This window comes from Salmo salar, chromosome 24 (genome assembly GCF_965601325.2).
Source record: "Salmo salar chromosome 24, fSalSal1, whole genome shotgun sequence".
Classification (NCBI taxonomy): domain Eukaryota; kingdom Metazoa; phylum Chordata; class Actinopteri; order Salmoniformes; family Salmonidae; genus Salmo; species Salmo salar.
The window spans coordinates 24852168-24996346 of NC_138314.1; the positions used below are offsets into that span (position 1 = coordinate 24852168).

General features: G+C 43.8%; 4 protein-coding genes and 1 long non-coding RNA gene across 13 annotated transcripts in view; 2 read left to right on the top strand and 3 right to left on the bottom strand.

The window, feature by feature from the left end:
- The window catches only part of stx2b (syntaxin 2b), an 8212-nt gene extending 583 nt beyond the window's left edge, over positions 1-7629 (bottom strand). The window contains exons 1-11 of one of the 2 annotated variants that reach the window (XM_014171833.3): positions 7250-7629; positions 6945-7019; positions 6725-6824; positions 5660-5734; positions 5400-5473; positions 5000-5108; positions 3860-3933; positions 2438-2575; positions 2235-2345; positions 1772-1891; positions 1-926 (exon numbers count right to left, since the gene is read on the bottom strand). The exon at positions 1-926 is cut by the window's left edge and continues 583 nt beyond it. In XM_014171833.3, the coding sequence (XP_014027308.1) occupies positions 1796-1891; positions 2235-2345; positions 2438-2575; positions 3860-3933; positions 5000-5108; positions 5400-5473; positions 5660-5734; positions 6725-6824; positions 6945-7019; positions 7250-7279 (882 nt within the window). In that variant the 5' untranslated portion in view covers positions 7280-7629 and the 3' untranslated portion in view covers positions 1-926; positions 1772-1795. The remainder of the gene's footprint in view (positions 927-1771; positions 1892-2234; positions 2346-2437; positions 2576-3859; positions 3934-4999; positions 5109-5399; positions 5474-5659; positions 5735-6724; positions 6825-6944; positions 7020-7249) is intronic. The other variant, XM_014171834.3, reaches the window with a different exon arrangement.
- A 2426-nt stretch (positions 7630-10055) lies between these two features.
- On the top strand, positions 10056-79941 carry LOC106585524 (adhesion G-protein coupled receptor D1). 4 transcript variants are annotated; one of them, XM_014171828.3, is made up of 26 exons: positions 10056-10895; positions 10988-11030; positions 13038-13154; positions 13955-14053; positions 14683-14805; positions 15037-15213; positions 17209-17466; positions 18625-18692; positions 19235-19390; positions 19501-19557; positions 29522-29651; positions 30172-30279; positions 32728-32803; positions 34469-34610; positions 50860-50933; positions 53281-53404; positions 74491-74594; positions 74770-74881; positions 75052-75205; positions 76344-76410; positions 76618-76684; positions 76822-76913; positions 77057-77183; positions 77297-77338; positions 78245-78349; positions 78444-79941. In XM_014171828.3, exons 1-26 carry the CDS (start codon positions 10842-10844, stop codon positions 78537-78539), a joined length of 2772 nt encoding a protein of 923 aa, XP_014027303.1. In that variant the 5' UTR covers positions 10056-10841; the 3' UTR covers positions 78540-79941. The 4 variants fall into 4 exon arrangements, with proteins under 4 accessions (XP_014027303.1, XP_014027305.1, XP_014027302.1 ...); XM_014171830.3 differs by having other exon boundaries at positions 78245-78337; XM_014171827.3 differs by having other exon boundaries at positions 10057-10895; positions 78245-78367.
- A 23108-nt stretch (positions 79942-103049) lies between these two features.
- Positions 103050-137180, top strand: ep400 (E1A binding protein p400). 5 transcript variants are annotated; one of them, XM_045707193.2, is made up of 52 exons: positions 103050-103236; positions 104033-105379; positions 105491-105598; positions 105733-105814; positions 106070-106183; positions 107878-108260; positions 108359-108658; positions 108752-108937; positions 109047-109187; positions 109288-109366; positions 109460-109509; positions 109608-109662; positions 109771-109860; positions 110016-110129; positions 110288-110478; positions 110664-110841; positions 110958-111094; positions 111355-111524; positions 111715-111889; positions 113314-113450; positions 113964-114150; positions 114311-114480; positions 114663-114838; positions 116902-117075; positions 118507-118656; positions 119889-119959; positions 120101-120390; positions 120531-120733; positions 120882-121051; positions 126262-126458; positions 126590-126701; positions 126797-127051; positions 127164-127238; positions 127369-127503; positions 127772-127816; positions 127942-128095; positions 128188-128423; positions 128634-128807; positions 128905-128952; positions 129048-129184; positions 129300-129435; positions 129572-129751; positions 129882-129927; positions 130540-130652; positions 130835-131027; positions 131262-131395; positions 131610-131807; positions 132036-132210; positions 132387-132577; positions 132771-132920; positions 133041-133118; positions 135696-137180. In XM_045707193.2, exons 2-52 carry the CDS (start codon positions 104066-104068, stop codon positions 135993-135995), a joined length of 9057 nt encoding a protein of 3018 aa, XP_045563149.2. In that variant the 5' UTR covers positions 103050-103236; positions 104033-104065; the 3' UTR covers positions 135996-137180. The 5 variants fall into 5 exon arrangements, with proteins under 5 accessions (XP_045563149.2, XP_014027300.3, XP_014027299.3 ...); XM_014171825.3 differs by having other exon boundaries at positions 132387-132517; XM_014171824.3 differs by having other exon boundaries at positions 128191-128423.
- Positions 137181-139191: 2011 nt separating this feature from the next.
- LOC145850308 (uncharacterized) lies at positions 139192-143791 on the bottom strand. The gene is made up of 3 exons (XM_082968597.1): positions 139922-143791; positions 139635-139713; positions 139192-139393 (listed from the first exon to the last, which is right to left on the bottom strand). Exons 1-3 carry the CDS (start codon positions 143468-143470, stop codon positions 139230-139232), a joined length of 3792 nt encoding a protein of 1263 aa, XP_082824723.1. The 5' UTR covers positions 143471-143791; the 3' UTR covers positions 139192-139229.
- An 89-nt stretch (positions 143792-143880) lies between these two features.
- The window catches only part of LOC106585521 (uncharacterized), a 2310-nt gene continuing 2011 nt past the window's right edge, over positions 143881-144179 (bottom strand). Inside the window, exon 5 of the long non-coding RNA XR_014382532.1 lies at positions 143881-144179. This exon is cut by the window's right edge and continues 57 nt beyond it. This is a non-coding gene — a long non-coding RNA (uncharacterized LOC106585521).

A 144179-nucleotide genomic window follows, 5' to 3' on the forward strand; every position in this document is an offset into this window, starting at 1 on the left:
GGCTTGAATTCTGTTTCAGACATGGTGTTTGAGATTGCCGTTCGTTCTGCCAGGGCCAGGAAAAGGAGATATCAACTTTTTGTGTAGAGTGGCTAGACGGTACCTGTGAAATGGTTTCCAATCAAAGTTTTCATTGGGAGTGTATTAATTAGTACACTTAAGTATTATGGTGTTCGGTTCTCTTAAGGCACATTAAGTCATGATCATCACAAGGAAAAAACATTACACCTAAGCTGTATGAAATCATCTTGTTCTGATTGTTACACTAAATTGTACAAAATTACTAAAACTGAAGTTGATATTTTAACACAGAGCTAGAAATGAATTGCTTTAAAGCGTCTAAATTATGGTGTAGATAAAAATCATTCTGCTCAGTAAAGTTTGAAAGTGACATCTCTCTACTTACCATGTAACGTGTTATTAGCCTTTATGGCAGCAGTAGAGGTGAGTCTGTGTGTGTCTATGTAGTTTGAAATGGTAGTCATTGTTGACATGTAGCCTATGGCAGTCCTGTAGAGACTTCATTCTAGTTACTTGCACGGACAGTAAAAAAGGCTACCCTGTATTATTGCAGCAAGAGGGAGTGTTTTCCTAGGAGCCCTAGGGCTTCTGTGAAATTGTGTAAGCCAAGGCCACTGACTCAGCCATTATACGCAGTCAAGAGGTGTAATATTGTAATAACATGGTGGATACAGCAGAATCTATTGTCCTCTGAGAAGTGAAATGCCCGTCTTGGTATTGGAGGAGTAGTTGAACATTGAGCAGGGTATGATGACTGGAACTTGGCCCCAAAGGTGTGAGAAACTGCTGTAGACTCATCTGCTGTTCTGAACAGTGGGGCCTCTCAATGGTCAGTCAAATATTGTTGCTATTATGATGACTATGAGGAGAGCCAGTGCCACACAAATGGCAAGCCAGAACAACTTCTGTGAGAGAGGGAGATACATTTGGTTCACTGTTCATTTAGTACATATCAACAGTACCTCAATGTGTTGACCCTATTAGTCCCAAGAGCCCAGGAAAAATCAGCTTTTCATTTATCTGACTTTTATTTATCTGCATGTCCAGCCCGAATATTTAGCCTCACAATTAAGTGTTTTACCATTTACCACTTTTCAGGACAACCAGAGCTACAAGTAAAAAACCAAATAATTTGACATAAACAGTTAAATTCATGGGTTTTATTGACAAATGTCAATAAAAAAAAGTCTGCCAAAGCAAAACCCCCGATAAAAATGAATGTATATGAATGCTGTAAGTACAGAAATTGCTTTTTCAGTGGTAAATGAATATCCAACTAGTCAGTGACAACTGTGTGGAGTTTGGAGATTGTGACAGCAACTATGTGAGCTTATAGTATTATAGACACTATGTCCTTGGATTCCCTGTGATCTTCTATGCAGAAGAACCCCTTACCTTCTAACAACTCTTGTGTAGCTAGTGAGCATCATAGAGCAGCTTTTCATAGTTTGTAACTCAAACAATTCAGAGTCTACAGACGCTTTTGTAAAAACACCCAGCCCCGGGCCCCTTCGTGATCCGCCCATGTCTCACAAACACCGCTCTAGCTCAGCCCCCGCTAATCACGAAGACTAATGGTACCAACAGATGGAGAAGAAATAGACACATGCAATGGTACAACGCAGAAGTCTGTAGCTCAAATACACAATGTTTAAAAAGGGTTAGAAGTCAAAAACTTCTACAGATGTGAATGGAAGGAATTGGTGTTGAATGTTATGTTGATCATGATAAAATGTACAGTAGTAGTTACCCCAGACAGATAGCAGGACAGGGCTCATACAGGGGATTTGGTTAGTCCAACAGACAGGCCAACAATTAGTGCAATGACAGCAAGCAGGATCAATAGAGCAAAGGCAAGGAGGATGAGTTTCTGCCAAGAACAGAAACAAAGTGGTTAGGTTAATAATGCGTGACCCAAAACACACTACAGTGATTTTAGTGAAAACATTAGTCAGCTAACGGACAATGTAAATGACTGCCCATTAGCGATAGTGAGGCATTTTGACATTCAATTTAGACATTAGATATGGCATTTAAACATTCTGTCTGGCATTTAGAATGGTATCAGTATATGATACTGAAATAATATTATTCTTACGACCAAAACATTCAGAGCTGTTGCAGTAGTTAAAAGAGTCGAATTTGAGCAGTATTATCCAGTATTATTAGCAGATGCACCATGTGACCTTTCGTTTGCGGAAGAGGAGACTTACCCTCCGGGATTTTTTCTGGTATCTCACAGCTTTTTTGGTCTCCTCTTTGGCACGGCCTATGTATTCAGCTGCATTGGAGACGTTGTTCTCTATGTTGTTGACCATATCCCCCTTTCAAACAGCACCACATGAGTTCCATACAGTTTGACTAAAAACAGAACTAATAATATTCAAGACAGCATTACAGTACTGCACTACAGTACCTGATTCTCCACCAGCATGGCCATGTCCATAAACATGGCATGGAGCTCCCTGATGCTGGACTCCAGGCGGATGATATCCTGGTGCCGTGACACAATCTCATTCAAGGCCTGCCGCGTGATCTGAGAGTCAGAGATGATCTGAGAGAGGAAGTGGACGACAGGAAGACAGCCAGTAAGACAGTCTATTTAATTCAAATACATACAGTACCAGTCAAACGTTTGGACACACCTACTCATTCAAGGGTTTTTCTTTATTTTTACTATTTTCTACATTGTAGAATAATAATAAAAATTATGAAATAACATATGGAATCATGTAGTAACCAAAAAAGTGTTAAACAAATCAAAATATATTTTATATTTGAGATTCTTCAAAGTAGCCACACTTTGCCTTGATTCGCAGACTGTAAACTCTCCTTCCAGACTCACATTAAGCATCTCCAATCCAAAATTAAATCTAGAATCGGCTTCCTATTTCGCAAAAAAGCCTCCTTCATTCATGCTGCCAAACATACCCTCGTAAAACTCTATCCTACCGATCCTTGACTTCGGTGATGTCATTTACAAAATAGCCCCCAACACTACTCAGCAAACTGGATGTAGTCTATCACAGTGCCATCTGTTTTGACACCAAAGCCCCATATACCACCCACCACTGCAACCTGTATGCTCTCGTTGGCTGGCCCTCGCTTCATATTCGTCGCCAAACCCACTGGCTCCAGGTCATTTATAAGTCTTTGCTAGGTAAAGCCCCACCTTATCTCAGCTCACTGGTCACCATAGCAACACCCACATAGCAACACCCACAACACCCACAATAGCCAACACTTCCTTTGGCTGGCTTTCCTTCCAGTTCTCTGCTGCCATTGACTGGAACGAATTGCAAAAATGTCTGAAGCTAGAGTCTTATATCTCCCTCTCTAACGTTAAGCATCAGCTGTTTGAGCAGCTTACCGATCACTGTACCTGTACACAGCCAATCTGTAAATAGCACACCCAACTACCTCATCCCCATATTATTACTTATCCTCTTGCTCTTTGCACCTCAGTATCTCTACTTGCACATCTTCATCTGCACATCTATCACTCCAGTGTTAATGCTAAATTGTAATTATTTCACCTCTATGACCTATTCATTGCCATACCTCCCTACTCTTTTACATTTGCACACACTGTACATATATTTTTTATATATTTTTTATATTGTGTTATTGACTGTACGTTTGTTTATGTGTAACTCTGTGTTGTTATTTTTGTCACACTGCTTTGCTTTATCTTGGCCAGGTCGCAGTTGTAAATGAGAACTTGTTCTCAACTGGCCTACCTGGTTAAATAAAGGTGAAATAAAATCAAATAAAAATGACAGCTTTGCACACTCCTGGCATTCTGTCAACCAGCTTCACTATTATTATGATAACTTACATCAGATGTGAAAATGGATGGGTTGCCACTCTCCAGCATGTCCTCCAGTTCCTCATTGCTAGTCACTCTCCCAGCTAGAATCAGGAAAGAAAATACTTTTACCAAACAGGTGCAAAACAAATAAATGTGCTCTCTCTCCTCCACTCTGTGGGGAGAATAGTCTCTGTAGACACAGCCACAGTGTTATGATCTAGGCTATTCCTTAGAGAGACTCAACCCTCACTGCCTAACATGTTCAACCCCACTGTAACTTACAAACCTGGGATCATGTACATAAGCCCTTCCACCCCAGTGAATGTATATAACCTATGATAACCCATTATTATCATCGGCAGGTAGCCTAGTGGTTAGAGCGTTGAACTAGTAACCGAAAGGTTGCAAGATCAAATCCCCGAGCTGACAAGGTAAAGATCTGTCGTTCTTCCCCTGAACAAGGCAGTTAATCTACTGTCCCTAGGCCGTCATTGAAAATAAGAATTTGTTCTTAACTGACTTGCCTAGTTAAATAAAGGTAAAATAAAAATTACTACACAGCCATGAGCCTGCAACTGGTCATGTGACCAGCTCTTCTAAAGACAGTTGTAAAGGAGTGTCGCAGGCTTCTGAGCCCTCTGTTTCCTTGGCAACACTAACACAGGTAGGCACAGAGATGTGTCCTGTGTAAGACTCTTCCTTCTGGAGTGTGCTGTAGTAGAGCCTCATTAAGACTATCGTAAGGGACTGGAGGCGCTACGGCTATTTCTGTCATCATCTATTATTCTCATTCTAAACAAATATTCTATATGAACAATATATGGGTGTCTGCCATATGGTTTTGTTATAGCAAGTCTCTTTGGTATCTTAAGCCAAACACTTGACTGTCATCCCGTATTTTCCGTAGCCGTAGTCTAATAGGTCTAATGGCCACATTGTCCATACCATACCATGACAATAGATAATAACAGGTCAAGAAGCCGGAAAGCCGGAAAACAACCTGACTTATCCACAATGAAAATAGGCAATAATGAGGATACATTTTTTAGGTAATTGTGAACAGTGTAGCCTATGTGTTATCATGGTGGGAGAGAAAAGCTCCTAGGTGTGGTCGGACTCCTTTCCATGTTTCTGTCTGCTCTGCTGCTGGCCCAGTTTGTCACTCACTTATCTCCAGCTGTCTCTGGATCCTTCCTTTGCTTCTCTCCCTAAACGACACTTGAGTCTTGTTGTACTGACTCATGACTTCCGCAAATTTCCTGGAGAGCACCGTGTGCTGTGGGGTTAGAGAAAACATAAGCTGAGGAGAGAGGAATGAGAGTTCCAACCACTGGAAAAAGTCAAGTGAATAAAGACTCAGTAAACGTTTGAAAGGTTAAGATGTCAAACAGCTGCATCAAAACATAGCAGCAAACATCACAACAAAACATGGTCAACTTTGTATACAGGCTTCTAAGTTAGACTCCGAGTATCTCTTGTCAAGCTCTGTTCTTAACCACCACCTGTAAGAACATGTCAGCAGTCGCAAACATGTGAGGAATGAGTCCCAGGAAGGCTGTTTCCTGACCTGGGTTTTCTGAATGCGGAAATCAACCGAGGCCCTGTTAGAAACATCATCCTTGGGCAGGCTCTGCTCCATAGCTACAGAGAACAGAAAGAACAGTGATTACAGTAGCTATAACATCACCTCAGACAAATCCCCCACATCTACCACTCTACATCTAGCAGTATTTGGGATGAGGCATTTGATCCAGTCATATCAATGACAAAATGACAACGACAAATATTTTTTTGTTAATGTAATGTGCGTCGTGGTGTTAAACTTACATTTAAGCTTAACTCTCACAGAGTTGGCATCGCTTTTGATCTCATTGGTCAACCGGTCAAGTTCATCTTTCATCTCTTCAGGAAATAACAGTGACAGAAAAGAAATGGATTATTGCAAATTTCCCCAACATTGACCTGGACAAATATTAGCATTAATCATATCACTTGGCAACTCTTCTATAACAATAAACTATTCTTCATATTTATTCAGGTAAGAAACCCTACACCTACCTTTGTCCGTAGTAACCATTAGACACCTTATCACTGGATTTGTGGGCCAACAAATATTTGCCCCAAACTCTTGGGCCATTCCCAGTTAGTATTATTATATAGCAGATGGTTGATACTGTGTTACTCTGCTGGTAATAGTTGATGCTGCTCTGTGGCATTATAGAGTCAACTGAGGGCCTTTTTCCATGCAGGTCTTGATCAGCTCCTTGTGCCTATTCAGTCTCCACAGTGGATCAACTCTGAACAAGCACAGCTGCACAGCAACACAGCGTCAGTGTGAGAAGCATACCCACATGCACTCGCACACACACACACACACACACACACACACACACAAACACACACTCTCATTTCACGTTTCCAAATTCTATTTTGTATAAAACAGGTTGTTCGGCATAGGCGCTGAAGTTAAGGCGGTCACTGTACGCCACATACATACAGGCTACCTACCAATGCATAACCTCCCAGCAGTAGACAACCTATCCCCCAGTAAAATTACCATTCTAGAAGGTTTAGTCAGAGCACACCCACAGGGCCATGACATGGTTTCCTACACAGGTTTCTGGACACCCAGCCATCTATTTGTATTGTGTCGTGTGTTGTTTGTTACGCTGGACAATGATGTTAGAGGAAGTAAGAGCGTTTGTTATATTGTTGTTATTACAACTTCAGAAGTGACAACACAAATACCAAGCCTATATTTAGTCATGCAAAAGTTTTGAATTCAAGACTTGAAATTGCATATTTTTGTAGTGGAGGTATAGTCACCAGTATGGCTAATGTTATTACACTATCTTTATGACAGAGGGTTCTGATTGATGGGCATCAACTTACTCTCATCTGTACTGGGTGCAGACAGGATCATGCTGTGTTTCTTCCTCACCTCCTCCACTTCAGAAGATATCTTATCAATGAGCCCCCTAACCTCTTCCACCTGAGTCACGCACATACAGTAGTTGCAATATTATTTCAATACACAGACACTTACAGTATTTTACAGTAACCATCTAGCTTATCTGAAAACAAACAGTACTGGCTGAACCACTGTTCTTACCCTTCTGAAAAATCCTTCCATAAATCCATCACTGTCAACTGTGACTCTGACATCCTCCTCTGCTTGTGTCCTGCTCTGTCAAGACAAACAGACAGTCATTTATTAGAGAGTAAAATCTGAGGCTCAACTACTGCGTGAATAACAGGCCTACATTTACCATATTATTATCATGACAACAAAATGCTATAGACCAGAGCTGCATTCCTTAGGTCCTAGGAAATAGCTACTAAACAATAGAATAATCTATTCAGCCTGCAGCCATGGATTTATGACTGGTGAGATCAGTAACATAGTAGGCTACTTACTTCGGTTAATTCACCCAACCGGTCCTTCATCACGTTTGATGCGTTTTTGACTGGCTAATAATAAATTAAACAACCACTTCTCAACTCCATTGCAACTAGCTCGAGTAGCTAAATTAGCTCTACAAGTGTCTAGCTAACTTTTTCTAGCTAGTAGCTACGTTAACTAGGTAACTGTTATACTGAGTTTGTTGACAATCAACATCAATTTCTATAGTCATGCAATAGGTGTGAGATGTTTTCTCTTTCAATCATTAATATTAGCTAGGAAAGCGTTGTCCAACTCCTTAAAATTAGGTATCAACCAAAATGCACCGTTAATCTGCTATCTGGTTGTGGTAGACAACATACTTCATATCACCTTCTAACGTTACGTCATACCTACGAGCTTGTTGGGAAATGGGATACGCCTCTCGGCTCTCCTCCGCCGGAGGAAGCTCGTAGCCTCGCACCTAGCACTACTCCTGTGACCGCAGTTGTTGTTCAGGATATTAGCCACACAACGGCGCTGTTGACCATACAGCCTTCCGTGCGCTTGTGAGTGGCTGCATAATCTCCTCTCTCGTGTCCTTTCCCCCCCATGATTCACGTGGAAGCAGGTCATTCCAAAATCTCTAGGCTTCCAGTTTCCACAGAACAGTTTATTTTCAGGCTAGGTGTCTAGGTTTTAGTACTAGTAATCCAATGTATATGGCCAGCCCATTGGTTTACAGTAGCCGGCCTACAGATGAAGAACATGACTGGAACGAACTGCAAAAATCTCTGAAGCTGGAGATTCCCATCTCCCTCACTAGCTTTAAGCACCAGCTGTCAGAGCAGCTCACAGATCACTGCACCTGTACATAGCCCATCTGTAAACAGCCCATCTATCTACCTACCTCATCCCCATACTGTATTTATTTATTTATCTTGCTCCTTTGCACCCCAGTATCTCTACTTGCACATTCATCTTCTGCACATCTACCATTCCAGTGTTTAATTGCTATATTGTAATTACTTCGCCACCATAGCCAATTTATTGCCTTAACTTACCTCATTTGCACTCACTGTATATAGACTTTTTGTTTTCTTTTGTTCTACTGTATTATTGACTATATGTTTTGTTTATTCCATGTGTAACTCTGTGTTGTGTATGTGTCGAATTGCTATGCTTTATCTTGGCCAGGTCGCAGTTGCAAATGAGAACTTATTCTCAACTAGCCTACCTGGTTAAATAAAGGAGAAATAAAATAAATCAATAAAAATGAAATAGGAGTGGAAGTCACGTTGAGAATGAAATGTTGGAAGCAGCCTGCAGCCATGTGTTTTAGTTCAGGTATGTCGGCCTGTGAGTAGGTAGGCGCATTTTCCTGAGTAGCCTGTATCGACTTTCAATTAACTAAATCAAATGTAGGCATATCTAACGAATTCAATCGGGCTTCATATCCGCTTACATCAGTGCACCTTAATATGTGACTTTTATATCCCCTTCATAAAGTTGACTGTCCAAATGACATAGAAATTATATAAATGAAGGGCTAAAACAACCACTCAATGTATTGTGACCACTGTGAAACTGATAACAGGAAGGAGGTCTCCCAACCCAGGGAGGGGAGAAACCGTTAGACTTGCAGTAGATTAGGAAACATGTTTTTTATTTATTTTATTTATTTCTTTCACCTTTATTTAACCAGGTAGGCAAGTTGAGAACAAATTCTCATTTACAACTGCGACCTGGCCAAGATAAAGCAAAGCAGTTCGACACATACAACAACACAGAGTTACACATTGAGTAAAACGTTGCAGTAAAATGTTGCAGAATATGATAAGCAATGACCATTTGGAGAAGACTTGCACATAGTATTAATTTATTGAGTTAATGCCAAATAATAGAAGGAGACATTTAACATGTATGTGTGTGTGTGGTGTGTGTGTGTGTGTGTGTGTGTGTGTGTGTGTGTGTGTGTTTCAAAATAGGTTAGAGAAATATTGACAATTCTAGCATGGAACATGTCTGTGAGGATTTGCAGGAAACAATTTGGTCTATTACTCAGACCTTATAGACTAGACTGTGTTTGAGAAGAGAAGTAAGTCGGGCACTGGGAAACCACAGAGGTTTCCTGTTTTGAGCTCGACCTGTCAGTTGCAGAGATGTAGATAGAGGAACCCGGTTAGACAGAAGGAGCTATCGAAGTTGGACATTGTGACAGTTAGATGAGAGGAGGGGCATTTATAAAGTGTATGTCATAACCAAACGTGTGCGGTATAAAAGGCTATGTGCATTGTATGATATTTAGAGCCCTCGTGAATAAACATTTTGACTATTGTAAACTGGGACTCTGTCTGTTTCATTCAACCAGAATCTTACAAACGGTTTCAGACCGAGTTGTTTAACTGAAGTTCAGTTTAAGCACATTGAGAACAAAATTCTCGTATCACCAAATAAAAAGGCTAAAATGCAAATCTCTCTTTTGACAGAACAGTCAGAAATCAGCATCCACCGGCCTCCATCAGCATCAATGCTCGGTGACGTTCTGACACGTCAAAACTAAAGGACACACCAACTCTGTCATTTTGAAGATTTCATATATTTTTGTTAAAAAAATGTAATTTTTTATTGCAATATACACTGAATGCACGAAACATTATGAACACTTGCTCTTTACATGACCAGGTGAATGCTTTGATCCCTTATTGGTGTCACTTGCTAAATCCACTTCGATCATTGTAGATGAAGGGGAGGAGACAGGCTAAAGAAGGATTTTTAAGCCTTGAGATAATTGCGACATGGATTGTGTATGTGTGCCATTCAGAGAGTGAAGATGTAAGTGCCTTTGAACGGGGTATGGTAGTAAGTGCCAGGCGCACCGGTTTGTGTCAAGAACTGCAACGCTGCTGGGTTTTTCACTCTCAACAGTTTCCCGTGTGTATCAAGAATGGTCCGCCACCCAAAGGACATCCAGCCAATTTGACACAACCGTGGGAAGCATTGGAGTCAACATGGGCCAGCATCCCTGTGGTACGCTTTCGACACCCTTTAGAGTCCATGCCCGACGAATTGAGCCTGTTCTGAGGTCAAAAGGGGGGTGGGGGTCATAATCACCAAATACGCACTTGATATATGTTATTTACGCAGGCCCCACCTTGAGTTCCGATGCTCCAAAAATGACATCACGTTTTGTATTACCACGTCCAATCGAACAGCCCGGAGAATTCCTCCACTCAGTGCAATCCTAGGACAGACAGAGCAGACCACATCAAGCAAGAAAGAGCAAAATCCGTCGCTGGAATCGTCCAATATTTCTTATTCTGTATTGAGAGACGAGGATTACCAATTTTGGGGAAAATTCTGAATGGATACGCACATTGGCATATTATGATGTGCCAATTGCACTGCTAAATTTTAATGCAGTTTTACAAAATGTCAGGGAATTAAGTTTTGGATGACAATCGTTTTTATTGGAGACATGGACTAATACGCAGAGAATAATACATTTTTTCAGCGTCTTGGAATAATGATTTACGCTTTCGAGATTGAACGTGCATTGGGGATTTAAACTAAATTAACCAGTATTTTTGAAGTAATCTATTTGTTGTTTTAATCAAGTGCCAAGTCATGGAACTATTATTCGAAATTCTGTTTGTAACTGCTTTTGTCACTTTGATTCAGGTAATTTCAGCAGTTATTTTTTATATGACTTTCACCATAATGTTTAGGCTACTGCAACGTTGCAATGTTGAGATTATTTGATTTCTTTACAGGTTAATGGCGAAGTAATAAAGCCAAAGCCATCCAAGCATCCAGGTAAATCTAATTATACTTCATTTTGAATATGGATTCCTTTTCCTTGAATTCTTGAGATTTTCTATGTTGTGTCTGAAATTAGCCTACAGTTTATAATGAATATTATTGGTAAATTATGGAGAAAAATATATATACAGTATCAGTCAAAAGTTTGGACACACCTACTCATACCGGGGTTTTTCTTTATTTTGACTATTTTCTACATTGTAGAATAATAGTGAAGACATCAAAACTATGAAATAACACAGATGGAATCATGTAGTAACCCAAAAAGATTTAAACAAATCAAAATATATTTTAGATTTTAGATTCTTCAAAGTAGCCACCCTTTGCCTTGATGACAGCTTTGCACACTCTTGGCATTCTCTCAACCAACTTCACCTGGGATGCTTTTCCAAAAGTCTTGAAGGAGTTCCCACATATTCTGAGCACTTGTTGGCTGCTTTTCCTTCACTCTGTGGTCCAACTCATCCCAAACAATCTCAATTGGGTTGAGGTTGGGTGATTGTGGAGGCCAGGTCTTCTGATGCAGCACTCCATCACTCTCCTTCTTGGTCAAATAGCCCTTACACAGCCTGAAGGTGTGTTGGGTCATTGTCATGTTGAAAAACAAATGATAGTCCCACTAATTGCAAACCAGATGGGATGGTGTATCGCTGCAGAATGCTGTGGTAGCCATGCAGGTTAAGTGTGCCTTGAATTCTAAATAAATCACAATGCACCCCCACACCTCCTCCTCTATGCTTCATCGTGGGAACCACACGTGGAGATCATCCGTTTACCTCCTTTGCGTCTTACAAAGACACGGCGGTTGGAACCAAATGTCTCAAATTTAGACTCATCAGACCAAAGGACAGATTTCCACCAGTTTAATGTCCTTTTCTCCTGTTTCATAGCCCAAGCAAGTCTCTACTTATTATTGGTGTCCTTTAGTAGTGATTTCTTTGCAGCAATTCAACTGTGAAGGCCTGGCTTCACGCAGTCTCCTCTGAACAGTTAATGTTGAGATGTGTCTCTAACTTGAACTCTGTGAGGTGCAGTTAACTCTAATGAACTTATCCTCTGCAGCAGAGGTATCTCTGGGTTTTCCTTTCATGTGGTGGTCCTCATGAGAGCCAATTTTATCATAGTGCTTGATGGCTTTTGCGACTGCACTTGAGGAAACTTTGAAAGTTCTTGAAATGTTCCATATTGACTGAGCTTCATGTCTTAAAATAATGATAGACTGTCATTTCTCTTTCCTTATTTGAGCTGATCTTGCCATAATATGGACTTGGTCTTTTGCCAAATAGGGCTATCTTCTGTATACCACCCCTACCTTAAATGCGAAGACACATTTCAGTTGTACAACTGACTAGGTATCCCCCTTTCCCCTTTCCTTGTCACAACACAACTGATTGGCTCAAACGCAATTTGAAAGAAAGAAATTCCACAAATTAACTTTCAACAAGGAACACCTGTTAATTGAAATTAATTCCAGGTGACTACCTCATGAAGCTGGTTGAGAGAATGTCAAGAGTGTACAAAGCTGGCATTAAGGCAAAGAGTGGCTACTTTGAAGAATCTCAAATATAAAATATATTTTGATTTGTTTAAAACACTCTTTTGGTTAATACACGATTCCATATGTGTTATTTCATAGTTTTGATGTCTTCACTATTATTCTACAATGTAGAAAATAGTAAAAATAAAGAAAAACTCCTGAATGAGTAGGTGTGTCCAAACTTTTGACTGGTACTGTATAATGGGATGATGAATTATAGTTTGTGACTGACCATAAGTGTAATACTCAGTAATAGTGGTTTATTATGCAATGCAAACTGTGTTTATTGAATGAGATACCCAAACATCAACAAATTAGCTGTATTGTTTAGAATTGTCAATAATTGTAATCCTAAAATACACACGGAGGAATGCCAGGAAAATAACCCATTGAAATAGCATGATTGAGTGTGATTAGAGAAAGGTCCCATCTGGAGCTTTGTTTACACATAACTTTCTGTCCAGGCCTCCAGGTGTTAGCCACAGCCTCACACTATTGGCCGCTGGATAAGGTGGATGGGATCCATGGATTGTGGGACCAGATTGGAAACGGACCAGGTCATGTTAATGGAAGTAATATAAGTATGTGCATTGACCTATATTCTTAGGAATAGAATACCCAGTCTTTTCCATTCTCTGTCCGCATGGTCTATAGCTCAATTCACCTTTTGTCTGTCTTACAATCACCAAGACCCTGCTTTTTAAGGTGCAGCTGTGTGCATTGTTCAAATTTGATTACACTAAAATTTGCTATAATAACTTTCAAAGTAGAGAGTCAAAATGAAATGTCTAAAGGCTACTTGGTAATGTGCATCAAAGCACTGTGTTTTAATAAACAAAATGGGATAAGAAGTTATCCTTCATCCCCTGGTACATTTTATGCAGACTTTTCAGATTAATACTAAGACTATTGTTTGCAAAACTGATTTCCAAATACCATACTGTATTATTTCAACTATGGAAGCAGCAAGAACTTTCCAAAGTGCTTCCACAGTTGTATATCTTGATCATTTGAATAAGCTTAAGCTACTTTGAAACATCAAAGTGATTCGGAATGGAATATCTTGGGACTCACAAACGATTATATCAATTGTGAGGGATGAGATCTAGACTTGAGAACGGCATTTCAAATATTTCCTTACAAAATGTACTTTGATCCTAAGGGGTAATGATTGATCTGTTCCTGCTTGAGCACTGTGTACTGAGCCCAGCATCACACTTAATCTCAACCCTGCTCACGCACCACATCCCTCACGATGCCTAGTGTCTGTGTTTGTCTCTCACTGTTCTGTTGTGTTGTCTGGCTGTTTTGTGTTATTTGTGTGTATATATGTAAATCACCTGTTTCTCCTTTGTCTGTTTGTTTTCTATGTTTCACCTAGCTCTTCAAATCCACAAGCACACTGTGCTCCCTTCCTCCCATAACTCTTCCTCTGTGTATACCAATGACTCTGCCTACACTAATGTTTCTGCAACAGTAGGTGAGGAACATCACTGCTCACCGAAATTCATTTGTGTGTATAGTCAGTCACCCTGCTCTGTTGGTGTTACTGTAGTGCTATCTGTCATGTTAAGGCTATTCAGTCTCCATGGTCTTTTGCATGGGGTACCAGCTCAGCCAGTAGCTGACATGAGTGTGTCACACACACTGGTACCTGAGGATGTTGAATTTGTCTGTGTGTGTGAGACGGTGTGTGTAGTCAGGGAGAGACAGTTGTTTTCTTCACTGGAAAAAGAGCCGAGACTGCAGTGTGTAAATCGGGATTACACAAGCTTGGAGACAAGAGGTATAGAGATCTGTATACAGAGTGCTGTAAAGTGGAGCTTTGCTTTTTAACCTCAACATGGTGGGCCTATTTATTTTTGTCTACTTACATGATTTAAAGGGAGAGAACAACAAAGGGAAACACTTTGGTCATAGCTGACTACCATGGTAGGTCATTATGCAGTGGGGAACATTCCATATTTGGTGCAGTACAGAGAATTTGTTCATAAATCTATGACAACTGCTTGCCTATTAGTTTGCCTGTGAAAAACCTAGTTCAGAGGAAAAACTGCCTCCTTTTCTCATCAGGCAAAATAATGTTGTTGGCCTTTCATCCTCCTGTAGACATAGTTGAAGGGATGGTCAACAAGGGGATCTATCTGAATGGAGATAATGGAGGCACATTTCTCCACTTTGGGAACTACCAGAACACCTGCATTAGTGACCCCACTCTGTGTGGCCCTGAGGGTGAGTTCTGCCTGTCTCGATCTCCTCTCACCAACATTCTACAGCTACACAGTACTGACAATGTATAATAATTGAAGTGAATTGAAGTGATTATCTAATGGGGTAACACTACAAAATATTGTTTATGGCGCTGAATGTCGATCTAAATGTATTACAATTAGCATGATTTGTGTTCTGAAACAATTTTCCCTATTTTTGAATCTGTGATAAATATATGTTCATGTTTTTCAGGGATTACATTTTCCTTCTTTTGGAAGAACCAGGAGACAGAGTCCCGTTTTGCAATAGTCTCTGGAGGGAAAGTAATCTCCAATGGCTTCTCTGTCTATGCCAATGCCTACATTGGATATGTGGAGTTCTACACACGAGGAAACTTCAAGAGGTGGAGGGCTAACATCAATATACTAGGTATTTAAAAAAGGATTCGAAATAATTATTTAAAAGAATGTTATAAAGCGGTCTTTGGATGTAGATGGTGGGTTAAAAAATATTCTTATATTAATACATGAGGTATGTATTGTGGTTTTCAATAATTGTTTATTTTTTTGCCTTGAATATGGTTGATTGTAAGCAGATGGAGCTACAATCATCAGCAGACCATACTGTTGGTCCCAGAATTATTTTATGGATTCAATGATGGATTAAATATATTCTTTATCTCAAACTATAAATGTGTCACATTTTACTGGCAAGCCTGTTTCCATATTGTTGCGTGACTACAGTAAATGCTGAACCATATGCTAAAGAGTGCATACGTGTGTAACCTTTCATAGTATGTATGAAAGTCATATGCTTTAAAAATGTCATATATTTCAAACTTGAAGGCCCAAGTGGACTCTAAATGAAGTAATTTAAATAACATAAATATTCTACTATAGCAAAACTATTTCTCCATCCCCTACAATCTCAAACCTGGTCTGCTATTTCTGGGGGAAAACACATCATGTCGCTCTCTGCACTGCAGGTTCTTTGAATAAGAAAGGAACATTTTCCCAGCCATTCTTTATTAGAGGAGAAAAATGAACAAATTCTCAAATGTCTTCCGTCATCTTGTTTATATTACAGGACTTCATGTGTACTTTTGATTTATTTGATTATTAGTTACAGAAGATCAAACATCATCTGGCTCTTATAATGTGCCATGACGATATGTCACCATTTTACCGTGCAGTTGTTTAGCCTTTGATTCATAACAGAGGTAAAGCCTTAGATCCATGACTCAACCAGCTGTTATGAGACCTCTTCCAGTACCAGGAGACATGATTGGTTGGGTAGACCTTGTCAAAATGAGTTCGAGCCTAACCTGTGTTCAACAGAAACATCTCTATCTAAAATATAGGGAGAGACCAAAAGGAAAGAGAGATTGAACAAGTGAATGGGGAACTTCTTGGTGGGACATAGGGTTTGTGTTTAAACCAATCCCAATGGGATAGCTGGGTGTTGGCACTCTGAGCCAGCCTCCACTGGTGGAACTGTTCACAGTGAATATATTTTGGGATTCTCTTTATTGTCCGCTTACCTTTAGAAGAACTGGATATGTGTCACGCCCTGACCTTAGAGAGCGGTGTTTTTTCTCTATTTGGTTAGGTCAGGGTGTGGGGTGGGCATTCTATTTCTTTGTTTTGGCCGAGTATGGTTTCCAATCAGAGGCAGCTGTCTATCGTTGTCTCTGATTGGGAATCATACTTAGGCAGCCTTTTTCCCACCTGTGTTTGTGGGTAGTTGTTTTCTGTTTTGTTTTTGTACCTGATGAAACTGTTGGCTTTTAGTTTTGTTATTTTTGTTCGAGTGTTTCTTTGTTTAATAAATCATGAGCTCTTACCACGCCGCGCTTTGGTCCACTCCTTCCAACGAACGCCGGGCGAAATATGTTATTTCCTCTTTGGAGGAGTCTATTGAAACCATTTGGAGGGATAAAATGGAGGTGCTGACTGAATGGCTGTACTCTTAGAAAAAAGGGTTCCAAATAGGTTCTTCATCTGTCCCCATAGAATAACCATTTTTGGCTACAGGTAGCACCCTTTTGGGATCCATGTAGAACCCTCTGTGTAAATGGTTCTACATGGAACTCAAAAGGGTTCTACCTGGAACTGAAAAGGGGCCTTCAAGGGGTTTTCCTATGGGGACAGCCGAAGAACCCTTTAGGATCTAGATAGCACCTTTTTTTCTAAGTGTGTAGTGGAACATGGGGACATTTTGGGCGGATATTAGTGGAAAAGCACAGTTGTCTGACTTACTGTAGGATATAATACCCACATACAAGAGTAGAACAAATATTAGGTGAACTTTGCTACATTTCATGCAAAACGTAAATTCTCTAAGCCCAATAAAGAAGCCCTTTACTTTCCTGAGATGCAGGGTGGTCATGATTATGATTTCTTCCGCTTCTCTCTTCCCTTTCAGGGCCCTTCTGGACCCACATTCTGTTCACCTGGACCCTGAAGGATGGTCTCAACATCTACATCAATGGGACATTCAACACCAGTGACCCCACTGGCAACGTGTCCATGAACTATGGAGACCCTTACCCTGACCTGGTCATTGGGACAGGAAATGACCAGTCCTATGGACACCATTTGACAGGAGCCTTTGATGAGTTTATCATCTGGGAGAGGGCTCTGTCACCAGAGGAGATCCTTATGTACTACAAAGCTGCCATAGGTAAGATCACATGTCACTGTCAGTCTGAATTTGTTCCACTCTTTTTTTCCGTGATGTGAAATGTTCGCTATGTTCACAATTTCCCCTGGACGGATGTGAGGAGAAAGGGGTTCAAAAGCAATTTCCATCTTGGTCATTTCCATAGACATTCCATCCATAGTACTGATGCATGGAAGACACGACAAGATATTAAACTGTACAAATCCTACCCATCTTAAAATCATCTCACATACGTCTACCATAAAATTGTTTCACAATCTTCCACCTTATATGGGTCTCACATATTTTTACCATATATAAGCATTTCATCTGATAAGGGCCCTGTACTGTTACTAAGTGTCCAGTATAGGCCAAACACGTTGGTTTTAAATTAGGGGACTAAACTGATGTAAAAAATAAATAAATAATACATGACCTTTTTCATTGCTGCTTTGATTCATCTTTGGTGGTTCTAAAAACTCAAAAGAAATGCACAATGACCACTGTATAGTCCTAGAAGTGTTATTCAGATCATGGTGAACTGTGTCTGCTGGTAAAAATTGATGAATCACTAGTCATGCTTATGGAAAATACTAATAATGTGGGTGTGGGCACCAATTCCCTGAGGCTTTGTCTAATAACTAGACCCATTGTGAAGGATTCAGGTGGTTATGTTGAAAGATTCAGGTGGTCTCAGTGCTGTTTTTCCCCCCAGACATAACAGACATAAACAACAAAGTTGTCATGGTAATAGAAGGCATTTTATAATTTTACACCTGTAGAGAATGAATGGGACTAAAGAAGAGCTGACTGTTGGAAGGGATGGTCCTAATGTAAAACCATATATGGTCATTTAGTGTTGCTGAGTGCACCTAGTGATATTTACAGACAGCATGATTTCATGACTTCCTTCCAACATCTCTTTGGCTTGTACAGTACCTATATGATGTATTAGGTGGTTGATTATATAAAGAGCAGGTACAATCACACAGCACTTCTTTTCATCATTCCCTGGCTGGGGGAGGTCCAACCATCATCAGACACGTAGCAAGGAATCATCAATCTTTGGGACCTGAACAAATCCAGCTCTTCTCTAAGCAATCCATTTGGCATGTAGATAGTGTTCCTATAGATGACAGGTGGAAGGGTCGAATGGGTCTCATATATTTCTCCAACTAGGTGATGCTTGGACTTATCCTACCACAGCAAGTGTTCCTAAAGAAGTCTCCTCTACGACACAAACACCGGTGAGTTCTCAACTTTGGAGATTTATACAGATAATACATTTGGTGCCCATCTTGACCTCTCACCATAGGAATGTGCATGTCTTGGATATTTGAAATGGTTTTCAGGGTTTACAACTAGAACAGACACACGACATCCTCACAGGAAATGAGGTTGAAGCCTGGTGATTGAACTGCCACCAACACAAACAAACAATTCATTCCTTATGGAACTATTGTTTTCCTTTAAGACAGGAATTGCATGGAAAAAGGGATATTGAGAGCACGTGAATGAACCTCTTCTGTTTATTAAACGGCAGTTGTGGGCGTAGAGTGGCGAAAGCAGAGACAGCTGTTCAAAACAGCACAAAATGGGTCCCTGTAGGGCATGAAGCTGGAAAATAAGCAGCACACTTTTACAGCAGACATTAGCCAGAAAGAGTTCTAACTGGATAGGGTAATGGTTGAGTAACGTGTCCTGTGTATATTGGTCCCATTCTGGTCTTGGGAGAGTATCTTTAGAGAATAAAATCTGTTTTAATGCATGGTGCTTTTCCCCCCCCCAGCGAGTCGCAGATGTGTCCTATTCTATCACCACCAAGCTGAGTGAGGAGATCCACAGCTCCCAGGACCCTCTGCCCATGCAAGGCTTCCTGGAGTTTCTGCCATTCAGCCTGCCCAACAAGACCATCCCCCAAGACACTGCCAACAACCTCACACAGGTACTTTAACAAGGATAGAAGTATATACAGTCATATACACATACACACACCAAAGTATATTGTAATAGTTTGTATCAGGTCACAGACCCATGATGTTATGTCCCACCCAGGCCTTTCTGAAGAGTGTGGGGGAAGTGCTGTCTTCTGAAGTGGCTCGAGAGGATGAGGTAAATGAGCTCATGATATCTCTGTGAAATCACTGTGTGAAAGTCAATATTTGACAGGATAAAGGCAAATATGGGTTTACAGTAAACCAGCTATATGATACTAAATTGTGAATATGATCACATTCATTCTGGCTCTAAATCTTTCAACACTAACATGTGCGAACACAGGAATGAGCGAGTTTGTGATTTCAATGTTCTGTAGATACTGAACAAACACGCTTGTTTTCATATAAGCAAGCTGAACCAGATGGTCTTAGTGCATGAAAACAATAGACTTGAATGTGGTAGAGCATCATAAAAAGTAAGTCAGATGCCAGTTAATACAGTGTATATCAGAGGTGTACTAGCTGCAACCTGGAGCCAGGGGTAGATGTAACATAGTAAATGTACAATATGTTATGCATTTTTTAATTTTAGCTAGGTGGTTAGGTGGCTCATACTAACAATAGCTAGGTGGCTAGAGTTAGCTAGGCTAGATTACGGTTAGGAGTTAGGTTAAAGTTAGGGTTAGGGGAAGGATTAGCTAACATGCTAAGTAGTTGCAAAGTAGCTAAAAAATAGTAAGTAAACTCAGCAAAGAAAGAAACGTCCCTTTTTCAGGACCCTGTCTTTCAAAGATAATTCGTAAAAATCAAAATAACTTCACAGATCTTCATTGTAAAGGGTTTAAACACTGTTTCCCATGCTTGTTCAGTGAACCATAAACAATTAATGAACATGCACCTGTGGAACGGTCGTTAAGACACTAACATTTTACAGACGGTAGGCTATTCAGGTCACAGTTATGAAAATTTAGGACAATAAAGAGGCCTTTCTAATGACTCTGGAAAAACACCAAAAGAAAGATGCCCAGGGTCCCTGCTCATCTGCGTGAACATGCCTTAGCAATGCTGCAAGAAGGCATGAGGACTGCACATGTGGCCAGGGTAATAAATTGCAATGTCCGTACTGTGAGATGCCTAAGACAACGCTACAGGGAGACAGGGCGGACAGCTGATCGTCCTCGCAGTGGCAGACCACGTGTAACAACACCTGCACAGGATCGGTACAGCTTGTTGTCATTGCAGGCAATCTCAACACTGTGCGTTACCGGGAAGACATCCTCCTCCCTCATGTGGTACCCTTCCTGCAGGCTCATCCTGACATGACCCTCTAGCATGACAATGCCAAGTTTGCTGAAAATAAACGCAGTTGACAGTAAGAGGACGTTTTGTTTTTTGCTGAGTTTAGTAGCAAAATTTCTAATTAGCTAAAATGAGAACGTTGTCCGTGATGAGATTTGAACACGCAACCATTGGGTTGCTAGACGTTTGTGTTATATGCTACCCATCCACCCCGACCAGTCACCCTCCTTTTGTTCTTTGTCTTAAGTAAGTAACTTTCTGTTTTATGTAACCATACCAAACACAGCATAGCATACTAATTTGAGTGTCAGATACATTAACTATGAGACCAAGCTGGAGGTGTGGACTCGAGTCTGACTCCGAGTCACAAAATTGATGAATTGAGACTCGACTTGATAGAAAATAAAATAACTTGAGACTTGACTTTGACTTGCAGCCTCAAGACTTGAGGCTCAACTTTGACTTGAGACTGATGACGTGATATTATCTGCAACATTTTGTCACTAATTTGGTGGCATAGAGTCTCCTTGGCTTAGGCTATTCTCCACGCAGCTAGAGACGATATGGCACTTGCAAGAAAATAGATTGGCTAGTGAAACACACGCTCGGCTCTCTGATTGGATCAGCAAGCGGTCAATCATTGCAGGTCAGGTGAGCAAGCCTTGTGAGAAGGTTTTGGGGGGGGTCGCGAGTGTGAAACTGAATGGGAAAAAATATTATTTTAATAGGCTACATATAGCCTACCATTTGTATTTTATCAGGGGTTGCTGCAGCACCGTTAGCACCCCTACTTCCCGTGGCTATGGAGGCTATATGCCGATGTGTGCTCATGATCTGAGGAGGGGGGAGGAATGGGGGATTTAATAATGTAATATTTTGTAGTTAAAATCCAAAAAGGCATTCTGATTGGGCACCTATATAGCCATACAATGTCATAAGGTACCGCCTTAATTACCTTGTTTAGGAAGCTCATGGATCCCAGGGCAGGGTCAAATTGACAGTTTCTTTTCTCACAGAGGGAAAAAGGTTGTTCACTATTGCAGACAACTACAGCTAGCTTCATTATGTTTTGGTAGTGGCACACTGAATAATTATAGCTAGTTCGCTAAGCTTTATTCAGAATGGATATCTGAAAATGGCTAGGCACTGCCAAGAGCAACAAAAAATGAGGACCCCCATGTCGAGCTCACCGAGCAGCCTGCTAGCCCGACCACTGAGGTTGAGGAGCCTAGAAGCAAATGCAGTACCCACCCATCCCCCACGCTGCCTGCTGACCAACTAGATGGAGAAGAGCCATGGCCTAGCACCAGCGTAACATCACAACAAACACCTGCACCTCCGTTACCCCAGCCACTAGCACCTGACAACCTTAGTGATGAGGAGCCAGCACAGGTTTGTCTTGACACTTACCCGATACACATTTTCAGTGGGAGAAAGCAGGCCTTTCGTAGCGCCTGGTTCAAGGTCTGCGTTTGGTTGTGGTGCACCTTATGTCATCTGAAGATTTGATAGAGGACTTTTTCAATGTGTGTAGCTTCTTTAGGAAACACACAGTAGCTTTTTATTTAATTGTTTTATTTATCTAGGCAAGTCAGTTTAGAACAAATTCTTATTTACAATGACGGCCTACCCGGGCCAAACCCTAACCCGGACGACACTGGGCCAATTGTGCGCTGCCATATGGGACTCCCAATCACGGCCAGTTGTGAAATAGCCCAGGTTCGAACCAGGGTCTGTAGTGATGCCTGTACCACTGAGATGCAGTGCCTTAGACCGCTGTGCCACTCGTGAGCCCATAGTACTGCATAGTACACTGGGGAAAAACTGAAATTACTTGGACTGGCCTCGCCACAGTGTCAGTCATTTTGAAATTGTGCTCGGTAAAATCGAATCTACTTGCACATATGGCACAGATGTGAGACTTGAGGCCACAGGCTTATTGAAAGCAGTGACAGAGCCAAGCTTAAGTTTATTCCTAACATGACTCACAAAATCCTGGGGTTCCTCGACCCTCCTAACAAGTTACTGCAGTTTGAAGCTACTGATCTACACACCAGTGCCAAACTTGTCCACACTGTACGTATGGGTGCATTGAAAACCTGCGATGTGAATTTGAAAAGCTTTGGGAGACATGTCTGGAGGGCACGAGCACACCAGCTCCAAGCAAACGACTGAGACTCATGAGTAAAACTCTGCAAGAGTACAATATGTACAGTAGTTGTAAAGCACTGTGGACCAGCATAATGAGGGAGTGTAAAATACTGTTTTTCAGCTCATTGGATGCCGTGCTGGGAGAAATGTCATCACAATTAAATAGTCAACGGGTGGAAGCTCTGTGTGCCATTGATCTCGAGAGCCCAAACGTTTGGGATGTGAGCAATACCAAGCCATTGTTGGATCTAACCAAAACTGAACCAGTGGAAGCAGAGTTTATTGCGAGTCAGAAATTCTTGCAAAGTGAAATCGCAACTGCAGCCAACAACAACAAATGGAACCCACTCAGTGTTCTTCAAAGATATGGCGGGTCTTTGTCAGCAGTGCTGACTGCTGTTGGCACTGAATCACGGATTAACATTTGGTGGCATCTACGTTTGGGACTTTCTCCACCCTGAAGAACATATTCAGTTAACACAGACGCAGTATGTTACATCAACGAAAAGCCCAGCTTGTCTAGCTGGCATTTGAGAGGGACCTGACAAGTTCATTTCTCCAGGAAGGAGAAGGGAATCAAACTTCTCATAAGGTGCAACACATCATTGAGGAAGCTGCAGCTCTTCTAAATGGTAAGCTACAGCCTTTATGGCCCTGGACGCCATGCCAGAATATGAAATTAATAGTTTTTCCCTCATGCCTGGTTGTTTGGCAGTTTTTTATATTGTAATGTGTAGTTTTTTTGGCCTTTGCTTTTTTCTTCAATGCATGTTAAATTTCCCTTTGATTCTTAATGTGTGCTTGCTTTTGCGGGTCTAATTGCTATTTATAGATATATTCAGCTATGCGTTATTTTATGGTTATAGGGACAATGACCAATGTAGCCTATTGGTTGTGCTCTGAGGTGAGCCCTGGCATGGTGCTCCTATTTGTATGTATTAAGGATCCTGGGGTCCAGCAACATTAAGGCAGTTATATACAATAAAAAATAACACTTTTCACAACACATTGTGTTCTCTCAGGCCACTACTCTACTACCACATATATGCCATACAAAATCCATGTGTACATGTATGTAGAGTGCGTATCTTATCATGTGTATGTCTGTCTATGCCTGTGTGTGTGTCTCTTCACAGTCCCCGCTGTTTCATAAGATGTATTTTTCTATTTTTTTTAAATCTGATTCTTCTGCTTGCATCAGTTACCTGATGGGGAATAGAGTTCCAGGTAGCCATGGCTCTATGTAGTACCCTGCACCTCCCATAGTCTGTTCTTGACTTGGGGATTGTGAAGAGACTTTTGGTGTCTTGTGGGGTATGCATGGGTGTCCGAACTGTGTGCTAGTAGTTTAAACAGACAGCTCGGTACATTCAGCTTGTCAACACTTCTTACAAAAACAAGTAGTGATGAAGTCAATTTCTCCTCCACTTTGAACCTGTAACGAACGTCAAAAGGAGTAGACCAAGGTGCAGCGTGGTATGTGTTCATCTTGATATTTATTTGAACTCTGAACACTTAAACAAAATAATAAACAATGGAACACGACCGTCACGTCTTGCAGGCTTACCGAGCAGTACAAAAATAAGGTCCCACAACTCAAGGAGGGAAAAGGGCTGCCTAAGTATGATTCCCAATCAGAGACAACGATAGGCAGCTGCCTCTGATTGGAAACCATACCTGGCCAAAACATAGAAATATAAACCATAGAATGCCCACCCCACACCCTGACCTAACAACATAGAGAAATAAACCGTCTCTCTCAGGTCAGGGCGTGACAGTACCCCCCCAAAGGTGCGGACTCCCGGCCGCAAACCTGAACCTATAGGGGAGGGTCCGGGTGGGCATCTATACTTGGCTGCGGCTCTGGTTTGGGGTGTAGCCCCCACCCCGCCCGCTGATCCCCCCGCTTCTGTGTCGCCGGAGGAACCAGACCGTGGATCATCGCCGGAGGCTCTGAACTGCCGAAGACTCTGGGCTGCAGGCCGCCGTTGAAGACTCTGGGCTGCAGGCCGCCGCTGAAGACTCTGGGCTGCAGGCCGCCGCTGAAGACTCTGGGCTGCAGGCCGCCGCTGAAGACTCTGGGCTGCAGGCCGCCGCTGAAGACTCTGGGCTGCAGGCCGCCGCTGAAGACTCTGGGCTGCAGGCCGTCGCTGAAGACTCTGGGCTGCAGGCCGCCGCTGAAGACTCTGGGCTGCAGGCCCAGGCTCCGGACTGGGGAGCGTCGCTGGAGGCTCCGGACTGGGGAGCGTCACTGGAGGCTCCGGACTGAGGAACGTCACTGGAGGCTCCGGACTGGAGAGCGTCACTGTAGGTTCCGGACTGGGGACCGTCGCTGCAGGCTCCGTGCCATGGATCAGCACTACAGGTTCCACGCCATGGATCATCACTGGAGGCTTTGTGCCATGGATTATCACTGGAGGCTCCGGGCCATGGATTATCACTGGAGGCTTCGTGCCATGGATCATCTCTACAGGCTCTGGGCCATGGATCACCCCTACAGGTTTCTTGCCATGGATTATCCCTACAGGCTCCAGGCCATGGATTATCACTGGAGGCTTCGTGCCATGGATCATCCCTACAGGCTCCGGGCCATGGCGACACAGTGCGCATCACCGCATAACACGGTGCTTGCTCGGTCACTCGCTCCCCACGGTAAGCACGGGGAGTTGGCTCAGGTCTCAACCCCGACTTCACCAATCTCCCCGTGTGCCCCCCCAACATTTTTTGGGGGGCGCTGCCTCTCGGGCTTCCGTTGTTGCCTTGCCTGTTCCTCCCAGTATCGCCATTCCGCTTTCGCTGCCTCTATCTCCTCTTGCGGACGGCGATACTCCCCAGGCCTTGTCCAGGTTCCTGCCCCATCCAGGATTTACTCCCAGGTCCAGTCATCCTGCCCACGCTGCTTGGTCCTTTGGTGGTGGGATCTTCTGTAACAATCGTCAAAAGGAGTAGACCAAGGTGCAGCGTGGTATGTGTTCATCTTGATATTTATTTGAACTCTGAACACTTAAACAAAATAATAAACAATGGAACACAACCGTCACATCTTGCAGGCTTTACACAGCAGTACAAAAATAAGATCCCACAACTCAAGGAGGGAAAAGGGCTGCCTAAGTATGGTTCCCAATCGGAGACAACGATAGTCAGCTGCCTCTGATTGGAAACCATACCTGGCCAAAACATAGAAATATAAACCATAGAATGCCCACCCCACACCCTGACCTAACAACATAGAGAAATAAACCGTCTCTCTCAGGTCAGGGTGTGGGGTGGGCATTCTATGGTTTATATTTCTATGTTTTGGCCAGGTATGTCACACCCTGACCTAACAACATAGAGAAATAAACCGTCTCTCTCAGGTCAGGGTGTGACAGAACCATGACAGATTTACATGCATATTATTAATGTTAGCTCTCTGTGTACATTTAAGGGCTGCCCTGTTCTGAGCCAATTGTAATTTTCCGAGGTCACTCTTTGTGGCACCTGACCACACGACTGAAGAACAGTCCAGGTGCGACAAAACTAGGGCCTGTAGGACCTGCCTTGTTGATAGTGTTATTAAAAAGGCAGAGCAACACTTCATTATGAACAGACTTCTCCCCATCTTAACTACTGTTGTATCAATGTGTTTTGCCATGACAGTTTACAATCCAGGGTTACTCCAAGCAGTTTAGTCACCTCAACTTGCTCAATTTCACATTATTTATTACAAGTTTTAGTTGAGGTTTAGGGTTTAGTGAATGATTTGTCCCAAGTACAATGCTTTTAGTTTTTGAAATATTTAGGACTTACTTATTCCTTGCCACCCATTCTGAAACTAACTGCAGCTCTTTAAGTGTTACAGTGATTTCACTCGCTGTAGTAGCTGACGTGTATAGTGTTGAGTCATCCGCTAACATAGACACTCTGGCTTTACTCAAAGCCAGTGGCATGTCATTAGTAAATATTGAAAAATGTAAGGGGCCTAGACAGCTGCCCTGGGGAATTCCTGATTCAACCTGGATTATTTTGGCGAGGCTTCCATTAAAGAACACCCTCTGTGTTCTATTAGACTGGTAACTCTTTATCCACAATATAGCAGGGGGTGTAAAGCCATAACGCATATGTTTTTCTATCAGAACTATGAACGATAATGTCAAAAGACGCACTGAAGTCTAACAAAACAGCTCCCACAATCTTTTTTATCATAATTGTCTCTCATCCAATCATCAGTAATTTGTTTAAGTGCAGTGCTTGTTGAATTTCCTTCCCTATAAGTGTGCTGAATGTCTGTTGTCAATTTGTTTACAGTAAAATACAATTTTTTCCAAACGTTTACTAAGGGTTGGTAACAGGGTGATTGGTCGGATATTTGAAACAGTAAAGGGGTCTTTACTACTGGGTAGTGGAATTTATTTTGCTTCCCTCCAGGCCTGAGTGCACACACTTTCTAGTAGGCTTAGATTGAAAATATGTCAAATAGGAGTGGCAATATCATCCTCTGTTATCCTCAGTAATTTTCCATCCAAGTTGTCAGACCCCTGTGGCTTGTCATTGTTGATAGACAACTATTTTTTCACCTCTCCACACTCACTTTATGGAATTCAAAATTACAATGCTTGTCTTTCATAATTATACTTGGATGTGTAGTGTCAGCGTTTGCTAATCTTGCCAATGAAAAAAATAATTAAAGTAATTGGCAATGTCAGTGGGTTTTGAGATGAATGAGCCATCTGACTCAATGACTGATGGAACTGAGTGTGCCTTTTTGCCCGAAATGTAATTTAAGGCGCTCCAAAGCTTTTTGCTATTGTCCTTGTTGTCTACTTCGGGGATGCTGAAATTGGCATTGCATAATTTCATCTCACTGACTGGCGGTAGCCTTTTGTCCATGGTCCTGAATCGATGGTTAAAGTGTGCTTTTTTAATGAGCTCATCTTGAGCGATAAGTCTTCATGGGGCTTCTCTTCAACATCACTGTAGGCAAACAGTTGTTGTGTATATGGCTGCATTTCAGATAGGCCTACATTTTTGTACATTTTGTATGTCGCAGTAGTATAGGACCAATACCGTGTGTAGCCTACTAAAAGAAGTAGGCAAATGTTCACTCTGTTATCATTCATTTGCATTACAGTCATTGTGTGATAGGCTACTGTAAAAGTGAAAACGACACAGCCTACTTTATCGCTCTGCTCTCTTCCTATAGCGTGTGTGTTATCGCTCTGCTCTCTTCCTATAGCGTGTGTGTTATCGCTCTGCTCTCTTCCTATAGCGTGTGTGTGTGTTGCCCTCTGAATGGCCATTTACTCTTATTCGTGGCAGATTCAAATTGGGTGTTGTCATGTAGAAAATGTCACATCAGCTATGAATATAAAATCTGCACTTTGTTTGATTTAGTTAGCTTTTCTGAAACACGCCCACAGAAAATATTGATTACTGTAGGTTCCGCTCATTGCGTAGTGTCACAAATTCAACAGAAATGTAGCCTATAGTTGTACTGATTGAGGTTTAAGCTATGAATGAAGCCTATAAGAATCTTTGATAGTATTTCATAGTGGGGCACATATTTTTCTTCTGTTATTATATAAAACAATGGTTATTGGTGTGTACAGCTACATTTCAGATACATTTTCATACATTTGAACAGCTGTATGACCAATCTACCTTGTTTTATTAGGGCTCCAAAGCAATACTAGTTGTGCCCCCCCCCCCCATCGAAAATGCTCCCTCAGGCATGTCATCCTCGAGCCGGGTCTGATGATATCCCTAGTTGATATTGACTGTATTGTTCAGGCTTGTGATTGGATTGCAGATAGAACCTTATAGCACCAAGTTCAAATGGGTTTATGCAGATAGAACATTCAAGTTTTTCACTTAAAATGAACTATTTAAAAAATCTAACTTCATAGTGTAACGTCTGCTTACAACTCACACTCTCAGACAACGTTACTAGCCTTTTCCCTGCCTGTACTGTTGCCTTTTGGACCCCCTGTGTATGACCTTCTGCCTGCCCCCGGACCCAGCTACCTGCCTCCTCCTGTGTATGACCTTCTGCTTGCCCCTGGACCCAGCTACCTGCCTCCTCCTGTGGTCCTTTACAATAAACACCTGCTGCTCCCTGCGCTTGAAACCAGCTCTCTGTCTCCCCTCGTGTTCATTACACACAGACATATGAATAACCGTCTAAAGATCTATTATATGTGACCTTATAGTCCCAATGTCTCAGTTTGCATGTCTAAATCGTTTTTTTACTTACAGTATGGAGAAAAAAAATTTATGAAATGAATGCATTCACTACTGTAAGTCGCTCTGGATAAGAGCGTCTGCTAAATGACTAAAATGTAAAAATTTATGTAAAATGTTTTTTTACTTGACTTGAGAATTGATTTGAAAACTTGTGACTCGGCTTGACTTGTCTTGCTCTTAGAATGCTCGACTTGTACTTGACTCGAGACTCAACCCATTCTATTTGGGACTCGACTTGAGACTCGGACCTTGTGACGTGAGACTTGCTTGTGACTTGAATAATAGTGACTTTGTCCCACCTCTGTGTATATATAGTCCCACGCCCAGCTGATAACACTCTTAAAGCATGTACAGTAACTACTTGGTTTTATAGTCTATGTCAATGATAATTGACCAACTCTCAAAAACAAAAAGTTGTCAGTGTATCTCTGTGAGTGTGAATGTTGTTACTGGACCGTTCGGAGCAGGAGTCCACCCCTGTGGTCAGTGGGCTGATTGAGACAGTGGACAAAGTAATGATCCAGATGGTGTCCAGCCTGGAGTCCAGACCCAGCCCTGACTCTCTCATCTCATTGGGAGGAAAGTCCTTTGTAGCAGGTCAGTACCATGGTGACTCAACTCTCTCCAGTCCTGACTGTACTGTACTGACACACTGCAGTGTCTAACTGTAAAAAGAGTGTTAGAGACCCTACAGATGTAGGATCTTAATCTTAATTTAATTTGTGGAGTATAATTAATTACACATTTGTGTATGGGTTGTTACATTTTTCTTTAGGGCAAATCAAGTTTGACATTTTAAAGTGGAAATTACAAACTTTAGAAGCATTTTTAAACCCTTGAATACACTACAAGTTTGCATTTCCTGGGTTCCCCAAAAGCTTAGATAACCATGATCCTTCCACAGACCCCATTTGTGCACAATATTTTTGTTTGCCTGTAGACAAGCTTGCATCGTCTCTCTCCCAGGGGCTAAGTCAAATCTTTGATCTGCACATAAATCCTCATCACCAGCAAATAACACTGTGCCTTTGGCTCCCAGAATCCTCCAGGCCTGGTGTTGGAGTTAGTTAACCACTCGCAGTGGTCCCTCTCTGTTTCTAACCTCTGACCCGAACAGATTACTCTCTAATGAAGATCCCACAGAACTACAATCTTCCACTCTACCGCTTCCCCACGCAAGGAAAGAACTACATCTCAGTGCCTGGCGAGGCATTCACCATGCAGTGTGAGTTCCCTTACATCCCATTTCACTCTTTTTCTACGAACATACAATACATTTACATACTTACTCTCTCAAAGTAATTCCTATTTTGTCTTGCATATTACACTGCTAGAATATAGCATAGGCTCATCTTTCTTTTGTGTCCGGCTCTTACTTCTCAGCACACAGCTTCCTTGGATTGAATTTGAATAAATACTTCTCATTAGATCTGCACACTGTTTCTGCCAAGAGAAAGTTGCCCAACTGGGAAGCCCTTGTTATTGGGCAGTAGTTTTTCATGATGATAGGATTAAAGATCTTTAACACAGAAGAAGATAGTGTGTGAGAGAGCCATCGTGGGACTGCTCGTGATGCTTTAAAGTACAGGAGTACAGCTACAGTGCTGTATGACTTTTATGAATAGATGTATCAGTGACTACTTTAGACACACCAGAGAGAGTCAGAGAGAAGGAGACTTGTCATTCAATTTACTGTCAATTAAAAAGAAACCCCTCAACTCACAGTGAACTCATTTATTTGCTTAGCTCACTCTTATCTGCTCTGTGAGTGCTGTGAGTGCTGGTTAGGCAGTAATTATGGCAGTATTAAAACTGTGTTTGTTTGACTTGTGTTCGGGTCAGATCCACTTGGCTCCACCTGGCCCCCAAACGCACTGTGTTGGCCCCCAAACGCACTGTGTTGCTACACTAACATTTAGAATCAAATCAAATCAAATTTATTTATATAGCCCTTCGTACATCAGCTGATATCTCAAAGTGCTGTACAGAAACCCAGCCTAAAACCCCAAACAGCAAGCAATGCATGTGAAAGAAGCACGGTGGCTAGGAAAAACTCCCTAGGAAAAACTCCCTAGAAAGGCCAAAACCTAGGAAGAAACCTAGAGAGGAACCAGGCTATGAGGGGTGGCCAGTCCTCTTCTGGCTGTGCCGGGTGGATATTATAACAGAACATGGTCAAGATGTTAAAATGTTCATAAATGACCAGCATGGTCAAATAATAATAATCATAGTAGTTGTCGTGGGTGCAACAAGTCAGCAACTCAAGAGTAAGTGTCAGTTGGCTTTTTCATAGCCGATCTTTGAGAGTATCTCTACTGCTCCTGCTGTCTCTAGAGAGTTGAGAACAGCAGGTCGGGGACAGGTAGCACGTCCGGTGAACAGGTCAGGGTTCCATAGCCGCAGGCAGAACAGTTGAAACAATCATTTAAATAATCTATTGAAGTACCATTATCAGAAATGGAATATAAATGTTACTGCTGACAACCTAAGCTCCTAGATTGAGTTAATGTAACATTGTGCATCCTGACACATGGTATACTATATTAAAGGCAGCAAGTGGAGCTTTTATAAGCCAATTAAGTGCAGAAAAAGTACATTTTCTTCACTTGGACTGAGATACTTCCAAGTATTAATAAAAAGTTGCAGATGTATTATGCCTAAAGGCAAACTGGCCACCAGCTGATCTCTCAAAGGGTCTGGTAAGGGGCATTACACTCATTACAAACAAAGAGCATTACATTAAAAACCTTGACTTAATGGTTACCTTCATATACAATGGCGGTGTCCGAAATCTATCTTGCCTACTACTTACTAAATGATATGTGTTCTAATCGAACTACATACTATTTAGAACGTACTGTTTAGTACAAAATATCAACATACTAGGCTCCCCCATCCTGAGAATGCCTCATCTAATGCACAATTGCGTTGATTCCCGCCATTTGTTCATTTGGGTACAGCACCTCCCCTTATCTCATTATCAGCTGATTATCAGCTGTTGTCAAACACACGTCTGGATAGACGATTCTCTTCTTCAAAAGTGTGCAGTGAATTCTACTACATGAAAAGCTGAAATGAGTATACCATCCTGGCATTTAAAGCATACGCAATTTTCTAAATTTGACATACTATTAAACTTTATATTTTCGCATGCCTACTATTTAGAATGCAAGTATGGGCCTATGTATTTTCAATACTTTTTTTTTCTTACTCGGTGAGGGGGATTTGATTTAATGAAAAGGGGGTTCTTTCACCCTCAAGTACTTCAGATCCCTCTTTAGTTGTCATTGTTTACCATGTTGTACAGTAGGTGGGACTGGGTGGTAGGGGTAGTGCATAGGAGCAGACCACAGGCCTCCTGCTGTACTGTTTCAGGCATGGCACTGTGACTTGCATCATTTCCCAGCACACATGTGGTCCGTGGTAACCCTCCGTCTCACCCGTGTGTGAGCATACAGCTCTCCCATTAGTCAGGGAATGCCAACCTGAGGCAGCGAGGCCGTGTTAATTAAGTTCCACTCCCTGTGAGCATTTTAGCAGCGCCTCATCACATTCTCAGCCCTGCTGTGGGTCTGTGTTTCACCTTTGACCCCTCTCTCCTCTCCTTCCCTCCCCCCTCCCTCTATCCCCTCCCCCTCTCTCTCCCCTCCCTCTCTCCCTCTTTCCCTCTTAGCCCAAACCACCATTGTGGGTGTGTTCTACCACAACATGCACAGCTACTACACAGGGATCAGCCCCCTCAGGACCAGGTAAGGGGGATGGGAGGACACATAAAGAGCCATGATCATACCAAACAGGAATGCTCTCTGTGTATGAATTATTAACCATTTACTAGTATCATATAAAGTTATCCTGACGAAACACAGTACAGTAGACAGCAAACTTAGTTCAGGGCCTGCAAAAAGTAATGTCATATTCTCATTTATAAGCATTTAGTTGAAAAGGCTTGAGGTTGTCGAATCATCTGTTTGGAATTAGACTAGTCCGAAAAGTACGGAATAAACAAAATTGTTTACTTTGCACGCCGCGCAATTATGAATTACCGCCATTGAGAAGAAGTGATCTCAGATAATCTAAGGGATGTTACGGCACTAAGCGCTCTGAGCGTCAGCCAGGATCACTTCCTGTGTGTCTCCCCTGGTGGAGTGGCGCCCTTGTTTCCTGTCGTCAAGAACAGATCATGCCTGGGGCCAGTCCTTATCAGTCTCCCACCAGGCTGTCTCTCATCTCACCACTTAACCTCCACTGATTGATACACCCTGCCATTAACTTCATACAGGAACTCGACCCCATACTTCTTTCCCCATCAATAGGGGATGCGTATTTCGATAATGCTGTGACATTTATTCTTTGCATGACTTGGAATTTGATTAAAGTAATTAAGTGGTATACGCCTAAACAATCTTGTTTGCTTTAAAACATGTAGTAACTGGCAGACTTCATCAATGGCATAATTGTGTATTTTATGCTCAGTAAGTTGGACTGACTATATTGTGGCTGTCACGGCTGTTTGAAGGAGTGGACCAAGATGCAGCGTTTTCGTAGTTCCACATATTTATTAAAAGTGAAACTGAATGCAATACACTGAAATACTTGAAAATACAAAACAAACCGTGACGCAGAGAGGACAACACACTACTCAAAAGACAATAACCCACATACAACAATGAGAAAACCCCTACTTAAATATGATCTCTAATCAGAGACAATGAGGATCAGCTGCCTCCAATTAGAGATCAACCCCAAACAATCCCAACATAGAAATAGAAAACTAGAACTTAAACATAGAAATAGAAAACATAGATCAGCCCAAAACACCCCCTGTCACGCCCTGCCCTACTCTACTATAGAAAATTACATCTTACTAGGGTCAGGACGTCACAGTGGCCCTCAATACGGCACGTAACTTTGACTGCCTCTTCAGATATCCAGCTCTAAATATAATATGTATAAGTTATAAGGCACTTGGGATTAATCTGCTTCGGCAACAACATATAACAATATACTTTGTTCTAAACGAGTTTCTCCGTGAAGCGGATGATAATGATAAACACGTTTCTTTTACAATTGATGGTGAGGTTAGTTCATAATGGTTGTGTTTCACTCCCCAGTGGGTGAGAATGTCCGTCTGCACAATGATATGGGGGTGTTGCCTCTACAACCTACCGTCACTTACGTTGACCTAGAAAAGCTCCTGACGAGATGCTGTGTTTTCCCTGTGATTGATGACGTTGACAGATGTATCAGAGTCCCACTCCCATGCTACTGTTCTGAGCCCTCTGTGACACTACTGTGTCGATAGAACACCCCAGCAGAGATCTTATTGGTGTTCGAGTGACATTCTGTATCATCTCTCTCTCTCTCTCTCTCTCTCTCTCTCTCTCTCTCTCTCTCTCTCTCTCTCTCTCTCTCAGGATCAACGAGGCGGCTGATTTCAAAGACCATAAGATCCAGGTGGCCAGTTTCCTCATCTCACTGAAGGTGGAGCCATCGCCTGCCCTGTCCGTCAACCTGTCTGGGTCTCCGCTCATCAAGATTGTCCTCACACACATCCTGGTAAGAGTACATCACCAACACAAATACATCACCTAGGATTACTCCAGTGTATTGAAATACCAAGCTATGTCAATGGATTACCATTTTACTGGCAATAAGAAACCTTTCATCTCTGTCTTAGTGAAGGACTTGAAATTGTGCTGAAAAACTGCTTAGCAATAGTTTTCCTGAAATAAGCAGCACAGTTGTTGGGGGCAGTATTCTTACCTTATCAGAAGGAATAAGGGTGTGATTTTTAGATTATTCTCAGCTGTTTTCTCTCACAGTATGTGAAGGGAACTGTGTTTCTTGTGGAAAGAGGATTGTAAAAGGAAATATATTTGGGTTTTCATTTGTCCCAAACTCTTTATTGAAACAAAAGTGATTCTAGACATTTGAACTGTAGACTTTGGGTACTTTTAAAGGAACGATAATTTGAGTTCATGAATAACATATTTTTTTGCCTTTCTGCTTTGTGGCAGGGATTTAGTGGAGAAAGTGTTGCCAGCTTTCCATGGGAAATGCATTTGAAACCCATAATGAAAGTTAACTTAGAAGACGTGTATGGCAATTGTTAGCCCTCTAAATGCAGAAATGCAATGGAGAGCTCTAAAGTCCATCCATAGAACACTCTTCTTCAACACACAGAAAGAGTAAGAATGATCGAGTCATCCCATCCATCTTATTCCCAAAAACTTTTTCCATAAACATTCAATTGTTGCATAAGGACCAAATGACCTCACAAGATATCGTCCAACATTTTTTACCAAAAATGAGATGTGATAGTTTTCCATCAACAGCTAACATAAGCAGCCGTCCATTAGATGTGGAGAGAATGTGCTTCTCCTGCCATGTGAGCTGCTCAGTAGAAAATATTCACTTGCAAGTGAATCGCCATCAAAGGTGTTTTTTTCTCTTCCGTCTTTCTTAAGAGCACAAATGAAAACCAAGCGGCTTTGTGAAACCATGGCAATGGGTGTTGTTTGCCTCCATTTTCCCCCTGGAAATAAATGTTTATGCTGCAGTGATCTGGCCACGTTCCTGTGACATGATTACTGTGTTTGTTTTAGCAGACACTACGGGAGAGGGGAGAATGTCTTTCTCTTATGAAGTGCTGGAGATGTGTTCCAGTGCTCTTTCATCTTGATTCAAGGTGTTTCTATTTACAGTCACTGAGACTGCCTTAGTGCTCATTGTTATGGTGCCAAAATAAAGTAGTGATAAATCAATGGTTTTCACAGAAATCCCCCTCCAATTAACATTGGTCTTGTGTCGGGAATAGTTTGGACCTCAATTCCAGTGACAACAAATATGCACCACTGCTGCTTTCATCAGTTTTATGACGAATTACCGTACAGTATGTGATTTGGGTTTTTAACTTGGTGTCAACATCTAACATAAGACAATATACAGTATCTGAGACTTACAGTGCATACGGAAAGTATTCAGACCCTTTGACTTTTTCCACATTTTGTTACGTTACAGCCTTATTCTAAAATGTCTTAAATAAAAGAAATGCCATTATCAATCTACACACAATGCCCATTAATGACAAAGTGAAAACAGGTTTTTAGACATTTTTGCAAAACCTTATTTACATACAGTTGATGTCGGAAGTTTACATACACCTAGGTTGGAGTCATTGAAACTCGTTTTTCAAACACTCCACAAATTTCTTGTTAACAAACTTTAGTTTTGGCAAGTTGGTTAGGACATCTACTTTGTGCATGACACAAGTAATTTTTCCAACAATTGTTTACAGACTTTTATTTTTTATTTTATTTCACCTTTATTTAATCAGGTAGGCTAGTTGAGAACAAGTTCTCATTTACAACTGCGACCTGGCCAATATAAAGCAAAGCAGTGTGACACAAACAACAACACAGAGTTACACATGGAATAAACAAAACATACAGTCAATAACACAATATAAAAAAAAGTATATATACAGTGTGTGCAAATGAGGTTAGATAAGGGAGGTAAGGCAATAAACAGGCCATAGTGGCGAAATAATTACAATTTAGCAATTAAACACTGGTGATAGAGACTGGAGTGATAGATGTGCAGAAGATGAATGTGTAAGTAGAGATACTGAGGTGCAAAGGAGCAAAAAAGAACAGTATGGGGATGAGGTAGTTGGATGGGCTATTTACAGATGGGCTATGTACAGGTGCAGTGATCTGTGAGCTGCTCTGACAACTGTTGCTTAAAGTTAGTGAGGGAGATATGAGTCTCCAGCTTCAGTGATTTTTGCAATTCGTTCCAGTCATTGGCAGCAGAGAACTGGAATGAAAGACGGCCAAAGGAGGAATTGGCTTTGGGGATGACCAGTGAAATATACCTGCCGGAGCATGTGCTACGGGTGGGTGCTGCTATGGTGACCAGCGAACTGAGATAAGGCAGGGCTTTACCTAGCAAAGACTTATATATGACCTTGAGCCAGTGGGTTTGGCGACGAATATGAAGCGAGGGCCAGCCAACGAGAGCATACAGGTCGCAGTGGTGGGTAGTATATGGGGCTTTGGTGTCAAAACGGATGGCACTGTGATAGACTGCATCCAATTTGCTGAGTAGTGTTTTGGAGGCTATTTTGTAAATGACATCGCCGAAGTCATGGATCGGTAGGATAGTCAGTTTTACGAGAGTATGTTTGGCAGCATGAGTGAAGGATGCTTTGTTGCGAAATAGGAAGCCGATTCTAGATTTAATTTTGGATTGGAGATGCTTAATGTGAGTCTGGAAGGAGAGTTTAGTCTAACCAGACACCTAGGTATTTGTAGATGTCCACATATTCTAAGTCAGAACCGTCCAAAGTAGTGATGCTGGACGGGCGGGCAGGTGCTAGTAGCGATTGGTTGAAGAGCATGCATTTAGTTTTACTTGCATTTAAGAGCAGTTGGAGGCCACGGAAGGAGAGTTGTATGGTATTGAACTCGTCTGGAGGTTAGTTACAGTGGGGGGAAAAAGTATTTGATCCCCTGCTGATTTTGTACGTTTGCCCACTGACAAAGAAAGGATCAGTCTATAATTTTAATTGTAGGTTTATTTGAACAGTGAGAGACAGAATAACAACAAAAATATCCAGAAAAACGCATTGATTTGCATTTTAATGAGGGAAATAAGTATTTGATCCCCTCTCAATCAGAAAGATTTCTGGCTCCCAGGTGTCTTTTATACAGGTAGCGAGCTGAGATTAGGAGCACACTCTTAAAGGGAGTGGTCCTAACTGCAGCTTGTTACCTGTATAAAAGACACCTGTCCACAGAAGCAATCAATCAATCAGATTCCAAACTCTCCACAATGGCCAAGACCAAAGAGCTCTCCAAGGATGTCAGGGACAAGATTGTAGACCTACACAAGGCTGGAATGGGCTACAAGACCATCGCCAAACAGCTTGGTGAGAAGGTGACAACATTTAGTGCGATTATTCGCAAATGGAAGAAACACAAAAGAACTGTCAATATCCCTCGGCCTGGGGCTCCATGCAAGATTTCACTTCGTGGAGTTGCAATGATCATGAGAATGGTGAGGAATCAGCCCAGAACAACACGGGAGGATCTTGTCAATGATCTCAAGGCAGCTGGGACCATAGTCACCAAGAAAACAATTGGTAACACACTACGCCGTGAAGGACTGAAATCCTGCAGCACCCGCAAGGTCCGCCTGCTCAAGAATACATATACATGCCCGTCTGAAGTTTGCCAATGAACATCTGAATGACTCAGAGGACAACTGGTGAAAGTGTTGTGGTCAGATGAGACGAAAATGGAGCTCTTTGACATCAACTCAACTCGCCGTGTTTAGAGGTGGAGGAATGCTGCCTATGACCCCAAGAACACCATCTCCACCATCAAACATGGAGGTGGAAACATTATGCTTTGGGGGTGTTTTTCTGCTAAGGGGACAGGACAACTTCACCGCATCAAAGGGACGATGGACGGGGCAATGTACCATCAAATCTTGGGTGAGAACCTCCTTCCCTCAGCCAGGGCATTGAAAATGGGTCGTGGATGGGTATTCTAGTATGACAGTGACCCAAAACACACGGCCAAGGCAACAAAGGAGTGGCTCAAGAAGAAGCACATTAAGGTCTCCAGACCTTAATCCCATAGAAAATCTGTGGAGGGAGCTGAAGGTTCGAGTTGCCAAACGTCAGCCTCGAAACCTTAATGACTTGGAGAAGATCTGCAAAGAGGAGTGGGACAAAATCCCTCCTGAGATGTGTGCAAACCTGGTGGCCAACTACAAGAAGCGTCTGACCTCTGTGATTGCCAACGAGGGTTTTGCCACCAAGTACTAAGTCATGTTTTGCAGAGGGGTCAAATACTTATTTCCCTCATTAAAATGCAAATCATTTTATAACATTTTTGACATGCGTTTTTCAGGATTTTTTTGTTGTTATTCTGTCTCTCACTGTTCAAATAAACCTACTATTAAAATTATAGACTGATCATTTCTTTGTAAATGGGCAAACGTACAAAATCAGCAGGGGATCAAATCGTTTTTTCCCCCACTGAAACACAGTGTCCAAAGAAGGGCCAGAAGTATACAGAATGGTATCGTCTGAGTAGAGGTGGATCAGAGAATCGCCAGCAGCAAGAGCGACATCATTGATGTATACAGAGAAAAGAGTTGGCCCGAGAATTGAACCCTGTGGCATCCCCATAGAGACTGCCAGAGGTCCGGACCACAGGCCCACTGATTTGACACACTGACCTCTGTCTGAGAAGTAGTTGGTGAACCAGGCGAGGCAGTCATTTAAGAAACCAAGGCTGTTGAGTCTGCCGATAAGAATGTGGTGATTGACAGAGTCGGAAGCCTTGCCCAGGTCTATGAATACAGCTGCACAGTATTGTCTCTTATCGATGGAGGTTATGATATCGTTTAGGACCTTGAGCGTGGCTTAGGTGCACCCATGACCAGCTCGGAAACCAGATTGCATAGCGGAGAAGGTGCGGTGGTGTTTGAAATGGTTGGTGATCTGTTTGTTAACTTGGATTTCGAAGACCTTAGAAAGGCAGGGTAGGATAGATATAGGTCTGTAGCAGTTTGGGTCTAGAGTGTCTCCCCTTTGAAGAGGGGTTTGACCGCGGCAGCTTTCCAATCTTTGGGGATCTCAGACGATACGAAAGAGAGGTTGAACAGATTAGTAATAGGGGTTGCAACAATTTCGGCTGATAATTTAAGAAAGAGAGGATTCAGATTGTCTGGTCCAGCTGATTTGTAGGGGTCCAGATTTTGCAGCTCTTTCAAAACATCAGCTATCTGGATTTGGGTGAAGAAGAAATGGGGGAGGCTTGGGCAAGTTGCTGGGGGGGGGGGGGTACAGGGCTGTTGACCGGGGTAGGGGTGGCCAGGTGGAAAGCATGGCCAGCCGTAGAAAAATGCTTATTGAAATTCTCAATTATCGTGGATTTATCGGTGGTGACGGTGTTTCCTAGCCTCAGTGCAGTGGGCAGCTGGGAGGAAGTGCTCTTATTCTCCATGGACTTTACAGTGTCCCAGGACTTTTTGGAGTTTGTGCTGCAGGATGCAAATTTCTGTTTGAAAAAGCTAGCCTTTGCTTTCCTAACTGCCTATGTATATTGGTTCCTAACTTCCCTGAAAAGTTGCATATCGCGGGGGCTATTCGATTCTAATTCAGTACGCCACAGGACGTTTTTGTGCTGGTCAAGGGCAGTCAGGTCTGGAGTGAACCAAGGGCTATATCTGTTCCTGGTTCAACATTTTTTGAATGGGGCATGCTTATTTAAGACAGATTATTTCACTTATAATCCACTGTATCACAATATTTCAGGAGTTTACATACACTAAATTAACTGTGCCTTTAAACAGCTTGGGAAATTCCAGAAAATGATGTCATGGCTTCATAAGCTTCTGATAGGGTAATTGGCATCATTTGAGTCAATTGGAGGTGTACCTGTGGATGTATTTCAAGGCCTACCTTCAAACTCAATGCCTCTTTGCTTGACAGAATGGGAAAATCAAAAGAAATCAGCCAAGACCTCAGAAAAAAGAATTGTAGACCTCCACATGTCTTATTCATCCTTGGGAGGACATTCCAAACGCCTGAAGGTACCACGTTCATCTGTACAAACAATAGTACGCAAGTATAAACACATGGAACCACGCAGCCGTCATACCACTCAGGAAGGAGACGCGTTCTGTCTCCTAGAGATAAACGTACTTTGGTGCGAAAAGTGCAAATCAATCCCAGAACAACAGCAAAGGACCTTGTGAAGATGCTGGAGGAAACAGGTACAAAAGTATCTATATCCACAGTAAAACAAGTCCTATATCGACCTTACCTGAAAGGCCGCTCAGCAAGGAAGAAGCCACTGCTCCAAAACCGCCATTAAAAAAGCCAGACTACGGTTTGCAACTGCACATGGGGACAAAGATTGTACTTTTTAGAGAAAGGTCCTCTGGTCTGATGAAACAAAAATAGAACTGTTTGGCCATAATGACCATCGTTATGTTTGGAGGAGAAAGGGGGAGGCTTGCAAGCCGAAGAACACCATCCCAACCGCGAAGCACGGGGGTGGCAGCATCATGTTGCATTGGTGCTGTGCTGCAGGAGGCATTATTTTATAGTATGAAGATTACAACTGTACAAAGCTGAATTAAATAGAAAGGATATTTTCTCCAAACGATTTAAGGGAGTGCAAACATGCGGCTATTCTGTGTTGGGCGGTTAACAAAGAAATAGGTACTCCTATATCCTTAATTTAGTCACAAAAAAACATACAGCCATTTTCCAGCCAAAGAGAGGAGTCACAAAAAGCAGAAATAGAGATAAAAATTAATCACTAACCTTTGATGATCTTCATCAGATGGCACTCATAGGACTTCATGTTACACAATACATGTATGTTTTGTTCGATAAAGTTCATATTTATATCCAAAAATCTCACTTTACATTGGCGCGTTATGTTCAGTAATGTTTTGCCTCTAAAACATCCAGTGATTTTGCAGGGAACCACATCAATTTACAGAAATACTCATCATAAACTTTGATATAAGATACAAGTGTTTTACATAGAATTAAAGATACACTTCTCCTTAATGCAACCGCTGTGTCAGATTTAAAAAAAGCTTTACAGCAAAAGCACACCATGCGATAATCTGAGTACAGCGCTCAGGCACCAAAACAAGCCATACAGATACCCGCCATGTTGTGGAGTCAACAAAAGTCATAAATAGCATTATAAATATTCACTTACCTTTGATGATCTTCATCGGAATGCACTCCCAGGAATCACAGTTACACAATAAATGTTCGTTTTTTTTTGTTCGCGCGTTTAGTTCACTATGCCAAATGCAGAAGGCGCATGCACTAAGTCTAGGCAAAAAGTCAAAAAAGTTGCATTACAGTTTGTAGAAACATGTCCAACGATGTATAGAATCAATCTTTAGGATGTTTTTATCATAAATCTTCAATAATATTCCAACCGGACAATTCCTTTGTCTTTAGAAATGAAAAGGAACTCGGCTCGCTCTCATGGCCACGTGTGTGACTGAGCTCATGGCATTTTTCCAGACACCTGGTTGAAACAGCTCTTATTCTCTCCCCATTCACAGTAGAAGCATGAAACAACGTTCTAAAGACTGTTGACATCTAGTGGAAGCCTTAGGAAGTGCAATATGACCCCACGGACACTGTATATTGGATAGGCAATCACTTGAAAAACTTCAAACCTCAGATTTCCCACTTCCTGGTTGGATTTTTCTCAGGTTTTTGCCTGTCATATGAGTTCTGTTATACTCACAGACATCCTTCAAACAGTTTTAGAAACTTCAGAGTGTTTTCTATCCAAATCTAATAACATGCATATCCTAGCTTCTGGGCCTGAGTAGCAGGCAGTGTACTCTGGGCACCTTATTCATCGAAGCTACTCAATACTGCCCCCAGAACCCAAAGAAGTTAATGTGCTTAATTTAAAGAAGATATTTGGCCACTTTAGTTGTAATACAAACCTTATAAAAACATATAGGCCTATGGGCTAGGCTGCATGAGGTGTGTGACTACGATTAGAACATGTTGCAAAAAACAAGCATTGTTTCTTGCCTTATGCCGGGCATCATTCACAAGTGATAGGCTAATATTGTCACCCATCAGACTATTCTTGATTTTATCTTGTCTTTACATATGCTAAATAATATATCTGTGAAATTCGTTTTGATTTAGAATGGACCATTATCATGCACCTGTCTCGAAACAAGAGCAGGGGAAAAAAAACATGTCGTCTCTGCCCTTAAATAGTGAATGGAGGACGCTTTTCCCGTGGTTCATTTTCATGCCAGCCAGGTAGGCTATACTCCTGTTGTAAAGATAAGCATTGTGCTTAATAGTTGCTTAATATTAGGAAAGTTGAGAAATAAATATTGTAGGCTTAGCCTATAGAAAGCTGATGCGTTCCTCCTCTTTTTAATAGAGGCCATCACTCGGTTTTCTAGCACAAATGTTGCGCAACATGAGCTCATGGGCTGTCTTGAAGTGTTTGATTCGACTTTCGATCACATTTGCATTGATGTCAGAGTGATTAGAGGGACAATAGAGTGCGGAGTACCAGGCAGTTAGCAAGTTTGGTAGACTACTAATGACCATCAGCAGCATCAGAGCTTGGAGAAGCCTAATTACCGTGACTAAACGGTCACATTGAATTTGATTGACTTCATGACTCGTGACCGCTGGTGTGGCAGTAATACGGTCACTGCAACAGCCCTAGGAGACACCTGAAAATAGCTGTGCAGTTGCCTGGTACTCAGCACTCCCCATCCAACCTGACAGAGCTTGAGAGGATCTGCAGAGAGGAATGGGAGAAAATCCCCAAATGTAGGTGTGCCAAGCTTGTAGCATCATACCGAAGAAGACTCGAGGCTGTAATTACTGCCAAAGGTGCTTCAACAAAGTACTGAGCAAAGGGTCTGAATACTTAAGTAAATGTAATATTTCTTTTTTTTGCTTTGTCATTATGTGGTATTGTGTGTAGATTGGTGAGGGGAAAAAAACCATTTAATCCATTTTAGAATAAGGCTGTAACGTAACAAAATGTGGAAAAAGTCAAGGGATCTGAATACTTTCCGAATGCACTGTATATTTAGAAGTTGCATACCTCACACATCACTTTTTGTCTGTAACCATAACCAGAAAAGAGGTAAATATGCTATTACTGGTCTGTTGTGAGCCTGAGGATAGATTCAGCCCAAAAGTGACTGACTATTTTTGGAATTTTTATGTCTTTGGGAGCTGGTGGATATTTCACCTTCCAAACTAGGAGAGAGGGAAACTGCTCAAACAGTATGTGGAAGACCTTTCCCGTCATTGTTCACTCCGCTCTTTACTGTCTGTCTAACTCCACTCCAAAAATGGCCTCCTGTGGCGTGCTTCCACTGCTCAGGGGTAGCTAAATGATTTGTGATTGAGCCTTCTGCTTTCCCAAAGGTTTTAGCCAGCGAGAGGAGAGAGAGAGAGAGACATCTAGTCTGATTAATGTCTCAGAAGGGGAATTGTGTCAGCAGCACTATAGTACTATCAGCTCCCCCACATTTCACCGTCCTGGTCATGGTGCCATGGTAACAACAGGTCTTGTGTATTAGTAACACTGTAGTAGAACAGCAGTCACTTACTGTCAGGTCTCGAACACAACAGTAGACACCGTTGACCATTTACCTCACATGGAAGACGCCTGTTTTATGAGCAGAAAAATAAAAACAATGTCATGAACTCTATTGCTGTGAATGCCTAAAACTATAGGTAATTCATTGACGCTGTCACCAGTCGTAATGATCCATAAGGACTTTGTCTTATGGCTATTAGCATCGGTCACAGGGGAGGCCAAACAGGTCTGAATGGCCAGTGAATCTGGCCTTGCACCTGTACGCTCAGACCCTCACCAAACATCTACTGAGGTCATTTCCTTCCAGAGCTAACTGGCCGTGCCGTATTAGTCCGGTCCAAGGTGACGCCACGCCAGTCAATAGGGTTCTGGGGAGCGGCTCCGATACGGAGTGAAAGTGTTATCGGGTCTCTCGGAGGCCTGTGAGCTTTCTCACGCCATTCTGCACTAGTGCTGATTGGGCCCTGGCTCCAGCTGTGATTTATTAGTCCTGTCCGACGTGGGTCTGGCGTGGGAGGACCAGAGGAGAGGGGGCACTGGGGTCTGTAGTTAAACATTAATACATACATAAAAAACCTGCCCCCCCCCTCCCCATCCCTCTCCCCATTCTCCTCTTCACTCAAGCATCACACTGACGGTATGAGGTGAAGAAATGGAAAGAGTGATTTCACGAGGAATGCCGGTGTTGTTCAGTGTCAAAATTTAAAGGATAGAAAAAAGGTTTTGACAAGCTGGACTTGAGTTTACGGGCTAATAAAGCTGTGTGTTGGAGAGGCGGCAGCGGCTACATGAGAGGGACTGTGGGCAGCGGAGGAATGGAGAGGGAGTAGTGTAGGAGCGGTGGTGGCCGCTGTCTCTCCCAGAATTGACCCACACATTCATAGTGTACTACAGCAGGCCCTTTTAGCAGGTACTGGAATGAAAGGGCTAGAATGAATGTTCTATTTCATATTGACTTTGTTTTATATATCTTGCTTTTGCCTTATAATTGATCACATTTTTATCCATCTACTGTATGACGTTTTAAAACAAAAGGGGATGAGATAATGAGGGAGTGTTTCTTTGGAGGGGAGAGCAGGCTAGTGATTGCAAGTCTAGTAGACTTTCAGGAGCTTCCAAGTAAGGCTGGAATGCTGAATAACTGTGGATTAATTAATCAAGAACTGGGAAAATATACCCACCAAAACCTTTAGGAACCCTGATACCCAATATTTTTTAAACAAGTAAGCCAAAGCTGCTATCAGTTGTCTCTGCCACTATAATAAGCAGTCTTTATTGCCAGAGTATTTTTATAACTCAGTACACACCCAATCCAAACCCTGTGGGTGAGTATCTATCTATCTATCTATCTATCTATCTATCTATCTATCTATCTATCTATCTATCTATCTATCTATCTATCTATCTATCTATCTATCTATCTATCTATCTATCTATCTATCTATCTATCTATCTATCTATCTATCTATCTATCTATCTATCTATCATCTATCAATCTATCTATCTATCTATCTATCTATCTATCTATCTATCTATCTATCTATCTATCTATCTATCTATCTATCTATCTATCTATCTATCTATCTATCTATCTATCTATCTATCTATCTATCTATCTATCTATCTATCTATCTATCTATCTATCTATCTATCTATCTATCTATCTATCTATCTATCTATCTATCTATCTATCTATCTATCTATCTATCTATCTATCTATCTATCTATCTATCTATCTATCTATCTATCTATCTATCTATCTATCTATCTATCTATCTATCTATCTCACCAACTTACACATTTGGGCCAGCTCGCTGATCAATCGCAGATGGAGGTCTGGCCATTGCTATCCTTCTCTTGCCAGGAGCTTTGCATTAAGGGTCTCTCTCTCTCCCCCGCCTCACTTTCTTTCTCCCTTGCTCTGTTCCCCTTTCCCAGAGTTACTCAGATGGGACTTCCTTTCAATTTCCTGGTGCAAAAGAGAAAGTGATGGTTTGGCACATACTGTTAAGTAACATTACCCCATATTCACACAACTTGTCATTTGTAAAAGTAAAGCTTGTTAGAATCCAATTCCTAGTATCTTGAGACACTTGCTAGAAATTCAACAACGTGCCATAATATTTTGCAACCAAGGATATTTCAATATAACTTGAGTGATCTTGTTAGACTTCCAGATCTCGGCATCCCGCCCTATCAAAATAAAATGGCAACTTCACTTTTCTTCACACCCTTCACACTTATCAACACTTACATAGTTGTTTTGTGTGTCTACCTTAGAGGCTCAGCCCAGACCACAGCTGCAAGCCTTACATTTCCCCTGACATCATGACCTCACTCTGCTCTGTGCCAGTTGTGTTGTCCAGTGCTGCTCAGATGGATTCTCCACATGCTCTAAATTAGTTGGTGTGTCTGTCACCATGGACCTTCATAGCAACATTACCTGTTCATTAAGCCCAAACTGTGCTGGGGTTAGCTTAGACCAATCATTTTAAAGTGGGTCCCAGTCTGAAAGGATCTCATATCAGATCTCAGATCAGTGATGTGTCACTGTGATACTAACCTGCTATGCTGTGGTCCATTTGGCCTGCTGGACTGGATAGTGTTTCACTACACCTCTGTGTGCCTGTCCCAGAGATAAAGTGTTTCCTTTTATGGCTAATTTCAGCTACTAAATGTTTCTGTGGAGATATGCATATGTTTGCATTTTCTACATGTTATTTAGTGGAACCAGACACAGAGTTCTGTCTCCTGATTAATCAAACAATAAGGCAACAAAGGAAATGAATTCATGTTTTTCAGTGGAATGGTGTCACTGATGCAGACAGTCGTGCTGTTAGACTAATTTTCAGTGGTGAAGACTGCATCTGTCCCACACCACACACCTCAGAGTAATCCTACATTATACCCTGTCTTTCCATGTCCTCAGTAAGAATGCTACAGTATGTCGGGAAATCGAAAATATATGTTTTGTGCGGGTGGGCTAGCTGTTAATGATAAGCTTATGCCACTCATCCCCGCGGCACAACACTCCCTCCGAATCTCCCCCAAATGTTGTTATGCAACACGCTGCCACATCATAGGCATGCAGTCATGTCATGATAGGCACTGGTCTCTCATTGATTGAGATGTAGTGGGTTGACAGACACAGTGAAGGCACTGACTGCTTACTTCACGACTGATTCAATGGTCACTTTGTCACTCATTCTCTGCCTCCCTCTGGCAGTCAGTCTCTCATTCTCTTCCTCTTTCCCTCAATCCACCGTTTTTTCCCTCTGACTGTCTCTCTGTCTCTGTCTTTCTCTCTGTTGTCTGCTCTCTGTCTCTTCCTCATATGAGGTTTGAAGTGATTTCCAAGGCTCATTTTGCTGGCCCTCTGTTGTTAATAAAGTGCTGGAGCGGAGCTCTCTTCCCTGGCAGACAGTGAGGCCGCAGGGCACCAGGGAGAGACGGAGAGGCCGCAGGGCACCAGGGAGAGACGGGGAGGGAGCAGGGCACCAGGGAGAGACGGGGAGGGAGCAGGGCACCAGGGAGAGACGGGGAGGGAGCAGGGCACCAGGGAGAGACGGGGAGGGAGCAGGGCACCAGGGAGAGACGGGGAGGGAGCAGGGCACCAGGGAGAGACGGGGAGGGAGCAGGGCACCAGGGAGAGACGGGGAGGGAGCAGGGCACCAGGGAGAGACGGGGAGGGAGCAGGGCACCAGGGAGAGACGGGGAGGGAGCAGGGCACCAGGGAGAGATGGGGAGGGAGCAGGGAGACGGGGAGGGAGCAGGGCACCAGGGAGAGACGGGGAGGGAGCAGGGAGAGACGGGGAGGGAGCAGGGCACCAGGGAGAGACGGGGAGGGAGCAGGGAGAGACGGGGAGGGAGCAGGGCACCAGGGAGAGACGGGGAGGGAGCAGGGAGACGGGGAGGGAGCAGGGCACCGGGGAGAGACGGGGAGGGAGCAGGGCACCAGGGAGAGACGGGGAGGGAGCAGGGAGAGACGGGGAGGGAGCAGGGCACCAGGGAGAGACGGGGAGGGAGCAGGGCACCAGGGAGAGACGGGGAGGGAGCAGGGCACCAGGGAGAGACGGGGAGGGAGCAGGGCACCAGGGAGAGACGGGGAGGGAGCAGGGCACCAGGGAGAGACGGGGAGGGAGCAGGGAGAGACGGGGAGGGAACAGGGCGCCAGGGAGAGACGGGGAGGGAGCAGGGCACCAGGGAGAGATGGGGAGGGAGCAGGGAGACGGGGAGGGAGCAGGGCACCAGGAGAGACGGGGAGGGAGCAGGGAGAGACGGGGAGGGAGCAGGGAGAGACGGGGAGGGAACAGGGCGCCAGGGAGAGACGGGGAGGGAGCAGGGAGACGGGGAGGGAGCAGGGCACCAGGGAGAGATGGGGAGGGAGCAGGGAGACGGGGAGGGAGCAGGGCACCAGGAGAGACGGGGAGGGAGCAGGGAGAGACGGGGAGGGAGCAGGGCACCAGGGAGAGACGGGGAGGGAACAGGGCGCCAGGGAGAGACGGGGAGGGAGCAGGGCACCAGGGAGAGACGGGGAGGGAGCAGGGCACCAGGGAGAGACGGGGAGGGAGCAGGGAGACGGGGAGGGAGCAGGGCACCAGGGAGAGATGGGGAGGGAGCAGTGGCAGGCACACAGACCAGATCACATCTCTCTCTCTCTCTGCATTCTAAATACAGGGGAGAGACTCTCAGCTTCACATCACTCGCTCATTCCCCATGGGCTCAGAAATGATATGGGCTCAGAAACGCCCCACTGGATATGTCACAACAACCACTGTGTCACCACGGAGACATTGTGGCTGAATAATACCACTTCTCACATCTGCGACTGTCCATTTTGTCAGTGTGCTCTTCAACATGTGTCTGGTCGGAGTGTGTAACATTTTCCCTCTCTGTATTCACTCAATATGGAAAATGAGTCCTCCGTCCCCTCTGTAACATAATAGCATCATCAAAGTTTCAGCGATAGTAGAGAACAAATGTTCCAGAGTAAAGGGATGCCTGATGGCAGTGTGTAATTGTTCTTTCTCTTCCTGGGCTGTGAATGGATCCTAGTTGTACCTCACTCTCCCATCTGCTTCTATTTACTCCTGACAAGAACCAGTGAGTTATTAAACCCCATATGCCCTGTAAACTCACCCAGAGGGTCTTTAGCACCTTGTCAAAGACAGACGTTGCCCATGCTGATGGGGTGCATGTGTGCTGCTCTATGGAACACACTGTCCTATCTGTACATATCCCTAGCGCAATGTTTAGGTGAGCAACACACTGAATTTGGGCCATATCTAACATAATATTAAGCAGACAGCCTATGGTAGGGCCAGGAAACAGACACATGCACAAGACATCGAGCCTCACTGTCAGCTTCACTCTCCCTCTCACTCACTTTTTCCAGAAGGTCCATCTCAACATACTCTGATATAATTTCTCCATTAAGGCCCAGGGAATAAGGAGAGGTGGGTCTGCTGTAGATGTTACACCACGCCAGCCTATGAAAGTTTTGCTTTGTGTTGAGGAAAGATTGGACAGAGTGTTAAGTTGAACCTGAAACCATGGCCAGGCCCTAATTACCACATTCCTACTCCTTCAACCATTAGCTCACTGTCTCTGGGGACTCCAAATTTGATTTAAGGAATTACATGGAAAAAGTGAGTTATAATAAAATAAAATGCTTTAAGACAGTAAGGAGTCTCACACAATACAATAATCACCTTTGCTGTGCGGCTGAGCCGTTGTTAAGCTCTAGCTAGTTACTCTGATGTCTTCTTTAGATGTTTATTGTGTTCTCAGCACGAGTGGAGAGAGCATTGTTATTTGATTTCACAAAACAAAAAGCAAATAGGTGGTTCATTCTTCCAAATTCAAAAGAGATTGCTATTTTTGGAGCGCATTGAGCCAGCTCTAATGGTCTTGTTAAGCTTATGGATGAAGGGGAAGCCAACTGGAGTCACGGAAAGCCAGCTGGAGAGAGCTGCTCATTTCCAAAGGGTTCCATACCACTGTCATGATGATTACAGTAACATGCATTTTCCTAACAGGTTGCTCTGGGTTATGGGGGTAAACAAACACTAGTGTGGCCATCACACAGACTACTAATACAATCAAGTCAATTATTTTCTATTTAACCTTTATTTTACCCGGTTGTCCCATTGATAAAACAACCATTTATTCAAGGAAGATCTTGAATTGTGTTTCTTCAAGTTAATTTCTGTTTAGAAATATAAGATGAGGTCTTCTTTGGCATTATATTGTGATGAGAAAATTGCCACAGGGATATCAAAATGTCACATGCCTACGCTCTTAGGGGGGGGAAAAAGGTTCTATCTAGAACCAAAAAGTCCACAAAGAACCACTTTTGGTTTCATGTAGAACCCTTTCCACAGAGGGTTTTATATGGAACACAAAAAATTCTACCTGGAACCAACCTTCTGGGCAGAACTTGGTTTCCACGTCATTCCAATGAAATTATGTTGAATCAACATTTGTGGTTAGTGGGAAAAGGGTTCTACCTGGAACCAAAAGGGTAATCCTATGGGGACAGCCACATAACCCTTATAGAACCCTTGTTTCTAAGTGTACCTCACAATAGAGGTTTGGGAAGTAGCCTAGAGCGGTAACCGTGAAATTATGACCTTGCTTTCTTTTTTCAGAACAGGGATCAGCAGGGTCAAGCCTTAAACCAGAGCAACAAAGTGTTCCTCTACTGTGCCTTCCTCGACTACAGGTTGGTTTACATATTCACACTAAGATATGGCTAGAGCTATGTTAATGAAATTGTGACGTAACAGTACGGTATGTGGATATTAGGGAGTTAGGAATCCCAAGGAGAAGATTGTGTTGCCATAGGCTAAATGTATAAGGAGCTTTACTATAATGTGTCCTATAAATAGGAAAACATATAGTCTAGTCTTGAGTATGAATCATAATCATATACATTACATCCATGATGCACAGAATCAATAGATTTGGCACAGTATATCTTGAAAGGGGGTGCAGCAACCTTCTGTAAAAACACTGACATTTGATTTAAAAACTATAAATCATTGTGAATTGTTAGTGTTTTATTTAGACTCATAATGCTTACTCTCCCCTTCCCCTTGTGCTTCATGAAAAACATTGAAATACTTAACAGCCCTCTTAAAAATGAAATTCAGCAAAACATATGTGTTTATGGGCCTCCCACATAACCTTTATACTTAAAATATAATCAGGCTTAGGGAGTGTGGATTGTAGATTTATCTTTACTGTTATGGTGACGTCTATATGTCACTGTGTGTGTCTCTGTCCTCTACCTGACTGGCTGTCTCCTGTGTCTCTGTCCTCTACCTGACTGGCTGTCTCCTGTGTCTCTGTCCTCTACCTGACTGGCTGTCTCCTGTGTTTCTGTCCTCTATCTGACTGGCTGTCTCCTGTGTCTCTGTCCTCTACCTGACTGGCTGTCTCCTGTGTCTCTGTCCTCTACTGGCTGTCTCCTGTGTCTCTGTCCTCTACCTGACTGGCTGTCTCCTGTGTCTCTGTCCTCTATCTGACTGGCTGTCTCCTGTGTCTCTGTCCTCTACCTGACTGGCTGTCTCCTGTGTCTCTGTCCTCTACCTGACTGGCTGTCTCCTGTGTCTCTGTCCTCTATCTGACTGGCTGTCTCCTGTGTCTCTGTCCTCTATCTGACTGGCTGTCTCCTGTGTCTCTGTCCTCTACCTGACTGGCTGTCTCCTGTGTCTCTGTCCTCTACCTGACTGGCTGTCTCCTGTGTCTCTGTCCTCTATCTGACTGGCTGTCTCCTGTGTCTCTGTCCTCTATCTGACTGGCTGTCTCCTGTGTCTCTGTCCTCTACTGGCTGTCTCCTGTGTCTCTGTCCTCTACCTGACTGGCTGTCTCCTGTGTCTCTGTCCTCTACTGGCTGTCTCCTGTGTCTCTGTCCTCTACTGGCTGTCTCCTGTGTCTCTGTCCTCTATCTGACTGGCTGTCTCCTGTGTCTCTGTCCTCTATCTGACTGGCTGTCTCCTGTGTCTCTGTCCTCTACCTGACTGGCTGTCTCCTGTGTCTCTGTCCTCTACCTGACTGGCTGTCTCCTGTGTCTCTGTCCTCTACTGGCTGTCTCCTGTGTCTCTGTCCTCTACTGGCTGTCTCCTGTGTCTCTGTCCTCTACCTGACTGGCTGTCTCCTGTGTCTCTGTCCTCTATCTGACTGGCTGTCTCCTGTGTCTCTGTCCTCTACCTGACTGGCTGTCTCCTGTGTCTCTGTCCTCTACTGGCTGTCTCCTGTGTCTCTGTCCTCTACCTGACTGGCTGTCTCCTGTGTCTCTGTCCTCTATCTGACTGGCTGTCTCCTGTGTCTCTGTCCTCTACTGGCTGTCTCCTGTGTCTCTGTCCTCTACCTGACTGGCTGTCTCCTGTGTCTCTGTCCTCTATCTGACTGGCTGTCTCCTGTGTCTCTGTCCTCTACCTGACTGGCTGTCTCCTGTGTCTCTGTCCTCTACCTGACTGGCTGTCTCCTGTGTCTCTGTCCTCTATCTGACTGGCTGTCTCCTGTGTCTCTGTCCTCTATCTGACTGGCTGTCTCCTGTGTCTCTGTCCTCTACCTGACTGGCTGTCTCCTGTGTCTCTGTCCTCTACCTGACTGGCTGTCTCCTGTGTCTCTGTCCTCTACCTGACTGGCTGTCTCCTGTGTCTCTGTCCTCTACCTGACTGGCTGTCTCCTGTGTCTCTGTCCTCTACCTGACTGGCTGTCTCCTGTGTCTCTGTCCTCTACCTGACTGGCTGTCTCCTGTGTCTCTGTCCTCTACTGGCTGTCTCCTGTGTCGCCGTCCTCTACCTGACTGGCTGTTTCCTGTGTCTCTGTCCTCTACCTGACTGGCTGTCTCCTGTGTCTCTGTCCTCTACCTGACTGGCTGTCTCCTGTGTCTCTGTCCTCTACCTGACTGGCTGTCTCCTGTGTCTCTGTCTGTCTGTCTGTCTGTCTGTCTGTCTGTCTGTCTGTCTGTCTGTCTGTCTGTCTGTCTGTCTGTCTGTCTGTCTGTCTGTCTGTCTGTCTGTCTGTCTGTCTGTCTGTCTGTCTGTCTGTCTGTCTGTCAGTTCAAAGGAGGGTGTTTGGTCCAATGAGGGCTGTGTGCGGTCCGAAGGGAACATGTCCTACTCGGTGTGTCTGTGTAATCATCTCACCAACTTCGCCATCCTCATGCAGGTGGTGCCCATGGAGGTAAGATCCCATCTCCTCTCCTCCACAACATGTCCCATGCAGACACTCGCTGTGTGTGTGTCCCTCTTTGTTCTTGTTTATCCATCAGTTCACCACAGTATGGGATTTATGTGTATTTGGACAGGGGTCTGTGGTTCACCACACAGTATCTTCCCCCTCCCCTTCCAGAGGTCCTGGTTCTGTTAGAGTTTTCAGCATTCCTCTCCTGTAGGTCATTTACAGGTCCAGAGTAATAATGTTGGTTTCACTTGTGCTTTAATAGGACATTGGTGCGGACTACCATAATGAGGTGTGGTCCTTTGGGCCTTGACATGAGGCAACGGTCCATGCTTCAAAAACCATCTATTCCCACAGTCTGTCTGGCTCAGGGATTCTCGTTCTATACCCTCTTTGTAATAGATATACAAACTACTGAACGAATTACATGTCAATATTATACCATGAAGGCCACAGTCTCCTTCTTGTTGTAAACCTGTACCCCAAACTTTTAAAGAAGCTCCTTCCAGATCACATCACAGTTTATCACCATTAGTGCATTGTTTTCTGCTAAATGAAAAAAATCTAACATGTTCCAGGCAAGTGAAGCAAGGTCTTTAACCCTCTGTTATCAAAAGGCCAGGAGCCTCATTTATCAATAATGCGTAGGCACAAATCTGTGCGTAAACCATGCGTGGGATCATTTCCACACAAGGTGTGAAATGTATCAATATGAGCGTTTGTTTGAGAGCTTGCATAAATGTATGCACAGCCATGACCATGCATACACAGTGCCACGTGGTGGAATAAGGGTACTGCTTGTCAAGCTTTGAATGGGGAAAATATGTTGAAAATGTGTGACATTGTGAGAGTAATAATTACATAATTCTTTCAATGTCATTGTATTTCCATTGTGAATTCATGCAACATATCTTGACAGGCTATATCATATATAGTCATTCGACCACATCAGTGCATTTGTTACAATAATATCCCATATAAAGTACAGTCATTTGTTAAATTAGAGGCACATGTGTAAGTGAAAGCATTGTTGAAATACTGGAAAAGATTGAGATAATGGGGAGAGATAATGGCACATTTAATGAGAGATGGCTGATCTTGCTCTGTTGGAAGATTTGGCACATGCTGCATTTCGCAGAGAGAAGGTTTTTAGCTATAGGTGGGGACTTTTTTTAAAGAAAGTACAGATTGGCTCGTCAGATATCGTTTCCCAAAAACAATCTTATTGGATTTTTGCGTGGATTTTAAGGCAAGTCGTCCAGGTCCTGAGGCAGCAAAGCATCCTCAAACCATCACACTACCACCACCATGCTTGACCGTTGATTTGAGGTTCTTACTGTGGAATGCAGTGTTTGGTTTTCGCTAAGCATAATCAAATCTTATTTGTCACATACACATGGTTAGCAGATGTTAATGCGAGTGTAGCGAAATGCTTGTGCTTCTAGTTCCGACCTTGCAGTAATATCTAACAAGTAATCTAACAATTCCACAACAACTTCCTTATACACATAAGTGTAATGGAATGAATATGTACATAAAAATATATGAATGAGTGATGGCCGAACGGCATAGGCAAGATGCAATAGATGGTATAGAGTACAGTATATATACTGCTCAAAAAAATAAAGGGAACACTTAAACAACACATCCTAGATCTGAATGAAAGAAATAATCTTATTAAATACTTATTTCTTTACATAGTTGAATGTGCTGACAACAAAAAATCACACAAAAATAATCAATGGAAATCCAATTTATCAACCCATGGAGGTCTGGATTTGGAGTCACACTCAAAATTAAAGTGGAAAACCCCACTACAGGCTGATCCAACTTTGATGTAATGTCCTTAAAACAAGTAAAAATGAGGCTCAGTAGTGTGTGTAGCCTCCACGTGCCTGTATGACCTCCCTACAACGCCTGGGCATGCTCCTGATGAGGTGGCAGATGGTCTCCTGAGGGATCTCCTCCCAGACCTGGACTAAAGCATCCGCCAACTCCTGGACAGTCTGTGGAGCAACGTGGCGTTGGTGGATGGAGCGAGACATGATGTCCCAGATGTGCTCAATTGGATTCAGGTCTGGGGAACGGGCGGGCCAGTCCATAGCATCAATGCCTTCCTCTTGCAGGAACTGCTGACACACTCCAGCCACATGAGGTCTAGCATTGTCTTGCATTAGGACGAACCCAGGGTCAACCGCACCAGCATATGGTCTCACAAGGGGTCTGAGGATCTCATCGCGGTACCTAATGGCAGTCAGGCTACCTCTGGCGAGCACATGGAGGGCTGTGCAGCCCCCCAAAGAAATGCCACCCCACACCATGACTGACCCACCGCCAAACCGGTCATGCTGGTGGATGTTGCAGGCAGCAGAACATTCTCCACGGCGTCTCCAGACTCTGTCACGTCTGTCACGTGCTCAGTGTGAACCTGCTTTCATCTGTGAAGAGCACAGGGCGCCAGTGGCGAATTTGCCAATGTTGGTGTTCTCTGGCAAATGCCAAACGTCCTGCACGGTGTTGGGCTGTAAGCACAACCCCCACCTGTGGACGTCGGGCCCTCATACCACCCTCATGGAGTCTGTTTCTGACCGTTTAAGCAGACACATGCACATTTGTGGCCTGCTGGAGGTCATTTTGCAGGGCTCTGGCAGTGCTCCTCCTGCTCCTGCTTGCACAAAGGCGGAGGTAGCGGTCCTGCTGCTGAGTTGTTGCCCTCCTACGGCCTCCTCCACATCCCCTGATGTACTGGCCTGTCTCCTGGTAGCGCCTCCATGCTCTGGACACTACGCTGACAGACACAGCAAACCTTCTTGCCACAGCTCGCATTGATGTGCCATCCTGGATGAGCTGCACTACCTGAGCCACTTGTGTGGGTTGTAGACTCCGTCTCATGCTACCACTAGAGTGAAAGCACCGCCAGCATTCAAAAGTGACCAAAACATCAGCCAGGGAGCATAGGAACTGAGAAGTGGTCTGTGGTCCCCACCTGCAGAACCACTCCTTTATTGGGGGTGTCTTGCTAATTGCCTATAATTTCCACCTGTTGTCTATTCCATTTGCACAACAGCATGTGAAATTTATTGTCAATCAGTGTTGCTTCCTAAGTGGACAGTTTGATTTCACAGAAGTGTGATTGACTTGGAGTTACATTGTGTTTAAGTGTTCCCTTTATTTTTTTGAGCAGTGTACATATGAGATGAGTAATGTAGGGTATGTAAACATTATATAAAGTGGCATTGCTTGAAGTGGCTAGTGATACATTTAGTTACATCAAATGGCAAGATGCAGTAGATGGTATAGCTGTCACGGCTGTTCGAAGGAGCGGACCAAAATGCAGCGTGGTCGTAGTTCCACATATTTATTAGACGTGAAACTGAATGCAATACATAAATAACAAACCGTGACGCAGAGAGGAAAACACACTACTCAAAAGATAATAACCCACAAACAGGAAGAGAAAAACCCCTACTTAAAAATGATCTCTAATCAGCTGCCTCCAATTAGAGATCAACCCCAAACAATCCCAACATTGAAATAGACAAACTAGAACTTAAACATAGAAATAGAAAACATAAAACAACCCAAAACACCCCCTGTCGCGCCCTGCTATAGAAAATTACATCTTACTAGGGTCAGGACATGACAGTACCCCCCCCCTCCCCAAAGGTGCAGACTCCGAATGCACACAAAAAACAAACAAGAAAACACAAAGGGAGGGTAGGGTGGGTGACTAATGTCTATGGCGGCGGCTCTGGTTCCGGGTGTAGTACCCCCACCGCCAGCTGATCCCCCGCTTCTGTATGTCGGGAGGAACCAGACCATGGATCGTCACCGGAGGCTTCGGACCGCCAACCGCCGCTGAAGACTCTGGGCTAAAGGCCACCGCTGAAGCCACTGGGCTGCAGACCACCGCTGGAGGCTCCGGGTTGAGGAGCGTCGCTGGAGGCTCTGGACTAGGGATGCGCACTGGAGGTCTGATGCGTGGGACTGGCATAGGTGGTGCCAGACTGGTAACACGCACCTCAGGGAGAGTGTGGGGAGCATGCACAGGACGTACTGGGATATGGAGGCGCACTGGAAGGAGAGTGCGGAGAGCAGGCACAGGACGTACTGGGCTATGGAGGTGCACTGGAGGGAGAGTGCGAGGAGCAGGAAATCAGTCTCACCGGACTGGGCAGGCGCACTGGAGGCCTGATGCGTGGAGCTGGTATAGAAGGCGCCAGACTAGTAACACGCACCTCAGGGCGAGTGTGGGGAGCAGGCACAGGACATACTGGGCTATGGAGGCGCACTGGAAGGAGAGTGCGGGGAGCAGGCACAGGACGTACTGGGCTATGGAGGCGCACTGGAGGGAGAGTGCGAGGAGCAGGAATCGGTCTCACTGGACTGGGGAGACGCACTAAGGGCCGAGTGCTCACAGCAGGCACTGGCTGTACCGGGTTATGGATGCGCACTGGAGGAAGAGTGCGAGGTGCAGGAACAGGACACCCCGGACTGGGCAGGCGCACTGGAGGCCTGATGCGTGGGGCTGGCATAGGAGGTGCCAGACTAATAACGCACCTCAGGGCGAGTGCGGGGAGCAGGAACAGGACACCTCGGACTGGGCAGGCGCACTGGAGGCCTGATGCGTGGGGCTGGCATAGGAGGCGCCAGACTAGTAACACGCACCTCAGGGCGAGTGCCGGGGAGCAGGAACAGGACACCCCGGACTGGGCAGGCGCACTGGAGGCCGGGTACGTGGGGCAGGCACAGGATATACTGGGCCATGGAGGCGCACTGGAGATCTCGACCGTAGAGCTGGCATAACCCGTTCTGGCTGGATGCTCAACCTAGCTCGACTAATGCAGGGCACAGATCGCACCGGCCTGTGAATGCGCACTGGCGATACAGTGCACATCACCGCATAGCTCGGTGCTTTCCTCGTCACCCGCTCCCCACGGTAAGCACGGGGAGTTGGCTCAGGTCTCCACCCTGACTCTGCCAAACTTCCCATGTGCCCCCCCAAAATATTTTTGGGGAATGCCTCGTGCTTCCTTCGTTGCTTTGCCTGTTGATCTCGTCGCTGTACTTCCCTCGCTGCTTCCACCTGTTCCCATGGGAGGCGATCCATTCCGGCCTGGGTTTCCTCCCACGTCCAGGATCCTTTTCCCTCCAGTATGTCCTCCCAAATCCATTTCTCCTGCTGCTCCATTCCACGCTGCTTGGTCCTTTTATGGTGGGTTATTCTGTCACAGCTGTTCGAAGGAGCGGACCAAAATGCAGCGTGTTCGTAGTTCCACATATTTATTAGACGTGAAACTGAATGCAATACATAAATAACTTGAAAAAACAACAAACCGTGACGCAGAGAGGAAAACACACTACTCAAAAGATAATAACCCACAAACAGGAAGAGAAAAGCCCCTACTTAAATATGATCTCTAATCAGAGGCAATGAGGATCAGCTGCCTCCAATTAGAGATCAATCCCAACACAGAAATAGACAAACTAGAACCTAAACATAGAAATAGAAAACATAGAACAACCCAAAACACCCCCTGTCACGCCCTGCCCTACTCTACTATAGAAAATGACATCTTACTAGGGTCAGGACGTGACAATAGCGTACAGTATATACATATGAGATGATTAATGTAGGGTATGTAAACATTATATAAAGTGGCATTGTTTAAAGTGGCTAGTGATAAATTGATTACATCAATTTTTCCATTATTAAAGTGGCTAGAGTTGAGTCAGTATGTTGTCAGCAGCCACTCAATGTTAGTGATGGCTGTTTAACAGTCTGATGGCCTTGAGATAGAAGCTGTTTTTCAGTCTCTTGGTCCCCGCTTTGATGCACCTGTACTGACCTTGCCTTCTGGATGATAGCGGGGTGCGGCCTGTCAGGAAGTCCGGGACCCAGTTGCACAGGGCGGGGTCGAGACCCAGGGTCTCAAGCTTAATGACGAGTTTGGAGGGTACTATGGTGTTAAATGCTGAGCTGTAATCGATGAACAGCATTCTTACATAGGTATTCCTCTTGTCCAGATGGGTTAGGGCAGTGTGCAGTGTGATGGCGATTGCGTCGTCTGTGGACCTATTGGGGCGGTAAGCAAATTGGAGTGGGTCTAGGGTGTCAGGTAGGGTGGCGGTGATATGATCCTTGACTAGTCTCTCAAAGCACTTCATGATGACGGAAGTGAGTGCTACAGGGCGGTAGTCATTTAGCTCAGTTACCTTAGCTTTCTTGGGAACAGGAACAATGGTGGCCCTCTTGAAGCATGTGGAAACTCTAGGAACTCTAGGAAGAATGTTCTATGGACAGATGATTCAAAAGTGTGAGTTTTTGGACGACATGGGTCCCATTATGCCTGGCGAAGACCAAACCCTGCATTCCACAGTGAGAACCTCATACCAACGGTCAAGCATGATGGTAACATTAGTAGTGTGATGGTTTGAGGATGCTTTGCTGCCTCAGAACATGGACGACTTTCCTTAATATAAGGAACCATGAATTCTGCTCTGTATCAGATAATTCTACAGGAGAAGGGCAGGCTATCTGACTGTGAGCTGAAGCACAGCTGGGTCATGCAGCAAGACAATAATCCAAAACACACAATCAAGTCTACATGAAAATGGCTAAAAAGCAACACATTTGAAGTTTTGGAGTAGCCTAGTCAAAGTCCATACCTAATCCCAATTGAGATGTTGTGGCAGGACTTGAAATGAGCAGTTAATGCTTGAAAACCCACAAATGTTGCTAAGTTACAGCAGTTCGGCATGGAAGAGTGGGACAACATTCCTCCACAGCGATGTGAGAGACTGATCAACAACTACAGGAAGCATTTGGTTGCAGTCATTGCAGCTAAATGTGGCACAACCAGTAAATTGAGTGTAAGGGGGAATTACTTTTTCACACAGGGGCATTGTGTGTTGCATGACTTTGTTAATGAAAAAAATTAAACAAATACGTAATTGTTGTTATTTGTTCACTCAGGTTCCCAACACCTAATATTAGGTTTTGGTTGAAGATTTGATAACAATCTGTATAAAAAAATATGCAAAAGTAGAGATTCGGTCTTGAACACATTAGTAGGGGGCAAATACTTTTTCACAGCACTGTATGTATGTGTGTGGCGTAAGGCTTGTTGTTGTTTTATTTAGCAGATGTTTTTTACAGACATTGAGATTTGATTCTCCATTAACTTTACCGTGCACCTTGTCATTAGGACAGTGGAGCAGTCACAGCGTTCCAGAATATTGATGAGTGGGATGTTCCCATCCAGCTGAGGGATAAAGCTGCTGCCCACTAATTAGGTAGTGACTGGAGGAAAGTATAGCATCAAGGAGACGACTGCTGCAATAGGCCTACATTACAGAGCAGAAAGGACGGTTTTCCTTTTCTATTTTGGCAATCCATTCAAGATGGATGGTTGGTCACCACACTCACAGGGTGAATATTCCTGGGGCCTCATTTATCAATATCTATAATTGCGAACGGGATTTAGAATGTTCATACGCACAAAAAAAGTGTGCTTTATCAAACAATCCCCTACTAGCATCAATCATATACACACTGGTAGTTGATACCATTACCGATTGTTCTCAGTGCTTGTGCATGACCTAGTTGCATTTCGAAACGCACATAATTGACCACATATGGTCAAACCCATCACTTTAAAGCTGGTGGGGAATATACAACGCCGTACCATGAAATACCACCGCGCAACCACAGAAATAGTAGATTTTTTCCAACACTGAAATAGAAGCAGTGCCAGATTGAGTACAACCAAAATGTTTTATTTGGATTGCTCCGTTGTGGTTTGACCTGTAAGAATAAAAACATAGCAACAAAGAGAGGACCATAAGGACAATTCAAGTTGCTTTAGAAATGGCAAATTTTCTTCAAATGATTAGCTAAAACTCACCAATAAGCCACCCATCCTAAACAGCTCCCTCTTGTAGGTGTATAGGCCAACATTGCTGTTCTGCAGAATGAACGACTCGTGCATTCCACCGAGCCAGTTTGCCACCACACTCAGCAGATTATTTGACCCATAACATAACCTATCACCTTCACATTAAGAGTGGAAGTATTTTTTGTTCACATAATTGGACTCGTTTTGGGATGGTGCTTTTATGGCGTTGTGGGTGCCGTCTCTTCTCCCGTTTGTATTTGGGAATTCATTGATAGCAAAAAAAATGCTCTTGACTTAAACCTATTGTGCGATGGTGTATGGAAATTGCATGATACTGTAAATTTTGCCTATGATTTCATCCAAAACATTGGCTCATCGAGGGCTGTGAGATGCCGATGGCAAGCTCCCGCTGAAAGTGACGATTGTCAAAAACACGAGGGCTGATAGCATGTAGGAATGGCATGCGTTTGCCTTTCTAAAGTAGGTGTTAATAGAAGGAACTATGAATTCTGCTCTATATCAGAGAATTCTGAAGGAGAATGTCAGGCCATCTGTCTGTGAGCTGAAGCTGATCACAGTTTAGTCATGCAGCAAGACAATGATCCAAAATAGGCAAGTCTACATGAAAATGGTTAAAAAGCAACACATAAAGTTTTGGAAGTCCAGACCTAATCCCAATTGAGATGTGGCAGGACTTGAAACCAACATTTCATGCTTGAAAAACCACAAATGTCCCTATTTAAAGCAGTTCTGTATGCAATACTTGGCTAAAATTCCTCCATAGCGATGTGAGAGACTGATCAACAACTACAGGAAGCATATGGTTGCAGTCATTGCAGCTAAAGGTGACACAACCAGTTATTGAGTGTAAGGGGGCAATTACTTTAACACTCTGTCCATTCATCGCCATTTACCCATTGTTGTCTTAGCTCTCCTGATCAACACCTCTGATTGCTTTATGCCTCTCTCTAATGTCAGTATGCCTTGCCTACTGCTGTCTTGGCCAGTTCTTATTGTTTTATTTCACTGCAGAGCCCTCAGTCCTGCTCAAAATGCCTTAAATAGCTCTTTTGTCCCACCCCACACACATGCGGAGACCTCACCTGGCTTAACTGGTGCCTCCAGAGATGAAACCTCTCATCGTCACTCAACACCTAGGTTTTTCTCCACTGTACTCACATCCTACCATACCCTTGTCTGTACATTACCATTGAATCTATTCTACCACGCCCAGAAATCTGCTCCTTTTATTCTCTGTCCCCAATGCACTAGACGACCAGTTCTTATAGTCCCTACCGTACCCTTATCCTACTCCTCCGCTGTTCCTCTGGTGATGTAGAGGTTAATCCAGGCCCTGCAGCCCCCAGCACCACTCCCATTCCCCAGGCGCTATCATTTGTTGACTTCTGTAACCGTAAAAGCCTTGGTTTCATGCATGTTAACATCCGAAGCCTCCTCCCTAAGTTTATTTTATTCACTGCTTTAGCACACTCCACCAATCCGGATGTCCTAGCCGTGTCTGAATCCTGGCTTAGGAAGGCCACCAAATATTCTGAAATGTCCATTCCCAACTACAACATTTTCCGCCAAGATAGAACTGCCAAAGGGGGTGGAGTTGCAATCGACTGCAGAGATAGCCTGCAGAGTTCTGTCATGCTATCCAGGTCTGTGCCCAAACAGTTTGAGCTTCTACTTTTAAAAATCCACCTTTCCAGAAATAAGTCTCTCACTGTTGCCACTTGTTATAGACCCCCCCTGAGCCCCCAGATGTGCCCTGGACACCTTATGTGAATTAATTGCCCCCATTTATCTTTATCTTCCTACAATCTAAGATAGATGGCCTCAATCTCACGCAAATTATCATGGAACCTACCAGGTACAACTCTAAATCTGTAAACACGGGCACCCTCATAGATATCATCCTGACCAACCTGCCCTCTAAATACACCTCTGCTGTCCTCAACCAGGCTCTCAGCAACCACTGCCTCATTACCTGCATCCGTAATGGGTCCCCGGTCAAACGACCACCCCTCATCACTGTCAAACGCTCCCTAAAACGATTCAGCGAGCGGGACTTTCTAATCGACCTGGCCCGGGTGTCCTGGAAGAATATTGACCTCATTCTGTCAGTAGTGGATGCCTGGTTATTCTTTAAAAGTGCTTTCCTCACCATCTAAAATAAGCATGCCCCATTCAAACATGTAGAACTAAGAACAGATATAGCCCTTGGTTCACTCCAGACTTGACTGCCCTTGACCAGCACAAAAACATCCTGTGCCGTACTGCATTAGCATCGAATAGCCCCCGCAATATGCAACTTTTCAGGAAGTTAGGAACCACTATACACAGGCAGTTAGGAAAGCAAAGGCTAGCTTTTTCAAACAGAAATTTGCATCCTGTAGCACAAATTCCAAAAAGTTCTGGGACACTGTAAAGTCCATTGGAGAATGGCTGCCCACTGCACTGAGGCTAGGAATGGAGAATGGCTGCCCACTGCACTGAGGCTAGGAAACACTGTCACCACCGATAAATCTATGATAATCGAGAATTTCAATAAGCATTTTTCTACGGCTGGCCACGCTTTCCACCTGGCTACCCCTACCCCGGTCAACAGCTCTGCACCACCCACAGAAACTTGCCCAATCCTCCCACATTTTTCCTTCACCCAAATCCAAATCAAATCAAATGTATTTATATAGCCCTTCTTACATCAGCTGATATCTCAAAGTGCTGTACAGAAACCCAGCCTAAAACCCCAAACAGCAAGCAATGCAGGTGTAGAAGCACGGTGGCTAGGAAAAACTCCCTAGAAAGGCCAAAACCTAGGAAGAAACCTAGAGAAGAACCAGGCTATGAGGGGTGGCCAGTCCTCTTCTGGCTGTGCCGGGTGGAGATTATAACAGCACATGGCCAAGATGTTCAAATGTTCATAAATGACCAGCATTGTCAAATAATAATAATCATAGTAGTTGTCGAGGGTGCAACAAGTCAGTAACACAAGAGTAAGTGTCAGTTGGCTTTTTCATAGCCGATCTTTGAGAGTATCTCTACCGCTCCTGCTGTCTCTAGAGAGTTGAAAACAGCAGGTCTGGGACAGGTAGTACGTCCGGTGAATAGGTCAGGGTTCCAGCAGGTCTGGGACAACAGGTCTGGGACAGGTAGCACGTCCGGTGAACAGGTCAGGGTTCCATAGATGCAGGCAGAACAGTTGGAACTGGAGCAGCAGCACGGCCAGGTGAACTGGGGACAGCAAGGAGTCATCAAGCCAGGTAGTCCTGAGGCATGGTCCTAGGGCTCAGGTCCTCCGAGAGAGAGAAAGAAAGAAAGAGAAAGAGAGAATTAGAGAGAGCATATTTCAATTCACACAGAACACCGGAAAAGACAAGATAAATACTCCAGATGTGACAGACTGACCCATGCCCCCTGACACATAAACTACTGCAGCATAAATACTGGAGGCTGAGACAGGAGGGGTCAGGAGACACTGTGGCCCCATCCGAAGAAACCCCCGGACAGGGCCAATCAGGTAGGATATAACCCCACCCACTTTGCCAAAGCACAGCCTCTACACCACTGGAGGGATATCTCCAACCACCAACATACCATCCCGGGACAAGGTCGAGTATAGACCACAAAGATCTCCGCCACGGCACAGCCCAAGGGGGGGCACCAACCCAGACAGGAAGACCACGTCAGTGACTCAACCCACTCAAGTGACGTACCCCTCCCAGGGATGGCATGGAAGAACACCAGTAAGCCAGTGACTCAGCCCCCGTAATAGGGGTAGAGGCAGAGAATCCCAGTGGAAAGAGGGGAAACCAGCCAGGCAGAGACAGCAAGGGCGGTTATTTGCTCCAGCCTTTCCGTTCACCTTCACACCCCTGGGCCAGACTACACTTAATCATAGGACCTACTGAAGAGATGTGTCTTCAGTAAAAACTTAAAGGTTGAGACTGAGTCTGCGTCTCTCACATGGGTAGGCAGACTATTCCATAAAAATGGAGCTCTATAGCAGAAAGCCCTGCCTCCAGCTGTTTGCTTAGAAATTCTAGGAACAATTAGGAGGCCCACGTCTTGTGACCGTAGCGTACGTGTAGGTATGTACGGCAGGACCAAATCGGAAAGATAGGTAGGAGCAAGCCCATGTAATGCTTTGTAGGTTAGCAATAAAACCTTGAAATCAGCCCTTGCCTTAACAGGAAGCCAGTGTAGGGAGGCTAGCACTGTAGTAATATGATCACATTTTTTGGTTCTAGTCAGGATAAAGCACTATCCGGATAAAGCACTAACTGAAGTTTATTTAGTGCTTTATCCGGGTAGCCGGAAAGTAGAGCATTGCAGGAGTCCAACCTAGAAGTAACAAAGGCATGGATTAATTTTTCTGTGTCATTTTTGGACAGAAAGTTTCTGATTTTTGCAATGTTACGTAGATGGAAAAAAGCTGTCCTTGAAACAGTCTTGATATGTTCTTCAAAAGAGAGATCAGGGTCCAGAGAAACGCCGAGGTCCTTCACAGTTTTATTTGAGACGACTGTACAACCATCCAGATTAATTGTCAGATTCAACAGAAGATCTCTTTCTTTCTTGGGACCTAGAACAAGCAACTCTGTTTTGTCCGAGTTTAAGAGTAGAAAGTTTGCAGCCATCCACTTCCTTATGTCTGAGACACAGGCTTCTAGCGAGGGCAATTTTGGCTTCACCATGTTTCATTGAAATGTACAGCTGTGTGTCATCCGCATAGCAGTGAAATTTAACATTATGTTTTCGAATGACATCCCCAAGAGGTAAAATATATAGTGAAAACAATAGTGGTCCTAAAACGGAACCTTGAGGAACACCGAAATTTACAGTTGATTTGTCAGAGGACAAACCATTCACAGAGACAAACTGATATCTTTCCGACAGATAAGACCTAAACCAGGCCAGAACTTGTCCATGTAGACCAATTTGGGTTTCCAATCTCTCCAAAAGAATGTGATGATCGATGGTATCAAAAGCAGCACTAAGATCTAGGAGCACGAGGACAGACGCAGAACCTCGGTCTGACATCATTAAAAGGTAATTTACCACCTTCACAAGTGCAGTCTCAGTGGTATGATGGGGTCTAAAACCAGACTGAAGCGTTTCGTGTACATTGTTTGTCTTCAGGAAGGCAGTGAGTTGCTGCGCAACAGCTTTTTCAATTTTTTTTGAGAGGAATGGAAAATTCGATATAGGCCGATAGTTTTTGTAATCATTTCTGGGTCAAGATTTGGCTTTTTCAAGAGAGGCTTTATTACTGCCACTTTTAGTGAGTTTGGTACACATCCGGTGGATAGAGAGCCGTTTATTATGTTCAACATAGCAGGGCCAAGCACAGAAAGCAGCTCTTTCAGTAGTTTAGTTGGAATAGGGTCCAGTATGCAGCTTGAAGGTTTACAGGCCATGATTATTTTCATCATTGTGTCAAGAGATATAGTACTAAAGCACTTTAGTGTCTCCCTTGATCCTAGGTCCTGGCAGGGTTGTGCAGACTCAGGACAACGGAGCTTTGGAGGAATACGCAGATTCAAAGAGGAGTCCGTAATTTGCTTTCTAATGATCATGATCTTTTCCTCAAAGAAGTTCATGAATTCATCACTGCTGAAGTGAGAGCCATCCTCTCTTGGGGAATGCTGCTTTTTAGTTAACTTTGCGACAGTATCAAAAAGAAATTTCAGATTGTTCTTATTTACCTCAATTAAATTGAAAAAATAGGATGATCGAGCAGCAGTGAGGGCTCTTCGATACTGCACGGTACAGTCTTTCCAAGCTAGTCGGAAGACTTCCAGTTTGGTGTGGCGCCATTTCCGTTCCAATTTTCTGGAAGCTTGCTTCAGAGCTCGTGTATTTTCTGTATACCAGGGAGCTAGTTTCTTATGACAAATGTTTTTAGTTTTTAGGGGTGCAACTGCATCTAGGGTATTGCGCAAGGTTAAATTGAGTTCCTCAGTTAGGTGGTTAACTAAATCCAGATAGCTGATGTTCTGAAAGAGCTGCAAAATCTGGACCCCTACAAATCAGCTGGGCTAGACAATCTGGACCCTCTCTTTCTTAAATTATCCTCCACAATTGTTGCAACCCCTATTACTAGCCTGTTCAACCTCTGTTTCGTATCGTCTGAGATCCCTAAAGATTGGAAAGCTGCCGCGGTCAGACACTCTAGACCCAAACTGTTACAGACCTATATCTAACCTACCCTGCCTTTCTGAAGTCATCGAAAGCCAAGTTAACAAACAGATCACCGACCATTTCGAATCCCACAGTACCATCTCCGCTATGCAATCTGGTTTCCGAGCTGGTTATGGGTGCACCTCAGCCACGCTCAAGGTCCTAAACGATATCATAACCGCCACTGATAAAAGACAGTATGGTGCAGCCATCTTCAACGACCTGGCCAAGGCTTTCGACTCTGACAGTCACCGTATTCTTATCGGCAGACTCAACAACCTTGGTTTCTCAAATGACTTCCTCGCCTGGTTCACCAACTACTTCTCAGATAGAGTTCAGTGTGTCAAATTGGAGGGCCTGTTGTCCGGACCTCTGGCAGTCTCTATGGGGGTGCCACAGGGTTCAATTCTCGGGCCGACTCTTTTCTCTGTATACATCAATGATGTCGCTCTTGCTGCTGGCGATTCTCTGATCCACCTCTACGCAGACGACACCACTCTGTATGCTTCTGGCCGTTCTTTGGACACTGTGTTAACACACCTCCAGACGAGCTTCAATGCCATACAACACTCCTTCCGTGGCAGCCAACTGCTCTTAAATGCAAGTAAAAGTAAAACTAAATGCATGCTCTTCAACCGATCGTTGCCCGCACCCGCCCGCCAGCCCATCCAGCATCACTACTCTGGACGGTTCTGACTTAGAATATGTGGACAACTGCAAATACCTAGGTGTCAGGTTAGACTGTAAAATATCCTTCCAGACTCACATTAAGCATCTCCAATCCAAAATTAAATCTAGAATTGGCTTCCTATTTCACAACAAAGCATCGTTCACTCATGCTGCCAAACATACCCTCGTAAAGCTGACCATCCTACCGATCCTTGACTTCGGCGACGTCATTTACAAAATAGCCTCCAACACTACTCAGCAAATTAGATGTAGTCTATCACAATGCCATCTGTTTTGTCACTGAAGCCACATATACTACCCACCACTGCGACCTGTATGCTCTCATTGGCTGGCCCGCTTCATATTTGTCGCCAAACTCACTGGTTCCAGGTCATCTATAAGTCTTTGCTAGGTAAAGCCCCGCCTTATCTCAGCTCACTGGTCACCATAGCAGCACCAACCCTTAGCACGCACTCCAGCAGGTATATTTCACTGGTCATCCCCAAAGCCAACTCTTCCTTTGGCCACCTTTCCTTCCAGTTCTCTGCTGCCAATGACTGGAACAAATTGCAAAAATCACTGAAGCTGGAGTCTTATATGTCCCTCACTAACTTTAAGCATCAGCTGTCAGAGCAGCTTACCCATCATTGCACCTGTACACAGCCAATCTGTAAATAGCACACCCAACTACCTCATCCCCATGTTGTTATTTATTTTTTGCTCTTTTACACCCCAGTATCTCTACTTGCACATTCATCTTCTGCACATCTATCACTCCGGTGTTTAATTGATAAATTGTAATTATTTTGCCAGTATGGCCTATTTATTGCCTTACCTCCCTAATCTTACTACATTTGCACACAATGTGTATAGACTTTTCTATTGTGATATTGACTGTACGTTTCTTTATCCCATGTGTAACTCTGTTTTGGTCGCATTGCTTTGCTTTATCTTGGCCAGGTCGCAGTTATAAATGAGAACTTGTTCTCAACTGGCCTACCTGGTTAAATAAAGGTGAAAAAAATACAAGTTGGGTGTTCTATAACTTTGTTGATTAAGTAAATTAAATAAGTATCCATTTTTTGGTTATTTGTGAACTCAGGTTCTCTTTATCTAATATTAGGTTTTGGTTGAAGATCTGATAACATTCAGTATTGAAAATATGCAAAAATATAACATCTGAAAGGGGGCAAATCCTTTTTCATGGCACTGTACATGAAAAAGACAGACAGACGGACACATATACATACACACACAGACAGACACACAGAAAGAGAAATGGGGAATCATCCTTGACATACAAGGACAGAAAATATGCGCAGCAGCATAGTTTGAGAATGGACCTCATTCAGAAACAAGGTCAGGGGCATGCTCTTTCTTTACTTTGCTGGGAGTTGTCTCATGCCACAGCAGCTTTACAATGGTGACAGAGTGTTAGCCAGTCCAGTCCGGCACAGAGGTCTAGTAATGAGGGTCACTGCTCCCTGTTAAAGCCCAACACATCATACTGTACCACACCACTCTGCTGGCACTGGCATTGGCACTGGCGCTGGCACTGGCCAGGCATGTTGGACAGGACTCAAAGCACTGAGGGGGTCACACATATTGGAGTCACTTCCTGCCATGGAGGCTAACCATGCAATTAAAGCAACACAAAATCTTCTGAGTGTCTGAAATTCTGAAGTTTAACAATGTCACTTACTTTGTCACTTACATCTCAATGTCACTTACATCTCACAGAGGGCAGTGATGGTTCATAGTGAAGCTCCACTCACTGATTCCCTATAAAAACAATACTTTAGTTTACAACAAGCAAGGGGAAGATATCAGAATAGGGGCATTGGGGAATAATAAAATATTGTACGGAATACATTTGTACTGTAGTGAAGCCGTTTCTAGAGTAATGCAAGGTCTCTTTCATGATCATGTGAAACGTCAATTGCTATGGAAATGCTGGGATGTGTTTTTCAATTAAGTTAAAGGTAATTATAATGCAATTACAATTATGAATATTAAGGCTATACGCACTACATGTTACACACATAGGCACTCAAACATGCAAATTGGCAGAGTTATTATTTATTTGGACATCACACATTATAGTCTTACTCTTATACAGACATCATACACACTCTCATTATATCATATCCAATATCATACACATCAACCTACTCAGATTTGTTACACACATAATTTGTCTCAATGTTCTAACATCTGTGGCATTAGCTCACAGGCAAGGGAGAAAAAAATATTGCCTGAACCTATTTCTTGAATTCTAAATATCAGACATTTGAAAGCTCTAGTTTTGACCTTCATAATACCTCTGATGGCAGTAACTTTACAAGCACTAATTATGGTCAATTTAGCCTGAGAATAGTATCTAGTTATGCTAAGGGGTGAAATAAGTATAGCTAGTTATAATTATAATGGTTTGGCAGATTATAAAAAAAGATCAGTCTTTACTTGGCTAAAAGAAAAGGAATAGAACATATACTGTTTACAGGAAACTCACTCTACATCCTTAGATGAAGTTGTGTGGAAAAAGGAATGGGGTGGTGAAATAATTTTCTGTCATGGACAAAGGAACTCAAAGGGTGTGATGATATTAATTAACAAAAATGTTGATTAGAATGTGCAAATAATCAGGAATGATTCGCAAGGAAGGTGGATCCTTTTGAATATGAAAGTGGACGAAAAAGAGATTTGGCTCATTAATCTATATGGTCCAAATCAGGATGATCCACACTTCGAAAACACTTATACCAGTTTATTGAACTTACAGGCAACAAATGATCTAATCAATATGGTAGGAGACTATAACACAGTGTTAGGTACCTCAATGGACCGTAAAGGTAATCACTCTACAAACTATCATCACCGTGCCCTTAAGGAAATCACAAATATTATGGACACATTAGAAATAGTGGATATTTGGAGACTAAAAAACCCAGACCTAGTGAGATATACATGGAGGAGACTTAATCAAGCTAGTCGTCTTGACTACTTTCTTGTCTCTTTCATCAAAGGTTAAAAAAGTTTTAATAGGAGACAGAATGCAATCGGATCATCATCTAATTGGCCTTCACATAACTCATAACTCATAACTCTTATCCCACAATCACAGGTGGGAAAAAGGGCTGCCTAAGTATGATCCCCAATCAGAGACAACGATAAACAGCTGCCTCTGATTGGGAACCATACTAGGCCAACAAAGAAATAGAAACATAGATATGCCCACCCAAGTCACACCCTGACCTAACAAAATAGAGAATAAAAAAGGCTCTCTAAGGTCAGGGCGTGACAACGTAACAAAAATGTAAAAATAATTTGCAGAAACTCATTACTGAAGACGGAGTCATTTATGATTCTCCGAATGATATTTTAAAAGAGGAAGCTAATTATTTTAGGCAGATGTTCTCTTTTCCATCTCATCCTCTCCCACTGAATGAATATTACAGTAAGGAATTCTTTCCAAATAATATCAAAAATGGAAAATTAACAAATGTACAGAAAGATCAGTGTGAAGGCCAAATTATAGAGGAAGAACTTTTTGAGGCTATTAAATCCTTTCAGTCTGGAAAAACCCCAGGGCTTGATGGCATTCCGGTAGAGGTATATCAAGTATTTTTTGATATACTAAAAGCTCCATTGTTAGATTGTTTTAATTACTCCTATAGAAATGGTAGTCTGTCAGGTACTCAGCAGGAAGGTCTGATTTCTCTATTATTAAACAAGACCCATATGGCAAATATAAAGACCCGGTCTATCTAAAAAACTGGAGGCCCCTTACACTTCAATGTTGTGATGCAAAAATACTAGCAAAATGCATAGCACTCAGAATTAAAAGGGTTTTACCAGGTATTGTTCATCCTGATCAGACAGGTTTTTTACATGGACGATACATCGGAGATAATATATGACAACTACTAGAAATAATAGAACATCATGAAACATATAAGAAGCCAGGAATGGTATTTATAGCGGATTTTGAAAAGGCATATGATAAAGTCAGACTGGATTTTATTGATAAATGCCTGGATTTTTTCAATTTCGGTAATTCTCTTATAAAATCAGTAAAAATAATGTATAGCAACCCCAGGTGTAAAATAGTAAATAACGGCTACTTCTCAGAGAGTTTTGAATTGTCAAGAGGAGTTAAACAAGGGTGTCCCCTGTCACCATATCTATTCGTTATGGCCATCGAAATGCTAGCTATTAAAATCAGATCCAATAACAACATTAGAGGATTAGAAATCCAAGGCTTAAAAACAAAGGTGTCCATGTATGCCGATGACTCGTTTTATGTTAAGTACACAAGCTGCAATGTCTCATTAAAGATCTAGATAACTTTTCTGTACTCTGGACTGAAACCTAATTATGACAAGTCTACAATATTACGTATTGGATCCTTAAAAAATACAACTTTTACATTAACCTGCAGCTTACCTATAAAATGGGCTGATGGTGAAGTAGACATACTCGGTATTTATATCATACAATATATAAATAAGCTCTCCACAATGAATTTCAATAGAAAACGTGTAAAAATAGACAAGATCCTGCAACCATGGAGAGGTAAATACCTGTCTATTTATGGAAAAATTGCCCTGATTAACTCCTTAGTCATATCTCAGTTTACTCACTTACTTATGGCGCTGCCTACTCCTGATGATTTGTTTTTCAAATCATATGAGCAAAACATATTTAGCTTTATCTGGGACACTAAACCAGACAAAATAAAACAAGCCTATCGATATAATAAATATGAATTGGGTGGGTTGAGATTATTAAATATAAAAGCACTAAACCTCTCTCTAAAAGCTTCACTCATTCAAAAGTTTTATTTGAACCCTAAATGGTTCTCAAGTAGATTAATAAGAAAAGCTCATCCATTGTTTAAAAATGGCCTTTTTGCCTTTGTGCAGATTGTCATGTCTCATTTTTGGTTATTTGAAAATAATACTTTTTTCAATGTATCTGTCTTTTTCAAACAAGCATTGCAGAGCTGGCTACAATTTCAATTTCATTCCCCTGAAAAGATAGAACAAATATTACAACAAATATTATGGCTGAACTGAAATGTGCTGGTTGATAAAATACCTGTATTTATGGGAAAGATGTTTGAAAGGGTATTTTGTTCTTAAATTATATTGTAAATTGTAATGGTGGAGTTATGTCCTTCATGGAGTTATCAGAATTGTACGGGAAGGTCTGCTCAATCCAAGAGTACAACCAATTAATTACAGCATTGCCCCAGAAATGGAGGAAGTGGGTGGCAGTGGGAGGAGGTAGGGAACAGGTCTGTCTGCCCAATATAAAGGATCAAAACTGGCGGAGGAATAAAAATTGCATAAATAGGAAAGTTTACCAGTTTCATTTGAGGACCGGGATGTTGACAACTGTGACATACAGATTGCAAAATAGTTGGGAAGAGATTTTTGATGTATCGATTCCATGGTACAGGGTGTATGAGTTGATATATAAAACAATGCAAGATTCAGGACTTCGTGCTTTTCAGCTAAAATTATTATATAGAATTCTTGCCACCAACAAAATGTTGAATATTTGGGGCATAAAATCATTGAAGCTCTGCAGATTTTGTTGTGAGGATACAGAATCAATAGACCATTTATTTTGGTATTGCCCTTAGGTAGCCTGTTTCTGGTCCCAGGTTCAGGAATGGCTGAAAATGCATAGCAATGATCTAAAATTCACCCTAGAAATAGTACTGTTAGGAGATCTGGAGAGACCGGGTCAGTCAATTACTAATATACTAATACTCTTAGTAAAAGTATTTATCTTCAACATGCAATCTGTAGATTCTATTCGATTAGATAGATTGAAATTGTACGTTAAACATCATAGCATAGTTGAAAGATATGTGTTGCGTAGAAACACGAAGTGGGTGGCCAGCAGAGATAGATGGGATGGGCTGAGGGAAGCTGAGGGGTGGTATGTGGAATTGGAGACAAGTGGGAGTGGAGTTGCTGTGTGTGAGAGAGAATGATGGTCAAAAGATAAAGGAGAGAAAAAAAGTAAAAATAAAACATAATAAAAGTACATTTGAATGACACTAAGTGGCAGTGTTTTTACAACTAATGTCGGTTTGCCTGAGGCTGATGCCGTGCAGGTGTTTGTACACATGCATATACACACACTCTCATTCAAATAAACACATACAAGAACACACACATACATGTAATAGTGCCAGACATGCACACAAACATATATAGTTGGCATTGCTGTTATGATTTCAGTTGTCCTTGATGTCCTTTGTTTTAAATGAATTTGTATGTTTTACTGAATTGTGATGTGATTCTCACCTTTGCACAGCTTTCCAAGACCCACCAGGTGGCCCTATCAACCATCAGTTACATTGGCTGTGCCATCTCCATCTTTTGTCTGACCATCACTCTGATGACGTTTGCAATCCTGTCGTGAGTATCCCTCCATCTTTATTGTTCACTGACTCAATCAAAGCACCTCACATGTGTTGTGTGCCACACATGCTCTTTATAAGTGGTATTCACCCCATTATGATTAAATGTTATGTCAAACGTATTTGATACATTTCTTGTAATATTACATCTTATCATTTGGGTGGCCTTGCAGGACAGTGAGCACTATCTGTAACCAACGCTACCACATCCATGCCAACCTGTCCTTTGCCATTCTGGTTGCCCAGATCCTGCTGCTCATCAGCTTCCGCTTTGACCCGGGCACGGTAAGCACCTCATAACCACAGCCAGAGTATCTCACTGGCTAGAACCAGGAAGGGATGTTGTACCTACTGTATGATGATGAAGAGGAAACAAAGCATGATGATGATGAGACCGTGCATGATGATGATGACAACTATGATCATTAGTCACACAAACCCATTTCCTCTCCCAGCTGCCCTGTAAGGCGATGGCTGTGCTGCTCCACTTCTTCTTCCTGAGTGTGTTTGCCTGGATGCTGGTGGAGGGCCTGCACCTCTACAGCATGGTCATCAAGGTTTTCGGCTCCGAGGGCAGCAAGCATTTCTACTACTATGGGATTGGCTGGGGTACGTCTTGTAACTGTATTAATTGACCTTTTTAGGCACAAATGTCTTACTGACAATGATGTGATTCCCATTCGGATCAAACTGGCTCAATCTGTGTTTCCACTTACACCTGTAGCTATATGCAACAATCTGCTTTGTAGGGTTGCAACATTCCAGTTACTTTCCCAAAATTCTCAAGTTCTCCAGAAATCCCGGTTGGAGTATTCCAGGGTTACCTGCTCATCCCCTCCTAACTCAAGGAATCTTCCAACTGGGATTTCTGGAATACCAGGGAATTTTGGGAAAGTAAATGGAATTTTGCAACCCTACTGGCACAAATAAAAGGATGACCTTTTGGGATGACCTTTTGGGTCTGGTTTTATCAGACCTCTGGTTCGGCCTTGAGACTGCCCTGGTCTCTGTGGACAGACAGACAGGATAATGTTGTGTGTGTGTGTGTGTGTGTGTGTGTGTGTGTGTGTGTGTGTGTGTGTGTGTGTGTGTGTGTGTGTGTGTGTGTGTGTGTGTGTGTGTGTGTGTGTGTGTGTGTTTGTGTGTGTGTGTGTGTTTAGCTGTCTGGGAACAGCCTCCACATGCTGGAGTGATTATTGGAAATAAGATCCCATTTTTATCATTTCCTATGTTGTTGGCCGAAGTAATGCTGCGATCTGTGGCCAGCTACAAATTAAGTAGCATAGACGTGTCCAGCAGCTGGAAATATAGCTGTTAGGACATCTGAGTTTTGTCGTTTACAGCTCCTGTTATTAGCAGTGAAAAAAGGCTTCTGATCCTTTATTCTTAATTTCCTCTTTTGGCATAACAGTTTAATTGTTCTGTGCCGGGGAAGTCTGGAAATCTCTGTGGACTCAGTAAGTCATTACAACATTAAACAAAGAAGCTTTACCAATAATATAACCATGTTGGTGGAAATGAGCAATGACAAAATACCACAGAAAACCCTCATAAAAAATATATATCCTGTGTCCTCTACTCTCGGTCTGTCTAACTTTCATCTAATACTCTTTGCCAAACTTGATTTGGACAGCATTAGACTGAAGTCAATATAAGGATGCACATACTGGACAATGTAATGTTACAGATGTCATGATGTGTGTGATATCTCTATATCTGGTGATTAACATTTCCCCTCTTCACCCAGGGTCTCCACTAGTGATCTGTGTGGTTTCTATGACATCAGCCTTGGACAGCTACGGAGAGGTTGGGAAGTAAGACACTGTCAACACACTCTAACCTGGACATTCAAAACCACTTGGCAGCACTTTGTGCCATTGAATAGGGTTAAAATATCGATACTGGTGCCATGAAACAGCCATTTCTGTATAAGTAGTTTACACCAACAGGGGAAACAGAAATGGGAAGTATAATGTGAGGGATGTCAACCAAGCTTGTTTTATCTCTCCTCTCTCCCTCAGCTGTTGGCTGTCTTTGAAGATCGGGGCTATTTGGGCCTTTGTGGCACCAGCACTGTTTGTCATTGTGGTAAGAGAACTGAAGCAATCACCACTATAGTTGACTTCCGTTGTTATTGAACAACTAATTAAGTGCTTTTTATTCATAAAAGTGATTTTTTGATATTTTGATATTAACTGATGTGTGTTGTTTTCTCTCTGACTCAGGTGAATATTGTGATTCTTATATCTGTGACGAGGATCATCTCTCGTATTAGTTCAGAGAATTACAAGGTTCATGGAGATGCCAACGCAGTCAAGTGAGTCATCATCTCTGTCCTAAAACCTTCATGGTGATAATGCTATCCTGACTCACTCAGTCAGAATGATATCAATACAGTACTTATTACATCGTTTGTAGATAGTTGACACTTAGTGTGTTTGTGCCTCTCTGTGTGTATAGGCTGACTGCAAAGGCAGTGGCTGTACTCCTTCCTATTCTGGGCATATCCTGGATCTTTGGGGTACTGGCCATCAACGATCACTCACTGATGTTCCAGTACATGTTTGCTGTGTTCAACTCATTACAGGTCAGTAGCCTACAGTAAATGTACCATTATTCAATCTAATACGGTACATCAAATTGGTCTTTATTAGCCTTTATTTATGGTAATTGACTGCAATCATGTGGATCTTTCTAAAGGGATTCTTTATTTTCCTGTTCCATTGTCTTCTCAACTCTGAGGTAAGACACACCCTTCATGTTGTTAGTGTTGATATATACTGAACAAAAATATAAACGCAACATATAAAGTGTTGGCCCCATGTTTCATGGGCTGAAATAAAATGTTCCATATGCAGAAAAAGCGTATTTCTCTAAAATGTTGTGCACAAATGTGTTTTCATCCCTGTTAATGAACATTTCTACTTTGCCAAGATAATCCATCCACCTGACAGGTGTGCCATAAAGAAGTTGATTAAACAGCATGATCATTACACAGGTGCACCTTGTGCTGGGGACAATAAAAGGCCACTAAAATGTGCAGTTTTGTCACACAAGATAATGCCACAGATGTCTCAACTTTTGAGGGAGTGTGCAATTGGCATGTTGACTGCAGGAATGTCCAGCAGAGCTCTTGCCAGAGAATAATTTAATGTTAATTTCTCTACCATAAGCCACTTCCAACGTTGTTTTAGAGAATTTGGCAGTACATCCAACAGGCCTCACAACCACGTGTATCCACGCCAGCACAGGACCTCCACATCCGGCTTCTTCACCTGCTGGATCATCTGACACCACCCAGACAGCTGATGGAACTGAGGAGTATTTCTGTCTGTAATAAAGCCCTTTTGTGAGGAAAAACTAATTCTGATTGGCTGGGCCTGGCTCCCAAGTGGATGGGTCTATGCCCTCCCAGGCCCACCCATGGCTGCGCCCCTGCCCAGTCATGTGAAATCCATAGATTAGGGCATAATGAATTTATTTCAATTAACTGAATTCCTTATGAGTTTTAACTCAGTAAAATCATTGAAATTGTTGCATGTTGCATTTAGATTTTTGTTCAGTATAGTTTCTGTTTTGTTTCTAATGTCTGGGGAGATTTATGAAATATTGCACCTGTTATTGGGCGTTCTCATGGTTTTGCTCTAGGTCAGAGCTGCCTTCAAGCACAAAACCAAGGTGTGGTCGCTTACCAGCAGCTCCATTCGCAATATCAATGTGAAACCCTTCAACTCTGATGTTGTGAGTGCCAAGGTAGAGGGGTCTAATTGGGTAAGAAGAAAGACGTGAATTCAACTTACAACTTTAAATGTGAGATCAATCATTTACTCTGCTTTTTGTCTCATAGATTAATGGAAACAGAGGAGGCGTGAGCCCCACAAAGATGAACACATGTGACAAAAGCACCTACTCAGCCAATCGGATCGACCTGTCCGCTGTGTAAAACTACAGGACTTCGCTTCCAATAATGGCGGAAGTAGGATGCCATGCCAACCTTGGGTTCACTAGTTCACTAGATTCATTGACAAACACTTGCTTAAGTATTGTGTTGTTGCCCACTGTTATATGTGATGTATGATCCACTCTCATGGACTCAAAAGGAAAAGCCTTAGATAAGGGGGTGTGTTGTGGTGTAGCTACATAGTCAGGATGTCATGCGTCTTCATGTAGAGCTCTATACACAATGACTAACCATTCTTACAGCTTCCATAGCCCACAGCCTCCCACTCCCTTACTCCTCCACTATGCAATGATTTGAGGTAAAGCTGTAACCCCAAAGGGGCATCAGCACACCCTGAAGACAAAACAGACTCAAGGGACTGTGCCTTTCAACTTCTCTAATAAAAGACAGCTGGCCAGATGCATATGCACTCTTAGAAAAAAGGGTTCTTCTGCTGTCCCCACAGGAGCACCCTGTTTGGTTCCCACGTAGAACACTGTGGAAAGGGTTCTACATGGAACCCAAAAGGGTTCTACCTGGTAACAAAAAGGGTTCTACAAAGGGTTCACCTATGGGGAAAGCTGAAGAACCCTTTTAGGTTGTAGATAGCACATTTTGTTCTAAGAGTGTAGGGATGGGAATTCTGAGGGGACTTTGTGAGATTGTAAGAGCCCTTGGCCTTGAGAATTTAAAACATACCATTAACTGTTTCAGATTGTTTGTGTCCAACAGTGTATAATGTCTTGAAATGTTTCTTCCCAAGTATTTGTCATGAATAATTATCAATTTGACCAGAGGCTATCCAATGTTTTGCATTGGTATATTTTGTGATATGTAAACATACTTTAGCTTTAACTTTGAGTTTTATTGTTACTTTCAGAATTAATTATGGTTTTGACAAAGTCACAATGGAGGCTATAACAGCCTGGTAATGGGTTTGTGCAGGATGGTTATTCTATTACAGGGTCCTGGCTGGAAGGTACATGAAGCATTATGTGTTGAACCAACCAATGAAAGAATAAATAACAATGTTCTTCTTTTCTGAAATATTTAATGTCCAGAAAGTGCAAAACATTGAATCTGGCACCAAACAAACGTGCCTTAGCACATACATACATACATGGATGAATACTTTCATGTAAAAAGTGTAATCAAATTAAGACCCCCACAGTTTAATGTATTTATTTATGGATTTTGTCATTTACAGTTTTAAAAATTTGCAAAGCATCAGAGCACACAAGTCACTCAATGCTCACAATGTTTGATACTCTGCCTCTCTTGAAGTTCTTTGTTGTTTCTTCTGACAATGATGAATTGAGATGAGTTGACAATGCTATTTCTGAATGTACCTCATGTAAGCTGCATTATTTCATGCTTTTTTATAAAATAGAGAATTATTGCGTTAGACATAGTTCTGTGAATTTGTATTCGTTTTCCATTTATCTTTTTAAATTACAATAATAAATTTTTTTTATCATGATTTGTCTTTGAGGATACATAGTAATAGCATACACATGTATTTCACAAACACGAGTCCAGCAAAGTGTATTTTTGTTGAGTTTCACTGAGATTGGAGATGTCTTGTTTAAAGTCTTGATTGTTCTGACACTGTACCAACACTTAGCCTCCTACAATAGGATTTACTTTATGAAATAATTTAAAAGCACTTCCTAGTCCTTCAGTATTTCAGAACAGACCATCCTATCATATGGACGGCATTTGTTTTGTTCTATAGTACTTCATGTCTCAAGGTTTCTGTCGTGGAATAAAAATACAAACAAAAAATGGATTGAATGTAATTCCTCTCAACAGTCCTCAGTAGCTAATGTATGTAAAAAAAAAAATGAAATAAATAAGTACTGTTACACCTGCACTATCTACTGTAAGTAGAAATTCCAGTAAGAAGTTACCCAGCTGGCATATAACATTTTGAGAACCATGTGTTTTATAGAGCTTGGTGAGCGCGTGATTTTCCCATGGGTACTTTGCATACTACCTTCCCACAACCTTCTGGGAATGGTGCAGGATAGTTGTTTGGTTTTGGAACATTAGCACATTTAAGGAACTTTACAAAAAACATTTTCTTGGTATTTCATTACTTGAACAGAACGTTTCATAAAAGTTCAAACATGGTTACATTTCATTTCAATTTTGTTAATGTTCTAGTAATGTTCTTCAACTGGTTTGACATTGGGAATGTTCTCTAATTGTTCAGAGAACATTAAGAAACAACATTCTTTTGTGGGAATTTCAGTACCTCAGCATAACGTTTCCTAAAGGTTTCCTCACTGTTCTATTTAAATGAATGTTCTCAAATTGTTACGAGAAAACTTTCCGTAAAAAAACACAAACAAACTTTAATAACGTTCAGAGAAGGTTCTAAGAATGTTATTTAAAAACATATACATTCCGTTCTCAGCATCAACAAAACTCTCTATGCTTGTTAGGTGTGTTGGCCCGCCCACTAATTGGCCACACCTGATCTAAATGAGTGCTTGTATTCTTGAAGCGCAGTGGACTAATTCCATAGATAAAGAACAAAAGATTATATGTTTGAATCTCACTGATGCCATGTCAAAATAATTAGAAATGTGTTTGCATGATTGAGCCCTTTCCTGTAGTCAAATAAACAAATCACCTCTGGTGGCCTCATGGGTGGAATGTTATATGGTTAATAATTAATATTATTTTTAAAAACCCATAAAAAATGTTGTGTTTCTATGTTAAAAGGTTTTGTTATATGTGACCGACTGCCTCGATTCAGTTATATGTAGCAACATTTTTCATAGTGTTTGTAACATTGGAAAAAAGTGTAGAATCAGAGCTACAAAAAGGTATATCATACACTGTAGTTGAGGAACAATGGGAAAGTAATTCTGCCTTAAGTTGATCAACCCCGCTTTTGAGAAAAAGGTGCCCTGAATATTTTTGGTACACCTACTGGAGAGCTCTTCTTTGTCTACACCTATTCAGCATCGTTCACATCCTCTTAAGCCTGGCCCCACCTATCTCTTTAAAGATTTACATGCGAGCCCATATGCTAAACAGAATGAATAAGGTAGTGTAGTAAACAACCAAAGATTTCAACACTAAAAGTGGTTTAAGTGGTAGCCTACAATAAGGAAAAACTCTACACTTTATCTAGTCCTTGGCCTATATGCTAATCTGGCTTTGAAAGTGTCCAGATAAAAATATTGTGTAAATATTTTATAATTATTAAATTATGCTTACCCAGACACTTGTCTAAATTCATTTGAAGGAAATGCTATAACCACGCCCCAACCACATCTAGCTAAGTGGATGGGTCACTATTGTTTAGACATGTACACATGTTCATGAAATACAATAGATGGCTGTAATCACCCCCAGATACACCTGGCTAACTTGATGGGCCATGTAATCATTCTCTTGCGAATTGGAGTCTTGTTTAGACATCTAGCTAGCTAGCTAGCTAAATAATTAACCATAATCCCAACCCATAGCTACAGTACAAATGGATTGTCATAGTTAGCTACCATGCATGAAATGCTGGAGTATGAATCTGCAGGTAGCTAAAGCTAACCAACTAGGTTCAACGTTGGCTAGCTAGCTAACATTAGCCTATAACTAGCAATGCAAATGTGTTTCTGAGATGCTAATAATATTAATACACAGACCATACACTTAACATTAGCTAGTGAGCCAGCAAGCTAACGTTTGCTAGATAACCGTACACTTTAACTTGCAATGAAAATGACGGACAAATTATAAATTAATATTATCTGAAAATGTAGCTAGACTCTTTGTCATTTAGCAGACGCTCTTATCCAGAGCGATTTACAGTAGTGAGTGCATACATTTTAATACTTTCTCGTACTGGTCCCCCATTAGAATCGAACCCACAACCCTGGTGCTTGCTCCATGCTCTACCTAATGAGCTTCACGGCAGCGTGCCTTTTCCATTTGGTTTTTGTTGCTAGCTACATCTTGTTTGGCCCGTTGTTGTGTCAAGTCAATCCGGTTCACACTGACCTTTTGCAGAAAATAGTCCATCGCAACTTTTTCATACTGATCTTTGACGATAGCGCCTGCTAAATTCTGGGCTGCAATGTTGTTAAGAGCAGTTGCAACACTTTTGCAGTTCTCCATGCTAACGTTAAGTCTTTTTTTTTTAAGCGGTAGCCAGGATTATCGACGCATACTGAGCAGCTCTCAGCATGTCCAGCCCATCCATTATCTCAGCTAATTATGGCTAGTGGGAAGATTCCTGTCTTTTCCGTGGCTAAACCAACTAGGCTTGTAACTTAACAATTGTATTCATAATTTAAATGATTGCATACACGTTTGTTATTATGGCACATAAAAGTTCACATGTTCCTGAAGGCATTTCTGCCCCAAAACGAATAAAAAATAAAATGCCTCCCTGGTGAAGTAGTGAAAAGCGACATACGCATACTGTAGCTTCTTGAAACGGGTCACATATTTCAGTCTTCTGTGATGTACATGTCACGGTCGTCGTAAAGATGGGACCAAGGCGCAGCGGGAATGTGAATACTCATCTTCTTTATTAAGATGAAAAACCAAAACAAACATTTAAACAAAACAACAACGAGAAAACAGTCCTGTGAGACATACAGCTATACAATTACCCACAAAAACCCATGAAAAAACACCCCTACTAAATAGGACCTTCAAATAGAGACAATGAGAAACAGCTGCCTCCAATTGAAGGTCAAACCAATAAACTAAGCATAGAAATAGATAAACTAGACACAGACATAGAAATAGACTAACATAGAACATTGCCCAACAAACCCCGAAACACATTAAACAAACACCCCCTGCCACGTCCTGACCTAACTACAACAACAAATAACCTCTTTACTGGTCAGGACGTGACAGTACAGTTGAAGTCGGAAGTTTACATACACCTTAGCCAAATACATTTCAACTCAGTTTTTCACAATTCCTGACATTTAATCCTAGTAAAAATTCCCTGTCTTCGGTCAGTTCAGATCACCACTTTATTTTAAGAATGTAAAATGTAAGAATAATAGTAGAGCGAATGATTTATTTTAGCTTTTATTTCTTTCATCACATTCCCAGTGGGTCAGAAGTTTACATACACTCAATTAGTATTTGGTAGCATTGCCTTTAAATTGTTAAACTTGGGTCAAACGTTTCGGGTAGCCATCCACAAGCTTCCCACAATAAGTTGGGTGAATTTTGGACCATTCCTCCTGACAGAGCTGGTTTAACTGAGTCAGGTTTGTAGGCCTCCTTGCTCGCACACGCTTTTTCAGTTCTGCCCACAAATTTTCTATAGGATTGAGGTCAGGACTTTGTGATGGCCACTCCAATACCTTGACTTTGTTGCCCTTAAGCCATTTTGCCACAACTTTGGAAGTATGCTTGGGGTCATTGTCCATTTGGAAGACCCATTTGCGACCAAGCTTTAAGTTCCTGACTGATGTCTTGAGATATTGCCTCAATATATCCACATAATTTTTCCTGCCTCATGATGCCATCTATTTTGTGAAGTGCACCAGTCCCTCCTGCAGCAAAGCACCCCCACAACACGATGCTGCCACCCTCGTGTTTCACGGTTGGGATGGTGTTCTTCGGCTTGCAAGCCTCCCCCTTTTTCCTCCAAACATAACAATGGTCATTATGGCCAAACAGTTCTATTTTTGTTTCATCAGACCAGAGGACATTTCTCCAAAAAGTACGATCATCGTCCCTATGTGCAGTTGCAAACCGTAGTCTGGAGCAGTGGCTTCTTCCTTGCTGAGCGGCCTTTCAGGTTATGTTGATATAGGACTCATTTTACTGTGGATATAGATACTTTTGTACCTGATTCCTCCAGCATCTTCACAAGGTCCTTTGCTCTTGTTCTGGGATTGAGTTGCACTTTTCGCACCAAAGTACGTTAATCTCTGGGAGACAGAACGCGTCTCCTTCCTGAGCGGTATGACGGCTGCGTGGTCCCATGGTGTTAATTCTTGCGTACTATTGTTTGTACAGATGAATGTGGTACCTTTAGGCATTTGGAAATTGCTCCCAAGGATGAACTAGACTTGTGGAGGTCTACAATTGTTTTTCTGAGGTCTTGGCTGATTTCTTTTGATTTTCCCATGATGTCAAGAAAAGAGGCACTGAGTTTGAAGGTAGGCTTTGAAATACATCCACAGGTACACCTCCAATTGACTCAAATGATGTCAATTAGCCTATCAGAAGCTTCTAAAGCCATGACATCATTTTCCAAGCTGTTTAAAAGCACTGTCAACTAAGTGTATGTAAACTTTTGACCCACTGGAATTGTGATACAGTGAATTATAAGTGAAATAATCTGTCTGCAAGCAATTGTTGGAAAAATTACTTGTGTCTTTGCCAAAGTAGATGTCCTAACCGACTAGCCAAAACTATAGTTTGTTAACAAGAAATTTGTGGAGTGGTTTAAAAATGAGTTTAATGACTCCAACCTAAGTGTATGTAAACTTCCGACTTCAACTGTATATGAAGTGTAATATTGGGATGCAAACTCAAAATGTAATACATTTCAACCCCTTGACTTATTTCACATTTTGTTGTGTTGCAGCCTGAATTCAAAATGGATTACATATATTTTCACCCCCCTCACCCATCTACACACAATATCCCATATTTTTTTCATGAAAACATGTTTAGACATTTTTGTAAATGTATTAAAAATGAAAAACATCTCATTTACATGTGTATTCACACCCCTGAGTCAGTACTTTGTCGAAGCACCTTTTGCAGCAATTAGAGCTGTGAGTCTTTCCGGGTAAGTCTGTAAGAGCTGTCTACACCTGGATTGTGCAACATCTACCCATAATTATTTTCAAAAATGTTCAAGCTCTGTCAAATTGGTTGTTGATCATTGCTAGACGACCATTAAGGTCTTGTTATAGTTTAAGTATATTTAAGTCAAACTGTACCTCAGCCAATCTGGAACAGTGTATATTTGGCCTTGAGTTTTAGGTTATTGTCCTGCTGAAAGGTGAATTCATCTCCCAGTGTCAGTGTGGAAAACATCAGAACCAGCTTTTCCTCCAGGATTTTGCCTGTGCCATTCCATTCCAATTTTTTATCCTAAAAAACTCCCCAGTCCTTAATGATTACAAGCATACCCATACTCAGCAATGTGTTGCATTTGCCCTGAACATAACACTTGTATTCAAGACAAAAAGTAAGAAATGTTGCCTCATTTTTTGCAAACAGGATGCATGTTTTGGAGTATTTGTATTATGTACAGGCTTCCTTCTTTTCACTCCGTCAATTATGCTAGTATTGTGGAGTAACTACAGTGTTGCTGATCCATCCTCAGTTTATTCCTGTCACAGCCATTAAACTCTAACTCTTTTTTTAAGTTACCATTGGCCTGATGGTGAAATCCCTGAGAGGTTTTTCTTCCTCTGAGTTAGGAATGACTCCTGTATCTTTGTAGTGACTGGGTGTATTGATACACCATCCAAAGTGTAATTAATAACTTCACCATGCTCAAAGGGATATACAACGTCTGATTTTTTTATTTTTACCCATCTACTAATAGGTGCCCTTCTTTGCGAGGCATTGGAAAACCTCCCTGGTCTTTATGGTTGAATCGATGTATGAAATTCACTGCTCGACTGAGGGACCTTACAGATAATTGTATGTGTGGGGTAAAGAAATAGTAGTAGTCATTCAAAAATCATGTTCAACACTATTATTGCACACAGTGTTAGTCCCTGCAACTTATGTGTGCACAATTTTTACTCCTGAACTGAATTAAAATAGCCATAAGAAAGGGGTTGAATACTTGACTCAAGACATTTCAGATTTTAATGTAAGTAATATTTTTTAAAAAATACGAAAAGCATAATTCCACTTTGACATTATGGAGTATTGTGTGTAGGCCAGTGAATAATTTTGACTGCACTGGGCCTTCAATGCCTAAGGAAATGAACTTCCATGTGTCCTATCTGTGCTTGCATCATCTAGCTTCACTTGCCAGAATCCTGATGAAGCATCTAGAATGAATAAAGCTGTGGTTGTGTTCATGAAAAGAGTGAATTTGGTGGGTAGGCTGATTGCTAGCGGAATATTTTTAAGGAATGTGTTGGTGCCGATTTCTCACCTTTCGAGTCTTTCGACTAGAGTGGTAGTTGCAAATTTGCCTCCGTTTATTATGGATGATCAAATCCAGAAAGAACTGAGTCGGTTTGGTGAATTTGCTAGTGGTTTTCAGGCAGATGCCGTTAAGCATGTTGTTTAGTTCCGGAGGCAAGTGTTCATGTTTCTGAATAACAATGAACAATAGTTAAATGTTGTGAGGGCATTTTCTGTTAAACCTTACTAATGCTTTTGTACTAAAATATCCGTCTTTAAGCCTAGGCATTGGGCTTGAGTTTGTTAAAGAAACGAACTCATATAAGATAGAAAAGTGTGTGTGCGCATTAATAGAGGCCTGTTCTAAGTGTTCTGTGTGTGTAGAATGACCCCATGATGTCTGGGCACTCAGCCAAGACTTGACAGAAATGGACTGGTTCCTCTTAAGTTAACTGGAGACAGAGTAAAGGTTATATCCTGCACACCAATGATAAAGCTATTGTTCTGTTTGGAGCCTGTTTTTGGGTGAAAGATTCATGTTTTGTGTGTGTGTGTGTGTGTGTGTGTGTGTGTGTGTGTGTGTGTGTGTGTGTGTGTGTGTGTGTGTGTGTGTGTGTGTGTGTGTGTGTGTGTGTGTGTGTGTGTGTGTGTGTGTGTGTGTGTGTGTGTGTGACCAGTACGACCATACATCATCTGGGTCCGACAGTCAAAGGCACTTGCTTGCCCAACTTGGGGGAACCGTTGGGCTACTGTTAGAGGAAGTATGTCTAGAGTGACTTCCTGTCATTCTGGCCCCTATTGTGCTCACTCAGTTGCGACAGACTGAGGTAACCTTTTCACCCAGTTGTCTCCCCTCACTCACACACGCACGCCCACACACACACACACACACACACACACACACACACACACACACACACACACACACACACACACACACACACACACACACACACACACACACACACACACACACACACACACACGTAAGGTCACGTGTTTTGCAGATGCTTGCATGGGGTAGCATGACTATATAAGGCTTTGTGTACTCTTTGTACAGGAGGCTCTCACTCCATTTCACCTGCGTGGGTGGTGCAACCAGCCTCCCTATTATAATACGTTTTTAATAAAAGTAATACCTTAATTGATTATTGACTTTGACTCTCCTCGTTATTAGTTAAAGGTAGAATTTCCACCACAATGTGCATTTTAAAGTGAGGCAAGGGGAGGGGCTCTACGCAGGTTTACCAGCACAGATAGTCTACGGTGCTTTAAGTGTGGACATTTGGGGCATAAGAGCTTTGCGTGCCCACATAAAGACCGTAGACAAGGCGAGAGTACAAGCGCCAGTGGGGGAAATTGAGGTCAAAGTGCAGGGAGCCATGAGACGCAAGCAGAAGAGGCTTGGCCTAGTCATGCTATGTATGGTGGATGGAGCTGAGGCTGGGTCTAGTCACGTCATGGAACTTATGTTTATTGTGGTATAACGTCATATAAGCAGAATTCAATATAATTCCAATGCAAAAACCCAAATGAAGCCCCTGGGTATAGCTACATATCGGTATGTTTCATCATAGAAATAGATACATTCTATTATGGTTCTTGGTAGCTTATTGGTTTTCGTGGTTGTAAATTGAACTGTACGTATTTGAAACGTGTTTATGGTAGGCTGGCATTGCTTAATTGATTATGCGGGTCTAATTTGATCCACAGAAGTGTATTGTGCCATATTATAATGTGTTGCTTGAACTCATGAGCGGCCTGATTTTCCATGTTTGAAGCTGGCCTATAGGCTTATTTATTTGGCAAGACAGCAGTGCATGGTTGCATCTCACTGTAGTAGGCTGTAGGGTGTTTTGGTTAATTAGCTCTACATTCGCCTTTTGTTTACTGCGTTTGTTTACTGTTACTGTAACTAGCCTAAGTATAGATTGTGTCATGCCTTTATCGATTTGATATTTTGTTTGTAGGACTACTACTTGGTACCGCTGTTTTGTTCTGTTGGCATTCATTCGTTTGCATTCGCAGTTGTGTTTGTATTCTAACTAGGCTACTACTTTTAGCATTTAGTTTGCATGATTTTGGTAAGACAGCTATGTGTACGGCTGCATTCACATAGGCTAATTCACCTATTACAAATAGCCTATCTATTCATTACCAAAATGGTCTTGTCACTTAAAGCACTCAATGATCCCGGGGTCTCGGCATTTAAACGTTAGGTTTCTTGTGGTTTAGCCTTATATAAGCAGAATTCAATATAATTCCAATGCAAGAACCCCAAAAAATGTTGCCCCCTTGCCAGTTTCAAATGCCCCCTTAGTCACTTTATCTTGGTGCCAGGTCTGCAGGAACACACACACAGCTAACAGGTGTCTGTTTGACTGCCATTACCAAGCTGAGAACTTTCTGGACTCCTCATTACTCCCCCCACTCTCCATTCTACCCTTCCTGTCAAGTGCGTTGCCATACCTCCAAAATCACATCATTGTCATGCCTCCCTTGGAGGTCTGGAGAATGTTGTATTGCAAAAACAGTTTGCATGGTCTGCTGGCTCCCAGTGGCAAGATTTTGATTGGATGTGACATTTCAAGAGTAGAAGGGGTGCTGTGTGTTATGTGCGTCCCTGTTTTCCGTCCGGGTAGTTGTTGCATATACTAGCTTCAAGTGCTAGTTTTCCAGTCATGAACTGTGGGCGACAGTCTGCAATTTATATTTATTGAAATTGAAAGTGGATTACGCTGGCAAAGTCAAACGTCACAACACGTTCTAAACTGCTCTGGTGACAAACATACTTTTTTTACTTGTCTCCATTTGTCCACATGGCTGCTGGCTGCCAACAAAAATATTGTGAAGATTGCCCATTATTTAGTTTTTTTGTAAGGACCCAAAAAACTGAGGCAGTTGGAAATACCTATTCAAGTAAGTAAATACAAATGTATAAAATATGTAATATACTCAAAGTGAGAGAGCGGTGTGGAGCCTTCCTTTCTTTCCTTCCTCGAACAAATCGGCAGAACCATCTTGGTTTCAGAGACTGTCTTGGTTTTTGCGACAAAACCGCCGCTTACAGTGGCCGCTGAGAAACCAGGGGAGACTGAAGAACTAACACGAATTGCTAATTTCCTAGCAGATGGAGAGCACACCTTCCTGTACAAATTATTGAGTGGTGAAACCACTCCCCCTCCAATACAGCCACTGAATACCAAAACAAGTCACAAATTGCCATGCCCCTGGATCCTGGTTGATATGTCAAATTATGAGCAGTCCGCAGTTAAAGTAGATGTCAGTACTAGACCACAACGAAAATACAAAAAATATATACTTATCACTCCAAGAGATATCAGCAGTCCTCTAGCTATAGAATGAAGAAAATCGAATGAGTTCAGAATCAAGTGTAGTATCGCTGGGCTGGAATATAAATATGTTCACCCAGTAGATCAGGGATCAGTGGAGCAAGGTTAGCCACCGCTGGTATGGAGTTTTCTTTTGTTCACCTGAAATTATGCTTTAGTAATAATATCCTACTTGTTATTACTCAATGAACTATTGTTGTTTAGACTAGTGTTTCCCAGCCCTGGTCCTCCAGTACACCCAACAGTACACATTTGTATTGTAAACCTGAGTCAGGTGTGTTTGTCCAGAGCTACAATGAAAATGTGTACTGTTGGGGTACAGGAGGACCAGGGTTAGGAAACACTGTTTTTGACTAAGATGTCTAATCTTTACACACAAGACAGCTTATTTGTACAATTTGAAGTGATTCATTGTTGATTCTTTAAAGTTAAGTGTTTAATGAACTAGTGTCAAGGTTTATTAATCATAAACTCAGCAAAAAAAGAAACTGTCTTTCAAAGGTAATTCATACAAATCCAAATAATATTCACAGATCTTCATTGTAAAGGGTTTAAACACTGTTTCCCATGCTTGTTCAATGAACCATAAACAATTAATGAACATGCACCTGTGGAACGGTCGTTAAGACACTAACAGCTTACAGACGGTAGGCAATTAAGGTCACAGTTATGAAAACTTAGGACACTAAAGAGAACTTTCTACTGACTCTGAAAAACACCTAAAGAAAGATGCCCAGGATCCTGCTAATCTGCGTGAACGTGCCTTAGGCATGCAATATCCGTACTGTAAGACGCCTAAGACAGCGCTACAGGGAGACAGGACGGACAGCTGATCGTCCTCACAGTGGCAGACCACGTGTAACACCTGCACAGGATCGGTACATCCGAACATCACACCTGTGGGACAGGTACAGGATGGCAGCAACAACAACTGCCCGAGTTACACCAGGAACGCACAATCCCTCCATCAGTGCTCAGACTGTCCGCAATAGGCTGATAGAGGCTGGACTGAGGACTTGTAAGCCTGTTGTAAGGCAGGTCCTCACCGGCAACAATGTCGCCTATGGGCACAAACCCACCGTTGCTGGACCAGACAGGAATGGCAAAAAGTGCTCTACTCTGACGAGTCGCGGTTTTGTCTCACCAGGGGTGATGGTCGGATTTGCGTTTATCGTCGAAGGAATGAGCGTTACACCGAGGCCTGTACCCTGGAGCGGGATCAATTTGGAGGTGGAGGGTCCGTCATGGTCTGGGGCGGTGTGTCACAGCATCACCGGACTGAGCTTGTTGTGATTGCAGGCAATCTCAACGCTGTGCGTTACCGGGAAGACATCCTCCTCCCTCATGTGGTACCCTTCCTGCAGGCTCATCCTGACATGACCCTCCAGCATGACAATGCCACCAGCCATACTGCTCGTTCTGTGCATGATTTCCTGCAAGACAGGAATGTCAGTGTTCTGCCATGGCCAGCGAAGAGCCCGGATCTCAATCCCATTGAGCACGCCTGGGACCTGTTGGATCGGAGGGTGAGGGCTAGGGCCATTCCCCCCAGAAATGTCCGGGAACTTGCAGGTGCCTTGGTGAAAGTGTGGGGTAACATCTCACAGCAAGAACTGGCAAATCTTGTGCAGTGAGGAGATGCACTGCAGTACTTAATGCAGCTGGCGGCCACACCAGATACTGACTGTTACTTTTGATTTTGACCCCCCCCTTTGTTCAGGGACACATTATTCCATTTCTGTTAGTCACATGTGTCACGTCCTGGCCAGTATAAAGGTTAATTAGTATTGTAGTTTGGTCAGGACGTGGCAGAGGGTATTTGTTTTATGTGGTTCAGGGTGGTGTGTTTTGTAAAAAGGGTGTTTGATTTAGTAATTCCGGGTTTTGGTTTATGTTTAGGTATTTCTATGTGGAGTCTAGTGAGTGTATGTCTATGTTTGATTAATTGGGGTTGGGACTCTCAGTTGAAGGCAGGTGTTGTCTATCTGCCTTTGATTGAGAGTCCCATATAGTAGGGTGTGTTTGTGTTTGCTTTTGTGGGTGATTGTTCTGTGTTTAGCCTAGTGCCTTACCAGGCTGTCAGTTTGTCAATCGTTCGTGTTTTTTTTGTTATTTTTGTACGTTCGTTTTTTGGAAGTTAATAAACAAGATGAGCATACACATACCTGCTGCGTTTTGGTCCTCAATTTCCAACGACAAGCGTGACAACATGTCTGTGGAACTTGTTCAGTTTATGTCTCAGTTGTTGAATCTTGTTATGTTCATACAAATATTTACACATGTTAAGTTTGCTGAAAATAAACGCAGTTGACAGTGAGAGGACGTTTCTTTTTTTGCTGAGTTTATATCACAATCCTGCAATAAAGAGGGGAAGGGGTTCTGTCTGTAATGTGTCTGGGTCTCTGTATTGTATTCTCTAACATTTTATTTTCTTCTACAGTAGTTGTAAGATCTCCAATCAGTTTTATTTTATTGTATTAACCAATGCAGCCATAGGCCTACAGTATGATGGCATTACTGGACTTATGGGCATCTGTCATGCCTTTTAAGTGCTGACATAAAACATTGTTTAGTGCAAATCCAACCCTTGTAATTTAGGTACAGTATGAAAATAAAGAGATGACAATTAGGCTACAGGAGATGATTATTACAGATAACATTTTATGAGGTTATTTTTATTTTATGTTATTCATTTTGGCAATGTTGCTTGCAAAATGATTTGCAGTTGTTCCCATAGATAGACAGTACATGGTTGGTCTATGTATCCCAGTCGCTGTGATAGTGACTGGGCTAACACAGCTAACCTTTTAGGTCAATAATATGCTGTTTTTATTAAAATGTTATTGGCTTTATGATTGTGAGAGAAATGTAACTTGATGGCATGTAGCTAGTTAGTTAGTCCTTGGTAGCTTACGAGGTTAGCTGACTTTTCTGAAAACAAACATTGTGCCTTGCTACTTCTTGTCCCTCATGCTAGCCTTTATAGCCAAATATCACTTCAGAAATTTCAAAATTAAAAATATTGATATGGCCAGCATTGTAGACCATTCCTCCCCTATTGCTGCAGCTTTGAATCATCTCAAAATAACAAAGAAATGCTGTGAAAATCAGCGTGCTACAAAAGTTCTAAAATGTTTTGTCACCAGTGCTTGCTTTGTTGACATTTTTAGTCCTCTAGCACTACGGCACTAATCTGGTGAGCACCTTAGGAGCTCCACCCAAGGAATTTGATTGTTTTGACGTGTTGCGAGGCTTCACTGATTCACACCGGGTTTTGAGTTCCGACCCCTCTTTAGCTGATTTCTGCCATGGTCTGCGATGAGGCTATTAGACCGCTCCCTCTGATAGTCTGTGATAAGGATGTGCATGTTTGCGTCGGTTACAAGGTTTGTTATTTGCTTTTCACTATTTACCCACACACATACACATGGCTCAGGGTGTCACAATGCCCTGAGTGGCTCTAATATATACAGATGCACAGGGCCACACTCATACAGTATCATAACTTACAGTGTCTTAATGCTCTTGATGCTAGTAAAACACAACCACATTACCGTTCAGGGTGTCGTAACAACCCAAGATATTGCTTAGTTAATATAAACTCACTCACAAACATCATCGTCTACACAGTCAATACACACAAAACAACCCAATGAGTGACATTCTGTGTCCTTGTTGAACACAGAGCTGGTTTAGTTTTTCCAAAGAGAAATACGTAACCCTGTGTCTTTCCCAGCATCCCACGGGAGACGTCAGTCCCCCTTCAGACACCTGCTCCTGGGCCTGCTACAAAGGAACCAGAAGGAACGCATGGACTTTGCTTAGCCTTACTTACTCTCTCACTCAGTTACATTTACACTGCTATCTGAAGTCTGACATGACCTATTTTTCACTGGAATGGAAATGAAATCAGTGCATTCATTGTCAAAGTCTTATTTCTATTTATTTGTGATCATCTACCCATACAGATTCGTTTTTTCAACTTCATCCACAAAGAAATGTGAGTATACCTATAGGCCATACAGGCAAATGAAGCGTTGGATTAGAGCTGCGTTTTAAGCAGGTGTGAATTATGAATGAGTTATAATGTGCAGCTCAAGTTATCTAGTACTTAAACAGAGTACCAAATCCATGTCATGACCCCCAGTATGTAGTTGGGATTAGCACCACACTGACCGTGTCCTTCATCATTCCAGCCTCTCCAGTGCCCATGCCTTCCTACCCCAGCTCAGGGTCTGCCAGCTCCTCTCGCAGCTCCTCCACCTTCCACCTGGCCTGCTCCCCTCAAGTGAGTCCACCCTCCTCTCTGGGGAATGATAACGATTACAAATAGGATTTAGTTTAGCTTTACATTATGAAGGGGAAATGATCCGCCACCAATACCAGTCACCTAGAGTCTAATATTAGATATTTTCCACTCTTTTCCCCTTCAGCATTCTGATGCAGAGCTGCAGAGACTCCAGGCCAAGGCTCAGCCCTCCCCTTCCTGGGACACAGCCCTCCACAACTGCAGGAACACCTCCTCCGAGACGGACAACTTTGTCATTATGCCTGACCAATTCCCCAGTTAACACCCTATCTCACCCTATCTCTCATTAGATGACTTACTGTGTTCTTGATATGGGTTTGATAGTAATAGTTATGATAGTAATAGACATATGTCCCTGACTCCTGTTTTACTCCCTCCAGTTGAGATCACAAGTGAGATGGCAGACGGGTCACCCGTCCAGGGCAGCCTGGGGTATAGTGGGTGAGTTGAGTACAGGAGAATGATACACTACATGGCCAAAAATATGTGGACACACCTTCAAATTTGTGGATTTGACTATTTCAGCCACACCCGTTGCTAACAGGTGTATAAAATCTAGCACACAGTCATGTAATCTCCATAAACAAACATTGGGAGTAGAAGTGCTCAGTGACCTTCAATGTGGCACCGTCATAGGATGCCACCTTTCCAGCAAGTAAGTTCGTCAAATTTCTACCCTGCTAGAGCATAATCAAATCAAATTTATTGATATAGCCCTTCTTACATCAGCTGATATCTCAAAGTGCTGTACAGAAACCCAGCCTAAAACCCCAAACAGCAAGCAATGCAGGTGTAGAAGCACGGTGGCTAGGAAAAACTCCCTAGAAAGGCCAAAACTTAGGAAGAAACCTAGAGAGGAACCAGGCTATGAGGGGTGGCCAGTCCTCTTCTGGCTGTGCCGGGTGGAGATTATAACAGAACATGGCCAAGATGTTCATAAATGACCAGCATGGTCAGATAATAATAATCATAGTAGTTGTCGAGGGTGCAACAAGTCAGCAACTCAAGAGTAAGTGTCAGTTGGCTTTTTCATAGCCGATCTTTGAGAGTATCTCTACCGCTCCTGATGTCTCTAGAGAGTTGAAAACAGGAGGTCTGGGACAGGTAGCATGTCCGGTGAACAGGTCAGGGTTCCATAGCCGCAGGCAGAACAGTTGAAACTGGAGCAGCAGCATGGCCAGGTGACCTGGGGACAGCAAGGAGTCATCATGCCAGGTAGTCCTGAGGCATGGTCCTAGGGCTCAGGTCCTCCGAGAGAGAGAAAGAAAGAGAGAAAGAGAGAGAGAATTAGAGAGAGCATATTTAAATTCACACAGGACACCCCGGTAAACTGTAAGCTGTAAGTGCTGTTATTGTGAAGTGGAAATGTCTAGGAGCAACAACTGCTCCGCCGCAAAGTGATAGGCCACACAAGGCTAAAAGAAGGGGATCGCCGAGTGCTGAAGCGCGTAGTGCGTAAAAATCGTCTGTCGTTGGTTGCAACACTAACTACTGAGTTCCAAACTGCCTTTGGAAGCAACATCAGCACAAGAACTGTTCGTCGGGAGCTTCTATGGTCGAGAAGCCGCACACAAGCCTAGGATCACCATGCACAATACCAAGCGTCGGCTGGAGTGATATAAAGCTTGTCGCTATTGGACTCTGGAGCAGTGGAAGCGCGTTCTCTGGAGTGATGAATCACGCTTCACCAACTGGCAGACCGACGGACAAATCTGGGTTTGGTGGATGCTGTTTTTCATTGTTCGGGCTAGGCCCCTTAGTTCCAGTGAAGGGAAATCTTAACGCTACAGCTACACTGACATTGTAGACAATTCTGTGCTTCCAGCTTTGTGGTAACAGTTTGGGGAAGGCCCTTTCCTGTTTCAGCATGACAATGCCCCCGTGCACAAAGCGAGGTCCATGCAGAAATGGTCTGTCGAGATCGGTGTGGAAGAACTTAACTGGCCTGCACAGGGCCCTGACCTCAACCCCATCGAACACCTTTGGGATGAATTGGAGTGCTGACTGCGAGCCAGACCTAATCGCCCAACATCAGTGCCCAACTTCACTAATGCTCTTGTGGCTGAATGGAAGCAAATCCCCGCAGCATTGTTCCAACATCTAGTAGAATGCCTTCCCAGAAGAGTGGAGACCGTTATAGCAGCAAAGGGGGGACCGACTCCATATTAATGCCCATGATTTTGGAATGAGATTTTTGACAAGCAGGTGTCCACATACTTTTGGGCATGTACCGTATGATTCTGTTGTATTTAATACAAGGAAATGTACAGTCCTACTGTAGAAACCTGTACAATGGAGATGGTTATAAGAAGCCCTTATGATAGCAGGTAGACAGACAGCGGGTAAGATTCCTTTGTCTTGATGATACAGGAGCTCTCCGCTGGCTGCTGGGGGTCTTGGGAGTCCAGGCAGGACACTACCCTCCTCTCCACCCCTCTGCCCCCTTAATCCTTTTAGGTAAGAGCAGGCCTGTCTGAGGGGGAGTAAACCTGGGTTATTAGAATTTTCACAGCATTTGTCCAGCTCACCCTCCTTTAATCTGACCAGCCTTTAGTATAAAACACCCACTCTGTGTTACTAAGGGGTATCAAATTACAACATCCTTTCATGATTGTCATTTTACAAACATCATGGGAAAAGGAAGAGGGACCAGTCCTGATCTAAAAGAAATAACAATTTATGAGGCAACAAGTGGTGTTTTTAAAGACATTTGCTGTGCTTGTTTCACCTCCAAACCTGTGCTCAGCCAACGCAGGCTGTCAGCTGGAGGGGCCAGACCCTACCAGCCCTCTCCACAAGGTACAGTAGGAATCCCCTCAGACCTCCATTACTGCATTACTACAATACTGACATTCCAACATTATTCTGCCTCTCAACATAACATGTTCTTATTTACTTCTCTTCTCCCAGTGGGCACTATCCCAGAGCAGACTGGTCCTTTCAGCATCCATTCAGGACAACAGAGCCCACAGGTCAGCCGTAAAACAATGTCACATTTAGTGGTCTCTTCTGCCAACTCATGAAGTAGTGACTCTGTAATACAGAATTATCATGTTATCTTTCTGGTTCCTACTGAGGCCACCCGTCCACATGAATTCCCCCAGCCCACCAGCTTTGAGGACTTATCCACCATGCCCACACTCATACGGACAGTATCAGACCTGAGCCACATCAGCAGGGCCACAGGGAAGAGGAAGGGCCCCTTCAGAAGGTGGGAACCAGCTCTACAGATATTGGTCATCTGATATCCATAAATGTTGCAGTACGCTCTATTTTTAGGTATGACTGATTTAATAATTAAACGTGTCTGCTGAGCTCCTCTGAGGAAGGGTGTAAGTGTGTTTGTCCTATCTCCAGGTCTCTGAGTACAGGCCGTCTGTCTGACATGCTGCTGAAGGCTGCTTTTGGAGCTCATCTGCTTGATGGAGGAAGTACCAAGAGCCTTTACACTGAGAGGCCCATGGACACCACAGGTACCAGAGCACTATGAGCAAGCCAAGGGGATTGGATTTTGAGCTTTGGAAAAATGTATTGTTTGTTTCTAATTGTTTAAGCCTGTTATTGGTCATGGGGTTCGACATTATGTAATTGTGCTACTGCCAACTCTTTTCATGGATTAGGTAAGGTCTTAATATATCTTGACAAGTCTTATCTATAACCTGGGTGACGCTTGACAAGAAAAATCAATGTTTTGAAAAGGTTGCTGATTGTAAGTCAGTGGGTGTATAACCATACATTTGTATTGGAGGTTCGTGGTCAACGTCCATGGCCTAGCAGTGAGATCGCCCCGCTATATGAGCCCAGCCTGGTCATTCAGCAGAGGAACCCATAAAGATCTGGGGGAGGGGGGGGTAGAAGGATTACTATATCCTATCCCAGGTATTCCTTAAAGAGGTGGGGTTTCAGGTGTCTACGGAAGGTGGTGATTGACTCCGCTGTCCTGGCGTCGTGAGGGAGCTTGTTCCACCATTGGGGTGCCAGAGCAGCGAACAGTTTTGACTGGGCTGAGCGGGAACTGTGCTTCCGCAGAGGTAGGGGGGCCAGCAGGCCAGAGGTGGATGAACGCAGTGCCCTTGTTTGGGTGTAGGGCCTGATCAGAGCCTGAAGGTACGGAGGTGCCGTTCCCCTCACAGCTCCGTAGGCAAGCACCATGGTCTTGTAGCAGATGCGAGCTTCAACTGGAAGCCAGTGGAGTGTGCGGAGGAGCGGGGTGACGTGAGAGAACTTGGGAAGGTTGAACACCAGACGGGCTGCGGCGTTCTGGATGAGTTGTAGGGGTTTAATGGCACAGGCAGGGAGCCCCGCCAACAGGGAGTTGCAGTAATCCAGACGGGAGATGACAAGTGCCTGGATTAGGACCTGCGCCGCTTCCTGTGTAAGGCAGGGTCGTACTCTGCAAATGTTGTATAGCATGAACCTACAGGATCGGGTCACCGCCTTGATGTTAGCGGAGAATGACAGGGTGTTGTCCAGGGTCACGCCGAGGCTCTTAGCACTCTGGGAGGAGGACACAATGGAGTTGTCCACCGTGATGGCGAAATCATGGAAAGGGCGGTCCTTCCCCGGGAGGAAGAGCAGCTCCGTCTTGCCGAGGTTCAGCTTGAGGTGGTGATCCGTCATCCACACTGATAGGTCTGCCAGACATGTAGAGATGCGATTCGCCACCTGGTTATCAGAAGGGGGAAAGGAGAAGAATAATTGTGTGTCGTCTGCGTAGCAAATATAGGAGAGACCATGTAAGGATATGACAGAGCCAAGTGACTTGGTGTATAGCGAGAATAGGAGAGGGCCTAGAACTGAGCCCTGGGGGACACCAGTGGTGAGAGCACGTGGTGCGGAGACGGATTCTCGCCACGCCACCTGGTAGGAGCGACCTGTCAGGTAGGACGCAATACAAGAGTGAGCCGCGCCGGAGATACCCAACTCGGAGAGGGTGGAGAGGAGGATCTGATGGTTCACAGTATCAAAGGCAGCAGATAGGTCTAGAAGGATGAGAGTAGAGGAGAGAGAGTTAGCTTTAGCAGTGCGGAGAGCCTCCGTGACACAGAGAAGAGCAGTCTCAGTTGAATGACCAGCCTTGAAGCCTGACTGATTTGGATCGAGAATGTCATTCTGAGAGAGATAGCAGGGGAGCTGGCCAAGGACGGCACGTTCAAGAGTTTTGGAGAGAAAAGAAAGAAGGGATACTGGTCTGTAGTTGTTGACATCGGAGGGATCGAGTGTAGGTTTTTTGAGAAGGGGTGCAACTCTCGCTCTCTTGAAGACGGAAGGGACGTAGCCAGCAGTCAAGGATGAGTTGATGAGCGAGGTGAGGTAAGGGAGAAGGTCTCCGGAAATGGTCTGGAGAAGAGAGGAGGGGATAGGGTCAAGCGGGCAGGTTGTTGGGCGGCTGGCTGTCACAAGACGCAAGATTTCATCTGGAGAGAGAGGGGAGAAAGAGGTCAAAGCATAGGGTAGGGCAATGTGAGCAGGACCAGCGGTGTCGTTTGACTTAACAAACGAGGATCGGATGTCTTCTTTTCAAAATGGTTGACGAAGTCATCCGCAGAGAGGGAGGAGGGGGGGGGGAGGATTCAGGAGGGAGGAGAAGGTGGCAAAGAGCTTCCTAGGGTTAGAGGCAGATGCTTGGAAGTTAGAGTGGTAGAAAGTGGCTTTAGCAGCAGAAACAGAGGAGGAAAATGTAGAGAGGAGGGAGTGAAAAGATGCCAGATCCGCAGGGAGGCTAGTTTTCCTCCATTTCCGCTCGGCTGTCCGGAGCCCTGTTCCGTGAGCTCGCAATGAGTCGTCAAGCCACGGAGCAGGAGGGGAGGACCGAGCCGGTCGGGAGGATAGGGGACATAGAGAGTCAAAGGATGCAGAAAGGGAGGAGAGGAGGGTTGAGGAGGCAGAATCAGGAGATTTGTTGGAGAAGGATTGAGCAGAGGGAAGAGATGATAGGATGCAAGAGGAGAGAGTAGCAGGAGAGAGAGAGCGAAGGTTGAGACGGCGCAATACCATCTGAGTAGGGGCAGAGTGAGTCGTGTTGGAGGAGAGCGAGAGGGAAAAGGATACAAGGTAGTGATCGGAGACTTGGAGGGGAGTTGTAGTGAGATTAGTAGAAGAACAGCATCTAGTGAAGATGAGGTCAAGCGTATTGCCTGCCTTGTAAGTAGGGGGGGACGGTGAGAGGGTGAGGTCAAAAGAGGAGAGGAGTGGAAAGAAGGAGGCAGAGAGAAATGAGTCAAAGGTAGACGTAGGGAGGTTAAAGTCACCCAGAACTGTGAGGGGTGAGCCATCCTCAGGAAAGGAACTTATCAAGGCGTCAAGCTCGTTGATGAACTCTCCAAGGGAACCTGGAGGGCGATAAATGGTAAGGATGTTAAGCTTGAATGGGCTGGTGATTGTGACAGCATGGAATTCAAAGGAGGAGATAGACAGATGGGTCAGGGGAGAAAGAGGGGAGAAAGAGTGAATGTCCATCATCTCATCTACAGTCAAGCAGCGTGAGACATGGGACCACATGCTCCTCTACTAACTGATATGTGAAAAACAAATAGTCCTGTTAATGGTCATTTTATAAAGTGTATTGAATTAAAGTCATTTCTCCTTTATGTAGTGTTGTAGAAGCTGAAATAAATGTATAAGAGCAGTGTGACGTCCTGTCGGTCCCTCAACGCCCACCTGCAGAGCTTCCTCCTCAACAAGCAGAGGCTGATGGACCACAACATCACAGCAGAGAAACAGTGGTGGAAAAAGTACCCAATTGTCATACTTGAGTAAGATATAGATACCTTAATAGAAAGTAACTCAAGTGAAAGTCAGCCAGTAAAATACTACTTGAGTAAAAGTCTAAAAGTATTTGGTTTTAAATATACTTAAGTATCAAAAGTATAAAACACAGTTCCTTATATTAAGCAAAACAGATTGCACCTTTTTTTTTCTTTTCTTTTTTAATTTACGGATAGCCTGGGGAACACTCCAACACTCAGCGATTATTTACAAAAGATGCGTTTGTGCTTAGTGAGTCCGCCAAGCCAGAGGCAGTAGGGATGACCACGCGTTCTCTTGATAAGTGTGTGAATTTGACTATCAAAATGTAACGAGGACTTTTGGTTGCCAGGGAAAATGTATGGAGTAAAAAGTACAATATTTTCTTTAAGAATGTAGTAAAGTAAAAGTTGTCAAAAATATAAATAGTAAAGTACAGATAATCAAAAAAATTACTTAGGTAGTACTTTAAAGAATTTTTACTTAATTACTTTACACCACTGTAGTGAAACTAATCTACAGTCACACCGTGACAATGGTAATGCCTCCTCTCTCACTGGACAGTATGATAGGTCCCTGTCTTGTCCTTTATGTGCTGTCTTTCTATAGTGGTCTTCAGTTTTATATAGTAGAATCATTGGACGTAGTGTAGGGTATATGATGGATAGTAGATACTGTAAATATAATTTTACTATATTACTTTAACAGCAGTATTTATGATGGGGTTATAATATTGTAAGATCAATGTTAATAGCTGAGTGTTTGTGTTTCTGGTGTCCAGGTGCTGTCAGCAGCGCTAGATGAGATGTTCCACCGTGGCCAGGTGCCCATCAAGAGATACCACAAAGCCCTGCTGCTCATGGAGAGTTCCTTACCATCACAGAGCAGGCTGACATCGACAACATAAGTAAATTTAAGTAGCTTATAGATACACACGCACGCACACACATGTGCACACACATTTCTTTGAAGATATTAAGTATTAATGTCTCTCATTATGTTGGCCTCTGGTGTCCCTCTGTCCTCTGTGAAGATGGCGCTCCTCGCTGATGACACACAAAAGCACTTTGAACAAAACATGCTCAGTGACAAGACCACTGATATAGCTTCTCTCAACCCACAGACTAGCACCCAACATGCTTAGTACCACAAGGGAGAAGAAGAGGATTGTGCGTGGTTCTGTCTGACTCCACTCTGAGAGCAGTGTGTGTTGTGGTTGTGTGTCATGCTACAGTATGTTCTGCCAGGCCGGTAGTATGCTACTGTTAATCTACTGGATTTATCAGGCATCACTGGATAGAGTAATTATTATTAGTACGATTTTGTGTAATTCTGGGCTTTTTTTGTGTTTGGTTTTTATATTACTGCCTGTGGCTATACATTTGAATTGACCTATTTCTGAAAGACAATGGTATCAGCTTTCTGAAATAAAAATTAGGCACCTTTTAAATGTCTTTGTAAATATGTTGAGTAATTGTTTTGACTGTATGTTCTTGTTCACCAAAACCAAGCTACCAAAATCAGTTTCATATGAGATGAGTGATTAAAATAAAATGTCTATAACATTTTGTGGGATGTTTCTGTTGTACTCTACACTTGCCAGCTGCTCAGCAGAACATTTGACCAAATCCAGAACTACAGTACAGAGGAGGCATGTTTTGATGTGAGGCATTAGTAGGTGGAGATGGAAGTTAAAGCCATTACAATATTTTGAATGGTCATAGTTCATGACGATATGTATTGAGTTTGACGCATCTTTATAGTGCAATGACATGTTTTGCAGTTGGTTTTAGGGAATACAAAATATAAACAATTAATATAATAAAGTAGCATGAGAGAATCAATTGGCTATAGCTAGGTTATTTAAAGTTCCTTAGACTAAGCTATTTGTGGTTAAGGGCAATGCGCCCATAGAGGTACTAGAAATCACATCTACTCTATTGTATGTTGAGGGGTTGGTTTACATTCCTGTCAATCAGCACGAGTCCAGGGTTGTTCACTTCCTTTGAAACGGAACTGCTTCCGGTTTTTCAAGGAATAGATAGAAAAAAATAAGGTGGCCACCGCCATGTTTCAGAATGAAATATGTCCAATGCATTAAGTGTAGTATTGCTGTATAGCAGTATTTACACTACATAGTTATTGTCTTTGTTTTAAAGAATACGTTTTGATTGATGAGACTACCGCGGGAGTTGTATTTGCTGTAAGTAACAAGATCCGGTGATGTCTATTTACCCTGCGGCTAACATATTAGCTAGCACGCTACTATCGGAGGGAAGGAGCGGCATTTCGGCCTTTCGCGTGTTAAGTATATGGACGTTTAGTTGACTTCTCCAAAAATATATTCTAAGCACCGTACATATTTCATCCATACATGGACAACGTTGAGTTGCATTGGCTAATATCATACTAAACCCTAATGTTAGCTAGCGATATCATATCTGAGCTAGCTAGCTAGTAGGACAAGGCCGTTCAACATTAGTATAATTTAGCTAGCTGGCTACAGCTAATTTGAAAAGCTGTAGTTACAGCCGTAACGTTATGGTTTATTAATCAGTGCGGCTGGTTATGACGGTGGTGTTAGCTAGTTAATGACATAACACGAAATAAGCTAGACAGGTAGCTAACTATTAACATTACCTAGTTAACGTTAGCTCAATAGCATTGCTACATTGCCTGTCAAATTCTGCCAACAACAATGGTTAGCTAACTAGCTCTATAGCTGTCACTCAAGATGCTCATCTGCGTCTCTCGCCTAACAGTGAATGTCTAGCTAACTAGCGTGTGTGTGATGAAACTCATCATGACATTTTGCCAAGCCATTCACTAATGGCTTTCAAAATAAAAAAAAATGGTAATGTTTCAGTATCATGAAGTTATGTGCGAAATTGTGACTGATTGTCATTGTTACAAAGAATATGTCAATGTTTGATTGACTAAGATGGACTATAAAATATCACCAATATTGACTACATGATTTGAATGTCTATCCTCTACAGGTATTGTTTCCCATACAGTAACAGTGTTACGCAATGCACCATGGGAGTGGACCACAGAATGTGCAACGGCAACTTCAGAGATCCAAGTCCACCACTGGATCTGAAGCAGAAGACCACCAGAAGCAGCAGACCATGGCAGTTACTCAACAGCAGGCAACAGCCAACCACCCACAATCAACTGTGACCACGTTTGCATCTGCAGCCAGCCCTTCAGGCCCCCAGTCCCCCAACTACCAGATAATAATGAGCCGCAGCCCTGTCACAGGCCAGAACATGAACATCACCTTACAAAATGTCAGTCAAATGGTGACGGGCAACCAACAGATCACCCTCACCCCGCTCCCCCTCCAGAACCCAGGCTCTCCCGGCTTCCAGCACACGGCCCCGCAGTGGAGGTTTGAGCCTGCCCCGTCCTATATCCAGGTCACCTCACCTCTGCCACAATCCATGCAGCCACAAAGTCCCACTCAGCACAGCCCAGTCCCCCTCCAGCGACCAGGGGCACCTGTAACAGGACTGGGTTTGTGTGGACAGAGCCCAACACGCTTTGTTGATGCTGGCATGCTTGTGAGACAAATCAGTCTTGGCAGCCCGCCTGGAAGTGGACATTTTGTTTACCAAGATGGGACAGGGCTGACGCAGCTAACTCCAACCACAGCTGGGCAGGTGCAGCTGGCCTCCCCAGGGGTGCCAGGCTCTGTGCGTGAACGCAGTCTGTCCCAGCCCCACTCACAGACGGGAGGCACCATCCACCACCTCGGACCTCAGAGTCCTGTGGCCAGTGGGACTGTTTTGCCCACGCTGGGGGGCTCAGGCCACATAACCACCTCCAACTTGCCACCTCAAATCAGCAGTATCATCCAGGGGCAGCTGGCGCGTCCCATGATATTTGAGAAGACTTCACAGGGTATGGTAACTGGAGTGGGGACAGCTACCACAGTGTCTTTCAGTATGCCCTCCACCATTCCTCCCTCCAGCCCTTCCCTCATTAACCCTCCCCAAGGCATCCCCAATACCCCTCTCACCCCTACCGGCATGTGCTTGGGGTCCATCAAGAAACAGATACCCAAAAAGCTGGAGGAAATTGCACCCTCAAACCCAGAAGTGGCCCAGCTGAGGAAGCAGTGTCTGGAGCACCACACTAAGAAGATGGAGGGTCTGAAGGAGGTCTTCAAAGACTACCTGATTGAGCTGTTCTTCCTGCAGCACCTCCAGGGGAACATGATGGACTATTTGGCTTTCAAGAAGAAGCCCTGTGTCCCGCTTTTCACTTACCTGAGACAGAATGACCTTGACCTTGAGGAGGAAGAGGAAGAGGAGGAGCAGTCTGAGGTCATCAATGATGAGGTACTGTTACAGAATTGAATGATCTATCATGTCATACATTCAGAATGTCTCTACTTCTTATCCTGTATATAGGCTATATGAATTTAGTTCAAATCTCTGTGCCACTCCCAGGTCAAGGTTGTAACTGGAAAGGATGGACAGGCCGGAACACCAGTTGCCATAGCTACACAGCTTCCACCCAATGTTTCAGCAGCATTCTCTTCCCAGCAGCAGTTCCAGGTAGAGAAGGGTGATGGGGCACCAAATGACTGCAACCCCTACGTAGAGAGGATGGAACTGATTATCTTTGTCTCTCTTAAATGTTTTATTTTAGATTGCCAAGCTTTTACTAACCCTTGGAAATGTCTCCTCAGGTGCACCAGGGAGCAGCTGGCAGCATGACAAACTCAGGGGACATGGATGCCTTTAAGAGGCAACAGGCAATGGCACAAGCAGGTAAGGCAAGGACAGCACACTCCCGTGGCTCTTTTGTTGGTTTGTTTACTCTCCCTTTTCTTTCTTTTTGTTATTTCTTTCTTTTTTTCCCTTAAATTGCTTCTGCTTTTAGATATTTGCCATCTTCTACTAGCGCTGTGTGTAGAAGTCTTAACCCAAGGAAGGAGAGGTGGTCTGTATGGTGTACAGAAGGTCATTGCTGTTTGCCGAGTGTCTTTTTTCCGTTATGAGGGTATTGTGTGTTTTAAATCCCAGATCAGGCTAAGAGGTCCCGGATTGAAGTTGGTCGCCATGGAATGATTTTCCAGCATCCTGGTGCTTTAGGATCACCTGGCGTTCCACTCCAGCAGCTTATGCCGACAGCGCAAGGTAGGAGTGCTACTACCAGGCCGTTCTGTGTTCTGTTCAATGCTGCTGGACGTGTCCTTAATCCAAAGAAACAAACTGAATTCCAACAACGTCCCATCGTCTCCAACGAAAACCTCCAAGCAGCATCAACAAAGCGATCTTCATCCATCCGCTGGACAGACACCCCAGCAGACCTCAGGAAGTTCAGTCTTAGCTCTCCCAGCATGCTCTTTTTCTCTAGACCAAGGGCTAAAATGGGGAAGAAGATTTTTTAAAAACAAGTCTGAAGAAAAGGAGTAGCCTCTCACGGGGAAGATGCCATGTCTTATGATTTGACTTTTGTTTTATTGATCATCCGTCTCCATCCGTTTCTTCTTTTCTGAAGTTTTGTTCTTCTCGATCGTCTGTTTGGACGGACTTTCCTGTGCCGTTGGAGCTTTGGCTATTTCGCAAGCGGATCACGGAAAGTGAGAAAGGAGGAACCCTGGAAAAAATTCATCTCTTTTCAGTGGGGCATGTTTGCTCATTTTAATGATTGCTTTTTCGTTCCTCCTTTTTTATACTCGTCATCATTCTCATCCATCCGTATCCCGCACCCCTGTCCCCCTCCGTTGTCTGTCCTTGCGTTGTCAACATGGATTCACAATGCATCTCAATTGTATGTTCAGTTGTCAGTCATCAAGAGCATCTGTTGTTTACTTGTTCCATCATGCTCATCCTTTTGGTTTCCCCCATCTGTTTCCATGGCATATCGTTCTGACTTGGCCTCTTTCCCTCAGTCGTAGCAGGAAGAAGGGGAGCCGGGTAGATGAGGTTTGGTGCAGTCATGACATGTCACAGGTTGGCGTGGTGTGAGTGTGTCTGTCAGGTCCAGGTGTTGATGTGGTCTAGGTGATGTGAGTGATGGTCAGGGAGGGGTAAGACAAGTGCTGCTTAGTCAGGGTGCACAGCTATGCTCAGCCCAGGCCTGCTGTCTGCAAGATCCCATGTGTGTCCTGCTCACTTCTCTGCTTTGCTATGTTCTATGTTCCACAAAAGAACTACATTGCTTCATGCATGCTAAACATCAGGTGTTTTTGTGATTGCGCATTTATTTATTTTTCTTCTGTATTTTCTATTTAGTTTGATTTGGAAACCTTTCTTCTCAGTCCCTCTGCTGAAGGTGTTTATGCATGATTAGTTTAGCTGTTTCAATCACATTCTCTTAACATTTTACAGAGAATGTTTTTATTTTTGCATTAACAAACGTAGTATTTTATTTGAAGAACATGTAGATGATCACATTGATTTGTTTCTTCTGTAATCATTGTGCTGTATAATTTTAGTTTTCACTCTTCCTCAACAGTAAGAACTACACTACTGTTGACATAACGTACATCCAATTCATACGTTCTGGGTAGCTGTTACAATAGATGGAGCTGTAAACACTTTCCTTTTAGAATCTGATGATCACGTTCAGTCAGTACTGAAAAAGAATGGCTTACGTATGAGGTACAAGTGGCCCTCTGGCCTGACTACTGCTCAGTCCCTCGCTATCTGCACCGTGTATAAGTCTTATCTTTTAACAGGCCTTCATTTCAGAGAGAGCAGGATTGGTATGACATGACAACACTTGGATCGAGGAACCACAGCAACACTAACTCACAGCCACATGTTGTTATCCTTTCTCCACTCCATCCCTTTGTGTTCCCTATGACTTGGTTACTGTGCTCCAGGCGGGATGCCCCCCAACCCGCAGACAGTCCAGATCCCCGGGCAGAAGCAGAACCAGCCACAGTATGACCCGTCCAAAGGGCCTCCAGTGCAGAATGCAGCCAGCCTGCACACTCCTCCCCCCCAGCTGCCAGGCCGCCTGCCCCAGGGCGCCCTCCCCATGGCAGTCCTGCCCATGGCTCTCTCTCAGCAGCCCCTACTTGTGGAGAGCTCAGCCCAGGCCGCCAATCAGCTCCAGGTGAAGGTGCAGGGGGCTGGACCCATCATGGCTCCAGTCAACCCCCACATACAGCTCCAGGCCCAGCTCCAGCAGCAGATGCAGTCTGGTCTTCACCTCCAAATGCAGCCTCAGCAGCCCCAGCTCATGCTGCAGCCAGCACAGGCCGTGAGTCTAGAAGATAGCTTCCAAACATCGCATGGTTTTTGGATGTTTTCATAGGTTTGTAGATCAATGTTTTGTCTTCTCTCTCCTCCCTTGATCAGACTGTGGCCCTCACTCGTCCTGGAGCAGACTCCAACCAACCTGGCCAAAGAATGATGACCAACTCTCTGTCCAACCCCTCAATGTCTCCTGCCCCCCTCAACGCCCCCAACTCACTCCCCTCCCCCCACACAATTGGCCCCCTCCGCCCCTCTGGGTCCAACATCAACCCTGCCACACAGTCCAAACTAGCCGGGCCCAACGGCACCTCCACAGTCAAAATGGGAGGCTTTGGTCAGGGCTCGGGTATGCAGTCATCAGAAGGGAGTTCACATGACAAACAAGCTGAACAGGCCAAACTGGTGAGGTGTTACTTCTGAGGAACCGGTCATTCTGCAAGTGCTTTTGTTTTCCGGCTGCTCATAATGTGACCTCTCTCTGACTCCCCCACCCAGGAGAGCCAGGTGCACCAGCGTATCTCTGAGCTGAGGAAAGAGGGCCAGTGGTCAGCCAGCAGGCTGCCCAAGCTCATGGAGTCCTCTCGGCCCAAATCCCACTGGGACTACCTACTGGAGGAGATGCAGTGGATGGCAGCTGACTTTGCCCAGGAGAGGAGGTGGAAGATGGCTGCTGCCAAGAAGGTATGCTGGCTGAGTTCTCTTATTGTACTTTTACTGAAGTAATGTCTGTGATTCTTATGTACTTGTACATTGTTTCAGTACTACTTGATCATAATTGCATATTCCCCAGCTGGTTCGCACCTGTTCCCGTTACCATGACGAGCAGAAGAAGATGGAAGAGGGATCCAAGAAAGAGAAAGAACTGCGTCTCCGTCACATTGCTAGCACCATCGCCAGAGAGGTGGAGTTCTTCTGGTCCAACATTGAGCAGGTACATTTCTCTTAATGTGGAAACTTTTCCATTGTTGTCCTTAGACCTGTAGTGTCATCGACTCTGTCCTTCTTCATCTGTTCCATTTGGTTTCTCTCAGGTTGTGGAAATTAAACTGCGTTTCCAGATTTATGAGAAAAGACTGAAAACACTCAGCCTGCAGAGAGCAACGAGTAAAGGTGAGACTTTATTCAACAGCTTTTTGAAATTGATGTAAAACAATCAATTTCATAATGTCGTTTTGAATATATTGGTTATTCTTTGCGTCACAGGACAAGATGTTAAACCTGCTCTGGCAACCGCAGTGAAAGCAGAAAAAGAGGTCGGTGGCTGTACAGACTCACTCTGGTTGTCCAGAATGTCCAGACACATAGTCAGGTTTATGCAGGGACGTGTATTCAAAATGAATCTCATTCACAGGAGCCCAATATGTCAACAAGGAAGCGAAAGTCCAGCACTTCATTGGCAGAAGAAGGTATGTGTGCAAAACTGTGTCTCCAGTGATTTTTACTGGTTTATCATTTTGTACTGTTGCATTGAGCAGTTGTTTAGTGTTGTATCTTGTCTTTGTTCTCTCTCACAGTTCAGGATGAGGAGAGCACCATAGAGGAGCAGGAAGCCATGGAGGTGACAGCTGATCAGAAGGCAGAGTTGGGAGACCTGGCTAAAGATGGTCAGCACGATGCACTGTTTTCTCTTACTATAATTAGTGACCGATTTCTCCCGATTACCTTTGTTGTTTTTTTCATTACTCATGTAGGGTTTAAAAGCGCCCCTTAGTCTTTTGTGTCTATTGAGCCTTTCTTCTGTGTCTTGTATCGTTCTCAGCTGAGATGCCGCTGGATGCTTTGATGAAACAGTATGCTGGTGCCTACGCTGACAACTTTGACTGGCCCCAGCCTTCCCCACAGAGTGATGAGGATGGCAGGGATGAGACTGAAGGTGCACCTAAACTCTACATATATACTTCATCTCTGTGTTCCAGTCTAGCTATGTGCCTCATGCTCATTGCTATGCCAAGATTATTAGTTTCAAAGCAAAGGGATTTGTAGACTGGTGGTGTTCCCTCAGTGGTGCTGATGTAGTCATTGTTCCCTCAGAGATGGAGTCCTCTCTGGACACCCCCCACGAGGCTGTAGTGATAGACTCCCTGCTCAGTGTGGACCAGTATCGAGGTTCTGAAAAGACCAGCCCCCCTGGTGCTGACGGGAAGCCCAAGAAGGACATAGCAGAGGTAGCAGCCGCCACAGAACTCATCCTACCCAAGGGCAGTGCCAGGACCACCACTTCCGTGAGTCATCACATCTCTCACTGAACCGGTCGTTCACTGTCATTTAACCAGTTTGTCAATGATAGGAGTTTGGAAAGATAAATGGGGGAAACAATGTAATATATGAAATATATATTTAAGAGGACAGTTAGTGGGTTAACATGTACAAACAGGGAATCATTATGACACTTTGCTATGCATCTTAGGGCCGCAGCCAGGCTCCTTTCCTGCTGCACGGATCACTGCGTGAGTACCAGCAGATTGGAGTGGACTGGCTAGCCAGTCTCCACAAGAAACACCTCAATGGCATCTTAGCAGACGAGACAGGGCTGGGCAAGACTGTGCAGACTGTGGCCTACCTGGCCCATCTGGCCTGTCAAGAGGGTAATCTACTGCTGAAGACTTCATTCAATGCTTATCTTTTGTTTATTTATGTAAATATGTAGGTCTTTTTATGCACGTAAACATTCATATAGACTTAAATACAAATACATTTTCAGGCATCTGGGGCCCCCATCTGGTTGTGGTGAGGACGTGTAAGATGCTGAGCTGGGAGATGGAGTTTAAACGCTGGTGTCCCGGCCTTAAGATCCTCCTCTACCTTGGCAACAGACAGGAACGCAGAGCAAAGAGAAGGGTAACTAGTAATGATCTGTTTCAACAGGACCTTTTTCAACAGACAGCCCCATGATATTGAGTCCATTCAAGCAGAGAGACTTTGAGCAGGACAGCAGCACCAAATGTGACAATATATAATGCACACTTCTCATGAATAGAATGCCATAAAGATTGAAATGTTCTTCTCAACCACTTTTTGGCTTCTGCTGTTATTTAAAATGCCCTTGTTTACCAGTTTGTGTTTCTGTCTGTCCATAACTTGTGTTGTTGTGTCTCCAGTGGTGGGCGGAGACCAACAGCTTCCATGTGTGTGTGACGTCCTACAAGCTGCTGCTGAAGGACCAGAGCCATTTCCTGAGGAGGAGGTGGAAGCACCTGGTCCTGGATGAGGTGCAGCTCATTAAGAACATGTCAGAGAAACATTGGGAAACCATCTTTGCGCTCAAGAGGTAACAACTCTTATTTTAGGGTGGCACCATGGTTACACCCCCACACAGACTGGTCTGCTGGAGGCCTTTTGGTCTCAGCTTAGCATGAAATGAAAGTTTGTTTAGAAGGCTAAACTCTTATGTGGTGTGGGCTTTTAAATTGTTAGAGTAAGAGAAGCAAAATGATGTGTTGGTGTGGTTTGTATTCCAGTCAGCAGAGGATCCTCCTCATCAACACTCCACTCCAGAACACACTGAAGGAGCTGTGGACCATGATCCACTTCCTCCTGCCAGGAATCACCAGACCCTACACAGACTTCCCTGTCAAGCCAGGCACAGACCAGAACCAGGACTACTGCCACAAACTGGTCATCCGCCTACACAGGGTGAGTGTAGGGTTACAACCAAACCCCTCTTCTTCCTAATGCTTGTGTGTTGAGAGTTTGTCAGTCACTAGTCATTGATATCCATCAATGTGATGGCGCTTTCAGTTGTGGTGTGAAGTGATTGTGTATCGGAAGGTTCTTTCATTCCTAATGAGTGTTTCTGGTCATTAAAGAAGATATCTTTGCTTAACCCTTTACTCTCGTGGGGATTGTCCTATATGCATAGGGCTAAATTGAAATGTTTCTTATAGAAGAAATGTGAATAGTATCTGCATAAGCATGGTAGCAATTGAAAGGGAACAGTTTGGTGATTATGGGGAAATGATTAGATCAAAGGTGAGTGCACAACAGTTCACAAGACTAAAATCAACAGTAATGTAAATTTTACATTTACTGTACTTTTCACCGCGTTTGTTGTTATCAATCTGAAAATACTCTGGATACATTCAGTAACATAAGACTATTCCTGGAAAATGTGGGGTAGGTGTGACACATGACCAACAAATTACAAGGGTTTGAGTGAGAGGACTAACTGGTGTCTCCAAGTAGCCACACACCGTTCCAAAGTGTGTACAGTTCCTAAGTAGCCACACACCGTTCCAAAGTGTGTACAGTTCCTAAGCAGTTTCAATGCACTTTTAGGACTGGAAGAGTCTTCAACTATAAGAACTAGAGCAGGCACGCTTTTTGGAACCTGCGTCCCCGCCATCACACAATTACTGTTTACGCGGTCCAAAAACTCTCCATTATAAATCACAATCTGGGTCAGGTGGGCATCATTTCAGACTGTTATAAAATACCATATAACAGTATTGGGATTTCACAGTGCATTTCATGGAAACAGATCATTTTGGTGAGCCATAGAAAGGAGTCATGACTATTCAGGTGCGTGTGCTGCAGCAAATTTTCTTCACAATAGACAAACCGGCTCATTCTGTTCAGGACAACCAAACATAGTGATCATAAACATTGACATGAGTTTTGTGATATGGGTATGTGAAGTGCACCTTTGGACTTACGGGTGTTTTGCTGGCTTGTATGACATCAAAGCGGTATTTATTATAATCCTCAATGTCTCATCTTTAAAAATACATAGTCCTCTTAATTTACAGCATTTCCCTCACCCAGACAAACAAAAAGTCAGCAAAAGTTGCCCAATTAGCGGGAGGGATCGGGCGGGCGACCGAGATGCTTCAATTCAGAACGGCAATCAGTCAAAACCCATAGTGCTGCGAAGCGCAGAGCCAGAGCTCTGACGTCGTGTGTGTGTGTGTGTGTGTGTGTGTGTGTGTGTGTGTGTATATATATCACTGCTTTCCAATTTTAAGTGTTTATCAGTGCCACTGGTCATCAGTAGGATTCCCATTTACCAGAGCTGTTCACACCTAGATACCATTCAATCTGACATCCTTTCTCCTCTGCAGATGATCCAACCCTTCATCCTGAGGCGCTGTAAGAGGGACGTGGAGAAGCAGCTTCCTAAGAAGTATGAACACATCCTCAAGTGTCGCCTTTCTAGCAGACAGAAGAGCATGTATGAAGATATCCTCACTCAGCCAGGGTGAGTTGGCCCTCCAGACACCACATAACCTCTGCCTAATGTATGGTAATTAGTATAGTATTTAGTTCTATACTCGGACTGAATATTTGAGCACAGGTTCTATACCTGGAAAGGCATGATTATTCGTTAGATGGGGGGGTCGATAGTTGCATATGGCAATCTTTTTTGGGTAAGATATTATATTGTTTTTTGATGCCTAACTATCAATTAGAAAATATGTATGTATGTGGGAAGTTTACGTACACTTAGGTCATTAAAGTCATTAAAACTCGTTTTTCAACCACTCCACAAAGTTCTTGTTAAAACTATAGTTTTGGCAAGTCGGTTAGGACATGTATTTTGTGATGACAAAAGTAATTTTTCCAACAATTGTTTACAGACAGATTATTGTTCTGTGAGAACCCTGGCAATTCCCAGCCCTATTATTTTTGTTATCGGAGCATTGTTGCTCAATGTTAAATTCACTTACCCTCTTTATGAATGTCTTGTGCTCTGTCTTCTGTCTGCCCTTAGAGCCCAGGAGGCATTGAAGACTGGTCATTTTGTGAGTGTGCTGCAGGTGCTGATGCAGCTGCAGAGGATCTGTAACCACCCAGACCTAGTAAACATCAGGGAGACCAGCAGCTCCTACGTGTGTTCCTCTCTGCAGTACAACACCCCTTCCCTGGTGCTGGGAGCCCTGCAGGAGGACCAACGCACGGTAGGACTAGGAGGGTACCAGTACCACACACAGCTAAAACACCTGGAGGTTTAATCCAGTTTATTCACTTTCATTAGTAATGCTCACCTGAGTGACGTGGAATAAAATTGATTAGATTGGTTAATCAAAACACACTTGTATTCCCTTTGTCTTTTTCTAGAGCCTGGACCTGTCCCTGTTCGACCTGATCAGTAATGAGAACAGACTGACGCGCTACGAGGCGGAGGAGGTACTACCCAAACTCAAAGTCACCCGTCAGCTGATTGAGGAGATCCACAGTGCCCCGGACCCACCGGCCAGACCCAAGCCCTGCAAGATCAAACCCATGAGGTCTGTGCTCTGCCCTTCACATCCCATGGAAACCTTAAAACACATGACATGGATGATTCCATTCTGTTACTCACAAAAATGGAAGATAAATCACATTTACTAATTCTATTATGTTGCATCAGTAGCGCTCGGCTGTGTTGCATGACCTTTGATCTTTATTGAGTCTATGATTTGATTGACAGGTTGTTCCAACCAGTGCAGTATGGCACTAAGCCAGAGGGCCGTCTGGTGCCCATGACCAATACTGTGGGTCAGCAGCGTCCTCCAGCCACCACTACCACCCCCCCCACCACCGCCACTACTACTTCTACTGCCCCTCAGCCAGCCAGGGCCACCACCACCACTACCACCACACAGGGTAAGACCTCCCTATAGACCCCTTGACAATGCTACACTTTGGTATGCACTGGGGTTTACACGTGTTCCATGGTGTTTTTAAGTTGAATAACTAAATGAAGGAAATCAAACAATAATTACAGTTCATTATTTACAGTATTTGTGTAATGTGTATCACACATAATCTCATGACGTTACCATGTAATGTTTTGTAAAGCATGAGTGTGATTTGAGTTGGTCAAGACACTAAAAACTGCATTTCAGAGAAGTTAATTAAACTAACTATGCATAGCCTGCGTGTGTCATTACCGCCATTACATTTTCAAATTGTGTGGTTTATGCATGTGTAACTAAAAGATAGTCATCAGCATCATTTCAGAGCGAAATGCAAAGCAACATTTCACTACTCCAAATGTATCCTAAACGGAGAAGTCCAAGGTGAAGATTTGATTATATTGACATCCTCTTTTGACTCTAAACCTATCAATCCAAGATGGGTATAAACCAAAAATGACTGCTGGACCACCACCCTCGAGTTGTGCTGTTGAATTAACTGACACGTTAGCCCATCCCAAACCCCCTTGTACTTCACAGTGGCCGGGACGGCTATTCAGAAAGCTCAGACTACCTCTCCTACCACCGGCACCACTGGGTCTGCTGTAGCATCCTCTGGGAGCTCCGCCGCTGGCCAGCATGTGGTGGGGGCTGCCCCCCCTGTGGCCCAGGGCCAGGCTCTTTGTGGCGCAGCCCAGCCCACTCTGCCTGGTATTGCCCAGGTCCCCAGGCCGGCCCTAGGCCCCACCCATGCCATCCAGCCCAGCCTGGTTCCCCAGAGACTGGTTCTAATGTCCCAGGCCCAGGCACGGTTGCCTAGTAAGTGGCCTCCTCCCCTTCCCTCACCTCCCTTCAATGTCTCCCTCCACTTTTGGCACAACAGAACGGGCTGCTCTGACAACAGGCCTCTCTCTCTCTGGGACACTGCTGCTTGGTGTTAGTGTCTTCTCTTTTAAAGAAACTACACTTGTTTGGTCTAAATACAGAGTTAGAAAAAAATGCGAACTATCTGTAAAATCTATATAATTATAGTATTAGAATAATATTATGTTAACAGTGTTGTTTAATATAACAAAAACCTTTTTTACCTTTTGATATATTTTGAGGTAAAAAAAATATCTTCAGGTTTACAGCTATGGCATTTCCATTGTCCTATTTTACTGCAGAGAATCACTGAGTGAAGAAAAATAGCACTTTCTAAATGAGAACTAGAGCCACATCAGCAGCATCCCCAAACAGCCTGAATCTTCCTCAGTCTGAAACCTGCATGTCCACAACCCAATGTCTGCTGCCATGACAGACCACAACACTGGTTTAACCATTTAAAACTATATTTTCCTCCACCTAAATATTGGTTCTCCCGTTTTACTAATCTTTTGCTTCTTGCCAGCCCAGCTGCAGGAAGAGATCCCAAAGCTTTGTTTCCTCTTGTTAGATGTTTTTGTGTTATGGTTTCTTTTGACCCTGAGGGTTTGTGTACTGCTAAGCATGTTGAAATGGTCCCACATACCGCTGACCTCAGGCCACTCTCTACCCCCAGTGTGAAAACACGGAAAACCTTTTCAATAGCAACTCAACACACAACACACACATTATAGCACATAAAACTATTCTAGATAGAATGCTATTTGTTGTCAATAATTTTGAGGATAAAGGTGCGTTATCTGTTTGCATACCTGTAATAGGTGTGTTGTAGTAGTTGAAAAGGCAGTTAAGTGCAAGCCACTGCTTTAACTGAATACATGCAGGTTCTCTGTCCCACCTGAAAATAACTGTTTTTTGTTTATTTTCCCGTATCCGGGTTGGCTAGAGATTAGCTACTGCAATGGTTCACATGCTGTGGAGGGCAGCTACCTACGCTCATCCCACTCATTAACCCACCCTGGTATTGCATGTCTAGTCTCTCACCCTTCAACTAACTGAAATATGTCTTTATTTAGTATTTTTGGTGACGCAGTCATACAGCAGTACTCTTTTGGTCTGTGGTGATATTTGATTAGAGGTGTGTGTTTGTCTTTCCTGCTGCTGAAGGTGGAGATGTGTTGAAGATAGCCCAGCTGGCGTCCATAGCGGGCAGCCAGAACCGAATCTCCCAGCCTGAGACCCCCGTCACGCTGCAGTTCCAGGGTAACAAGTTCACCCTGTCCCCTAGCCAGCTCCGACAGCTCACCACAGGGCAGCCCTTGCAGCTCCAAGGTACACTCGGTAATGTACACCCAACATTTCATACTCTCCCTATTACTCCTCTTTTTCTCCCTGCCCTTTTTGTCAGAATGACCTTCGCTATATTGTAATCACTATTTTAAATGATACTCCTTCTTCTTGACCATGTATTTGGTAGTCCACATCATAGAAATACAGAGTTGGATAACCAATGTTACATGTATAGACATTCTTACTAGAGCAGTGGTCACCAAAGGGCCGATCGACTGGTCAATCTCCAAGGCATTTGATAGTCTATATCACCAAACATTTCTTTAAAAAAAAACAGCGTTGTATTCCTACTTTTTTCTGTCTCGCACTGTTGACAATGGGTGCACTTGTTTCAGCTGCCCTGAAACTTTAGCTTTATAGACGTGTTCAATCCAAATGTGTAAAGATGGATAAACATCTGTTTTAAATGTAGGTGGGTAGGTGTTCGCATTTTGAACCGTTTCATGTGTCTGAAGGTACAAACTTCGCCGCCTCGGCGTGCCCGGAGAGCAATTCAAGTGCACCTATAGGCCTACCAAAGCCAATCAAATCGCTCAGATCACCATGTAAAAGTAAATTGATACTGTGATTTCAAAACGTTTAAAACCATGACTAGAAAGACTCTGTTAAGGAATAGAGGAAAGAGCTGCTGTTTGAGTTCATTTTAGTTTTTATTCGGCTGTCTTTTTTTTACACTTTTATAAGCCATGAAATGCGCTTCTCCAGTCGTGCTGCAACCAGCACTGCAGCTTCAATGAATGAGGAGCAAAGTGTATCTATAGGCCAGCGTTGTTCTAATTAGTGGCTGTGTGGGTTTTAATGTTTCACTTTTTCTAGTCATAGGAGTAACAACAGGAATTTGTGCATGGGGCAGAGATTGTGGTGTGACTCGATTTTGGACATCTGCTTGAAGACGGTGTCCCCTTTTTTGGTCAGTCTTACTCTTAGCGGAGGAAGAGAGCTGAGGGATAGGACGACGGTGAAAGGCGGACCCTCTGATGCTCTTCCTCCACTGAGACTGACCACCTGCACGCACAATCAGATCATTTTTTTTGAAAGCACGTTATTTCAATTTATGCTCACTCAGCTATGCCTCACAAGTAATAAAACATTACCAGTGTGATCATATACCTCAAGTTTTGAAGTATAATTTTAAAATGGTCTGAGAAGAATAACATTGGCAGGGCAATTCAAGCATAGCCAATATGCAGTGATACTGTATTGGGCCTATAGTCTACTACAAACGTCATTGCTACAGAACTGTTTTAATAGGTTTATTTTGCATAGGCTTACATTTAAGTCATGTAAAAAAATATATACAAATCTGAGCTGTAGTTAGCGCAAAAGTTTGGGGACCACAGTACGAGAGTGATTAAAACGAAATGGTTATATCTGTTTAATGGTTTCTGTGTTGTCTGTGTGCCTGGCTGTGTGATGGTACAGGCAACATCCTGCAGATAGTGTCGGCCCCTGGTCAGCAGATCCTCCGGCCCCAGGGCTCCATGGTCATGCAGACGGTACCTCAGGCTGCACCTGTCTCCAACTCCTCCACCAGATCTGGCACCCCACCCCCAGCCGGCCCCGCCCAACAAGGTAAGCCTGCCACCTTCAACTGTGAAGAGCTCAGATAGTGCCTCAAGAAATTACATCACTATGGGTGTTTTTCAATTTGCATGCTACCGTGCTCCACGCTCTTATGCTCCGAGTGCATTCTCCGACGACATTCTCTAGAGTACGTTCTTGTGAGGATGAGAGTGTGGAGAACGCATAAAACATTACATTTGAGAAGCACACGCACTCCCCCTGTGGCATTACCTCACTCGTCACCTCCCCGTTCACTGAACCTTCTTTCAGCCAGGACATGGCAGCAATAGACGAAACAAGATAAACACCAAGCAAACGTTTTACTTCAGAATTATCAGCTAGATATGTAAATCGTAATAAGCTAGCCAGCTAGTTAAACAGGCCAAAAATTACTGAAAACAAATGTTAAGCAAGGTAATGTAAAAACATTTTGGGGGTAGATACCAATTCTTCGTGGCTAGCTAGCTATCCAGTTAGACCTATTGACTTACTATGGACTTACCCATTCACTGAACTGTCTCCCAGCCAGGACAATGGAAATATACACAAAGCAAACGTTTTACTTCATAACTATCAGCCAGCTATATGTGAATCATAATAATGTAGCTAACCAGTTATTTTAACAGGCAAAAATGACTTCAAACTAATATTATGCAAGATAGATCAACATAAAATATTGTATTCAGGCAACATGAGATGTGAATAGGCAACATTTAATCCCGAGGTCAGTGTATTTTCTCTCGCGTCAGCTCAAATAATGGAAGGAAGTCCAACTATTGAGGAAGCAGACTAAACCATTGCAATGTTTCTGCTACTACCTCCCCCTAACAAGCAATGTTTGAAATATGTTCTACCCTCTTGTGGCTTTGAGTCAGTGACTCTTATCACAGAGTGAAATTGTAAGGTTTAAAGTAGAAGTTTTGCGTAAGTTTTTACATGGTCGCGTCATATCTCTGCATACTTTCCGTTGAAGCTTGCATCGATGCATGTTGCGAAATATGTACAAATGGAGAGCGCGTTCAAGAAGTGCTCTCCGTGCTTTGTTTCGCATACTTTGATTTGGACTCATACTTTGACCCTCCCGTGCTACAATTTGCGTGCTCAGAGCACGGTAGTATGCACTCCGTCTCTGCTGTCATGGCTTACACTGTGAACGCAGTCAAATATGACTCTAGTCACCTTTCTAACAAAGTGATTGTGTTGTAATGGTCTTAAAGACTTTCTCCCTTTTTACTTTTAAGCTTCAGGGATGACATCAAATGCCTTGGGGGTGAGCGCCCAGCCTGCTGCTGCTGCTCCTATTGCCCCTCAGGTAGGTAGAACAGACACTGGTAGAACACAGAAGAACATGAAATGAAAACATACTTATATTTCTGTAGTCCCCTAACCCATATATTCTCACCGAAGGGATGAAATGTGAATATGATGCCGTTGTTCTCTGTGTGGTGTACAGGTGTCGTCAGAGGAGAGGGGTCGTCATCTGAAGGAGCGTCTGAGCCGCCTGTTCAGTGCCAACGAGAGGCGTTGTGACCGCAGTGTTCTCTACGGGGCTGACCTGCTCCAGGTCTGCTCTGTGACCCCAGGGGCTCCTCACTCTGCCCTGAGCCCCGGTGGCTGGAGATGGGTGGGCAGGGACAGCTGCCTCAGGGCCCAGAGGACTCCTGTGTCTACCACAACACACCTCCAGTCTGCCCTGCTCTCCTCCACAAACCGCCAGGATGCCAGCAGTAGCCTAGTCAGCAGGTACCCAACTACCCATGCTGGTCAATCACCTCACGTCACTGTGGGATTAAACTTTTTAATATCATGACGGACGTAATCACACTTGAGTTCATATAGCCTTTAAGAAATACAAGTCATTGAAAACACTCCTCTCTCTGTAGGTTATCATGTGTTGTCCCTGCCGCAGTAGCTCGTCCCCCTTACCTGTATGCAGCCAATCCCCCAGCTCCCTACAGCCTGGAGCAGAAGTCCATCAGTCGCAGGCTCCAGGAGGCCGCCGCCCCCCACAGCACAGAGATCCACAGCCTGGCCTCTGGACACCTGCTCCAGTTCCCTGACCTGCAGCTCATGCAGATGGACTCGGGTGAGCTCAGCAGACAAGTATATATTTAGCTGTGTGCCAGGGCTTTATGGTCTCCTATAAGCCTTGCTAAACGTAGGTAGTCCATTGTCTGCTTGGGCTGCACACATCTTTCGAACTACACAGAAATTAAAAACAATTTGCTCCGAAGGTAAACTTGAGGCCCTGGCCATTCTGCTCCAGAAGCTGAGGTCGGAGAATCGCCGCGTCCTCATCTTCACACAGATGGTGAAGATGCTGGACATCCTGGAGGCCTTCCTGGACCACCGGCAGCTCACATACATCCGTGTTGATGAGAGCCTGATCACAGAGGAACGCCAGGTAAAACCCCGTTGTACCAAGGAAATAGTCATCAACTGCACCTGTTATAGTACCTGTGTTATAGTGAGTTGACACACTGACTTCTGTCAGTGTTGCATTACTAGGGTTAATTGTGGTTCACTCACTCAGTGACAGCCCTGCCTCTGTTTCGCCCTATCTAACACCGGAACCTCTTGATTCAGTGCAGTGTTCTGGCACTATAAGGGGACAGAGTCCTACGCTCGCTTCCCTCCCCACAGGATGTTGTTCCTCCAAGGGCCTTAAAGAAGCACACAGTGGCAGCTCTAGAGAACCTATGGGGGCTTTGAGGCTTTTTTGGTGCTGTACTTTTTACTCTTCTTCTACACTTGATATTTCATTTTCTGTCTGTCCATTCAGACGTGTCTGTCTATTTTCTAACTGATCTCTTGGTTTAATTCGTCTTCCCTCTCTCTTGTCGGTGAGCTGAGTGAACTATACCGGAAGTGTTTGGTTTAGGGCTGACCCCATTTAGGGGAAAGGGAGATATCTAGTCAGTCGTACAACTGATTGCATTCAACTGAAATGTACTAGGGCAGCAGTCAACTAAATGTGTGTGTATGTATATATATATGCTACTGCTCGACTAAAGAAATCTATATATATATTATTTTCTTTTTTTAAAACATGGTGTACTCGACACCTGTCTGATTCGCGCTTATCTGAATGGACTAATCCATTGTGGAGGCCGTGTGGATGGCACAGTCCGTCACTCTTAAGACGTGCCACTGAAATTGGATCTGGTTATGTAAGGACAATTGTGCTTTCTCCCGTGTTGGATAGTGGTCGCTGTCTGCGGTTCTGAAACACATCAGTGCGCTGTTGAATTGGTGCCTTTACCTAGACCATGTTGTTATGTGCATAATAGCAACGTTAACCAGCATATTTGTGTTGAGAACAATGCGGTGGAGGCAGCAGCAGAATGAGATGAGAAAACAGCCCTTGCCTTATTGTCTAAGAAAAGAGAGGAGAGAGGAAACCCCAACTTAATTAGGGTTATAATCAACATCCTAACTGTTAAATGAGCCCTGGCTTTATAAATCATCCATATACGCTATATATACGAGAGTTTGTGGACACACCTTCAAATGAGTGGATTCGGCTATTTCAACCACACCTGTTGCTGACAGGTGTGTAAAATTAAGCACACAGCCATGCATTCTCCAAAGCCAAACATTGGCAGTAGAATGGCCTAACTGAAGAGCTCTGTGACTTTAAACGTGGCACCGTCATAGGATGCCACCTTTCCAACAAGTCAGTTTGTCAATTTCTGCCCTGCTATAGCTGCCCTAGTAAACTGTAAGTGCTTTTATTGTGAAGTGGAAATGTCTAGGAGCAACAACGGCTCAGCCGCAAAGTGGTAGGCCACACAAGCTCACAGAACGGGACCGCCCAGTGCTGAAGCGTGTAAAAATTGTCTGTCCTCGGTTGCAACACTCACTACTGAGTTCCAAACTGCCTCTGGAAGCAATGTCAGCACAATAACTGTCTGTCGGGAGCTTCATGAAATGGGTTTCCATGGCTGATCAGCCGCACACAAGCCTAAGATCACTATGCGCAATGCCAAGCATCGGCTGGAGTGGTGTAAAGCTCACTGCCATTGGACTCAGGAGTAGTGGACATGCGTTCTCTGGAGTGATGATTCACCATCTGCCAGTCCAAGGACGAATCTGGGTTTGGCGAATGCCAGGAGAACGCTACCTTTTAATATTATATATTATATAATATATATTATATATTATATAATAATAATATATATTACCTTAATTTAACTAGGCAAGTCAGTTAAGAACAAATTCTTATTTTCAATGACAGCCTAGGAACAGTGGGTTAACTGCCTTGTTCAGGGGCAGGACGACAGATTTTTACCTTGTCAGCTCAGGGATTCGATCTTGCAACCTTCTGGTTACTAGTCCAACGCTCTAACCTCTAGGCTACTAGGCTACCTGCCGCTACCTGCTCGAAGGCATAGTGCCAACTAAAGTTTGGTAGAGGAGGAATAATGGTCTGGGGCTGTTTTTCATGTTTCAGGCTAGGCCCTTTAGTTCCAGTGAAGGGAAATCTTAACGCTACATCATACAATGACATTCTAGATAATTCTGTGCTTCCAACTTTGTGGCAACAGTTTGGGGAAGGCCCTTTCCTGTTTCAGCATGACAATGCCCCAGTGCACAAAGCGAGGTCCATACAGAAATGGTTTGTTGAGATTGGTGTAAAAGAACTTGACTGGCCTGCACAGAGCCCTGACCTTAACCCCATCGAACACCTTTGGGATGAATTAGAACGCTGACTAAAGCCAGGCCTAATCGCCAAACATCAGTGCCCGACCTCACTAATGCTCTTGTGGCTAAATGGAAGCATGCTCCAACATCTAGTGGAAAGCCTCCCCAGAAGAGTGGGGACTGTTATAGCAGTGAAGGGGGGACCAACTCCTTATTAATGGCCATGATTTTGGAATGAGATGTTAAATGAGCAGGTGTCCACATACTTTTGTTCATGTAGTGTATATCCAGAGAAATAAGACAGATCCTGCTTGTTGACTGTTTAATAGCCTACTTATTCCGTGGGCACCAAGATTCACGTAACCACGTTGGATAAACAATTTCATAAATTCGGCTGTTTTTAATCTTTGCTATGCTCTATTAAAGGCTTTATACATTTTGTTTCTTGTTAGAACAGCCTCTGGTATTATTTATAATTAATTTAGTGTTTACACTGTTCCAAATTGTCAGAATATAATAACCCACATTTTTCTTGAGCTCCTTATTGTTATAATTACTATTATTATGATCATTATAATAATAAGTAATGTCATTTTCTTTAGTGGGCTGAGTATAGCAGTCTTGTATAACCACCATCGAGCTGTAGGCCAAAGAGCACATCCTGTTTAGTCTTAATACCATAACTTCTATATTTCAATACTTCTATAGGCTACTGTATCAATCATTTGTTCATGTCATCACAGCATACCAGTCATTCATGATTTGAAATGCAATCAAGCATTTTAGTTTTAAAATAACCTTTTGAATAATTATCGGAAACAATAAATCAACCGGTCCATTTCGGAAATTGCATTCATGAGTGAATGTGACGGTTTAGTCTTTTTTTTTAATAAAGGCTTAACAAAAGAACGTTACAACAGATTCTCTGGTACGCTTATAATTTGTTTACGTTGTTACAAAAGGCCGTGTCTTACTGTAATCTAACAGCACCTGTTTGGCACACATGATATGCACGCAGCACCTGCTCCTTACCTTTTTCTTGATCTCCCCCGTTTTGAGTTTGTCACGTCCTCTGCATCCGTTTTGCTGTTATGGTATTTGGAGTTTGTTATAACCAATTTATTGACGTGATTATGATATTGTATAGGTCAGGCCCTATTGGTGACGTGCATGCAATGCATACATATGACACGTAAAGAGAGCAATGGTTGAGGGAATGGGGAATGTTTTTCCTAATCAAATGAGGGATTTCGGTAACATCTTTTCAGTCAGAAATGGCTGTAATTAGGTTGCAGCTTCAGCAACACAGACAGCGTGATAAACACTGTGGAGGTCTCTGCAGCAGGGGGGAGAGGGACACAACGGGTGCTCGTCACAGTTGCTTGCTGTCATATTATTTTTATACAGCCCACCAAATCTGACCTGGACCAGTACAATCAAATCAATTGCAGTTGAACTCCCTCTAGTCATTTATGTCTTAATTAGGCTATTTCATCAAACGGTATGCTTAAACCACCAGACAAGCTCAGTGAATATGGTTGATTTGATTACAGTGCCTTCGGAAAGTATTCAGACCCCTTGACTCTTTCCACATTTTGTTACGTTACAGCCTTATTTTAAAATGGATTAAATAAATAATCCTCATCAATCTACACATGGGTCCTCATAATTTATAAAAATGTATAAAAAATATACTAATACCTTATTTACATAAGTATTCAGACCCTTTGATAGGAGACTCAAGGTCAGGTGCATCCTATTTCCATTGATCATCCTTGAGATGTTTCTACAACTTGATTGGAGTCCACCTGTGGTAAATTCAATTGATTGGACAGAATTTGTAAAGGCACACTCCTGTCTAGAAAAGGTCCCTCAGTTGACAGTGCATGTCAGAGCCAAGCCGGGAGGTCGATGGAATTGTCCGTAGCTCTTCGAGGAAGGATTGTGTCGAGGCACAGATCTGGGGAAGAGTACCAAAACATTTCTGGACCATTGAAGGTCCCCAAGAACACAGTGGTCTCCATCATTCTTAAATGGAAGAAGTCTGGAACCACCGAGACTCTTCCTAGAGCTGGCCGGCTAAACTGAGCAACCGGGGAAGAAGTGCCTTAGTCAAGGAGGTGACCAAGAACCCCATGGTCACTCTGACAGAGCTCTAGCGTTCCTCTGTGGAGATGGGAGAACCTTCCAGAAGGACAACCATCTCTGCAGCACTCCACCAATCAGGCCTTTATTGTAGAGTGGCCAGACGGAAGCAAATCCTCAGTAAAAGGCACATGACAGCCCACTTGTTTGCCAAAAAGGCACCTAAAGGACTCTCAGACCATGAGAAACAAGATTCTCTGGTCTGATGAAACCAACTTTTGGGCAAAATGCAAGTGTCACATCTGGAGGAAACCTGGCATCATCCCTACGGTGAAGAATGATGGTGGCAGCATCATGCCGGCAGGGACTGGGAGACTAGTCAGGATCAAGGCAAAGATGAACGGCGCAAAGTACAGAGATCCTTCCAATAGGACAACGACCCTAAGCACACTGCTTTTGGACAAGTCCTTGAATGGCCCAGCCAGAGCCTGGACTTGAAACCAATCGAACATCTCTGGAGAGACCTGAAAATAGCTGTGCAGCAACGCTTCCCATCCAACCTAACAGAGCTTGAGAGGATCTGTAGAGAAGAATGGGAATATAGGTGTGCCAAACTTGTAGCGTCATAAAAATCCTGTTTTTGTTTTGTCCTTACGGGATATTGTGTGCAGATTGAAGCAATTAAACATTTATTTTAGAATAAGGTTGTAACAAAATTTGAAAATGTCAAGGGGTCTGAATACTTTCCGAAGGCACTGTGTGGAAAAATACATTCAAAAAATGTTGAACAATTGATTGGGATAAGATAACTCTAAAGCCCTCTCCTTGGGACTAATCTGTCTCTCTCTAATATGTTTGTCACGATATCCCCCTCCCTTCCATTAGGAACATATGAAGACCTTCAACAGGAACAGACAGGTGTTCTGCAGCATCCTGACCAACCGCTGCTGCTCAGCTGTGGGGACTGTGTTCGACGCAGACACCATCATATTCTACGACACAGACCTCAACCCCAGCATGGACGCCCGCACCCAGGAGTGGTGCGACAAGATCGGACGATCCAAGGACATCCACATCTACAGGTAAAACACAGGAAAAATACGTCTTGTGCCATAACTCTACATACCATATTAGGATATGAAGAAACGCATACTGTTGCTGCTGAAATGTAAGTCAGTGTGAGGTTGTTAACTTGGTGTCTTTTATATCCCAGACTGGAGAGCGGGAACTCCATTGAAGAGAAGCTGCTAAAGAACGGCACAAAGGATCTGATCCGAGAGGTGGCTGCCCAGGGGACTGACTACACCCTGGCATTCCTCACACAGGTAAGATCTTTACCCACAAACCAACCAGACCCCAGCCCTCTGACTGAAAACCGTACTATATTTGGTTATTAAATAAGCTGTGTCTGTGTGTCCAGCGGACCATCCAGGACCTCTTTGAGGTGGAGGCCGGCTCAGGGGAGAAGGTTGAGGAGTTCGTGGTTCTGCACCAGGAGCCGTCTCCCTCTGAGGCCATCTCTCCACGCGTGGCTAGGCCCTACATCCAGGCCCTCCACAGCATCAGCCTGGACGCCCCGCCACCAGATCAGCAGCAGGAGGAGGACCTGGAGAAGGAGGTGCAGGTCAAAGAGGAGCCCTCTCAGCTGGCGGAGCTTAATGCTGTAATGGACCAGGTGATAAACGGTCATGAAGTGCCTTCTTACAGTATGTTGTAGACTACATACCAGGGAGATAGCACATCAGTTGGAACTAATACTGGATTGTCTTCATCATTTCCTCCTTTAGTTAACACCAATAGAAAAATATGCCCTGCAATTCCTGGAGTATCTTCATGTCAGTGAAGACGAACTTGTTGCCAAGGTAAGACTCAAACTCTCCTCTCAGATATCCGGAGGTACTACTAGCTTGTTATACGTTGCGTTCTCAAAGTAGCACAAGACCACAATTACAAACGTTTTATAACTTTAATAATACCTAATGTAATTTTCAGGAGCGACTGTTGTGTGCGAAGAGAGGCTGGGAGATGCAGCACCTCCAGAAACTGAAGGCTCAAGACGAGGAGAGGATGATCATTGAGGAAGAGGAGGACCTGTTCACCTACACCAGAGAGGATGCTTACAATATGGTAGGCTTTCACTCACTCGGGTGTATTCATTATGCCGATTCTGTTGCAAAATATTTCTTAAACGGAAGCAAACAAAACTGAGTGACCTAACTGAATTTGTCCAGTACGAACTTGTTTTGCTCTGTTAGGTTCTTAAACAGTAAACTGTTTCCATAAGGAATGCACCCATGGTGGTCACAGTATTCAAATAAGAGAACAGAGCCTGTAGTAGGGTTTCCGTTGTAAATCAGTGGTGATGTGAGCTAACGTCTTGTCTCTGTTTCAACAGGAGTATGTGTTTGATGGAGAAGATGGCCAATCGGAAATCATGCCGGTAAGTCAGTCACATAATATCTACATGACCGTGTCGTATCTACTTGTCCTGAGATATATCATAATGTAGTCCCATATTTTCCATCAGCCTGTCAGCTCTATGTTAACCTATGGCTCTGGTTGCAGCTGTGGACTCCACCTACCCCACCGCAGGATGACAACGACATCTATATCGACTCTGTGATCTGTCTGATGTACGACTCTGCTCCCATGCCTGAGTCCAAACTGCCTCCTGTCTACATCCGCAAGGAGCACAAGAGACTCAAGATGGACCCCTCAGGTACGGCTTTGTATTCTTGTAACAAACATTAAAGTATGGTACATTGTGTGTAGTGATGCACTTGTGAGCTCTGTCCTGTGTTTTCTGCCCAGCAGCGGGCAGGAAGAAGAAGAAGGGTCATGGGGAGACGGTGATTCCTCCTCGCTCCCTCTTCGAGAAGGCCAGCATGCTCAAGGTGCGCCGAGAGGGCAAAGACCAAAAGAAGAACTTCTCCCTGAAGCAGCAGGCGCCCTTCGCTAAGCCTCTGCCCTCGCTGGTCAAACCTGCCATGGAGGCCGGACAGGACAACCCAGAGTGGCTTATCAGTGAAGACTGGGCCCTGCTACAGGTACTAGGCTGGCTACTACTGGGATGGCTTGTTTTACCCAATATTGTGGTTGGTCTAAAGAAATGTCTGTCATACTGTATGTTTGCTAGATACTCTCAGATGAGGTGAACTGAAGAATACTTAGAAGCTAAGCTATTTGTAATCAACATAGTTCAGTAATTTATATTCTGTTAGTGATGCAAGTGTCCCCTCTCTCTCTGTGCGTGGCAGGCTATGAAGCAGCTCCTGGAGCTCCCTCTGAATCTAACCATCGTGTCTCCGGCCCACACCCCCAACTGGGACCTGGTCAGCGACGTGGTCAACTCCTGCAGCCGTATCTACCGCTCGCCCAAGCAGTGTCGCAACCGCTATGAGAACGTCATCATCCCCCGGGAGGAGGGCAAGGTGAGCAGACATGAGTTAGTAAAGCTCTGAGTGGCACCAAGATCTCATGTTTGATCATTCAGATAATTGAACCTACTGGTTTTGTTATTCATTGTAGTTGGTGTATGAGGCGAATCCTAAGAAGAAAACCAAGAGCATATACAAGGTACATTGCCGAACTCTTGCAGTTTACAACGGTCGTAATGTTTGATGCTCCGAGCCCTCTTGATTGACCAGCTTCCCTCCTTTTTCCTCCACCAGTCTAAGAACAGCCGGCCGCTGCGCACCTGTCAGATCTACACCCAGGATGACAACGCTACACACATCCAGCTCTACAACAGCCGCTTTGAGCTCATGAAGATCATCGCCAGCAAGAGGAGTCCCCCCATCAAACCCCTGTAAGCACTCAACATGATCTTTCCTCTGTACCTTGAAATAATGCATGTTGTGTCATCAGCCTTATGATAAACATGCTCAGTGTTTAAACTATTAATTCAATGTTTGCTTCTTCAGTCTGGGGATGAACCCATTCCAGAAGAACCCCAAACATGCTTCTGTCCTGGCAGAAAGTGGGATCAGCTACGACAAGCCCCTCCCTCCCATTCAGGTGGCATCTCAACGTGCTGAGAGGATTGCCAAGGAGAAGAAGGTGTGTACTGTTTACTGTATATTCTCTCTGGATTTTGATTAATGGCTAAGTTTGCAGTGTGACAGTCAGGTCTGTTGTCATGGTGGTACGCACTCTGATCTTCATCATGCTTATCTGTCTGTGTGTGTCCTGTCAGGCCCTAGCCGAGCAGCAGAGGGCTCAGCAGATAGCTCAGCAGGCTGGAGCACCCCAGGCCGTGGCCGGTGCTGCCCAACCCCAGGCGGGGGCTCCCGCTGCAGGCCAAGCCCAGGCCCCGGGGGTCCTCCAGGCCCCTGCAGCGGCTGGAGCTATGGCTGTACCCAACACCGCTGTCCTGGTGAGAATGGGGAAACGTTGGAATTTTCAATGTCAAACCAAGTTGTTCTTTGTGGTAAAAAATAGCTGTCTAATGGGTAAAATTGCATAATTTAGAAATATATATTTTTAAAGATTGTTGTGTTTTTCAGCCTGGAGCCATAAAGAATGCTGCTGTGGGAACAACCATTCAAGCTGGTGGGTTTTCATGGCACGCACATTGATCATTACAAAACATTTAGTCTGTAATCCTATTGTTTGTTGGTTTGGCAATGCCACTGTCAGCCAGATAAATATGCTAAGGATTATCACCGCAGCAAGCAAGGTACTTGGAGTCAAATGGACAGGCCTGGGTGAGATCTTTAAGATCAGGGCCCTCAGCAAGGTACTTGGAGTCAAATGGACAGGCCTGGGTGAGATCTTTAAGATCAGGGCCCTCCGCAAGGCTCACAAATTCATTTTAGTCCTAAACCGCCCCCTGTACCCGGACTCTGAACTACTCCCCTCTGGGCGCAGGTATAGGGCACCCCTCAGCAGGAAAAACACAACTAGACAATCATTTGTGCCAGGTGTGATATCCCTCCTAAATAGCTCGGGCTAATGTTCCTATCGACTCAGCAAGGCCAGCAGGCTAGTCTTTTTAATTTTTTTTTAAATGCTTTTATTGGTATGTAACTTTTATGAAAGTTGTATTGTCAATTTTGTTTTGTATTTAAACACCAGTTTAAATGTGTACATGACACTGCAACAAAATTTCCCCATGGGGACAATAAAGTCAGTAAGTAATAGTCATTTCTTAAATCCTTTCAGCCACCGTAGTGGGGAACCTGATTGTGAACACAGTGGCTGGAGTTCCTCCAAGTCCGTTCCAGGCCAACAAACGGCTGGTATCACCAGGTCAAGTCATACCAGGAACCCTGTCTGTAAGTCACTCTATTTATTACCTCTGCCATTGCGTCAGTCAACTTTTTCCCAGTTTTTGTATTATAACACACAAAGACCATTGTTTGAGGGTACAGTATTCAGTAGTCTTGCTGACAGAGCGAATGGCCCTAGGAGGTGTTGGTCTGGTTTATGAGGCCCTGTGCTCTTGTCCCTCCTTCAGCCTGCCAGTGCAGCAGGTGCCCAGGTGGTCCACTCCCAGCAGAGAGCCGTACCTGCCACTGCCACCCCTGGGGAGGTGGTTGCCATAGCTACGGGTCAGGGTGTCAGGGCCGTTACCCCGGTGACTGCCTCTGCGGTGGTGACTACCACTCTGACCCCAGTGCAGTCCCAGACCCGCTCCCTGGTCACACCAGGTACTGCACACATTGTTCACACTGAACACCCAATCAATCAAATGTATTTATACAGCGCTTTTGACAGCAACATTTATCATTTAAGTGCTTTACAGTAACCCATCAAATAGCAACATGTCGGTTGTTTCTACACTGAACGCATACAACGAAGAGATAACAACATACTACTTAGTTAATGAAGTGCCATGTCCACTGGTTTTGTGATACGGCTCCTCTCTCGCTCTCTGTCCCCAGCCACAGGCATGCAGCTCCCCCAGGGCAAGCCCATCACCCAGGCCCACCTCCACATGCTCCGCCAGCAGCAGCTCCAGCAGCAACAACAGCAGGCTGCCTCGCCACAAGGCATCAAGGCTGTGGGAAAACCCCAGGTACTGTACAGAGAAGCCTTTCATTCACTGTATGGCCTCCTAGAATTAGTTTCTACTGATGCTCACCCACTACTCACACTGTGACTAATACTAACTTAGCCGTTTTGTCTTGTCTTGTAAAAATAAAGAAACCATGCATTTCAGCCAGCCCTCCAACGATAAATCAGTACAGACATTCAGCGAACTGATCCTTTAACTCTCTCCTTGGCTGTAGGAGCTTCTGAAGATACACAAGCAGAAGCTGCAGATGGCCCAGCAGCAGGCAGGAGCCGGCCAGCAGCCCGTCCAGGTGCAGCCAGCCAACCCCCAGGCAGCTCAGGCCAACCCCCAGCTGGCCGCTATAGCTGCCGGTCCCAGAGCCGGAGCCGTGCTGGCTGGCACCACCGTAGCTAACCTGCAGGTGGCCAGACTGGTAAGGACCAACTTTATCACCTTCTCTTGTTTTTTTTCTGTAGTATATAGCCTGGCCTAGGGAATTATGCACCACTGTGTTGTGCTGATCTTTACTACTTCAGACTGGTAAAGGCCTTTGCAGAGATGTGTCCATTTTGAATAATGATCTACTAGAGTTAACCCGGTTTGAGCGTAATTAACGATCCATTGAAAGTGTTTATGACGGTGTGTCTTTTCCTGTGTCCAGACACGGCTGCCCACTCAGGGTCAGATCCAGGCCCAGCCAGGGCAGACGGCCCAGGTGACCCTCACCAAGCCCCCCGTGGTCTCTGTGCCCACCGTGGTCTCCTCCGCTGGCGTCACCACCCTGCCCGTCACTATGGCTGGCATCAGTGTAGCCATTGGACAGGCCCAGAAAACCGGTGGGAAAACCCTCCTATTCTCAGCAACTAATTAGACTGAAACGTTCATAATCCGCTCCTCTTAGCACAAACATGCATTCTTTACCAATGATAACACACACATACCCTCACACTCCCTCTGTTCGGTTAAATGTCCTGAGGTTGTCCTGTCCCTGATCTTGCTTCCTCTCTTGTAGGTGGGCCAGTGTTGACGCCCCCGTTCCCCCAGATGCTCCAGATGAAGAAGCAGCAGGCAGCCGTGCAGGCTGCAGCTGCCCTGCAGAAAGCAGTGCAGCCACAGCCAGGACAAGCCTCTGTGCAGCAGAAGGTGGGGCTCTGGGGGAAAACAGAACCACCACAGTCTACGCAACCACACACATATTTACAAGTAAAGAGCTGGTGTTGTCTTGTTGTTACTGTAAGAGTATGGGCTGGTCAGAGGTGCAGTTCAAATCTCAACCGAAAGTGGTGCTCTTCAAACTACAACCCAGTCTATCCATAGTTGGAAATCTGATTACGGAACAAATGTGCGCCATGAAATCAATCTTCAGTCTAGTTGTGGTCTGTGTCCTCTCCATCAGCTGGGCACCCAGCAGATGACAGTACCGGCTACCCAGCAGCAGAAGGTCACCTATGCTGCCACCACCCAGCTACAGCCTAGCATCAAGAACCAGTTCTTCACTACTTCCATCGCCCAGGCTGGGAAACCCACTGGGGCCCAGCAAATCCAGGTAGACACTCGCATCTTCCTACTCAGATACTCCAACCTACTGGCCTTCAGCCACTGGGTCTTATATAGAGCTATTATCCAGAGGTGTGAGGAATGCTAACTGCTTTCCCTTGTATATTAGGTGGCTAAGCTCCCCCAGATAGTGCAGGGGCAATCCACTGTGGCCAACATCCAGAAGATCGTATCATCTCCACAGCAGGTAAGAGCACTAACCCACACAGAAGGGCAGTATCATGCAGGATTTTTATGAGGCGTATGGAATGAGAGATGACAGGTTCTGCTTCCTGTGTCTATTAACCTTTCATGACTATTCACTTCTTCATGACTTGAATACAAGTCAGCTTGGTTAAATTGCACAAATCATTTGTGTGTTGTGACATTTAGGTAATTTCCCATAAACTGTTGTGAAATGTTATGACAGTGAATAGAGGTACCAAGAGGGCAGCATAGTCTGGTAAAATTGTAGCGGTATTGTTAAAGGGGTAAAGATATAGATTTTGTTGGGCCGCCAGGCTGGCATTAACCCGGCTGATAGGAAAAGAGTAGGATAGAGTACCTCTACCAGACACGCACATCAGCAGAAGAGACTGCCTTTTTGCCAAATCTTTATCTTTATCCCCTCTCTGGGCCTCCTGAGTGGCACAGCGGTCAAAGGCACTGCATCGCAGTGCTAGAGGCATCACTACAGATCCAGGTTTGATTCCGGGCTGTGCCGAGACCCATGAGGTGGCCCAGTGTTCGGGTTAGAGGATGGTTTGGCCGCCTGGTATGTCCTTGTCCCATCGCACTCTAGCGACTCTTTGTACGGTGTTTCCTTCAACACATTGGTGCGGCTGGCTTCCGGGTTAAGTGAGCAGTGTGTCAAAAAGCAGTGCGGCAAGTCGTGTTTCGGAGGACACATGACTCTCGATCTTGGCCTCTCTCAAGTCCATACGGGAGTTGCAGCGATGGGACAAGACTAACTGCCAATTTGGATACCACAAAATTGTAAGGAAAAAATAAATAATATATACATGCAAGAAAACAAACAAACTCAGCAAAAAAAGAAACGTCCCTTTCTCAGGACCCTGTCTTTCAAAGATAATTCGTAAAAATCCAAATAACTTCACAGATCTTCATTGTAAAGGGTTTAAACACTGTTTCCCACGCTTGTTCAATGAACCATAAACAATTCATGAACATGCACCTGTGGAACGGTCGTTAAGACACTAACAGCTTACAGACGGTTGTTAAGACACTAACAGCTTACAGACGGTTGTTAAGACACTAACAGCTTACAGACAGTAGACAATTCAGGTCACAGTTATGAAAACTTAAGACACTAGAGGCCTTTCTACTGACTCTGAAAATCACCAAAAGAAAGATGCCCAGGGTCCCTGATTATCTGCGTGAACGTGCCTTAGGAATGCTGCAAGAAGGCATGAGGACTGCGGATGTGGCCAGGGAAATACATTACAATGTCCGTACTGTGAGATGCCTAAGACAGCGCTACAGGGAGACAGGACGGACAGCTGATCGTCCTAACAGTGGGAGGCCATGTGTAACAACACCTGCACAGGATCGGTACATCTGAACATCACACCTGCGGGACAGGTACAGGATGGCAACAACAACTGCCCGAGTTACACCAGGAACACACAATCCCTCCATCAGTGCTCAGACTGTCCGCAATAGGCTGAGAGAGGCTGGACTGAGGGCTTGTAGGCCTGTTGTAAGGCAGGTCCTCACCAGATATCACCTGTAACAACGTCGCCTATGGGCACAAACCCACCGTCGCTGGACCAGACAGGACTGGCAAAAAGTGCTCTTCACTGACGAGTCGCGGTTTTGTCTCACCAGGGGTGATGGTCGGATTCACGTTTATCGTTGAAGGAATGAGCGTTACACCGAGGCCTGTACTCTGGAGCAGGATCTATTTGGAGGTGGAGGGTCAGTCATGGTCTGGGGCGGTGTGTCACAGCATCACCGGACTGAGCTTGTTGTCATTGCAGGCAATCTCAACGCTGTGTGTTACAGGGAAGACATCCTCCTCCCTCATGTGGTACCCTTCCTGCAGGCTCATCCTGACATGACCCTCCAGCATGACAATGCCACCAGCCATAATGCTCGTTCTGTGCGTGATTTCCTACAAGACAGGAATGTCAGTGTTCTGCCATAGCCAGGATCTCAATCCCATTGAGCACGTCTGGGACCTGTTGGATCGGAGGGTGAGGGCTTGGGAACTTGCAGGTGCCTCGGTGGAAGAGTGGGGTAACATCTCGCAGGAAGAACTGACAAGTCTGGTGCAGTCCATGAGGAGGAGATGCACTGCAGTACTTAATGCAGCTGGTGGCCACTGTTACTTTTGATTTTGACCCCCCCCCCCCCTTTGTTCAGGGACACATTATTACATTATTATATGTATACATACATACTTACATACATGTGGGGTGGCAGGTAGCCTAGTGGTTAGAGTGTTGGGCCAGTAACCGAAAGGTTGCTAGATTGAATCTCCGAGCTGACAAGGTAAAAATCTGTCGTTCTGCCCACTGTTCCTAGGCCGTCGTTGTAAATAAGAATTTGTTCTTAACTGACTTTCCTAGTTAAATAAAGGTAAAATAAATAAAAAAAACATACATGCATACACACACACACACACACACTCTAACAATAATGCTAGAAGTGACACCCGGACAGGGACGGTCCCAAAAGATTACAACCACGAGTTATCAACTTGAACACTTTATAACATGTCTTCTATCTGATTTAATGTGACCCTCTTCCTGTCTCTTAATAGATCCAGCCCCAGACGGTGGCCCTGACTCAGACTACATCCTCAGCCCAGCCCCAGGTCCAGATGATTCCAGCAGGCACAGCCACAGCCCAGGTGGTTCAGCAGAAGCTCCTCCAGCAGCAGGTGGTGACTGCAGCTGCCTCGCCTCAGATACAGACCCCCCCTCCTCACAGCCCGGCCCAACAGGCCCCAGTTTCCACTGCAGCAGAGTCCCCAGTACAGCAGCAGCCAGCCAAGGGCCAGGCTCGCGGAGGGGCCATGAGGGGCAAGACCCAGGCCAAGCCCAGCGGGGGCAGCAGCTAGGTGCCCACAGGACTAGTTAGTGCTCCCCTCTCAGCTAGGCTAAGCAGGACATCTCATCAGTGTAAATGCACTCAGTGACTGAGGAGCAGTGTTATGAAGAGATCCAGCGTTATGAAGGAGTGGTGGAGTCCAGTCTGAGGTGGCTGTGTTGAATCTAACCTGGTTTAAGGAAGTGCTCCATGTAAAGGAATGACATGTCTTTTAAGAGTGTTGTCATCATCTATCTTCAACACAGTTCTGTAACTGTCAGCTGTTTCCTTCGCCACTGTTTCAGAAAGTCTCCCCTGGAGGAAACCTCCCCCCTGGACCAACATCTAATATAAGATCAGAAAAGCAGAAAAATAATATTCATGCCTTTTTTAAATTGATGAATATATTAATGTTACTCCATAGATATTCTGTGGCTATGGGCTGGTGCATAGCTAATTTGGGGAATGTCCATTTGAATAATGTTTTGTGTATTCATACATTGTCCCTGTCCACCTTGATGATATTATTCTCATGCTTACCGTTTATGATGTCTGTAATTTCATAGTTGGTAGATATAGAAAACACCCTTCTCGTAAAAAAAAAAAAAAAGTTATCTTGATAAAGTAATGCATATTAATGAGACTACATCTGAGTAGTACAGGTGCATTGCCTACCAGAAGGATAAAGGTGGGAGGACATCAGTCCTCATGCTAATTGTCATTGTGAAACTTATTCACACACATCAAAGCCCTGAGTCATTAGTGAATGCATTTTTACCTATAGAAACACATTCACATAACCTTTTTCAATGTAACATTGACAGAAGTGTCCCTAAAAGTTAGCTCCTTAACTGTTTGCATAAGAGGGAGCTTGCCAGGTCCAAAACTGCCCCAATCGTATCACAGTTATAACGACCACTGAAAACACAAATGAAATAATCTGAATGTAACATTTTGTTTTTTGTAACCTTCAGATATTTAATGGATAATAATGCATGTTCCTTCAGTCGATTATGTTTATGTAACAAATACACTGTAAACATGTACTTTAGTATCTTGTGTTTTCTCATAAAAATGCCATTTTTTTTATTGATGTTGAAGAAAAAAAACTGTAAATAACAATGAAAAAGGAAAACATTTGTACTTGTAAAGTAGTTGTGTTTTCATTGGATTTTTTCAGCCTAATTGTAATAAAGTGTTTTGTTTTTATACACAATATCTGGTCTGACCTAATGATAATCATATCTTTACGTTGTAAGTTTGAGCTATGTAGTCTGAAGAAAGCTTGTGATTGTGTCTCTGGCACCTGGGTAAGCACGCATCCTACATTATCTCCCAAGGCAGGCAGTATTACCACTGCACTGGATAACCTAGCTATCTATAGTGGCAACCAGCTGATATTTTCATTACATACAGTGCATTCGGAAAGTATTCAGACCCCTTGACTTTTTCCACATTGTTACGTTACAGCCTTATTCTAAAATTGATTAAATCGTTTTTTCCCCCTCTCAATCTACAGATAATAACCCATAATAAGAAAGCAAAAACAGGTTTTTAGATTTAAAAAAATAAAATACTGATATCACATTTACAAATATTCAGACCCTTTACTCAGTACTATGTTGAAGCACCTTTGGCAGCGATTACAGCCTCGAGTCTTCTTGGGTATAACGCTACAAGCTTGGTACACCTGTATTTGGGGAGTTTCTCCCATTTTTCTCTGCAGATCCTCTCAAGTTCTGTCAGATTGAATGGGGAGCGTCGCTGCACAGCTATTTTCAGGTCTCTCCAGAGATGTTCAATCGGGTTCAAGTCCAGACTCTGGCTGGGCCATTCATGGACATTCAGAGACTTGTCCCGAATCCACTCCTGCATTGTCTTGGCTGTGTGCTTAGGGTCGTTGCCTGGTTTTCATCAAGGATCTCTGTACTTTGCTCTGTTCATCTTTCCCGGGATCCTGACTAGTCTCCCAGTAACCGCTACTGAAAATAATTCCCACCGCATGATGCTGCCACCACCATGCTTCACCGTAGGGATGGTGCCAGGTTTCCTCCAGACGTGAAGCTTGGCATTCAGGCCAAAGAGTTAAATCTCGGTATCATCAGATTAGAGAATATTGTTTCTCGTGGTCTGTTTCTCATGTCTTTAGGTGCCTTTTGGCAAACTCCAAGCGGGCTGTAGTGCCTTTTACTGAGTTGCTTCCGTCTGGCCACTACCATAAAGGCCTGATTGGTCGAGTGCTGCAGAGATGGTTGTCCTTCTGGAAGGTTCTCCCATCTCCACGGAGGAACTCAGGAGCTCGGTCAGAGTAACCATTGGGTTATTGGTCACCTCCCTGACCAAGGCCCTTCTCCCTTGATTGCTCAGTTTGGCCGGGCAGCCAGCTATAGGAAGAGTCTCCGTGGTTCCAAACTTGTTCCTTAAGAATGGAGGCCACTGTGTTCTTGGGGACCTTCAATGCTGCAGACATTTTTTGATACCCTTCCCCAGATCTGTGTGCCTTTCCGAATCATGTCCAATCAATTGCATTTACCACAGGTGGACTCCAAACAAGTTGTAGAAACATCTCAAGGATGATCAATGGAAACAGGATGCACCTGAGCTCAATTTCGAGTCTCATAGCAAAGCGTCTGAATACTTTTTTATTCTTAATAAATTTGCTAAAATTTTCTAAACTTCGCTTTGTCATGGGGTGTTTTGTGTAGATTGAGGGGAAAATTTTAGAATAAGGCTGTAACGTAACAATGTGGAAAAAGTCAAGGGGTCTGAATACTTTCCGGATGCACTGTAAGTTTACTTTTTATAACACCTTTCCTGTGATATAACTATTGGGAAATAATGGGTACTACTATTGTATAATAGGTTAAATCAAAAGATGGAATATGCTGCAATAGATAAAAGCCATTCTCAGTGTTTTAGTCATGAGGGAGAAAAGAAAGCTCTCAACAGGGCTGTCTGTTTTCCCCTGCTGGCTGCTGACAGTGGCAGATGTGTCAGAAGAGAAAACATTTATTTGGGCAGGAGGGCAGAGATTCAGGCCTAAAGCCACTCAGAAGATCCTAGATCACTGGATCAGAGGGCATGTCACACAGTGTCAGAAGAATCAGACTTTGTGTAGAAGGGCTATACACACCACTATAGTTAATGTTGCTATCACTGCTAACATTTAAAAGACCAGTATTGTAATCTGGTTTGTTAACGGGAGCACATAAGACGACAAAGGCCAATTTAATGCAATGAATGACGTTTAATAAATTGTCTTAAGTTACTTGGTCTTTAAGGATTGTTTGAAGGGCTTGAACAGGCCTTTGGAGATGGCAGAAAACATCCTGACGAGAAGTGGACGTTTGTGCGGCGTCTCCTGTTGGGAGCTGGCGGGGAGATCCTTTGGTAGTGCAGACATGGCAGCATGTGGCACTATGCTGGGCACTACAGAAGAGAGAGAGAGTTAACATGCATTTTAATTTAGAAATGATGTAATGTATGTTACAACTCAACATAACTGACACTGATAAATGAGAGCCTGCAGCTTGAGGTTCGGAGAATATAATTACTTTTACATAAGAGATGACTACTGATTGCGTATATAACCTTAGTAAGGTTATTCTGAAATGGCATTTCTTTGTACACCAATATCTGAAACAGACAATGTCCTGTTGTGTGAACTTACGCATGCCATCTTCAGCAGTGGTCTGTACTTGTTCTGATTCAGAGCGGTGGGAATCCTTCTTCTTCCCCTTCTTGAATAGCTAAGTATTTAAAGAGAAAAACATGTCCAAAAAAAAAAAGTCACAGCTGAACAACCTCATGATGATAACAATCACACCTACCACACCAGCACAACAACATTTATGATTGGTTTTGGAATGAATGGATGTTTTTATATTTTTTACACTGAAAAGCATTGTTTACTCACATTATCTCCCACAACTGTTCATTTAAATACGTTTGCTGTACCTTTAAGTTGCTTGTCAGCCTGACCAGTCTTTGTAGGAAAGATAATTTCCCGCTGCTAGCCCTCACATCCTCATCCAGCGGAAGTGCCTTAGGCCCGGTGGTTTTGACTGATGTTCTTGAGGCTGCCCTCAATGCCTCATTACATCTGTGGAGAAGCTCTTCACTCAAAGACTTGACAAGAATCCTATCAAATGAAGAGTCCTGAGTCGACACGGCCTGTTGGAGGATTTTCTCTGAGCCAAACTCCTCCAACAGATTTTTGTAGATGGCCCTGTAGACTTTATGAATCCTCAGGTTCTCTGGATAGGCTTGTGTCTCAGAGCAGCCTGACCATGCACAGAAGACATCCATAACTTTGGGGATCAGGTCTTGTGACTTGCGTGTGATGTCAACTGGGTAATCTTCTGTTGGGGTTTGGATTTTTGTTAGAATTCTCACCACTAACATGCTGATGAGGCCGGTGAAGTCATCATCACTGCCCAAGTTATCAGAGGATGGGGTTCGAAGTGGGACATCTTTGACCATGTCTGGGCTGGTTGACATATCGTCCCTGACAATGTTTTGAGCTACACCAGAATGACTGGTGGTATCCACTTCCTCTCCATCAATGTTGGCCTTAAAGATTTGTGCTGCATTGGAGGTCTCGCTTGTTGCCATAATGACGCCAGAAAGAGACAGCCGAGGGGAGGACTTGCCACTCAATAGATTGCCTACATCAGATATAGTGGTTTCAGATGTTCGGAGAGATTCAGTTGGAGAGGATCCTCTACTTTGTGCATCTGAAACCACAGAGTCCATGACCTGGCTTACCATAACTTTGGTAAAGAGACTGACTGTGTCACTAAATACTGATGAAGAAGAAGAGCATGAAATTCTATCTTCAGACACTCTAGCCAACACCTTGGCCCCCTGAGCCAAACTCATTGAAGTTAAATAGGGCACAAAACTAGGAAGCAGGAGGCACTTAACAGACTCCTCTACAAACAGCTGAACCAGCTCATAGGTTGTGGGCTTCCCCACCTTGTCATTCCTCTTCAGCTTCGAAAGGACGGTATCAGATGCACTCTTTCCAGCCGCCACTGTCAGTACCAGAGGGGTCAAGTTGCTATCAGAAATTATGTGGTTGACTTGGTGACTGAGATCACGGGAGAGAGCACCAATCCTACCCTGAGATATGAGCTCCTCCAGTCTAGCTATTGCATCTGTTAGATCAGGGTGAGATGTAACCTGCCCTTCAGCCTCTGGATATACCTTCTTCATGATGCTATCTGCTATGGCAAACATGCTTGTTCTGGCATCACACACCAATGTTTTTGGCTTAGTAGATTCGCTCATGTCGATGACTGAGCATCTTACAATGGGCTGAGCAGTACTTTCGGGTAACTCAGAAGGAATGGGAGTGCCAGGGAGTGCAAATTCCCACTCTGTCTTCTGTGATTTGGCAGTTGAGAATGACAACGAGGAGGAAGACCGCAGTGACTCTTGATCGACCAATTCCTCGCCACATTCGCTGCTTATCTTCTCAATGTTCTCCAGCATAGTTCCAACCACTTTATCTATTTGTGAAAGCTGTCCTGCAGCCACCATTTGGTCAGATTTTGACAGTTCTTTCTGAATGGAAAGCAGAATATGGCTGAGGGTCTTTTTGGCTTGAGCCTTCGTTGCTTTGGCTTGTCTTTGCAATGAGAAATAATTCCTCATCTTTGCCTTCACATTGTGGTAAATAGTCTTTGCAGTTATCCATATTTTCTTCTCAGATACTTCCACACCAGTCTGGGAGCTTACAGCTGCAGCCTTAGTGGCTTCTGAGGTTTTCTCATCACTCAGTTGAAGCATAGAGTCTGCCTGCCATAGATTAGTAGGAGACTCTGTGAGCAGGAAAATGCTCTTCATATCATTTGCAATTGATCCAACAATTTCAAAAGCAACTGAATCTGTATGCTTCGAGGAAATGGTGGATAAGGCTGGCGACATCTGAGAATCTGTCTGACTTGAACCGACTTCGCTGGGGAAGAGATTGACAGATTTGTTCAGTATTTTTCTGACTTTGTTGGTTGCCTTCTTCTGAAACACTTCACTTGAAAGCTGCTCAATGACTGAGGCTGGAGTAACACTTACTCCCTCCAATGATGAGGAACTGGACACAGGCATGTCTTCTAGGTAAGACATGATACCATCCAAAAAGTCACAGACTTCAAAGGAGTTGTAAGAGGAACTCTCTACAACACTGGACGTTGATTCCAAATCTGCCATCTCGGACCTATACACAGTCACAATCTGAGATAAGATCTCTTTGGTGCAGGGCTCCAGATTTGGATCACAGAGAACCAGTAAAGGTTGGGAGTTCGCACTCTGGCATTTGTGGAGAGCACCACGCCCAGTTGAGTTGACCTCTTGCAGTATGGCCTCACTCTTACTGAGTAGAAGAGAGTTCTGACCATGAGTACAATCTGCTCTGGTCTCAAATGGTTTCTCTTCTACAGAGCCAGGAACAGCAGATGAACTGCATTCTGCTATGAGTGATTCACTCCTACTTGCTGAAGAAGAGTTCAGGATTGAACCAGGCAGAACACTGGAGTCAGTGTGCTCCAGAAGCACAGCACGGGAGTCAGCTTTCTCCAGAAGTTCTTCCCTTTGGAATGCAGCTCCACCCGTTCTTTGAAATAATTCTTTTATCTTTGCCTGGAGCCTGTCGCAGAGTCTACGAGACATGTGAAAGGGTTTTCGCTTTGACATACAGTGTCCCACTTGCGGATCTCTCTGGGTGCTTGGTGGCTTATCTAATTCAGCTTGCGTCACAATGCCTTTGACATCTTCAACAAAGCTATCAATTATATTTGGCGCCTCGAAATCCATATTGGTCTGTATGAGACCAGTGGCCACGGAATGATGGATCGTGTCAGGGTCAGACACATTCATCAAGCTGGGAGTGGCAGTAAATGAATGGGAATGTTGAACCAAACCAGAGGTTCCCCTGGGGAACCATCTCACTAGAATCTCGCTCACAGACTTTGAGGCTTTGGTCTTGAACTTGTCACTTGACAGAATGTCAAGGTTTTTCACCAATGCCTTGCAAGATATACACAAGTTCAGCTCCTTTGGGAAAGAAAAGTCTTCATCGTCCAGTTGCTCCACTGCAAGGTCACTGCCAGATGCCAACATTTTAACTTTCACAGCCACTTCTTGAAGCAGCTTAACCGAGTCTGCATCTTCTCCTTCCAATTCATCCACCATGTCTGCAATAACAGTGATCACCTCTTCTGTTGCAGATGGAATGTAGGAATCAACATCTAATTGGTCCTCTGGAGCAGTGTGATCATAGAAAAACTTCTGGACCATGTTAATCATCTGTTCAGCGGCCTGAGTACCAGAGGCAATGGGGGAAGACCGCCCTGAAATGGTTCTACTGATGGTCAAAGAGAGGGCCAAGTTGAGCTGTTCAAGCACCTCCTTGATAAGACCAACGGTCAGCTCAGGTGGGCAAGAGGCCAAAATCTCATGGTCAGAGAGTTGCTCCTGGACACTGCTGATGATACTGTCCTCTGGCATTCCCAGGTGGAATTTCACTGAGGTCTGGGAACTTTAAAATGAACAAGCAAAGCATGTTAATTGCTGTCTGAAGTTGGCAAATCGATCTCTTACTGCTAACAAATCTAACAAGCATTATAATTGAGTATTCTAAATGTAATTTATATGTGTGCATTAGATATTGCAAAACACACCTGCTAGAAAGCTGGGTAATATTTAAATGGAGAAATTATTGTTAATCAGTTTGAGGGTTAGGATTAACTGCGCGCACACACACACACACACACACACACACACACACACACACACACACACACACACACACACACACACACACACACACACACACACACACACACACACACACACACACACACACACACACACACACACACACACACACACACACACACACACACACACACACACACACACACACACACACACACACACACACACACACACACACACACACACACACACATATTATGGGGAACATACAGTACCTCTTGGAAGAGGGTGTGCTAGATCTTGGTCGGAGAGCCCTGCTGCCACAGTTACACATCTCCTTCGCCAAATATTTAACTTCCTGGATGAGGTCCAGTCTTTTCTGCTCAAAGGCAGTGAAGGATCTTGCACTGCCGCCCCTCTTGAGTGAGTCAGTGTTGTAATAAAAACCTGTCACCCCTAGAATGCGGGCCAGGGCCGGCAGCAGGATCTGCAGGGTGGT

Excerpts from the sequence above, each read along its gene's own strand:
- LOC106585524 (XM_014171827.3), top strand. The coding sequence starts at position 10,842 with ATGGAACTATTATTCGAAATTCTGTTTGTAACTGCTTTTGTCACTTTG. Across the intron at positions 15,214-17,208 it reads GGCTAACATCAATATACTAG|GGCCCTTCTGGACCCACATT; the intron begins GTATTTAAAAAA and ends CTTCCCTTTCAG. Across the intron at positions 19,391-19,500 it reads CTGCCAACAACCTCACACAG|GCCTTTCTGAAGAGTGTGGG; the intron begins GTACTTTAACAA and ends TGTCCCACCCAG.
- LOC145850308 (XM_082968597.1), bottom strand. The coding sequence starts at position 143,470 with ATGCCAGAGGACAGTATCATCAGCAGTGTCCAGGAGCAACTCTCTGAC. Across the intron at positions 139,714-139,921 it reads GGCTGACAAGCAACTTAAAG|CTATTCAAGAAGGGGAAGAA; the intron begins GTACAGCAAACG and ends TTAAATACTTAG. Across the intron at positions 139,394-139,634 it reads CACTGCTGAAGATGGCATGC|TGCCCAGCATAGTGCCACAT; the intron begins GTAAGTTCACAC and ends TCTCTTCTGTAG.
- ep400 (XM_045707193.2), top strand. The coding sequence starts at position 104,066 with ATGCACCATGGGAGTGGACCACAGAATGTGCAACGGCAACTTCAGAGA. Across the intron at positions 105,815-106,069 it reads ACAGGCAATGGCACAAGCAG|ATCAGGCTAAGAGGTCCCGG; the intron begins GTAAGGCAAGGA and ends TTTAAATCCCAG. Across the intron at positions 132,578-132,770 it reads AACCACACACATATTTACAA|CTGGGCACCCAGCAGATGAC; the intron begins GTAAAGAGCTGG and ends CCTCTCCATCAG.